Source organism: Poeciliopsis prolifica, unplaced genomic scaffold, assembly GCF_027474105.1.
Source record: "Poeciliopsis prolifica strain line A6 unplaced genomic scaffold, Auburn_PproV2 SCAFFOLD101, whole genome shotgun sequence".
In the NCBI taxonomy this organism is placed as follows: Eukaryota; Metazoa; Chordata; class Actinopteri; order Cyprinodontiformes; family Poeciliidae; genus Poeciliopsis; species Poeciliopsis prolifica.
The window spans coordinates 441,661-585,839 of record NW_026562476.1 but is presented as its reverse complement, the minus strand read 5'-3'; the positions used below and the strand labels follow the sequence as shown (position 1 = coordinate 585,839).

The window sequence follows — 144,179 nt, the reverse complement described above, 5'->3', positions numbered from 1 at the left end:
AACCCCTGAGTAAGACACTCAACCAAAAATTGCCTACCAGTATTTAAATGTGAGTGCGAATGGGTGAGTGTAACTCTAGTGTAAAGTGCTTTGAGTGGTCAAAATGATTGGTAAAGTGCAATATAAATTCAGTTCATTTGCTATGTTGAATATTACTTCAACATAAAGAAAATAAAATGCAACTGAATGTCATTATTATCATTTAAAAACTTATGGGTATAAGAATAGACTACGAGAGGAATTTTTTGCTCCTATTTCTCAATGACAGACATTGAGAAATAGACACAAAAATGATGACAGTGAAAGTTTAAGTAAACAAATTTATCTCTAATTGTTGATGATTTTTTGACATTGTCAACTTTTGGGATAAAAGCACTTAATGTCTTGTATTAGAGTAGTTCTCAGCGATCGATACTTTAATTTTAACATTAAAGGGACTTGACCTTTTCCAAATCTCTTATAAAGCTCATTTGACATCCCATCACTACCAAGTGATATAATGTTTAAGACTTGAAATAGCTACCAAACAATGATCAGAGCAATGTTTGGTATTTTAAAAACTAAAATGTTTGTCTAAAATACAGTGGTATTTAGAAATTTCCTTCCCCCCAATAAAATGCATATTAAACTAATTTATAAAGTACCTGAAGTAGTGTTGACTGCAACGTTCTGACCTTCAGAATGCCCATCGGGCTCAGCAGATTCAAACCAACATCAGAATAAAATGTGAGTTTGAACTAGTGCTATCAATCAGTTTTAAAAAATTTAATCAGTCTGCATTTAGTGGTTAATTGTTTAATCACTATTAATCACTAACTCTGTAAGTTTGAGTTTGAAAGGATTAGCTGTGCAAGCCCTCTTGCTGCCCTCTGACCAATTAAAATGCAATCAGTTATCTGATTATTTTTTTGTCGCAGAAAGCAGGAAGTAGTCTCCAAGTACTTACTGGCAACTAAGGAAAACTTACTCTCTTAGAAAGCATTTGTGGAAGTAGTAGCAAACTTGTTTTGGAGACACCTGACAGATATTTCTGGGTATCCCATCCCTTCATGATGCTGTCCTGGGCAAATGCATAAGCAAAAGAAATATTCTTGTTTTGGTAGCGCACCAAAACAGTTTTGTTTTCTGCTCCTAAAACATTTTTAAATTACCTAATTGTCTTGTTGTTGGTATCCTTTTTAGCAATGATGTTGCATGGCTTCAAGAGCAGTAAGCAGGATTTCACTTTTGGATCATGGAAGGTGACGGCGGCAAAAAACCACATCATGAAATCTAAAGACATTGAACGGTATGTGTCTCTAAAATTGTATGGACATTTTTTCACACTTATTACACTTTGATAACGTAGGTTACTCTTTTTTTGATTTTCCTTTGAAGACCACACCCCTGGTCACGTGCACACAAAAAAAGTCTGATCATAATAATCAAATCAAACCTGTCCACAAATTTAGTTATGGATAAAAAACTGAGACGATATAGTTAGGAATGACACTTCCAGAAATGTTTTAATTACTTTGTGAAAATTTCCTTTTTGATACTGAGAACTTCTACTACAGGCAGGTAGTCTCCTGTCTGTCTCCAGCAGGAGTCTACGTTCACTCAGGACTAAGGACTGTGCTAAGGACAAATTAAATCAGAAGAGAGGACAACCGACTTGATTGAAATTCAGAGGGGAACGAGCAGGTGCCACAATGTCTCATGAGACCAATGGTGGGGAGGGCTGTTTGACTCCTAATACACTGTGGGAAACCATGTTTTGCCAGAAATGGGTGATTTAAGCACAGTGCTAATATGGTTCGGAAGGTTTCCTTTTTCTTGTTTGTAAAGGAAACCCAAAATTCTGCCAAAAATGATTAAAAGTAGCTGGGGTGTAACAGCTACATCAGGCTTCATGACTGCTAGTGTCTAGTGCTTCTGAGATAGCAACTTGAAACATAATTTTTTAATCTTGTGAGATCTTTCTTACATAACCTAGCTTTTGCACAACCCTTCTTTTTGTGTTTAATAGGCTACCTCTTTTTCCTGTACCATTACACTTTATTTCACATAGCTTAACTTATGGAGTAACATTGTTTATTTTTGCTGTTCATATGGGTTACATATGTACAGCATATGTCTTACTACATAAGATCTGCTGTGAATTTCATGTCAAAAGGAAACTAGAATTATACTTATTGAGAAAAACATTGATGTTTTCTTTACTAATATTACCTGCTTTTACTGATTTGGTTTTATAAGAAGCAATGGCGATATGAGTGTTACTTATCACATTAAAATAGAATAGAATAGAATTCAACTTTATTGTCATTGCACTGTCACAAGAACAAGGCAATGAAATGTAGTTTGCATCTGTCCAGAGGTGCAATACATGATATAAATATTTATTACAAAGATAAGGTGTATAAACAGAGAGTAATTGTAACGTGCTATAAAATAAAATGTTTTGTGTAAATATAAATATGAGAGCTATGTACATATTATACAAATTACACAGATTATACAGAATATACAGGAATATTAGGAGTGGATTGTATATGTATTAGTTGTTTTATAATACAGGATAAATAATGGCAAATTAGATCTACAGATTATATAACGATTGTATACAGATCATGTATGTGTGTGAGGGAACAGTCCGGGGACGGGGCGTACAGTCATTATAGTTTGTGTCAGAAGCAGTTCAGGAGCGTGACAGCTGTGGGAAAGAAGCTGTTCCGGTGCCTGGTGGTTCTGGTCCATAGGCTTCGGTAACGCCTCCCAGAGGGCAGGCGAGAGAAGAGTGTGTGTGCAGGCTGAGTCAAGTCCTTGGTGATTTTTCCGGCCCTTTTCAGACACCGCTTCCTGTAGATGTCGTTGATGGCAGGGAGCGGTGCCCCGGCGATGTGCTGGGCAGTTTTCACCACTCTCTGCAGAGCCTTCCGGTCGGAGACAGAGCAGTTCCCGTACCAAACTGTGATGCAGTTGGTGAGGATGCTCTCAATGGTGCAGCGGTAAAAGTTAGTGAGGATCTCTGAGGACAGGTGGTTCTTCCTCAAGGTGCTCATGAAGAAGAGGCGCTGGTGCGCCTTCTTGATGAGTTTGGAGCAGTTGGTTGTCCAGGTCAGGTCCTCGGAGATGTGGACTCCCAGGAACTTAAAGCTGTTCACACGCTCCACCGCTATTCCCTTGATGTGGATGGGTGGGTGCAGGTCAGCGTTCCTCCTGAAGTCCACGATGAGCTCCTTGGTCTTCTCGGTGTTCAGCTGCAGGTAGTTCACCGTGATGTCATCTGCAAACTTGATGATGGCGTTAGAGCCATGGACAGGTCTGCAGTTGTGGGTGAAGAGAGAGTAGAGGAAGGGACTCATCACACAGCCTTGTGGCACTCCAGTGATGATGATGATGGTGGATGAGAAGCGGTTGTCCTGCCGGACGTGTTGGGGTCGACTGGTCAGGAAGTCTAGCAACCAGTTGCACATGAGTTAACTGATGTCGAGGTCTGTGAGTTTGGCAAAGAGTTGTGATGGAATGACAGTGTTAAATGCTGAACTAAAGACTAAGAACAGCATTCTGGCATAAGTGTTCTTGCTGTCCAGGTGAGAAAGGACAGAGTGCAGCGCTATGGAGACCCCATCCTCTGTGCTCCTATTCTGCCTGTATGCAAATTGGTGGGGTTCCAGTGTGGGGGGGAGACAGGATCTAAGGTGTGCTAGGACCAGCCGCTCCAAGCACTTGGTGATGATGGGGGTGAGGTTTACCGGATGATAGTCATTTAGTCTGGTTGGACAGGTTGAAAATGTCCATCAGCACCCCTGCCAGCTCCCCAGAGCACGCTCTGAGGACATGTCCAGGTATGCCATCAGGACCTGCAGCTAACAAGAGCTAATAAACACTTTAGAATTTTGACCATTGTCCTCTTTTATATGTTTGTTTGGAAAGCAAACGTATAAAAGATTTGCTGTAATCCTACATGAATACCAGCATCTATGTTTTCACCATTTCCTACCAGTTCTACCAGTTTAAGATCAAAGAAGGTTGTAACTTCTATTGTGTAACATCTTCCAAATAAAAGTGCTGTACAAGACAGATCCTAGATGATTAACATAACCATGTATACATACTCATTCCCTCATTTTCTAATGAATATTTCTTTCCTTCACCTGTGTGTGCCCAGGAACAGTCTACATCAAAATTTATTAGGAATGAGAAATGTTACTTTTTATTCTTTGCCTGGCCAGATTAGCAGATGAACTGAACATGCCTGCACTCCCAGAGATGTTGTATGGGGATAATATTCTGCGGATCCAACACACAGACCGCTATGGCATTGAATTTAATGCTATTGATGCTCTCAAGAAAGTCAACAATATGGAGGACACTGTGAAGGTAGCATGTGCTCAAGAATGGCAGGAGAGCAGGTAAGGCACACAAACATAAATTGCTAACATACAGTGAACATAATCATGTCATTGATTTATGGTAAAAGCAACATTTTATACGACATTTCCAGCTTCTTAAGTACCAAGTGAAATACTCCCTTCTAAAAACTTGCTTTATGGTGTTTTGGGATCAACAAACTAATTTACTTTTTGCTTTTTTGGGTCGCATTCAAACTTTTTTATTGTACCAGAAAACAAGTTTTTCACTGTGCACATGAGAATAAAACTTTTAACTTAAACCTGAATTAATAACAAAACCCTGCTAAGTCTAATGCTAAAGCTCTGCCAGGGTTAACACTATAGCAACCTTATGCACAATCTATGTGAGCTACAATCATACATTCATTTCTTCATCGGTTAAATTTCATAAATATTTACTTAGTTTCACATTAGCTAACAAGAGCTAATTAACACAACTACTTTAGAATTTTGACTCTGATACGTTTATTTGGAAAGCAGATAAATGTTACTACATACGTTAAGTTATGGGAAATGGTTCATAAAATTGGTTAATTTTCATAGAATTTTTGTTTCATTTTACATTTGTCTATTTCAAGTTAGTTCATTGACCATTGTTGACTTTTTGGTAATTAACAGAGGGGTAGCAACAATTTTGTATTTATGTATGTATATTTGTACTGACTGCACAGTGCCAACATTCGGTTTCTATTAGTATCACTAGAGTGGCTGACAAGTGCGCAGCAAATGGTGAAACGCACGACAAATAGGTGTAAACACACAAAAAATGACAAAATAAACTGCAAATACACAGAAATGCAGATAAAACATGCTGGAGGTTATGTGGATCGGAACAAGCAGACCACTTTCATATTCTATGGAGCTGTCTTAAGTTGTTTTCTTACTGGAGGACAATTAAACAAAATGTGGAGACTGTTATTGGAGTCAATCTTACACTAAACTTTGAAATTATGCTTTTAGGCAAACAACCAGATTGTGTAAAGGGATTCTGTAAAACATATATTTTCAATATATTATTAATTGCCAGTAAAAATGCAATTACTTGGAAATGGATGACGGACAAAATACCCACATTAGAAGACTGGACAAGCATCATTCAAGACATTTGCAAGATGGAGGAATTGACATTTGCATTGAAACTGGAGCAAGACAAATTTGAAAAGTGTTGGACCCCATGGTGGACTTTCATAAATACCAGATCTGAAGCTAATGAGATTGTGGTGACACCCATTGTTGCTTAGCTACTCTGTTGAACCCTCGGTTTTAAGGGTTGCAAAAGTTATTCTAGTGTTGATACTGACTTGTCTTGTTCTTCCTCCTCTCTTCTTTTGAGAGGAGTGACGAGGAGGGAAAAAAAAGGAACACTAAATACTGGAGATGGGACAATCACAAGAAGGGGTTAACTGTATTGATTAATATAACAAACTGAATAGATGACTGTACAGGTCTACATCATCTTTTGTGAATGGACGAGATGTATATTTTCTATGTTGTTCCTTAATAAAAACTTGATTTAAAAAAAAAACTGCAAATACATATACAAAAACCCCCCAAATTCTGCAAGCAACAAAAAAAAATGCTGCCATAATAGAAATAAAAGCAAAAACCTTCAATCAACTGACAAATACAAACAAAAAAAATGCTCCAACCTCAGATAAATACCTGCAACTACATGAAAAACAAGCAACAGGGGAATGTTGCAAATAGTAAAAACAACAGCACATATGCGCCACAAGATGGAAGTGCTCCAGACCACCAGGGGGAGTCAAACAAAGAACAAATCACATTGGACCAGACCTTCATTAAAAGCACTCTGGCTTTTTCATTTATTAAATAAAAACCCAAAATACTATTTTCGATTTTGTGCACAAAACCAAAACGGAAAGAAATGAACACTCTATTTTGATTTGGTTTGTTTTTTTGTGATAAGGGTGGCCTGACCCTGAAGTTCTCATACTGTGTAGAGACCCGTTTGTATACATTCGTCCAAAATGGTGTACAACTAATTTGATCATGATACCTACACACAAAAAGCCCTGTACTTTGACTTCGTTTTGTGTACTAAAGTTTCTGATTGTAACTTCCAATTCGGTAAAGGGCTAATCCACCAAAATTTTCACATTCTTGAGTGTCTGCTCTATCTCAACAATTACAATTGGACGAGATTTAACTGTGGCTTGAATATTCTGGCAGTCATTCAAACACTGTTTTTTACTGTCAGTTTTTCTTTGTGATTAGCATTAGCCTACCAGTTATAATACATTCTGTCATGTATAATAAGCATGCAGAAAACTATTGAACCATGATCATCCAAAGCACAATGCAATAAAATGAAGCTATTTTCCAAATCTACAAAGTAGGAAATATTTGAAATAATTGACAAACATTATTATAGACCAGGGTTTTCCCCAGAAAACTTGCTAAGCCCAGTGGTCAAGGCGCTGAGGCAAGACAGGAATAGTAAATATTTCTGGGTAAATTTATGCTATGGGAAAGAAATGTCTGCATAAAACAATGAAAAATAAGTGCAAAAGTTTGCACTGCATGTAAGAAGCCAATCAAAGGGAAGTGTGTATTTCATACACAAAAACATGCAAATAGAAGTAAGACTGTATTTACCCCTTAAACTTTCTGTTTTTAGTGAGGGTGTGGTTCGATATGATTTTGTTCTTTGTTTGACTCTCCCTAGTGGTCTTAAGCACTACCGTTATATGGAGCAATTATACTGTTGTTTTTACTATTTGCAGCATTTACCCCACTGCTTGTTATTCATGTGGTTGCAGCATTTTGTTTGTGATTGCAATATTTTTTGTGATTGCAGCATTTATGATTTAAGCATTTCGTTTATCATTGCAGTGTTTTATTTGTGATAGCAGAATTTTCTGTTAGCATTTGTTTTTGTGTGTTTTGGAATTTACGTCATACACCACTTCACAGTTTGTTTCACCATTTGCTGCATGTTTACATCTGCTGGCCACCATATGTCATAGATAAATGTCAAATGATGTCATTTCAGAGCTGAGTCTGAACACGCCCAAGAAGTACTGAGGCCTTTCGACTGGACGTTCACCACAGATTACAGTGGAACGCTTCTCGGAGAAGAACTCCAGATGAAGGCTGGTTGAATTTGTATTTTTCCTTCTTTGTTTGTTCATTTGTTTGTTTGTTTTTTTTCTTTTTTATATTCTTCTTTCTTTCTACATCTTTTCTCTCTCATTGACCTTATGTATTTGTAAAGGTAAGGTTTCTCTGTAGATTTTTGTCATACAGAGTATATGTGTAACTCATTTTGTGTAACTTCTCTATGTATTTTTAAAGGTGACTAATACAGAGGAGCGCATTGACATAGAGAAGCTGAAGGCTCGAGAGCACATCATGTTCTTTGAAGAAGTTTTGCTGTTTGAAGATGAGCTTCATGACCACGGTGTCTCAATGATTAGTGTCAAAATTGTAAGTGTCTTTTATTATTAACTATTGAATTATACATTTTTATACTGGAATTATACAATTTTAAATCAGGAATCATAATGATAAGCTCTAACTGACTAGGTTCACAAGCCCTGAAATCTGTTCATATGATTTGAATTATTTTGCTCTTTGAACTCTAAATATACTTCAATATACCTCAAATAAGTAGATATCAGCATTGCAATGTTTTTTCCTATATTTGTGGGGAGTACAGAGTACTGGTGGCTATGGGCTTGATTTAGGAGACATGGAACATAGGGTGGACACAGAGATGGACCGCTGTGGGGCTGATGTTTGGCTTGATGACATACGGACCAATAAAGCATAGAGCGAACTTCTTCGAGATGAATCTTAATGGAATAAGAGAGCCAAATTTTCTGACCTGGTGCATATTTATACAAAATTGTTTCCATTCCTGGAAGATGAATTGCAGTTGCCATGCAGCCGGAAAACATGCTTGCCGAGGAGCTGAACGCTTTTGGAAAGCTGAAGGGAGTTTCCTGAGGGAGATGAGGTGACATGCCTTTGAGAAACGGTCAATTATGGTTAGAATTGTAGTCATACCTTGGGATGTGGGGAGTCCATTAATAAAATCTAAGGAGACATGGAACCAAGGATGCTGGGGTGGAGCAGATCTGCAGGTGGTCGAAGAGAAGATTTATTACGAGCACAGACTTGAGAGGTAAGGACAAACTCCTTACTGTCTTTATGTAAGGACAGTCACCAGAAGTGTCAAAAGTTAAGTGAAATGGTTCTGCTAATACCTGGGTGGGCAGAAAACTTTGTGGAATTTAACCAGTGGAATGGGCAAGAATGGGAAGAGGTGGGAACACAAGTCCTATTGGGAGGACTGTTACCTGAGTCAGGTTCATTCTGTAAGGCTTGATTTACAATGTCCTTTGTCTCCCATGTGACCACACCAACTGTACAGCTGGGGGGTAAAATGAAAGCCAGGGTTTCTTGAGCACCACCGGGAGGGTTTGGTGTTCTTAGAACCTGGGCGATATGAATTAGAAATTAAACTTGGAGAAAAACATGATCTGCTTCTTTGGTCCATGTGAAAGAGATCTTGTTAGTGGTTAGTGCAGTTAACGGTGCTGAGATTTGGCTGGAATTTCTATAAAAATTGAATCCTAGAAATCTTTACAATTGCTTACATTACTTTGTAGCTGGTCATTCCATGACCGCCCTTATTCTTCCTGGGTCCAGTCAAATATGCCTGGTCTCAAGAATGTAGCGAAGAAAGGGGATTGATGTTTTTTGAAATTTGCATTTCTCAGCCTTAACAAAGAGACGATTCTCTAAAAGGCGTTGGAGAATGAGACGGATATGTCTGCGTTGGTCCTCAATGTTCCGAGAGTGACTTCTTGTACAGGTTCAATAAGTGGAAGTGAATATTTGTTTTTTTGCAGAAATGTGGTTTAATTCCCTGTAGTTGATGCAAGGTCAGAGGGAGCCATCTTTCTTAGTCCAGGGACTCTGGGTAGAAGCCCTTTTGCCAACCATCGCAACCTCATCACCCCTAGTATCGTATGGACGATGAGGTGGTAGGGGTAGTGCTTTGTGTTTACTGAATACCTACTAGATGTCGTGATATTTCTCAGGGATTAGAGTTTACATCGATGAACGCTAATCTTCTGCAACTGCAAGTCAACGAGTCAGAGCAACACCGGACTGTAGACAGGAAGACAGGCAATTAGTGGACCAAGACTAAACAATTATTGGACCAGTTGATGTGTGGATTATGGTGTTGAAGCCAGCTAAAACTAAACATTACTTTAGTAATAGATTGCAATATGCATAAATTAATAAGAGAAGGTCACAAATTGAAATAATAAATTATGGTCTTCCTGAAGGCTCAATCCTAGGACCTAAGTTAAATATACTTTATTGAAATTATATTTTTTTCAGTTTAGAATGTTTGCTGGTGATACAAATTTATGGATGAAAAAAAAATATGGATGAAATAATAAAAACAGTAGAAGAAGAGCTTGCTGAGTTGAAATTATGGTTTGATTACTATAATTTATTAAGGAAAAACTAAATTCATGGTATTTTCTGGTAATCAAATCTATAACAATGAAAAGTTATGCATAATTTGAGTAGAAATTGATTACTTGGGGGGACAATATCTGACGGGGAAACGCCAATCAATGTAACACCTGTAAGGAGACCCAAAATATAAGAGATTTTAGAATTGTCATGGGGCAATGATTGGGTCAAACGATATAAGACTGAAGAGCAGTGAAATAAAAAGCCCTTGTGACCCCGACTTTCCCCAGATAATTTATTTGTATTCGGAGCTCTGAACTCATGTGTAGAATTGATCTTTTGAGCTACTGATTGAGCGCTTGCGCCATCTTCTGGAGGAGATGAGTGCTTAGCCTCACTCCACTGCAACAGTGAGATCAGGTAATCCAAACACTGATTTGTAACCTCCTACTGCTTGCTGAGGGGTCAGAGAACTGCATCATGAGATTGAATTAGGGAGCGTTGTTTGGCTAGTTTCCTTGACAGCATTTACTGAGTCAAATGGTCGAGAATGTTTCTTCATGGCTTTTGTGACGCTTCTGACCCACATGCAGATAAACACAGGCAAGGAGATGTTTTAAAGGTTTATTTACAAAAGAAATGTGCAGATGTAGAGGTTGCAGCAGGGATGACCAGGAGACCAGAGGACCGGGAACCCTGTGCATTTAAAGGGACGAGACTTTCACCTAGAAGAGGTGACTAGGATCAGGATCAGGTGAAAGGTACAGGAGCCAACTCTGCTGATGATATGAACCAGATATCATCAGCAGATACCAACAAACTGGATAATGAGTTTGTTGGGTTACAGACCAGAAGCACAGAGGATAGCTGAGTAGGTTTGTAACTGTGGATGCCATGTCATCTGGTTTCCTGAACCCCACAATCAATAAAGTCATCTCCCAGGTCATTTCACATCACTCTATGATTCCTTCTGCTGATTTAAGTTTCCAGTAGAACTTTTTTTTTTTTTTTGACAAAGGAAGATTAGAGAGATCAGACCCAGCAATGCAGACCATTAGCCTGGGCGTTCATTTCACCTCGGTAATGTCACAGATGGACTGCATCATTACCATAGAACAATTCACTATAAAAGAATTTAATGGACATAAATAAACATGCTTATCAGAACCCTGACATTTTTATTGAAAATATTCTGTTTTTACTTTATGTAAAATTCTAGTTGCAAGATGTTGAATTTTGAGGTTTCATTCTTCATAAGCCAAAACAAATAAATTTAAAATATTGCTTAAAATATTTCACTGGACACACACTCAGTGACAAAAATATGTATAGAACGTTTTCATAATAATCAAATTTCTTGAAATGTAAAATAATATACAAAATGTAGAAAAAGTTAAGGGACTTTATGTATTGTAGCTCTGATAGAAAGCTAAAATTTGACTGTCGGTTTCAAATGCATATTGCTTCAGTTGGACATTTACTGAAGTTTAATAAATGTGCAACATTCTTCCTGTTTTCTATACACAGAGAGTGATGCCATCCAGTTTCTTCTTATTGCAGCGTTTCTTCCTGCGTGTGGATGGAGTCTTGATTAGAATAAATGATACTCGAATTTATTATGAGGTAAGTTGATGCACCACACCAAATAAAGTGCTTACTGACAGAATGTAATATTGTGTAATGCTTATTATGCCCTGATATGTTTATGTTCCGTAGCTATTTTCAGGTATCAGCCTTATTGAGAATGTACTCTCAATAAGATCATTTTCTGTTCCTGGGTAGAATGATCAGAAGAAAATGTGACTGACCGTAGCAAAGCCATAAACAAGTCTCCTCAAAGGTGTTTTGAGTTATTTACTGATTCTGAAAGTGTGGATTCAGAGTTTTTCATGTATGTCAAACACATGGAAATCAGAAATAAAATGAAGGTATGGGTATTTGAATGTTGGCGTACAAATCAAATCAAATTTTATTTGTATAGCACATTTCAGCAGCAAGGCATTTCAAAGTGCTTTATATCATAACCACAAAAACACAAAGTCATGCATCATGGAATCAACAATACATTGTTACATATTACATTTCAAATACAATTCTAAACAGGTGTGTTTTTAGTTGAGATTTAAAGGAAGTCAGGGTTTCTACTGTTTTACAGTTTTCTGGAAGTTTGTTCCAAATTTTTGGTGCATAGATGCTGAAAGCTGCTTCTATTCTCTTGGTTCTGGTTCTGGGGATGCAGAGCAGAACCAGAACCAGAACCTGAGAGTCTGGAAGGTTGATACAACAACAGCAGATCTTTGATGTATTGTGGTGCTAAACCGTTCAGTGATTTATAAACTAACAACAGTATTTTAAAGTCTATTCTTTGAGCTACAGGGAGCCAGTGGAGGGACTTTAAAACTGCTGTTATGTCTCTATCTTCCTGGTTTTAGTGAGAACAGGAGCAGCAGCTTCTGGATCAGCTGCAGCTGGAGGATTGATTTGTTGGACAGGCCTGTGAAGACGCTGTTACAATAATCAATGCGACTAAAGATAAACACATGGATGAGTTTCTCTAGATCTGGCTGAGACATTAGTCCTCTAATCCTGGAGACGTTCTTCAGGTGATAGAAGGCCGACTTTGTAATTGTCTTTATGTGGCTCGCAAGGTTCACGTCTGAGTCCATCACTACTCCCAGGTTTCGGGTTTAGTTGTAATAACTGAAGCAGTGCATTGACTCTAGATCTATAGCTCTAGATCGTTCCTCTTTATCTGTTCTAAGCATTTATTCAGTGATTGGATGGGGTCAAAGGTCACCTGGTGACATCGTAATGTAGAGCTGAGTATCATCTGCATAGTTATGGTAGCTTATATTATTTCCTGTTATAACCTGAGCTAGAGGGAGAATATAAATATTGAATAAGAGGGGTCCTAAGATTGAACCTTGGGTACCCATGTGACCTTTGACCTCTTTGATGAGAAGTTTCCCATTGAAACAAAGAAATCCCTGTTCTTTATGTAAGATTCAAGCCAGTCGAGCACCGAACCGGAGAGTCCAACCCAACTCTCCAGTCGATTCAGTAATGTGTCAAAAGCTGCACTGAGGTCCAACAGAACCATGTGGTTCTCCCACAGTCCATATTTATATGGATGTCATTGAATACTTTGACTAGGCCAGTCTCCATGCTGTGGTGAGCACAAAAACCAGACTGGAAAGAGTCAAAGCAGTTGGTCATCATGAGGAAACTATTTAATTGTTGACACACAGTTTTTTCAATAACTTTGCTGATGAATGGGAGGTCAGAGGTCAAAGGTCGGCCTGTAATTCTGCAGTAGTGATTTGTCCAGATTGTTCTTTTTTAGCAGTGGTTTGATGACTGCTGTTTTCAAAGCCTGGGGGAAAACGCCTGATGTGAGTGATGAGTTACTATTTGGATCAGATCAGTAGCAATAACAGGCAGGACTTTCTTAAAGAAATGTTCTAGAGTTATAGATCCAGAACATCCAGACAGCAGGAGCTTGAACTTAATTGACTTATAATTTCTTCTAGGGTTTTATAATTAAGTAGTTGAAATTGGGTCATTTTTTCTGTGTTTGTTCTGTTTGGGTACAGCAGTGGTTCTGGCTTTAGAGTTGATGTGCAGATTAATCCTCTGATTTTTTGAATTTTCTCTGAAAAGAATCTGGAAAACTTGTTCCATCAGCATTAGATTGAGTTCAGGCATTGTTAATGTTTTTGTTTATGACATCTGCAAAGAAAGCCTCCCTTGCATGTTTTAGTGTTGAGTGATAGTTACGTAGTCTTTCTTTATAGATGTCATTATGAACGTGAAGTTGAGTTTTACACCATTTTGGTTCTGCTCTGTGACAGAATTCTCTTGCAGATCGAACTGTTTGTGCTTTTCTCCATGGAGATTTCTTCCTACCAGACGCAATAGAATCAATGATATATAAAACTATAGACTGAAAATCATCTACCAACTTATCTACATCATTACAGCTTAAGGGTGAGGAGGAAGAGTAGATTTGATTAAATGTTTCTGCTGTTTTCTGTGAAAGAACGTTTTGTGACAGCAGCTGTTTGTCCAAGTTGGTCAAAGAATAAACAACTTTCAGAGATAACAGCAAAGTGATCCGACAGGGCGACATCAGTTACAGACATTGGAAATATTCACACCCTTACTGATAACCAGGTCCAGTGTGTGTCCTTGAGTGTGTGTTGCTTGTTTGACATGTTGTGTTAAACCAAAATTTTCTAAAATATTAAAAGCTTTTTTGCTCCTGTCTTGGGGTTTGTCCACATGAATGTTGAAATCACCAACAATTATTAAACAATCATAATCAATATCTATATGATTGATAGATCATTCAAGTCAGTAAAGAAATTTTCCACATATGTTGGAGTTTGTATAAAGTTAGTCTCAGAATTCGTTTGTAGCCTTTAACCTGAATTCCAAGATACTCAAAAGAGGTGAAATGACCCAAAGACATTTTACTACAATTTATGGTTTTCTTAAATATAGAAGCCACGCCTCCTCCTTTTTTATGTTTTCTATTCTCACTTAAAAAATTGTAGTTAGGAGGCGCTGATTCAATTAGTACAATTTGGTCATTATCGTCATTCAACCATGTTTCTGTCAGAGACATCAACATTATACTCAGTGATGAAATCATTAATCAATAGAGCTTTAGCACAGAGTGATCTGGTATTTAAAAGAACTACTTTAAGTGACTTGGAGGCAAAAAGATTTTCAGTCTGAGGTTCCTTTAGGCAGGGGATCAGTCTGAGGTTCAAATTAGGACCGCTGTGTTTCATATTTCTGGTTTTTGTAAATTTTCTTGAAGTGATCTGGACAGGTAATGTCCTGTTCTGCAGAACCCGGGGGCCAGACACATTCTGGATGGAGACAGGTATAAAAATAATATCTGGTCCCCGGCCTCAGACCTCAGAAATGCAAAGTGATGGATCCTCTGGAAAGTCAGGAGCAGGTTGCTTAAATGTAGTGAGGTCTGCTACTGAGCGCTAAGAAGAGACGTACCGAGGCGAACCTGTTGATTCATTCCATCTGTAAATTTAAGAAACTCTGGTCTAGAAGAGATTTCTTCATTGGTATCTAATGAATCCTGTGAATGATTGGAGGAGCAGAGAGGGAGGGGGGAGGAGCAAGGGAAGCAGTCGCTCCATCTCCAGTCGATTTATCAGCTTGTTTTGGAATATTATCCTCCTGATATGCGGCGGGCTCCATCCTAGTCAGACATCCGTGAGCCTGTTCTTCTGACGCGATGATCCTGTTGCTGTCCTTGTTGATAAAACAAAAAGGGTTTGCAGTGAGTAGCTTTATCCCATGTTTATTAAGATTGCATCCTCCTCTTCCAAAAAGGAGAAAGCGCTGCCAATAGATCCAGAGGTTATCATGAAGGTCACTGAACTGGTAGAGCAGCTTTTAATCAGCCATTTGTTGATCGTGAGCAGCCTGGAGTGTTTTTCGTCTCCCTATTGAGGTGATGGAATGGACCACTGAGAAATAACTTCATTTTTAATTTTCCCATAGTGTTCAGAAGATATTAAAGTCCTTTTTCAGAATCTCAGACTTTTGCTTTGCCAGATTGTTGGCTCCAACATGCACAACTAAAGTCTTAATATCTGGCTGATCAGTGGTTAGAGAGAGCAGTTTGTTGGTTAAAACAAATACAGTGTCACCAGGAAAATACATCACTCTTGTTTTCCTGGGATTGCAAACATCACTGATTCCCTTTACTGACTCATGTCCAACAATAAGCACTTTTGGGACGCCTTTTGTTTTCCTGGTGGTCACTTTGTCCTTTGGAGCTTTGGGGATGGATGTGTTGGTCTTGCCTCATTGTTGATGTTTGAAGGCAAAGTTTCACTCAGAGGCTCAGGCTGGAGTGCAGAAAATCAGTTTTTCAGTGGGATTCCCACAGAGTCAGAATGTTTTGAGGCTCTTGCTGGTTGCTTTGTCCCTGGGAGCTGGGTCAGCGGGGTCAGCGGGGTCAGCGGGGTCGGTGGAGGCGTTTTGGTTGCAGCTACTTGTTTGTCTTTCTTTGGCGGAGCAGGTGTTGAAGTGTTGAAGGTGGGTTTCGGCTCAGAGCCGGCCACGCTGATTCGTTCGTGTGCGGGGTTCTACCTGATAGTCGTCTCATCAGATCCGCAGTGCGAGATTCCCGTTTCGGCTTGGCACCCAGAGCGTTCCAGGGTGAGCTGCTCGGTGCAGGGCGCACGACCTCTCCGTTGATTTGAGGAAGGGTTGTTTCATTTCCACAGGGAGCATTGATCTCAAAATTCACTTCCAGCAGTTTAATCTTCATTTCTATAGACTGAAGTCGTAAAATATTGCTCTTGTCCTTGGGGTCAGTCGGAGGCATTTTGCCCTGGTTTAACTTGGAGGTAAAGAAAAGTAAAGTAAAAATAAAAGTAAGAAAATCCCCCAGTCCTTAGGTTTGGAGTAATCCAGTTAAGATGTCAATAATGTAAATATAACTATAAAAACTGTCGCTTTAAAAATAATTCACAGGCAGAGTTATCAGTAAGGACGAGAGAGAGCAGGATAATCTGTTCCTCCTTCAGCAGTCAAATCATACAATAAAACAAATTACCAATATTGAAAAAACAGGTCTGAATCCTGCATGGGTTCCATCAATTTGGCATGGGCACTTTGAGCCTGGATCCCTCTCAGCTCCCTGGAATCCCACGAACTGTGATTCCATTTGGGCTGGTCAGACGGGGCTGCTACGAATGGTTAATTTGCCTCTGAGGCGGGTACAGAGAAGAGTCATCTGCCAGATTGCTCAGTTGGAAGTTGCGTTAGACTTTCCAGTTTTTTGACAGTCTAAACAATATGCACTTTTTTTTTTAACAATGCATGGAATATGTTATTGTATGCCAACATGCTAGTGCTAGGCTAGATGCTAACAATAGTATTTCATCTAGCTTTACCTTTTTAGCTCATTTTACCACAGTTTAGCCAGTTCTTGCGTTGATTGAAAGTTTTTACTTCTCTTCAGCAGTTTTATTTTTCTGATTTTGCTCTATTTTGCTGCTTTTACCTACTTCTTGCATGTCTGCAACACTTCTGAAGTTGACTCTAAATGTTTCTGTAATTTTCACCAAAATAGTTTAGCTTTCAGAATTCACACTGCATTTTCACAAGAAATGCAAAATTTTCTAGTTATTATTTTTATTTCTAGGACCATTTCCAAGTAAGAAACTTGTATATCTTGAGTTGCAACATTTAATTCTTCTTTTGAATTGATAATGTAATTTTTATTGAATTCTCCTCATTCCCCGGAGGCCCACTGTAATTCATTGTAGAATATGGCATTAGAACCAGCTGTGGAATAGTAAGGGAATCACCTTAATGCAACCCATAAACAATAATTAGAATTTTGTCATATTTGCTGCAAAATCAATATACTGAATGTTCATGTACATTGAGAATATTAAGTGAAAATGAATTTTTACTGTTTAAATTTCAGGATGGAAAAGATTACATGCTGCGAGAGTTCAGTACCAGAGAAAATACAATAACAGAACTTAAGGTGGGTACTTGCATCATATTGTGATATGTATACATAGGAAAAAACGGTGACAATAGCACATGAGCAGACCCTTACAAGCTGTTATATGCCTTACAGCAGGGGTGCCCAACCTTTTTTGAACTAAGGCCTACTTTTGAAGTTGCAAGTTTGTTGAGATCTACTAGTCTGTTCTCAGCATCACAAACACACAAATATATATATAGGGTATATAATAATATAATAATAATAATATATAATATATTATATATATATATATATATATATATATATATATATATATATATATATATATATATATATATTTTTTTTTTTTTTTTTTTTTTTTGCAAACACATCCATAAAAAACAGACCCAGTTGTGAGATTTTAAAAAATGGAAACACTTTACTTAAGCTATTTTAAAATAAATGTATATGTCTACTTCAGTGGGATTTCTCACACTGGGAGAAAGAAGCCAGGTTCTCCCACAGGCTGGGAAGTATGAAGTGGTTGCAAGGCGTATATGCAGCTCACAAGGTCAAAGGTCATATAATTCCATGTGTATCTGTACTTGTACTTGATGATTTTCATGTGAGAAAAATGTAGACTCACTTAACCCAAAAAGCCCTGTCAAGTTCAAGGCGTGTCTTCTGACTTTGGGAGGCTTTCCTTGTGATAGTAGCCTTCAGAACTTCCATACTGGGTTCTGCTTGTGATTGTATTTCTATCCAGGTGAAGAGTGAGACTGACTTTAACACAGTGTCATGCATATCAGTATGTCCTCTAAAAGGAAAATATAGTTGAAGTCAGAACCTTACATAAAAACACACATATGCATGCATTCTTCTCCACAGTCTGATGTTGAATCAAGATAAATTTTTCCTGTCTAAAGTCAATGAAGATGACAATTTTTTTCCTGTTTGCTGAATGTCAGAATAATGTTCTGCTTGCATGTAAGGGAAGTTCCTTAGGTCTCTGCATAGCACCCATGTTGAAACTAGTTTCAGCCTGCTGTTGGCATGTTAACAGAACACAACTGATCCTTCCCCATGTTTCACAGTCGAGACAGGGCTTTTTTTAGTTTGCTTAATTTTTGTGTCTATGATGTGCCTTACCAAAAAGCTCCAGTTTTACATTAAAATTGTGGTTTCCATTTTCGTGTCATCTGTCCAAATGACAGTTTTCCAGAAGCTCTGTGGCTTATATGCATTGTGTCTTATTTTTTGTGCTTTGCTTTCCTTTTTGGTCATCTCCCACAAAATTCACCTTGGCTCACACAATGATGGATGGTGCAATTTGACACTGATATACATTGACCGTGGAATTGCCCATTAAATTCTGTGGAGGTTGTTCTGGGCTCTTTGGTTACCATTTATATGATCCTTCTCCTCAATTTGTCATCAATTTTCCTCTTCAGCCACAGCCATGGAGGTTGGCTACAGTCCTGTGGTCCTTAAACTTCTAAGTAATATGTAAAGCTTTAGTCACAATATATGTCATTTGAAGTGATATCGTATTTACCTTTAACATGCTTCTCTATAATTATCTTTCTAATCTTCTGGGACAACTCTCTTTTACTTCCTTTGGTCTATTTTCAGTGTGGTACATACCATGTAGCTAAATAGAACCATCACTACACAAACTGATTGCAAGCTTGAACACACCTGTAAGAGGACACATCTCAGTTTGACATGTTTCTAAGGTCAAATTATTTTCAATCTTTCTAGAGGTACCACAATTTTTCTCCAGGCCTGCTTCATTAAATGTTTATTTTTAAATTATTCTTTTAAGCCACATAATACATGCCATCGACTAGGAATTGATTTTAAAGTTTGCATTGAACCTTCATCCATTGATTAGCACCGCCTAGTGTCGACACCATTTGATTCAGCCATTGTTTACGACCGAAAAGCTCCAGTTTACAGCATCTGACTTCTTCTGGTACAGAATTATTACATATTCCATAATAATGTAAAAGTCTACTAAAATTCAGCATGACTGTTCTGCCTGCAGACACTTTGAAAACTATCAAATACTTATCTGATTTAGTAACACATGGAAGTAGCACAAATCTGATTTTGTAGGAGTGAAAAGATGTGATCTGGCATTTTCATGAAAAATCTATGAAAAGTTATGGCTCACATATGGGCAAAAATCTGGTTTGAGTCGTATTTGCGTCTTGTGTGATCAAAGCACACAAGAACTACCTTAAAAGTTAAAGGACAATAGTTTTCAAGTTCTGAACTTGGGCACCCCTGTCTTTGAGAGTTCTACTGGTGTGCTAATTTTCCTCGCTTTATGTCAAACTGGTCAGAGGGCTGCCTTCTTGTTTGAACTGTAGAGCCATTTTGCTAGGGCGAAATTTAAATGGCTGAGGGGATTGGAAATATTCTCCACTATATCTGATTTACACTACAAAACTGTAAAATTACATTTCTCAGTTTACGTAAATAGATGATGTTTCACTTTTTTGTGCATATTTTCATAATTAAACCTGATCAGTATGTAATGAGAGCATATAACTGGAATTTCTTAAACTACTGAAAGTAATACATTCCAACCATTTAATTTAAAAGGAGTGACACTTAACGCGCAGACTTGTTCAAAGTTATCAAGATTATTTACATCTGATTATTTTCTTGATTGTGAAATTATTGTATAGAATTGTCATCTTTTCTAATTATTTTTAAGTGAGTCATAACTTTTTAATGACGTTTTAAGAGTTTGTATTGTATTGTGGATTTACTTGATATTTTTCTATTGAACAGAATATTCCTGCAGCATTCTTCACAGATCCCAATGAGATAGCTCAGCATCTAACCCTGAGAGTAACAAAGTGTGAGAAACTGGAACTTCCTGTGATGCATCGTGAACCCTCCGTCAGTGAAGTTATTTAGTAACTGTTACACTGTGACAGCTACACTAATTTGTTGTGGTCATGTCAAATCTATACTGAGCAATATAAAAACTTTTGGTCATCAATCCAAATATTTGTACAGCAACAAATTAGACTGTTTTGTGAAACGTAACTCTGCAGAATTACTTTAAAATGACTAAATATCCCTTGTCTTGTTTGAAATTAAATATGCATTTAAATCTGTTGGGAAACTATTGTTTGTTGTATATTGTGTAGAAGTTCATTTCTGCCAATCTGGTGGACAAAAAGAACTTTTATCTCATAATTGTGACATACCTTGGTCATATTAAAGTTAATATCTCATTATTATGGATTAACTTTCTCATAACATTATGCATGTGCATCGTCATGACTCTTATTTCTAGCTAATGTCTGGAGACTTAATTTTTGACATTATGGGATTCTTTGAAAACTTGCAAGATTTCAACATTTGTAAAACTGCTCAGTATTACTCAGTTGTATTAGCAAGACCCATTTCTGTCTATCAAGCTGAACTTTTCTCACCCATTTCCTCAGTATGCCAGTGGACCATTATGAGATAGCTAAGTCATAATAATAAGAAACCACATCAGAATTCTGAAATAAAACTTTTTTCCCCATCAAAGTGACAAAAAAGTGCTTCCATAGTTTTGAGATGATACAAATAAATAGTTTTAGTGCATGTGTGTTTGTTTTGTGTGTGCTGAAATCTTGATTTCTGTTATGAAGCCTAAGTATGGAAGCCCAAATCACGATAAGTTTATTCAGCACAAAGAAACTGAAAAGGTCATCTCTCTGTCTGATATGGAAATATATACTAAACTGGAGACAGAACTTGTCCTTTAGATTATTAGGATTCAGCTGCTTGAGTTCATAACAAGCAGACGGTGCAAAGAGGCAGTTGCCTGGAACTGGTCGAGGTTATACAAGAGGGCCAGTCTTGGACCGAGGAGCTTCCCACAACAGGTGTGACAGGAGATGGAGGGAAATATTACAAGAGGAGGTATGAACAAAGTCCATATATGTCTGCAACAGAGTGAATAGAAAATTCATATTAAAATTTTCTATGTAATCTTCCATGTTAACCATGCAAATCTCCTCCTACTAAAAATTCAAACACAGATGGAAAAATGAGCTTTTGAAGATCTGAATTTCTATTTTGGAGTTGTTGCGGTAACTGCTGTTTCTCTGTATAATCACTTTTTTCCATTTTAAACTCAAAACTTGCATCTGGCAGTGTTGTTTTATTAAATGTCCTTCAACTTACAGTGTCTTGCAAAAATCTTCATGCACATTGAGATTTTTCATATTTTGTCACATTACAACCATAAACAAGCATATTTAATTTGAATTTTATGTTTATTTTTCAATTGTGAAGGACAAAGAGAACGTCTCATGAATCACACTCCATACCAATAGGCGGCGGTGTTGCGTTCTTAACGCTTTTTGTCAACAGCCAATAAAAGAATTATGAAGAAAAACAACAGCGGCAACATGGAGCAGACAGTTGACAAACTTGAGAGTATGGTACTGTAAAATTCATTCTTTTCTTCAGTCTTTTCTGAGTTTCTACTTCCTTTCGGGTTTTCAACAAGCATTTTTTTCTCATTTAGATAAACTATCATTAAAAAACTTGACCTTATGGGGCGGAAGTAGCAGAACGCGGGAAATCTTTGAAAATGTTAACTGATCTGTATCGTTTTGGATTTGCCGGTTTGAAACTCCCAAACCGGCAAATAAATCATCAGGCAAATGATTATGATGGCATGGACTTTGACAACAGGACTCTGGTAGGTAGAGGAAGAGGCAGAAGTAAGACGAAAGCTTTAAAAGACGACAAAGAGCATGCTTTTAAAAGCAGTCGGAGAGGCTTTAGTGTAATTCAGATGATGAAAACATAGAAGGAAAGTGATAATGGACGAATTTGAGGTCATAATTAAATTCAGGAAAAGAATAGAACATGAATCATAGCGGTGTGGTGGATGTAGGGTTAGATTCAAAGTAATGGGATTTGATCGAATATAACAACAAAAACAAATCGAGCATGTAAATTGACTTTTGCAAAAAGGTTGTTAGTGAAAGGAAAAATCTTGGCGAAAACAAAGTATGTCGTGGTATTATCACTGGTAATCTGCTTGAAAAAGATCTGGAAAAACTTAGAAATATTAATCGTCCTGATATACAGAGTTTGAAAAGGTTGGGAGTCGGTACTTTTGACGTTTGTCCTGATAAAATAAGAAGTATATCAGGACATATAAAATTTTATAATCCGAAAGAAAAAGAAGAAGCAGTTTAGAAAAGAAATGAAGGGGGCGCTACTTCACTTATCCACGGTCTCCCGTTTTTATTTTCTTTTGAAATGTGATGTTTAAAATTTAAGGAAAGAGTTTCACTCTCAGCATGTATTTAAACTTGTATTAACTTCAGCGCAGCTCACAGTTTTTAACAATTATTGTAGCTTTCTGTGCACTTTAAATCTGCTTAGATGGATCTTTTCGGGTCTATCAGCTGTGGTGGGGATGGTAACACAACTAACACACTACATCACTAAATGAGAATAGCACAAAGTCTATATTATTGGGGCCTGCCATACAATGCATAAGGAGAGCAGTGACTGACTTCCTTATGTGTAACATAGTTGAAATGGTTCAGTTTAAATTCTGCTAGTATGGGTTTTATGGTTGTCCTGTGATTAGTTTTTTTTTTTGGCGCCCCCTACTGGTTGCCTATAAAAGGAGGAAGAACTGCAGATTCCACACAGTCTGTCAGAAACTCTACTGAGGTGGGTCATCGGGTCCAGTTCCTTTCTGAACAATAGTGGTGGTTGTGTTCTGAGACTAATGTGGAGTTTTGTTGCAGTACCCAGAGTTGGCGAACCGGTAGAGAGGCTTACTGTGTTTTTGTTATTGTTAACACTCATTACAGGTAGGCTAATTATATTATGTTAAATGTCAGAAATTTATGTTGTCGGTTGTGTTGTCGGTTATTTTTCAGTTAAGTTTGTCAGTGTGTTTATTATGTTGTCAGTTTGTTGTGTTTGCCTGTATGTCAGTTTGTTTGTTCTCTGTTTCAGTTGGAAGTTACTGTTGGATAGTTAGTTAGTTAAATTTGACTGCTGCCTATGTTTATTTTCCTGATTTTATTGATTTATAAGAGAAGTATTGTATGAATTTTATTTGAAAGTTTTGATATTAATGAAAATCCACTATACGATCACCTGTTATAAAAATGCAATTGTAGTGATTATTGTAGGACACAGTCTGTCAGAAACTCTACTGAGTACCCAGAGTTGGCGAACCAGTAGAGAGGCTTACTGTGTTTTTGTTATTGTTAACACTCATTACAGAAATTTACCCAACTGGTCTCCGCTGTGTGCTGTGTATTGGGGAGGAAGTCACATATGCATTGCATGGCAGGCACCTATTAATCTTCACCCAATAGAACGCCTCTTTATTATTCTTTATTTTTCTTCCGTGACCGTTAATGCGGCTCGTACCGCTGCGTGCCCACCAACAAATTGGTATCAAAACGTGCGGCTCGATGGCGGCATGTGTGCCATTACTTGTGGTGGGATTCGGAGTTACCATGGCGATGTAAAAAGCAAAAAAAGACCACCAAAAGCCCCATAGAAATGAATGGAGTGAGGAAACCAAAACATCCTAAAATACCCAATTTTTGAGGAATTTCTGTGTCGTCATGGATTCACGTACAAATGCCATTCAAATTTCAGTTTGTAGATACGCCCGTGATCTTTTCTAAAGTCAAGACAACACGCTCATACGAATTATGGTTTGTCCACAATTTGTCTGTAAGCGCTCCAAAGTTTTCAATTTTTGGAAAAACTAGAGTGTAACTGACGTTTCTTAGAGTGTGGGAAGCAGTGCGATTCTGACCCCAAATAAATTTTGAAATCGCCGTCACGCCCACAAATATCGCCCTATCGGTATTGTCGTGTTATTTAAAGAAAAGAGTGCCTGAGTCCAACTGTGTCATCGATAACGCTTTTTATTCTCCGATCCTCCAAACATCATGCATAGGCCTCATCACACAATCAGCATCACCTGCCTGCCTGAGCCTGACGCTCCCTTTTATGATGTCATCGCAAGTGGCCATTTGTAGTTTATAAACATGCATAACATTAACACCACAGGTATGAAACTCGGTCGTGACATAGATACGCATGCCTGCTCCGATAAAATGTTTTCACAATTTTTCTAGGGCTTACGTTTTTCTGTCTAGGGGCTTCAGATGCGACAGGATTTCCACTCGCTCAGCCAGGTTCACTTCCATGTATTTTTGAAAAATGTCAGACCTCAGCGCACAACATTTTTATCTCGTCACTGTTATTACTGTGAGTGATGTACAGATATGAATCGCGGGACTATAGGAGACGAAAGGTAGCGCTCTCATACGCTTCAAACGGTTTTCAGATATGTATCACGGTTTCTGAATGGGAAGGAGTTGTTCGGACCGCTTTTTTCAGTCAAAACTGATAGAAATCTGTCTCACACACATGACAGTTGCAGAGGATCCATTACCATAGCAACGAAGCACAGCAGGGCCGAGCAGCTGATTAGAACTACAAAAACGCATCACTGTAGTTTTTATTATGGCAGAGCTCTGAGGAAGGAGCCGGCCTTTAGAACTACTTTTGTTTTGGGCATTTTATAACAGATTTTAACCAACCATTGTCACACATGGAATTAGTATGTCAATTTTACATTAAATTTAATGAAAATTTCAAAATAAAAGCTTGAATATTTCTCTCAGGCCTTTCAGAAAAACTAACTGCTTCAAGCATTTAGAATTAAGTCTCTCTTTGTGTGTCACACTGACATGACAGTTGACCTTCTCCTTAGAACAATGACTGAAGGTTAGGACTACAACATGGCGGAACACTCCGTGCATAGAGAGGAACTCTGAGCTGATTGTCAGAACTACAACATGGCGGAACTGTCAGTTACTACTGAGGAGAAATGAGCTGGGATTTAGAATTACATTGTGTTTGGACTTTTTATAACTGATTTTAAGCAACCATTGTTACACACAGGATTAGTGTGGCAATTTTAAATTAAGCTTAATAAAAATTTCAAAATAAAAATAAAACATTTTTTATATCACGTAATTGCTCTCTTGGGCATTATGTGATTTTTTTTAACAAAACCACTGTTAAACTTTGGATTATTTTGGACATTTAAAATGAAGTTTAATGAAAATTTCAAAATAAAAGCCTTAAGATTCCTTTCTGGCTCATGCCTATTTTAGTGAAAATGGCTGCCTAAAACTGATAGTCTCCCCCTGTCTGACTCATAGCTGGCAGAGGATCCATTACCATAGCAACGGAACACAGCAGGGCCAATTGATTAGGACTACAGAAACGCATCACTGTAGTTCTAACTATGGCAGAACTCAGAGGAAAAAGCTGGACTTTAGAACTGATTGTGTTTTGGGCCTAACTCATTTTAACCAACCATTGTTACACATGGAATTAGTTTGGCAATTTTAAATTAAGCTCTGAAAAATATTCAAAATAAAAGCCTTGACAAATTTTCCATCAACTATGTGCTCTTTTGACCATTGTATGTCTGAATTAACCGAATCACTGTTATACATGGGATTAGATTGACCATTTAAAATTAAGCATACTGAAAATTTCAAAATCAAAGCCTTAAGATTCGTCTGTGGCTAATTCAGCGCCACAGGCGCTGCAATGATATTAGCTTGCATTATCTTTTCTGCTAAAGTTAGCACAAACATTAGCATTTCTCTGTTCCCCACTAGTGTACTGCCATAGGCAGTGCAATAAGATTACTCAGCATGATCTTTTTCACAGAGGTTAGGGCAGAGCATTAACATTAGCACAAACATTAGCATTTCTCTGTTCCCCACTAGTGTACTGCCATAGGCAGTGCAATAAGATTACTCAGCATGATCTTTTTCACAGAGGTTAGGGCAGAGCATTAACATTAGCACAAACATTAGCATTTCACTGTTCCCCACTAGTGCACTGCCATAGGCAGTGCAATAACATTATCCTGCATGATCTTTCTCACTCATGTTAATGCTCTGCCTTGCACAGCAAGGCAGAGCATTAACATTAGCCTACCCTAAATGAGGTATTAGCTATTTCTCTGACTTATTACACATCTTTGGTATAGTGAATGGAGTAAGTCAGTTATAGACAACCTGCTGATGATGCTCCACATGCTTCTGACAGTAGTCATGCTAACATTAGCATTTTGGCTCATTTTAGCTCATACACTTATTTTAACATACTGAATGGAGTAAGTCATGTTTGTGACTCTCCACATGCTATTGATTACATTGCAGCTTTCTTTAGCAGGGATGCTAATGTTTAGCATCAGAACGCTGGGTCCAAACCGACGGGCACACTTTGGCAGGCCCCGGTTAAATTTCTTCAGGAATTTTCTAGTTTACTATTAATTCTGGCATTACTGGCACTGTAAAAAATAAATTATCTAATAAAATACCATACCTTTTTATTTTCTTAATGATGATTAAATGACCTAAACAAGACTTTTAAATATTAATAATAATGTTATATGTAATTGATATATCTATCAATTATAGGAGGAATAAAAGAAATAACCAGGCATGAATCGCAACATAATAAACGATAATAAAAACCATTTACAATGTATGCATAAGAAACTGAATTGAGCAAAAATCAATAATAATAATAATAATGATCAATAATTAGATTCACAGAAGAATAACAAACCTGGTTATTATAATCAGGGGTGTTATCCAATACAAGAAAAAATTCAAATTTTTTCTTTTACAACACCATATATATTATTTTGAGAGATTTTTTTGTTGGTAGAGTTTTCTACAAAGGGAAAATGAGATAAAACACAATTTAATCTATGATGGTGAATATTTTCCTTTGACTAAAGTGATCAAATAAAACACACTCATAGAATCACAATATCAACAATTTGTGCATTGAGTTAAACACTTAGCATCTTATAGGTCAAAGTTAGCATTTAGTTTGTTTAATGATTATTGCAATATCAATAAATGACTTCAAAGCGATTTTCTTAGTTGCCAGAGGAACACAATAATGCTTTCATGAGCTCAGTGGTTGAAACTGATGAAAAAAGAGGATGAATGCTAACTTCTAAAATATTCCTCGCCATCTTCTTTGTTCTTTCAGCAAACAGTTGAAAGAGAGTTGTTTTGGGTTTCACCGCTGTTTTAGCTGCCGTTGAAAGTATTTTTAAAAGTTTGTCTGTCATTCTGCAGTTCATGTGACCAAACCTGCCAAAGAGATGAAAAGTTAAGACATTCAACTTTGTCTTGTACACAACCTTGGTTGGGTGACCCCAAGGTCACTAGGTCTTCTTAAAAGATAGTCTCTCTGAAAAAAAGTTTTAAAAACATAGTCAGTGTTTTCAGAAAAGTTGAGCTGACTGTCCTATGTCCCATAAATATTATTCTGTTGATATGAAACTCACGCGTTTCTCGACATAACACCAGTTCGCCAGTGCGTTATGGACTGGGGATTCAGCCCGTGGAGAAGCTTTCACACTCGCCTGGTGACTAGCGCAGCACGCTGGTTTATTTTCATTTTAGTTTATTTTTGTGGCAACACAATGCATATCAAATGCTGTGTCTACTTAAAGTCAGGTAAAGTAGCTGCGCGGCCATGTGGAGAACAGAACAACTTGTTCCATGAAACTCGAGCAACAAAACCATTCTCTGTGGCACTTATGAAAAATTCAATAGACATGAAATTAAAAAAAAAGCTACTAAAACCACATAAATTAATCTCCCATTTGTTCCTCTACATTTATCAGCAGACATGTGCTGTGAGCGAATCTCGCTCATCATGCAGGGCCAGTCCAAGGTTCAATGAGGCTAGAATCTGATTTAGGGGCCCCTCTTGCTCCAAACATCAGCACCACTAACAGCATTTCACCATTGATGTAGTGAAATCTGGGAGAGGGGAGCTAGTTTAATTGACCGAGCAATCAATTATAATTATAGTTTACTAGATGCATTATTGAACAGCTAAAAGTCAAAGATTAAACTGAGAGGATCAGATTGTTGCTATGATAACAAAACAGTCTAACTATGAAGATTGTACTTTGAACTTTTACAAAACTTGTAAGACATGTCAGCTCCTTAAAATCTTAAATTCAAATGTTAAACAATTTATAATCTTTCAATTTATCTATGCTGAAACCATTGAATCAAATTTAATTGCATTAATAATCTCGGCTTATTTATGCCTTGCGTCAGTTCTAAATGTGATCAGCATTATATAATATTTTTAAATATTAATTTAATTATTTAATAACTGAATTTGGATTCAGTTATTGTGATTGATATTTATTTTAATTGTATTTGTGGGTATTAGTATTGTCGGCAATGTCTTCCAGTAACATAATTGCCTAGTAATATTTTACATTTCCTGTCAACATCTTTTAATACAAAACCTTGGAGGACCGCCACAGTGTTTTCTTGAGGAAACCCTGAAAGGTGCATGCTTGGATAATAAATTGGTCATTGTCAAGAAGACTCCACAGCTCCATTTTGGTGCCTTTGATGCCATTTTTCTTTTTTTTTTTTTTTTTTTTTGTATTTATGTCATTTCAGTTCTTGAAGGCAGAGGCAGACCTGGAGTACATTGAAAGGCGGCTAAAGCTGGATTTCATCAACGGTGCTTCACAGAAGGGAAGTTTTGCTGAGGTAACAGAAAGCTGTCTTTCTCCCAGTATCTCTGTTGTTTATAAGACGATATGTGCTTCAAGCTGGTTCTGATTGCATTTTTCTCAGTTATTGTCAGATTTGTTGGAAAACAGAAACATAGATGACAGTATTAATTAAGGTTTTGCACATCCTCTGTAATGTACCAAAAACTGCAAATTGCAGAATAATTTAGCAACTTAAAGGTTTAGCTGATCATATTTTCCCTCCTATTCAAAAATTACATGAGGCCACTGGCACTACCCTCTGTTTGATTTATAAATTAGGCCAATGCCCCAGTTACAATTTGTTACCGCTGTAGTGTATAACTTCTATCATATATATATTTTTTACATATTTATTGTAATAGTCTCTATGTTATGACAATATAGTAAGAGACAGTTAATCTGTGAAAATATTAAGTTCCTCTGTCTTCTCCTAGTGCTACCGTGAAACAAGCTATCAGAGCCAGGTTCTTAGCACAATCAATCACAATCTTGTGTGGCACTGCTCATCCTCTTTCCCGTCTACTATCTGTTACACTAGCACTAGCATAGCTTCTTGTGAATTATCAGGCTATGCTAGCCTGGTACAGCTGATCATATGAGCTAGGCTATGAGCTAGCATAACCTGAGCATTCCATCAATGACACCATTGGCCACCAATGACGGCAGGTAAACGGTTTTCCTGGAACGGTAAGACACTTCTCTCCCATTACCACATTTAACAGTGAATACATGAGTTTGGCTGACGTCACTAACATCCTCCTTCTGGCTGTGATTGGTTGTTTTTGGTCAAGAGTGGTGCATTTTTTTCAGGCGGCAATGGTAACTCAGATAAATCTATTCACAGATAATCTGTTTCATAACAATCTGAATGGTGGAAAACAGAGAGTGTTTTCAAATAGTCACTCACTGCTACATACTAAGTAGCGATATAGTGGAGATTAAGACTTCAAAATTAAAGTTGGGCTAATGATTTTCTGTGCAGGAAAATGTGACTGGGATCCTGGAAAATTTGAAGTCCATCAAGGCCAAACACTTTCTTCTCATGTGTCAGGTCAGCCAGATCACAGATGCTCAGAAAGAGTCCATGGAGTTAATCAGAAGCAGACTCGGCTTGGCCATGGAATTGATCAAACATTGCCAGCAAGTTTCTCATTTGGAGGTAAAAACACTGGCATAATACCCATTATTCAAACATCATTGTATGTGATCCTTTGTGTTTTCAAACTAGAGGTAAAGGTAATTTTATTTATATAGCACATTTCCAGCAACAAGGCGATACAAAGTGCTTTACAGGAATTAAAATTAAATACAAACAAAATAACAAACCAAAGGAAAGAGCAAAGTATCTAAAGTAAATAAACTAGATACTCCAATACTGTGATTTTCTTTCATAGCTTAGATGTACCATACTATGCTGTCAGGATATATAGTGACATTTTCAACAAATATGTAAAAAACATATTTTTGTAAAAGTTGCATACTGCAGCTTGAAGATTTATTTTCAATGTGGGAATGACAATGTATTTTGTAATACATTCACAGCAGCAAAAATGATTTTTTTTTATCCTTGAAAACTTTATATTTTAGAGGAAACTTAATTGTTCTGTAATTTGTAATTCTTTGAATGTTTTTGCAACTTTATGAAAAAAGTCTCAGGCAAAGACTTGTTGAATTCTAATCTTACTCTAATAACTATCTCATGTTGTTAAAAAAGCAACATTTACATTTTCATAAGGGTGAACAGATAATGGATGGATGGATAATCAAAAAAAGTAACGTAAATGTTTGTGAAACTAACTTTAAGAGAACCAAAACCATAGATTGTTTTAGCGGGATGTGAACTGCAAACATTCATGCATGATTAAAATAAATAAAATAACAAAATAACAATCAAAAATATTCTGTGTACTTTTTACTCAACATTTGGTTGTATTATTCTATTCTTCAGGTTGAGTCACTGGCAGAGTCAGAGCAGGAGTCAGCCATGTTCCTGGATTCAACCATTGGTTCAATCACAGCTGAAGTAAGATTTCTAACAAAAACTTGACACAAGATTCTGGTTGATTTTGGAGCATAATGTGAGTTAAGCAACCATTTATTATGCAAATAATACAGCTTGTTGCCTCATAAATTCTCCAGGATAATTGGTTAGTATAAAAATTGTTAGATTTAGCACGCCATATTTTTTATTTCCAAAATGTTAAACAGCTGGACTCATATCAGAGTTGCTTGCAAGTATTCCGGTACTTCAGAGTTCTTGAATCAACCAGTTAACATTGCTGAATCTGTAAGTAAGCAACCCATCTCCATTCCATTCATCCCCTGCTGATGTCACTATTTATTAATGCACACAGGGTGAACTTCATCCACCAAGCATGAACATGACATGGTTTTAAGTGGTTAACATTAGTTGTTTAGTTTCTTCTGCTGTTCTGGACTAGCAATAAGATAATTTTCTCCTGCCGGCTCTTTCACAACTCCATATGGCCCAGAGAATTTTGCTTAACAGGTGCTTCATCTTTTCCTGCTCTTCCTGTAGATACTACAGGAGGAGCAGGGTGAACACCCATCTTTACTTCTCCCTCAAACAACTCATCAAACTTATACACTGTAACACAAAAAACAGATATACCCATGCTCAACACATGATCAATCAAATGATCCACTGTCAGAATCATTTGAAAAAGGGTAAAACTGATGCCAGAATGAATGAATCATATGCACCTCGATCTCTCAAGATTGCAACTGACACATCAATGTCACTCCCTTACTGAAGACAATTGTCCTCTCATAAGAATGGCTTGAACTCAAATAAAGTTCTTTTTCTAATGGCACCTAAGTGATTTTGTGTGGAACATTTAAAAGAATTGATGCAGCAAGTGCTGCTGGTTTAAATTGAGATACATCTTTGTTTCTTGACACAGTCTTTCTTCCAATGGCCTTTTCTGACAATAACTACAAATTTTGTTCAACCCTCCAGAATATGTTCAACACTAATTTGAAGCACTCATCCAATCGGTATCTTTATCGCTCATCCCTAATTAGGGGATCTGCCATCCCCTAGTGTTGTCTTGGGAGTTATGTTCTATTCATGTCCCCAAGACATGACTCAGCCAACACTGCAGCTTCTGATGCAGTCTTTACCTTTTGTTCATTAATATGCACTGCACTATGTTCAGAAACAAAATTCTTAAATTATTCTTGAAATTACAGAAGTCATCAAGTGTTTTGAGCATAAGTGGACCACCAATTATAATTAATTTCCCAAATCTCTTGGAAACTCCACGCAAGTTTTGCCACCTATTTTTCAGTTCTTGGACTTCTGTCTATCCACCTCAGGGACCAATTAATACGCCTTAAGTATTGCAGCTTTAACATCACCTCACCATCACTTACACAATGCATATATGAAGCTTCTTGAGCACGACCAACTAAAACACACTGACGCAAAATTGTGTGGCCCGAATCAGCAACTAGCAACTCTCTTAAACGAAGTGGGAAAAAAAATCAACATTAAACTTAAGCACCAAGAACAAATCACTCAAAATATGAGATTTACATGTCTTGATGGAGATGTGTCTCAAGTAAATTTCTTAACTACAGCTATCTTAAAAATCCTAAGAGTTTCTGTTTACATTTTACATGTTATTGTTCTGAAGAAAAGAGGATCTCTGCAGGTATTTGTTTAGAAGCTCACAGGACTTTTATTTAAGTTTGTAGATGTCCATTTCTTAGGATAGATTAATTACACTTAAAATAGGGACAGTAATCAAAGGAAGATACAGATGCACACAAACCAGTTCCCTGACATATCTGGTTGTTTCCGATGTGAGACATTCTGATATGGTTTCAAATGTGTACAATAAACCTGCAAAGTAAAGCTCTGCAGCACACAGGACACAGATGTTTGAGCAATATATAGACAATAACAGGTTTAAAAGTAGGAGCTGTGCCCACCAACTCCTATGTGAAAACAACCCTAGTAAGGGCAGTCTACTTCAAACTGCATGCTTCTGTCTAGAGGGATTGCCTTGTCGTAGTTAGTGAATTAGAGCCAAATAGCAGGCTTAATAATATTAATTCATCATTCAAACATATAGCAAAGGTCATACCCCTTTACCATTGCCGCCCACAAAGTTTAATCATCTAAATAATTATAAATATCCTGAATTGCCTCACACACTTTCCTATTTTTTATTTCCAGCTTAAGAGTTAGTCATGGGGAAATCCAGTGAAACAAGAATCTACACTGCCAAGTGAAACAGAAGCCACGGAGAATCCACCAGTTAAAAGATTCAGCGGGAGTGAATCGGAAAGCAGTAACCTCCACATGAACTATTAATTATATTGGTTTATGATTTATATGCATATTAAAAGTTTAATTAAAGTAGTTGTTTTGTTGTCAAGTGATGGAAGTATTCTAACCAAAGCATCTTTCCTGTCATGCTTAGTGTTTAAAAGGATTCAATTTTCCTATCACCTAAAAATTTTGAAATTTGAAAAAAACTGGTTATTACTTAAATATTAATATTTTTCACTGATAGATTGATGACGCATAATGGTCCATTCTGTACTGGAGTCTACAGAGTCAACACATGAAGGCTAACTTTTCCCAGAGTAGTTGTTCATCATATTGCGTTTGTCTGGTATAATTTTAGATAATGCCACACTGTGTCGTTATGGGTTGTGATAAAATAAAAAATTGAGCTGAATCTGTAATTTCCCACATGAAAGAAAGGAGAACGCAGTGGGAGAGGACCCAATCTGGACCCTGGACATCTGAGTCATTTATACCAGCAGAACTAACAAAGGTTCTTAGTTTTACCAAAGCAAGCTAACACTGAATGTTCTTTGAGCGTCCGGCTCAACGAGATGCTAACAAGGAGCTATGCTGCAGTTCATATGGAGGTCCGGTGTCGCTGGTACCACCGCCGAACTCTTAACAGCAGAGATGTTGCCGAACCAGACAGACGTTATCAAGCTAATTCTCTATTAGCAGCTCCACAAATCGTTTTGAGAAACATTGAAAGTAGTTATCGATCGTGAAAACGTCATTTTGTCCTAACTTTTTTCTGTGATCCTCTTTATTTTATCTGTCTCTGAAGAATAGGGACAAAACAATGTTCTTTTTTGCGACATTGTTTTGCTTAGTTCTCCATTGGTGCTTTTTAGGTTTAGATGCGATTCATGCAGACTCTCAATAAGCGCTACCTCCCGCGGCCACTTGGGGGACCCCATGAGCAATTTATTTTTTTCTTTTTGCCGCTTTAAATAATTATTTCTACATTATCAAATAAATAAATAAATCTCAACTCTTTTATGTTTTCGTTGACATAGAAATCATTACTTGGGAAAAAAAAATCATTAATGAAAAAAAAAAAATTGTTCCATTTAGGAGATTACCTCTTGGCCCGGGGATCCCAGTGAGCTGCGTCAATTGTTTATGCTTAGGGGCAGTTCTGAACCCCCATTGGAGGGCATGGTTGGACTGCGCTATGCTTATGAGGAGCCTCATGCAGCCTCATTTCTTTATTGCAGCTCTGCAAGTAAGGGACTTCGTATGGATGATTGAAAATGTGACTTTTGTATTGTTTAATATGGTGTAGTTATGTGGTTTATATTTCTGTTAGGATGTGATTATGCTTGTTATGACTGTTTCTTTCCTGTAACTTTGCAGTGTAATTTATCACTGATAAGTGAGCTAAATGTCCCATTTATGACATAGCCATTATATGTTTATTTACATTATGTTGTTGCTGCTATTACTGATACCATACAACTTGCCCTGCAATTCTGATGAGATACTGTGAGCTTAAGCGCTCGCTGTGGATGAGGTAGCAAAACGGTATCAATTTATTACAGTGGCCCTGGCCTCAGGCCCTATATGTTTACATGCCAGATGAATAGTCCTCCCCTAGACAAGAGTACAAATTGAACACAGTTTTTTGTTGTTGTTGAAATTGCTAACAGTGGCTTATGCGTTGCTCAAATTCACATGCCACTTCATATGTGGTGCATGTGGCCAAAAGGTCTGAGAATGTACTCACCAAACAAGGTAGAAGCTCCAGGTACTTTGGTTATGGGAGGTTATGCACAGAAGGCCAACCGCCAGCTCCTGTTTAACTCTTTGAATTTGGCCATTAGGAGGGGGAGAGATATCCAGACAAGAGACTGGCAGAGGCACAGAGAGCAGAGCTTTTTATATAACTTCTAATGTTTCCTGTCCAGATTACAAAATCACAAGATTATCTCTGATTACTGAACTCAGAGTGAACCTCTAATTTCTTTCAGTCGACACAAGTTTGTTTATATAGCACCATTCATACCCAAGAAATCAGGAAAATACAAACAGGAGACATCATAAACATAAATTTTGTGTAAAATAAATATTAAAAAACAGATGTTGAAGAAAATTTAGATTTGAATTTAGACCAAAGTTTAAGTTTGAATGTATTAAATGCACATCTAGTCTTGAACCTCATGCTTTAAATAAGCAAACTCAGTGAAATTCTTTGATCAAAATTGCTAGAGACAAAATGTTTTACAGTTTGAAGTAAAAGAAAGCAACTTTTTCTGCACATCTTTGTTTTTACAGAAGTTTGTTCAATAGGCATAGAGTATAAAAACTAAATCCTGCCTCGCTCTGTTTAGACATAGTCTAAACGGAGGGTACATAGGTTTCTGAAGACCTGGGATATTTACTGTGGTTGCTAAGTCCACATGCTAATGGAAATGAGGGAGAACTGTATAACCCAAAATGATCAATGAGTTGATAATTTTTTATTATTTTGAGGTGTTAACCAAAAATAAAAGGCATGTTCTAATCCTAAATTAATTTAAAAAGCATTTCTCCTAAAAATGGAATGCAATTAAATGTATAAAATTTTTCAAAATTAAGATGTTTATAGTTTCTATTATTCTGTTGTCCGTTTGGAGTTCATATACATGTAGACAGCACTTAAATGTATCATCAGTCTTTCATACAGGCGTCTAATGAAAGGTTCTTAGCAATATGACATGTCTGTGACCATATTTTCATAACAAGACTTTTAGCTTTTCTTTGTTTGGGCATAAAAAATAGCTGGACTCATCAGAGTTGCTTGCAAGTATTCCGGTACTTCAGTTCTTGAATCAACCAGTTAACATTGCTGAATCTGTAAGTAAGCAACCCATCTCCATTCCATTCATCCCCTGCTGATGTCAAATCAAGTTAGTAATTGAATTGTGTTCTAAAAACACTGCAAAATCCAATGGAAACTATTCCATTTCCAGTAAGATGTGTGCTTTAATCTATTAATATGTAATGTGAGTAGTGTAGTTTTCAAGCAGGAAGTAGTATAATGTAATATCTTCATTTTTAAACTCTCCCTGCATGCATGAAGCTGTGACAGAACTGCACAGTTCCTATGATTCATCTACTGCTGAAATCTTAAAGATGTACAAAGGAATTTTATTTGATGTCCTTCTTTCCAGCTTTTATACTGGGAAAATTACCGAGTGATTTTACTCTATGATTTTCACAAAGGATTTTCATTATTGTTAGTCTCGAGATGTAAAACATCAAATCTTGATAAGAAAATTAAACAAATTTGTAGAATGCTTGCATAAAAAATGAATAAAAACAGAAAATGTTTTCCTGCAATAATTGAGTCTTAAATATGTAGCTACTGAGTGTAGACACGCAGTAAAGACAGTCATGCCCAGTTTACCTCATTTCAAAATGAAAATGTTACATCTCATATGGAATGAAACTGTTTGCTTTGAGGACGTCTATATGGTCACACAAATGGGAATGTGACATATTTTATGCACATCATGTCTCAGCTGTAACCAGCTGAATTAAACTGATTATTAAAGGTTGTTTTTTTTTCTTTCAAAATAAGTTTATTGTTACTTGGGACAGTTAAAAACTTGGCATTTATGCAGTTACACGACAATTGTTTCATTTTTCTTTAAAATACAATTTCTTCAGTTAAATTAAGCTAACTGTTATCAGCAACCACATTTTACTTGACATGCGCACGCAACGCCTCTCGCCTGTCCGACGGCATTTGAAAGCAGCAACAGATCGTTTCACAAACGGTCTTTGTCATTTTTTCCTTTCTTCAATCTTAGTTCCTTCTTTCTGTTGTAAGTTCAGAGCTGTGCAATGAGCAGATGGACTCTGTAAACTGTTATGTTCTTAGAAAAACGAAACAACTACCGAAGCATGCCAGAGTGTAACAAATATGTAATAACCGTTTTTTCTCCAAAACTATGATTTCATTCAACATTCAAGTTTTACTTTTTTATTGGTGAAGTGTGTAATGTGACCGTTTGGAATATCATGTGTCCTAAAGGAATTCAGTTCATTTGAACATCCAACAAATGGGACATTGGAAGATGAGATGAGGGATTTCCGAGGAGAAATAAAGAGAGATTAAAAAAATATTTTAAAGACGTAGGAGGTCTTTGAGGAGGGGGAGGCTGGAAATTTCTCCTGTTGTGCAGGACAGTCTGGGACGACTTCCTGCCGCCTATTGCTCCACTTTTTTCTACAACTTTACAAGTAGCTACAGATTTCAGCGAGGACGAACTATTTGGTGACGAAGCAGTGAGGCTGTAAACTGGGACACAGGATTAATGCTGAGTCGAGGGGAAGAACTAGAAAAAAGATGTTCGTGTAGCTTCAAGGAAAGAAGACGGAAGCAGCTTTACAAAAAGGTAAATTCAAACTATCCACAGACCCAGTGCTGCTTAAGTAACGAGCTGCCTTCATTGGGAGCCCGACGCTTTCAGGAAACTTATCAAAAGCAACGAACATAAAAAAGAAGCAGATAATAAAAACTTCCAGTTCCAGCCTAAAAACATGGTTGACTTCTCGCGAGTCATTTACTCTTCTACCCCCTCCACACACACACACACACACACAGACGAAGCTGCTGCTATTGAACTGATTTATGTTTTGTCTAAAACTTTTAAGCCTGGAAAAGCTGAAGTGTTGATTCACTATTTTCTAAAAAGCCAAACTGAGCACCCCGCCCCGCCCCGCCCCGTTTCTCAGGCTTTAAGCAGGTTTCTGGAGGAAACTGCTTGTGTCTTGGTGTGAGATCCACGCGGCTCCACTGTGCGTCCCTTGGTCGCCATGTAGGTACATAGGAGGTGAAAGTTTTTTTAAAAGTCACATTACAATCTGTTGCTTGTTCATTAAGTAAATACCCAACCAAAGTTGGGCATAAAGCAACTTCCTTGCAAAGTTTATGCAAGGAAGATATTTATTTCATTATAAAGGCAAACATAGTTAAGAACTAATCTAACCTTCAATATCTCAATTCACAGAAACATTTAAAATGAGGTCTAATTGCATAAATATGGCAATATTTTAATACTTTTTATTCTTCATTTTATAGTTGGTGTATTTGTGGCTTGTTCCATTTTCCCATGTATTTGTCCAGCTTATCATTCTTTTCAACTTGGTTTGAAAGAGAAAACTGTCACACCCAATTTCTCTATTATTCACCTGCAAATCAGAGGACCTGCAGAGTTAGTGATTGTTTGTGCAGCAATCACACTTGCTACAATTAGAATAATAGGTTGATAACAAATTGTATCCCAGCATTTCTTTCATTCAAAAATCCTTACTAAATGAGTAAATGTCTGCTACAAGTTTTGCGATGGATTTATTGAAATACTGTCAAAGTCAGTAGTAAATAGTTTTTTTAACATGTTCACATTTTGTTTGATCTGGAGGCATCTTGGATTTTGAGCTGTGGTTGATGAAGAGATTTTTTCAGTGTTTAACATAATTTTTCCAAAATGGAAATTGCTTATTTTTATGTGTACATATGGGCTGTTGACTAGGAGACGGTTTTCACCCAAGGCTTTTCATAGAGTGGGAAGATTTTAAATTTTTTTTTGTAAATCAACTCAACCAAATACTTTGCATTAAACTATAATGTCCCATTATTATAAGGCAAGGAAAAAGTTATATAGCAAACCCTCATGTGATAAGTTTGAAGCCATGAAAGAGCACTTTCAGTCCTGCCAGAGTTTGATACAGAAGTATAGAGGTGTAGTCACAACTGAACAGTTGACAGACTCACCTGTCTACCACCCTGCCCCACCTGTTTTTGTGTGGGAATACTGTGTGAGCAGCACATGGAAAAACAACTGCCTCACTTGAGCTCAAAGCAGACAGTTCCCTGATTTTGGAGAAATTAAGTGAAATTTAGTGGATTCTTTCCTTTACACAGATCACTACTCCAACCAGCAAAGGTAGGATATTTTTATATTTGAGTTTTACAGGAAAGTAACAGAGATGAGTAGGCTCTTAAAAAGATCTAGCAGCAGGCCCGAGTACATGTCTGGGTGTATGATTGATGTATTTGGCTTTGTGGCCTATTTAAGCCTTTTATGGCATAAATGCTTAACCTTCTGAAGTCTGATAGGGCAAAAGGGAACCAAAGGCTGGTGCTAATTTGGTGGTTTACCTATTTTAGATTTAAGGTTATGATGTGAATGAAGTTTAGTGTTAGGCATAAATTGAGCTACTAAAATGAATGTGAAGTTTGAACTACAGTTCAGTACTTCAATGTACCTTGAAATACAAACATGTTTGTATCCTGTGTGTCTGTGTTTTCTTGCTGGTGGTGATCAGAGAGCCCAGTGGCGATGATTTCATGGCAGCCTAGCTTCTGTCACTGTGCCTTTGAGCAGCTGTGACTACAGCACAGCCTAACACCAGCAGTGTACCTGTATATGTGCATAAAAGAGTGAGTGACTGATTGTAGTGTAAAGAACTTTGATGTCTTCTAGACTAGATAAAGTGATATTCTTGAATGGGCCATTTTGTTTATATTTCCTGCTTGTAACCATTCCTGGTATATAATACCTTTTGAACTCTTACATGTTTATAGCCTGGTCGTAACATTGTGGCTCCCCATTTTTAGAAATAGTGGTTAGGGTTACAGGAATGGTTTGAGATAAGAAATATAGAAATATAGTGGTAACAAATTTAATGTTACTGCTTAGGTTTAATCACAAATGGACTAAATAAATAAATAAATCAAAGTCAAAACAAAGTCCTAATGTGGTTAGAAATAAAAACTTGTGGTTTTATTATATGTTCATAAAAATCAGTGCAGTTTGATTTTCCCCACCCTCATGACCCCAACAAATGTCTGAAAGCTGAAAGTTATTAAAAAAAGTGACCCATTCACTGGACACTCCTCTTAAAGAAAATGATTGAAAACCCTTTTAAAACAGACATTTTTCCTTTTTGTCTCATTTACCTACAGATGTTTCGGAAAAAAGCATCTTCATCCTTGAGGGTGACAAGGATAACGGGAAGCTCAACATGTAATAATCTTTTCCTCTTTGTAAAATGGGTGTAAGTGTTAGACATTCAGCTTTGTCAGTAGAAGCCATTATTATTATTATTGTCAATTCTTTCACTTCTCCTTAACTGGATTCAGAACTCTGGTTGTTTTACCCAATACTTTTTCTGACCACTAAAAATGTTGTGAAATTTAAAATACATCTGGGTTGGTTTCTTTGACATTGTTGAATGTTGAGTTAATAATGCATGCTTATGTCTTTAGGTGAATATTTCTAATTTCTTTGAATCAGCTTTGGAAATGTTCAAATGGTGTATGTTGTAATTTTGCAAGTGTGAGGTGTTTGCTTTTTCTTATTCTGAAAAGCCTTTGCCACTTTAACTTTTCAGGGACATTTTTGATACTAGTGCCCTTTATTTGACAGTAATTTGTAACAGAACAGAATGCTGCAGAAGACGAAGAAGGAATTAGACGAGATTATGCGATTATTGCTGGAGTCATCTACTCTCCCTCAAGTTTACATTTTCCTATCAGAAAACTGCCTCAGCTACTGCTTTTTAATTAAAATGATTTGAATTGATGTTTGTGGTGGTAAAATACTAATTTGTGGGTGCGGGTTTCTATAAAAGCAATGACACCTTACTTTGTCTACCTCTTTTTTGTTCTGCTGTGCCATTAATTCAGCAAGTCTTTTGGGGATCTGATTGAGGTCAAGGGTGAAACATATGGTCCCTTTGTTTCTCTGTCCACCTTCTTTTTTCTTCACTTGATTTTTCTTTTTTCTTCAAAATCACTGATGTTGATATTGTTGATAAATTTGAATATTTTTAAAAATTAGGTTATTCCAGTAAATATATTCAAGACATTAATTTACTACGGAGCATAATATGTTACAAAAGCTTTTTCGGTAATAAAGGATTTTCATTTGTAGATCTAATGATGTGATAAAGAAATGCAAGTTGCTTTAAGAGAGACCTTTTTCTCCTCTTCTTCTTGAAGATATAGAGATTATCTGAAAGGTTTAGTTAAAGCCAGCTTTCTGGTTAATTCCATTTGAAGAAGATATAGGTCATTTAAAAATGTGGACAGATGCCAACTGCAGCTGGAAAATAAAATCAGGATTTCCATGAAGATGTGAAGTGCATTCAAATTTTCTAATAGATGGCTGCACTGACTAAGGAATTGAGTACAAAGTTGAACCAACATCACTGAATGGGAAACATCACTCTAGAACTCAAACTATGTGGATTCTGTTCCTCTACACTCTTCCTCCAGGCTCTTGAGCCAAGATTTCCAATGAAGTGCAAATTTTACTTTGGCATAAAAAGGGGAGTTTGAATCATTGATGAACAATCTCGTTCTTTTTTTCAAGGAAAACACTTTTGATGTGGTTAACGAATAGCTTAAACGAAAGGAATGTAATAGTTTGGATATGTTTGTGTTCATGTCTTTGAAGCTCTTAGTCCAGCTGAAGCCGATGCTTATTGAGTTTCTGCCAATTTTTGAAGAGGCTATGCTTTACAATTCTCTTAAAGGTGCAGTAGCTTTTATAATTAGTTTTTTTTGTTTTCTTAATACTGTCTCCATGGCGTGAGAGCATGTTATGAGACAGATAATCTGTGAAAAGATCAATCTTCTGCGCTACTATTACTGTCTGAAGGAAAGCACTGCTCTCAGCCAAAAACAACCAATCAGAGCACTGCCACTCAACGTCACATACTCACTGCTAAATGTGCTAATGGTGAAGAAACAACTTGCGGTTACAGCAAAACTTTACCTGTCATCATCAGTGACCATACTAACTAACATCAGCAGGACCTGCTGATAAGGAAAAGGTTTAACAGTAGTAAAGAGCAACATTCACAGTTTCAACAAATATGTTAAAAAATATGTTTATAAAAGTTACATACTGCAGATTTAAGGCTGCAGTTAACTGTTTTGGCTGTCCATACTTTTTCCTTGCCCCTCACCTTAACTCTGGACAGCTAGCTTTTTAACCAACCAGCTATTTTAGTATACGGTATGTACTTTTGCCATATGTGATTTACAACAGCATAGTAAACACAGCAAGCATGGCAACGCAGAATAATTATTATGAGTTCACAAGTTTGAAAACAATACTTAAAAAAAAAATCTCCTCAAAATCTCTCTTTAGAGGTTATTCTGGGCTGTTCGGTCAGCATTTGTATTTTCCTTCTCTTCAATTTCCTAGAGCTGCAGTCTAGTCTGTGTGTAGTCTGCGTGGTTGGCTACAGTTCTGTGGACCTTAAATTTCTAAACAATATAACATAGGAGCATCAAGTGTTGGATAAATATAGCCTTCAATTTTAACATGCTTACCTATCATTTTTTTCCTGATATCTTGGGGCAACTCTACAACTCTCCTTCACTTCTCGTGGCCTGTGTTCAGTGTGGTCCACGCCATATAACCAAAAAGCACTGTGACAGTTAGTCACTCCTTAGGCAGACTGAGTTTGGAGACACCTTTGTTTAGCACATCCATATGGTCAAATTATTATTACCTTTTCAAGAGATAGCTATGTCCTTGCCTGTTTCACAAGATGACAAGTGTCTTCTCTGCTTCTAGGAGAGCAAAAAAAACTAGACTATTGCTGAGTGTTTTCTCAGTTGCATTTATTTATTTCATTTGTTTTATTTATTAATTTATTTACTTCATTTACAGTTTAAAACCATTGCTTATATCAAATGTAAGCAAAGGTTTTCAATAAAAGGAGTAGTTGGAAGTTGTTTGCATTGCATTTTGAAGTCAGTGTCTCAGAGTTTGGAAGAGGAGTGGAAAGGCACATGTTGTTGAGGTACAGTGTAAAGTTTCACTGTCAGTGATGATTTGGGGTGCCTTGTGATCTGCTGGTGTTGGTCGACTGTTTATTTTAAGGTTCATAGTCAACGCAGCCATCGAACAGGAATTTTAAGACACTTCATTCTGCTGACAAACTTCATGAAGATGGTGATTTCATTTTCTAGCAGACCTTGGTACCTACTCACACAGTGAAGAGCTGGTTCAATGACCAGGTTAAGCAAGACAAAAATCATATGACAAATGTTCGATTGAATTATTTGTGATGTAAATGTATCCCTTTGTTTTCTGTAGGTGTTTTAATTTTTTTAATAACTTCACTGATATTTTATTGAGTAAATTACACTTTTGATAGTTTTCGAACTTTGAAAGTACCAGTATGTTTCAATAGTTTTTGTAGTAGCCCCTCACATCTCTTCTCCAGTTACCTTTCTTTTACACATTTTTCCCTCTTTACTTTTCTCTTGGATAACAGACAGGGGGCGTAGTTTGTCCTTCCATGAGGTTCGTTGCCAGGGTGAGATGGAGATGAGGGCCGGAACCGAAGAGCCATCAAATAGCAATGTATCAAGTGGTGGCAGTACAGTCCTTCAGCGGCTCCTTCAGGAGCAGATGAATCGAAACTATGTGCTGCAACAACAGCAACAGTCTGGAGGAGGGGGGGTTGGAGTATCAACAGGAGGAGGAGGTGGAGGTGGCTATTCAGTACATGGACAGGTAAGCCCCACTGATGATCATTCTGTAAGTGCTCACATTGCAAGACAAGAGCCCCAGGGACAGGAGCTTCAGACGGACAGTGGCCTGGAGAAGGTTGGTGTCATCAGAGTTGGTGGGCATGGTGGGGGCAGTGGAGGTGGGGGATGTGTGGGCTCTTGTGGAGAAGCATCCAGTGGCGGGGGCAGTGGAGTTGGTGTCATCACCCAAGGACAGTGCCCTAACTTAGAAGATCTCCCTACATACGAGGAAGCCAAAGTACAGTCACAGTACTTCCGCGGCCATGGTTCTCCTCCTCAGGCTCAGCAGCAGCAGAACAGCCAGGCCCAGCAGCCCTCACTGCCTGCCTCGTTAGGTGCTGCTTTCTACGTTACTGGCCTGACCAGCACCAAAGTTCGCACTGAGGGTCGCCCAACACTACAGCGTGTCAGTGGTACCGGGAAGGTGCACCAAGATGATGGACTAAAAGATCTAAAGCAAGGACATGTCAGGTCTCTCAGTGAACGGCTTATGCAACTTTCTTTAGCCACCAGTGGTGTTAAAGCCCATGCTCCTGTAAGCAGCACCCCCCTTTCCCCACAGCTGCCCCCATCATGCCAGCCTGGAGACTACTACAAGCCACAACATCGAGGCCCACCACCAGACTATCCTTTTAAAGGAATATGTTCTCCTGGCAGTCATCCGGAGTCTGGAGGCCACTTTTATCAGGAGCCAAGAGTAAGGGATCACTCCAGGGAGGTTCCAAATGTTCGATATCAGCCCCCTCCTGACTATGGCTCTTTCAGGTAATGAACAATGAACACGCACACGCATGCTAACACGCACACCTATGCCTGCCTTTCTGCATACAAAAGATACCTTTCCGCTGAAGAAATCAGAGCCACATCAGTCCAAAAACACACTAAAACCCAGAAAAACAATCCTGGTAGGGAGGTAGGACATTTTGGGTGAGCACTGAAATAACAGAGGAGCTATAAAGTGAAAGCGTACAAAGCATTTTTCACTAGTTGAAAATCCCCAACATTTTGTTGCAGGCATTTCCCAGTTTACAGTGTGTGTATAGCATATTTTTATATTGACAAAATCTACCAACCCTGCTGAAAATATTGAATTACAGAAAACTCAAGGTTCACTAAGAGTAATGCTCTGATCAATTACAACTTGATTTTGTATTTAGACAGGTTAAAATGATCACAATTCTCAGGACTTTTCAGGACCATTTACTGATTTTACATTTACAGTCTCATTCATGGAACAACTGCCACTGTGTGCACACTCCCAGTTAACAAATTATTGCTATACATTTGACAATAAAGAATGAAATGTGGTTCCAGTGAAAGCCATAGCTTGACTCCAATAGGATTTGATCTTAGATAAGTCAGTTAAACATGGTTTCTCAATAGTGTCTCAGAAATGACAAGGACAGATCCTGTTGGGCTGGTTTCACAGTAGTCATCACCATCTACCTTGAAGCAGAGTCTAACAGTAATGAATTCCAAACTATTTTATTCATCTGGCAGGACAAGTTGAGACACGAAATGTATCTGTCTTGTGAGAGTAAAGGCAGTTATGGATCCAATGCGCAAAGTCTCTTGATGCCATGTTTTTTTATATCAATTTTTGTTGATGGTTTTGGAGTCTAAGTATTTGAGAAATTAATTATTTGCCAAGTGATAAATATTATTAATGTTCCAAAATTATGCTAATGGTTACAGATGTAGGTGAGCTATTGTTTATTTCTTATTACTGTCAGGTCAATCTCCTGCTGTGATTGAAGAGAAAAAACAGCCGAGTTGTTGTGAGTGATTGTTTGAATTGAAGGAATGAAACAGTATTTCTACCGCAAAATATTTATATTTGGAATTCGAATGAAGGGTTAGGGTCAGGGTAGGGTTAGAGAATATTTCTATTGTGTCTATAAGTAAAGTTTCACCCTTTTTGATATCAGAAACCTCTCTGCGAGCGCATTTCATTTTTAAGTGTGTCAATAACCTGCTTCTGAGAAACTGCTCTCACATTCCTTTTTTTAGGTAATTATGATGCAAGAGCAGCCATGGCAGATGGAGTATATTGTGTTTCATATATAAAATAAAACATTTTTCTTTAATCACTATTTGTGAACAGTGTTGTGAAATGCATCCTCACTTCCCCATAGAAATTTTTTCTGCTTTGCTTTTTTGTACACAAATCATTCAGAGGATCTGGACCCTTTGATAGAGAGAAATGATTGCTTCCTGGAGGCATGGACTCTATTAAAGTTCTAAAAGCTACTAAATCTCTAACCTTTACTTGTGATGTATGTAATGCGTTAGTTCAACAATATGAAGCTCACTGGAAATGATCTGCTCTGTAAACAATGGTCCCCCATCCACTACAAAGAGAAATGCCAAACTGAACAAGGCAGCTTTAAGTGTGGACATCACGAACCAAACGGCTTTGTTCACTTCTTCTGTTGCCCTTGCTAAAGCCATAGGCAGAGTACAAGTCTAACACAGCGCAGAAAATCAACGGCATTGTTCACAACTTCTCTTTTTGTTCATTGCTGATTGACCTGGTTGAAATTCTGCCTAAGAAATCCACTTTAATGGGAAAAAGCCCAGACGAGGCACTGAAGGGAATTTAGAATCGAACAAAACTGTGTGGGAAGGCAATAGCCAGCCTAGATAAGGTCACCAAGACACCTTGAATTTGCTGTAGTTGTCATGCCTCGTAGATCTGTTTAATATTTGCATCTAATCCAAAATGTGATTCCATAACACATGTATTCTCATGTGCTTCATAAGTTCTCTGCTCCCCGAAGTCATATAGCACACACTATGCAATGTTAGCTCCATTTCTTTTTCCCTTTTTCTTTTTTTTACTGTTTCCTTCCTGTGTAGACGGTTTTCTGCTTGCATAGAACAAATCCTGCAGCCCTGCATTCTGCAAATGTGTGTTTTCACACCTGCTTAGAACTTCACACCTCCCAAAAAAATCATAAGAGACTGTTATGTCTGGTGATGTGTAAATGAGTAGCAAAAATGGGTGTCAGTTTCACTGCTCCTTGTAAGCGAGCCCTGAATTAGTCCACTGTTTAAGACAACAGTATGTAACTTTTATTTAAAAAACTGTTTTTTTCATATATATGCTATATGAGACAGATAGTCTGTAAAAAAATCAAGCTCCTCCTCCTTGAGCTACTATTGCGATGTACAGAACTGCAGGAACAAGATCTTCAATCAATGTCATCAATCAGCCTCCTGTATGTGCTGCTCAATGTACTAATAGCAGAGAAACCAATTACTGCTACAGAAAAACTTTTTATCTGCCATCATTGGTGGCCAGGCTAAGTAGTCTGAGCATTCACAACAGGCTCTACTGCGAGGAAGAAGCTGTAGCACAGCAGAGAGCAATAGGAAGCGTGTGAGCAGACTGTACATGAGAGTGATTGCTAGTGCAAGCACCCTCCTAGCTCTGACTGGAGCTAGGAGGGACCTGTTGTTTCTCACCTAAAGTTAACATTTTTTGTCATGGCTGTGTATTTGTAAACTTGAAATGGTCTTTTTGTCCACATACAAATATTTTTTTTGTATTCTGTGCAAAACTGAAAGCAGGCAACATTATGACCTCACAACTGATCTCTCCTCAGATCCACTAAGGAGGTCTCAGTTCACTACCAGAGGCCCCTCAACCAGCACAGTCCCAGCTCCTCTGTGACCTCTGTTGGATCTTTGTCTCGTGCACAATCCTCTACTCTGAGCAGCATGCTCTCTACCGCCTCTCACTCCTCTCATCCATCAATTCCTCACCAGTCACCTACAAGCCAAGGAGAGCCATACCCAATTATGGGACCCCGTGTTCCACATGGTTCAGGCTCCCATCACATGGCAGAGCCTTTCCCCCCAGGACCTGTTCATCAGACAACGCAGAGGGGTCATGCTTTTCTTTCTGATTCTTATGGCTCCACTCCAAGGTTGCATCATTATCAGCAACATAATCAATGTCAACAACAGCAGCAACTCCAGGGTCCTTCCCATCCACAGTTGTCTATGCAGGCAGGACATGTTCCCCAGCAGCAGTCCTTCATACAGCTACAGGGAGAGCCTTTTGCAATGATGGCCCGTGCCCAGCAGATGGTGGATGTGATGACCGAGGAGAACAAAGTTTTGAGACAAGAGATGGAGGCTTGTCGCGAGAAGGTCACAAGGTTACACAAGGTAAGAGTTTCATCAGAAGGTCTAACACATCTGAGTTTAGTCATTGCTTCTTAACTCCCTCTGCTGCACTGTGTTTTTGCATTTTTTGTAGGGTATCACTACCAGGCAAAAGTTTAGAGATGATTTAGAAATGCTATTTTAAATTATGTTTTTTTTTTTCACAATATTTTCAGAAAACCTATATGCAACACTTACACCCTTATCAAAATAAACTGCAGTATTTCTGAACTTATCTGCAGGCAGTTTCAATTGAAAGAGGTAATCTTGCTCCCTCTCATGCACTGACCAACATAGTATGAAAGTACAACAAGATTTGTATGGTATTCTAGTGCTAACCCAAAATTTTCATGCTTAATGTCTAGTTAATGTCTAGTTTTTATTTGAAAAAAAAAAACAGGTGAAAATAAAACCCTGAGTTAAAAGCATGCATTCAAAACATTTGAACTCAACCCCAGATAAGCGATAAGGCACAAAAATACACATCAATGCAACATTACACAGATCGGTCAGTAACTAATGTCTGGTGAGGTGCACGCTGACCTGATTAACGCTAGAGTGGTGGATTAGAACCCACATCTTTGCAAAGTATATATCTATTTATGTACAGTGCCTTGCGAAAGTATCCGACCCCCTTGAACTTTTCAGCTTGCCGCTTTCCAGGCTTCAAACATAAAGATGTAAAATTTCTATTATTTTATGAAGAATCAACAACAAGTGGGACACAATCGTGAGGTGGAATGACATTTATTGGATATTTTAAACTTTGCCAAATAAAAAACTAGGAAGTGGGGTGTACAATAATATTCTGTCTCCTCGTGCTAATACTGTGTAGATCACAGCTGCAAGTTGCTTGGAATATGACTCTATTAGTTTTGCACATCGAGAGACTGAAATTCTTGCCCATTCCTCCTTGCAAAACAGCTGGAGCTCAGTGAGGCTGGATGGAGAGTGATTGTGAACAGCAGTTTTCAGCTCTTTCCACAGATTCTTGATTGGATTCAGGTCTGGACTTTGACTTGGCCATTCTAACACTTGGATACATTTATTTGTGAACCATTCCATTGTAGATTTTGCTTTATGTTTGGGATCTTTGTCTTGTTGGAAGATTAATCTCCATCCCAGTATCAGGTCTTTTGTAGACTCCAACAGGTTTTCTTCCAGAATGGTTCTGTATTTGGTTCCATCCATCTTCCCGTCAATTTTAACCATCTTCCCTGTCCCTGCTGAAGAATAGCAGGCCCAAACCATGATGCTGCCACCACCATGTTTGACAGTGAGGATGCTGTGTTCAGGGTGATGAGCTGTGTTGCTTTTGACTTTAGACTTCTTTATTGTCCATTAAACTCACATAAAATGGAAATTAATCTTTGGTAATGGCACAAGAAACACACAACACAACACACATCACAGTTGCCACAAAACTGTATGAATAATGAATAAACAAGATCTGTAAAATGAAATTAAGTCGTATTACTCTACTCATGTCATTCAATTAAATATTAAAAACCATTTAAAATTTACTATTCTACTGGTAAGACAGCACATAGAACTTCTACACTGAGTCACAATGCACTGTGTTACTGTGTGAAATTTAAAATCAGTGGAATACTACAAGCAGACTTAGAGAACACATAAGCTTATCTATTCTCAGTTAATTTAGTCAGATTTTTATTTAGAATATCCACAGCTGATGGAACAAATGATCACTTGTAGCCATTCTTCCTTGCCATTGGGACTTTAAATCTACGTCCAGATGGCAGCAACTGGAGAGCACAATGAATAGGATGAGTCGGGTCCAGATAGACTTGATGTGCCTTCTTTGTTAAGGCCCGCGTGTACAAATGTGAAAGTTGCCGCTGTTTAAGTCCAATAATCTTTCCAGCCTGGTTGACGATCTGTCCCAGTATGTTCTTTTGTTTGACAGAGAGGTACCCATACCATGACACGATGTTGAATGTCAGCACACTCTCGGTCAAGGACTTGTAGACCATGGACATAGTGCGCTGACTGGTGTTAAGGCCCCTGAGTCTTCTCAGGAGAGCCAGGCGCTGTCTACCTTTTTTAAATGTGTAATCCACATGGTCTTGAAACTGTAGGTGACTGTCTATGACTGTCCCAATGTATTTAAACTGAGTCCCCTGCTCCACCTCCTGACCCTTCATGCTGATTGGCCTGAAGGTGTGCTCCTGGTTATGATTTTACGCCAATCATTTCGTTTTGCATTTGACCAAAACGTTTGAATTTGGTTTCATCTGACCAGAGCACCTTCTTCCACATGTTTAGTGTGTCTGGTAAACATGTTCTGGTAAACATGTTGTTCTGATTTTACTTGACCAAATTGCTGCCTTTGATACAGTCGACCACGACATTTTATATCGCGATCACAGAATATTGTAGGTATTGGTGACACTGTTCTTAATTGGTTCAGGTCCTACCTGGAGGACAGAACATTTTCAGTAAATATTAGAGACTCTGAATTATCTACTGCTTCAATGCCATATGGTGTACTACAGGGCTCAATTCTGGGCCCACTGTTTTTCTGTGATGGTGATGGAGGTGATGGTGTTCGGACCCAGTGGCTCCTGTGAGTCCTCTTCTGTTGACTGGGACCCTTGGAGGTGTATTTACTGCCTCTAGGTTCTATCCTCAGGAAACATGGGATTTCATTTCATTGTTATGCTGATGATTGCCAGATTTATTTACCCTGAAGCAGGAAGATGTCCAGTCAATCAAACATCTCCTGGCATGTCGAGGTGATATTAAAGCTTGGTTGGCTTTGAACTTTTTAAATTTTAACATAAAGAAAACAGAGGTGATGGTGTTTGGACCCAGTGGCTCTTGTGAGTCCTCCTCTGTTGACCTGGGACCCTTGGAGGTGTATTTTAAACCTGTTAACCAGACCTTGGTTTAAGGTGGACAGTGATTTCAAATTGGACAGCCACATTAGAGCCGTGGTTAAGTCCAGTTTTTATCATTTAAGGCGATTGGCATCAGTAAAATCTTTTCTTTCCAGGCAGCATTTTGAAACAGTGATCCATGCTTTTATTTCGACTCGACTGGATTATTGCAACTCTCTATATCTGGGAGTTTGTCAGTCACTGCTCTCACGTCTGCAACTGCTTCAGAATGCACGACTTTTGACAGGAACTGGAAAGAGAGAGCATGTGACCCTGTCTTGGCTTCACTTCACTGGCTGCCTGTATATTTTAGAATCCGTTTTAAAATTCCTATGTTTGTTTTTAAATCACTGCATGATCTTGCCCAGGCTTACCTCACTGAGCTTCTTCACCCTGACATACCTTATCGATCTCTCAGGTCTGTAGATCAGTTGCTCCTGGAGGAACCGAGATGCAAATATACTGTAGCTCCCTGCATGTTATTGTTAATTCAATGAAACTTGGAAATGTAGGTATTATTAATTTAGTGATGTACTCCACAGCAAAGTGAAAGACTGTAGTACAACTCAAAACCACTTCTTCCTCGTTCTGTATCTGCCAAGCTACACGCAGACTGAATCCTGAAACATCCTTTATGTTTCAGGATTCATCAACAAAAACCACTTAAATATTTCCCACACAAGAAACAATACGTTCAGTCTGTGTGGTGAGGTTTAATATTTATTTTGCGATTATTAATAAGAGATTGCTGTGGTTGATTATAACTACTGCTGCTTCTAGCTAATCTAACACAGCAGTTTGCGGGTTATGTTTCTTTTCTGCATTCTTTACACACACAAATTGTAGCTCACAAAATGAACATCTCATTAATAATAACTAAAAATGTTATTCCTCTCTTACCTTTAGTTATACATGTTCATCCAAAGCCAAGTCTGTCCTCAACACAAGTTGAGAACAGTTGTCAAAGAAAGCAGTCATGACTGTTTCTGTTTCTAACATCCACAAAGCCTGTCTTTTCTTGTATACCACTCTGTTTGAGAAGAGCGGCACCCTTCTTTCTCAAAACAACCCTTTCAGCTCCGGCATTGGTCATCCTTTAGTATTATTTCCTGCTTTGATTGAAAATCCACTTTAGAAAAATGTTTAGGTTTGAATGTTTAGAAATGTAGAAATTGGAGTTTCTCCAATGTGGTAAAGACAAGTTTTGTACTTCCCTTCTCCAACACAGCTAAGCATGTTGGAGAAGAATTAACTGAAGTGCTCATTACCAGGCCTCTGCAGAGCTTAATGACTGCTGGTATGTTGGAGCAGAGCTCTAGAAGTTGCAGGATGGTAGCACTTGAGGACTGGACTTGGACACCTCTAATGCAACCTAACTTTTATCACTACATCATACCATTAAGTTGAAAAAGTAGCTCAGAGGTGTTAAAAAATAACGTGTCTGGCCATGAACAGCTCTAATAATTGGTAGTAAGTGGGTATACATCAATGAATCAGTCACTTAATGTATGCTTTGTTTTTGGGTAGTTGGAAACAGAGATACAGCTAGTGTCGGAGGCCTATGAAAACCTTGCCAAGTCTTCCTCTAAGAGAGAAGCATTGGAGAAAACTATGAGGAGCAAGTTGGAACTACAAGTGCGCCGACTGCATGACTTCAACAGAGACCTGCGAGGTGAGAGCTGAGAAAAGATTATTTTTTACTATTTTGTAAAGATGCTTTTGCAAGCTGGACAGTAGTTCAATGTGAATTTTAAATGACAATATCATTCAGTCAAAATAATGTAGATCTAATTATCAGACAATATTAAGCATAAATGGAGACAGGTAAATATCCAAATAAAGAACATTTATTGAACAAAACATGGATATTTCACAGGTGAGCTCATTGTTCATTTGTTAGCTTTGGAATTTCTTGAGTTAAACTGAAGTTTTCTAATAATGTATTATTAGAAAACATCATAATCATTTTTATCATTCATTGTCCATGAGCTCTAAAATCTGGATGGCTACTTTTAACATCAGTAAGTCATTTTGCAACTTCACAAAATAACTAAATAAATAGGAAATAGTTTAATATTACCTTGAAGTTACTCAGCCATTGTCTACAGAATATCCACCGGCCACTTAGTGAGGTACACATTGGTGGTACCTAGTTAGACCCACTTCTTTTTCTTTATAACTGCTTTAATTCTTCATGACATAGTTCAAACAAAGAATTGGAAATATTCCTGAGGTTTTGATCTGTAATGACCTTACATCACGATCAGTGATGAAAGGTCATTTTGTCCTTTCATGACCTAAGGTCATTCTGAACGATGAAAGATCATTTTGTGAGGTGCACATCCATAATTCAAATTTTCTGTTACATCACTTCCCAAAAGTGCTGTATTGGATTGAGACCTGAAAATTGTGGAGGATTGGAGTACAGAAATCTTGCAGTCATTCCCTGGTAAAGCAGGTAGACTATTTAATAATTACTCACCAGACACAAGTTCCAAATTGTATCAAGCAAATATTTGTCACACCATTAAATCATGAACAACTTAAACAGTTGTCGTAAGGTAGCATCAATCCATGCTTCCCTGTTTTCGACACCAAATTTTGACCCTAGCATTTAAATGTTTTGGCTGAAATTGAAATTTGTCGGAGAAGGTAACTGTTTCTGTTCTTTTGTTACTTAGCTTTGAGGAACTGAATTGGGTGTTCTGCATAGTTACAAGCTCACTGCATATTTTCTGTGTTTTGAATAATTTATTGTGTATAAAAAATTCCAAAAGATCACGAGTTTTTCAAATAACTGGTTCTGAGTTATATCTGTGTGTATGTAATGGTGGAGAAATAATTCACTCTTCCAGGAAAAATCATTCATGTGCCGTCATCGCTGGCGATGCCTGAGCATTCCTGGCAGGCTCTCTTATCAGAAAAAGGTTGTAGTATAACAGAATGATTGACAGCACTAAGAACTTCCTCCTGGCTCTGATTGGTTGTTTCTTGTTAGCACTGGGGGAAAGCAGAGGAACTAGATTTGTTTCATAGATTATCTTAGTCATACCATACTGTCACAACATTGACAGTTTCAACAGCTATGTGAAAAAAATATTTTGTCAAAGTTACATATTGCAGCTTTAAGGTTCAAATGCAAAAAAAAAAAATAAGAGTGATGAGTAAGCGATTTGCTTCAACATACTTGTGTTGAAATAAATCTTAAATAGTCTTTTTTTTTTTTTTTTTTTTTTTTTATTTAGGGTTGCATTTCGTCTTTGGCTCACATCCGGGAACCTTAACCACAGTTGGATGAACTGTATACACTTTAAAAATATTGAAAATTATAGTGACAGGAAATGAAGCAACTTTGAGATGAACTTGTAGCCCTAATTTTAACATGGATCTCTGTCATTACGTTTCTGAACTCCTCAATCAGTTCTTGCATGTCCTTTCTCTGCTCTGTATTGGTGCAGTAACCCAATTTGTTTACTTTAGATAGTCTGAATGAAAACCTAGAATGCTCCTGTATAATGTGATTATATATTTAGCTTAAAGTGTCACTATCATTCTAGTTTTAGTCATCTCTTTATGGGCACCAAGAAATCTAATTATGTTATTTTAACATATCAATAAAATAAACAAAAAATAAGTTTATCTTATAACTTTATTCTCTGTGTTTCTTTCCAAAGGCATGTGGGTATACATTTAAAATAATATATATATATATATATATATATATATATATATATATATATATATATATATATATATATATATATATATATATATATATATATATAGGAGGTGAGAAAATATAGATTAACTTTGTCTCCTATATATATATATATATATATATATATATATATATAGGAGGTGAGAAAAATATAGATTAACTTTGTCTCCTATATATATATATATATATATATATATATATATATATATATATATATATATATATATATATATATATATATATATATATATATATATGCCACAGTTTTTATCTCTCATAAAGATTAACAAAAAAGTATCCTTTCCAAGCCATCGGATGATTTTTCTTACTTTTTAGTAAGACTTATGATAACTTAGCAAAGTATTAAAAATGACAGATTTTTAAATTATTATTTATTTATCGATGTCATGATGCATTTGTCTTATGTTATTTTAAAGAGCGCATGGAGACTGCTAATAAACAGCTCGTTTCTAAAGAGTGTGATAGCTCTGAAGACAATCGGAAAACCATCTCCCAGCTGGTTGCTCAGAGTGAGTGACAGACACACACGCACACGTGACTTTGCAATCCGATTGTGTATCGTCTTAGAACATTTTTGAAACAATTCTGAAATGAGATTTTGTGTATTAAAATTTGAAGACCACACCATGACCGCTCCGACTTGTCAGTAAATGCATTTTTGATTTTAGAAGTACCTTTTCTTATTCCTTTACTTGAGAAAGTTCTTTAGGGTTCTAATGATCAATAAAAGTTCTCCAGCTTTTATTGATCATTAGATTTGTTGGGACTAAATTAAGCTAACTACAGACAAGAGCCAGGAAACCAATGAATCAGTAGAAAATCTGATTTAGCCAGGATTCAGTCTACATGCTTCAAAATGGACAAAATGATAGTGTGCTTTATGTTTTTATATTCCATTATCCATTAAGATAAAGAAATTCTGCGGGAGAAGGAAAAGCTGGAGATGGAGTTGAATGCACTTCGCTCAACTGCAGATGACCAAAGGAGACACATTGAGATCAGAGACCAAGCGCTGAACAATGCCCAGGCAAAAGTGGTTAAACTGGAGGAGGAGGTGAGAAAAATATAGATTAACTTTGTCTCCTGATATATTACTAAATTCTTTCAACAGATAAAGAAGATCAGGCATTTTATTAATTGGACCAGATAACTGTTAATGAATAGTGATGGTAAATGAAGCGTCATGAAGCATTTCAACCCATAGCAAAACTGTATTGATACTGTGTCACTGAATACTGACACCTGCTGGACATTAGAAATCCCTACAGGCAACATGCTTGACAGACTGATTTGATGACCTAGTCCAGTGGTCCCCCAATCACCGGGCCGCACAAGTAACAATTAAATATTTCTGTTTTATGTATATTTGAGTATGGAGGATCTTTTACTTTAATAATCCTTTAGCCGGATTTCTCGGTTGCGTCTTGCCGCCAACATTGAGCCACAAGCAGCAACATGAGTAAGAAACAGATGAGATTCTTTGGAAAGTTTCTTTGTGAAGGTAAAAGGCCCAGAGAAGAGACAGGAGAATGGATTCATCCGGGTAGGTGATTCCCACAGTCCCAGCTGCTCTGCATGATGTGGTGACCGGATGTTACGTTTGCGTTCAGTCTCGTGGAGGTTGAGCGGTTCTACGTCTGTGAAATATTACTACCGGTAGCTCGCAGCGGCGGACTAAGAGCGAGAGCAGAACCAGCGTCATAAATCATTTTTCGAGTTATTGTCTAGCTGTCTGAGCATCATGCTCTTCTCGGTGAGTTTTAGTAGCTGTGTGCTGCTTTACCTGCTATCTGGCTGCTCCAGATGTCCCTTTTTCCTGCATTGAGCCTCGATATGGCCAAACTTTGTCAAGTGTTTGTTTTTTAAAGGCCACATTAGATTTGTTGTGTTGAAGCATTTTTACGTTCTTTACCAATGTAATTTTTAACACGCAAATTCACTCTCAGCGTTATAGTTACGGCAGGATTTATTATGTTTGGCCTCTTAGCTGCAATGAGCAGGGACCTCCTTATCCTTTTTAAGTGGGACTGAGTTTATAGTTTGCATCAGTGTTTTTGACAGCGTTCAATTTCCAAGGATTCATCATAAACTGACTTGAGTACAGATACAAGTTTTGAAGAAAATCTCCTGAAAAACTATGGGTAGCTTGATAACTCCCTGTGAAGTGGTTGGAATACTGAAACAGTCTTCAGATTTCTCTTCTCAAAAGATTTTGAAAGCTAAGTGGCATTCTCCTTCCACTTTAGTCCACAACTTGGTGTGGGTTCAAACATAAGAAAACATAAAAAATACTATGAGAGTTTGTTGGGAAAAAGTTGAATACTTTACAATTCTTTTGAAATGCACCATCATACATTTACACACAGGTATGATACTGAATATCTACGATGTTCAATCCTTCATTAAGTTCATTTTTACACCATCAAATTTTCTTTTTGACACCTCTAGCATGGATAAGAACATCTGGAGAAAGTCATATTTTTTCAATAAGTTGTATTATTTTGTCTCACACTGCTGGAGACGATGGATGATTATAAGCCTTTTATTTTACTGTAGCAGAACAAAAAAATAAAAGCATCATCAACAGTAACTTAAAAGTATGTATTTATATGTATCTGTAGCTAAAAAAAAAACAAGTTTATGTGGAGAAAGTGGAAAGGATGCAACAGGCTCTGGCCCAGCTCCAGGCAGCATGTGAGAAGAGAGAACAACTAGAACACCGTCTTCGTACAAGACTGGAAAGAGAACTGGAATCTCTACGTCTGCAGCAGGTAACCATTTCACAATTCTGTATTCCTAAAATATCTCCACAGTTCTGTATCAACTTTGTGACATTTCACTGCTAGTTTTGAACTAAAATTAAGTTTTGGTTTATATGCTTAATTCAGAGCAGTTTTTTCTCATATGTGCAAGTGGAAGGGAAGGCAATGTAGCTCTCACTCTGATTACAAAACATGAAACCAGTAGGGCACCACAGTGATTGATCAGGCAGTAATGTAATTTAGTTTGCTGCTTACTGTTCTTGTTTTTCAGTCAATTATGATTGCAAAGATGAAGCTGTTTTTGGACCTACTGCTGTCCAAAATACTGCTGTTCAGATTTTAACTAGCAATACCAAAACATTGATAACAATTAAAAGGAACTGTATACTACCTTAGATTATTGGAGAAAACGTGAACTTTTAAAAATGTTTTTCTTATGTCTTCTGCGTGTGTTTTTTTCTTCCCATCAATCTTCACATGTTAATCATGCCATTCAGCGTCAAGGAACCTCACAGAGCAGCGGCTTAGTGACATCAGAGTACAATGCCACAGCCCTAATGGAGCACCTGCGAGAGAAGGAGGAGCGCATTCTGGCTCTGGAGGCTGACATGACTAAATGGGAGCAGAAGTATTTAGAGGAAAGTGTAATGAGGCAGTTTGCCCTGGATGCAGCTGCGTCCGTTGCTGTGCAGAGGTGAGATTTTTGCAGTTGAAGACAACATCAGGTGTCAGGCCTAAATTTTGTCTTGTGTATGAACATATTTTTATCTTGACCAGTCTTATTTTACAACATTATGACAACTGGTTATAATGCTTAGTTTGTGCCATAAGTTGAAAACTAATCACAGGCTGACTCTTCCCAAAGCTCATAAAAAACTTTATAGACAGTTGAAATTCTGAATTCCCCTCAATCTTTCTGCTCTCGATATGGAGAGCAGGAAGAAACCGATAATTACTTAGTCATGATGAAATGACAACTCCCTCCCTGGACTTCTGTGGACATTCACAAAAGGTAAATAGAGAGCAAAAAAACTGGTAGCTTTTCTGTCAATTCTTAACTTGACTACATACTGAAAGGTAATTCAGCCATTTGATTCAAATGTGTTAAAAAAGCTGCAGCACAATGTCCCTTGAGAACTTGAGAAAAAGACCTCTGGTCAAGATAACCTTCTGCTTGTTTGAAAATTTGTCACTTGTGCTGTAGGGATACATCTGCAGCAGGGATAAACCATTCTCCGAGCAACAGCTATGATACTTCTGTTGAAGCTCGAATTCAGAAGGAAGAAGAAGAGATCCTAATGGCCAATCGTCGCTGTCTTGATATGGAGAGCAGGTTGGGTAACAAATACATATATAGCACATGTAAATTCATTCTGGGCTTTAAAATGTGTTTAAAATAGAAGATAACTGGACTTCTCTTGTTTTTTGAAGAAACTTCATGCAGCTCGTTCTGTACTGAACATGGTAGAGAGTAACAAGCTTACATCTTCAAGTCAGAACAATTTCAACTTATAGGGCCATTGAAGTCACATACATGTGAGTCATTGGCCCATCAGATATTGAGCTACATTGAGCTCAGTATTTGAGTTGTCTGCCTCTCAGTCCAAAAATATCCATAATAATGCCTCATAAGTTGTTTTCGTCACATGGTGCAAGATGTTGATTGCTGTGGGAAATGCCATGTAAGATGCCAAGCTGTTAAAAAGATGAAATCTGAATCTTCATTCATAGAAAAGTGTGTAATTTTTGTACTGAAAGTTTTCAGGAGGGAGAATTACTGAAACTTACCAAAACAATTCTAACTTATGAAATTGTGTGCAGACACACGTTGCCTTTTATAAATCCTAATTTGAGATTAGCTGCAAATTAGCATAAATCTTCAGAAAGCTCCCATCAGCTGTCTGAATAACCATGGCGACAGCCCTTGCTTGAGTTTGTGTTCAGCAACAGTTAATGATGATAATCAATTTTCACATGATCACATGATTATCCACATGATCATCTTACATAAATATAAGACATGAAATTAAAAGCACATTATTTAAAATAGAAAACAAAAAGGACAACTTTGATATTATGTGATGATCAATTCAGTTTATTTGTATATTGCCAATTCACAACAAATGTTGTCTCAAGGCACTTTACAAAAAAAGTCATTTTAATTCAACCATACATACACACATTCCAATTGATCCTAGTTATCAAACAGTACATTGAGCTCAGATAATTATTCATATTAGTTTAAAAGGTTTGTCTTTAAGGAAACCTAGCAGATCATTGATTTGCAGCATTCACTCCTGGATGAGCACATAGCTAAAGAATAGCATATTAGCTCTATGCATTGCTTTACCCAGAATCTTAGTTGCTGAGCTGAGCTAATTTCTCCTCCTAAAATTTGACAACTGAACTGATGGGGGTATGAAGTCAGATTAACTGGTCTGCATTGAGTTTTGCATGTATCCTGAGTCAGAGTGTCAGAAGGACAAGGTTTGCTCATGGAGTATCATTTCTGAAAAGGAATCTGATGAAGCATTAAAAAACAATCTAGATAAGGCACACTGTGAATTGTAAATTCTTCTGATTGTGAACAATCATATTATTAGTGTGGTAGAGTTCTCTTTTTTTGTTGTTGTTGTTTTTTTTGGGGGGGGGTTCCACTCACACATTTTTGCCATTCTGGACTAACTTTGCAGCTGTATAGTCCCTGCATTCTGATCTAACTCAAAGTTAATTCCTCATTACTGCAGGATTAAGAATCTTCATGCCCAGATCATTGAGAAAGATGCCATGATAAAGGTTCTTCATCAGCGCTCTAAGGAACCCATGAAGTCTGATGCACCATCTGCCATGCGTCCTTCTAAATCCTTGATGTCCATCTCCAACACTGGTCCAGGTGGTTCAGGACTGCTTTCGCACAACCTTGGGCTTAGCAGCTCACCAATCACTGAGGAGCGCAAGGATGCCAGCTGGAAGGGAAGCCTCGGTATAAACATGCTGTTCTTTTTCTTCTAATTTACTACAGGTGAAACTTGAGCTCTAAATTGGAAATGAAATTATTAACTGCTATAGCCTCATCAATTTATAAAGGACTTTGAATAAAAAGAATAATATAAACAAGTTATTAAATGACATTATTCAGGAGAACATTAAATACACTTATCGTTTCTGTTTCAATGCCATAAATAAATTGCAAACCACTACATCACAGTGGTCATAAATACTCCAAAAAGGCATTAATATTATGCAGTCAAGATCAGCAGTTCTGACTTAACATTTAGGAATTAAACATCTCTGTTGTTATAAGTGCATTTGCATACTTCACAAGAACATAATATGTTGTTTTTCTCAAGACCACAAAGACCAATTGTTTTTCTGGAGTAGAACCTTCATAGTGATCTCAGGAACTTCCGATCGGTCTCTGATAGTGCAAAGATTGATTGGGAAATGGGCCTGAAACCATTTCAGAGGTTATTATATTTCTTCCACAGGTTAATGTTATATATAGTAGTTTTTTTTATTCTCTTTCTCATTAGAAACTAAGGTGGCTCCATGTGCGAGCCATTAGCTCAGCTCAATGATAAAACAAAAGAGAGAAACAGTTTCTGTCAGCAAGTTAGATAAGCAATATGCAAAACATCACACATCGCCCTGTGTCAAGAGCTAACTATTCTCCATTTGGAGAAGTTGTGTCATACACTTTATATTTAGTTGAAGTATACCTTCTACAGAAGGCAGGATCTCCTGGGTTGGTACAGTTTTGTCTCCTGGACAGGAAGTAATGATTTCAGGTTGGTATAGTGGTCATAATCCTGGACAGTTAAGTAACTGTTGCTCTGAGTGTACTCACCAAAAAGAAACTCCCAAACTTGGGCTGCAAGAACAGAATGTCATTTTATTGTTGAAATGTTTTAAAAAAAACTGATTCCAATGTATTTCCTTTATGTTTCCACTCCAAAGTTCTAGACAATCTGACTAATGACAAAATGTTTTTATGAAGAGTAATTTATTTCCTAAAGCAGACTGTGGTTCATTAGGTAAGTTGTACTAAAACAAATGAGAATTAGAGGAGGGTGGGACTAAAATCAGATGTTAATTCTTCAAGAAGTTTTTCAGTTTTTTTATGGTTGTGTAGGAGTTCTGCTGGGTCCAGAATGTCGCACAGAGTCTCTGCGGACAGAATCCATCTCGTCATCCCCTTCCCCCGTACTTTCTACCACCCTGATGACTACAGGTCACTCAAAGACAGGCAGCCGGGACAGCTGCACACAGACTGACAAGGGTCAAGGCCAAGAAGCAAGCAAGCCCAGCCCTTCAGTCCTGCAGAGTATGACCCTGCCTGCCCGCCTATCAAGCCCGAGCCCAGTCTACATCCCAGATCGCTTAGCAGGTCAGCTCACATGCTAGCTTGTAGGATTATAAAATGATCAGCTCTTTCAAATTAATTTTACAATTTTTTGTAGAACTGTGTTTCAAACATAGTTCTTCTCAATGAACTCATTACATAAATAAGTCTAGTTATTTAGTTTTCTTTTAGAATTTTGAATGGCCACATACTGATCTTGTTCTATTCATAATGTTCAGTCAATATTTTCACATACCTTGTTGAAAGATTAGGTAACGCCAGCCTAGGTTACTCACAAGAAAGGCAACCATTTTTATTAGCACTGCATGTCTATGTTTTTCTGGATACAAAGGTATTATTACTCGTGTGCAATGTTTAAAACTGTATGGGAGAAGCAAGTAAAGGACTGAGGCAAAATAGATGAACAATAAAAGTTGTGCATCAAACCGAAGATCAGGGTTAACTTCACTTTCATTGTTCATCTTAAAACTTTTGTCTGACCTTTACATGTGTTTTTGTTATTTGCCGTCTTTGTGTAGAAGTTCCAGTGTTTCACAGCAGCACCTTTGAACGGAGGTTCCTTGTGCAGTCCCATTCACAGCAACAAGCTCTCTCGTCAGCTCCAGCAGTCCAGCAAGAATTAGACACAGACATCGTTGAAATCCTCATATGAAACCATGGCTTCAAGAAAAAAAAAGTATGCGTAAGTGATGGAATGGCAGCTTCATCACAAGAACTCTCTTAATCATCCTGCACAGTGAGAGCTGCATCTCAGTCCTGAGACATTTTGATTTATCTTTTCATCCAATATCCTTTCATTCTATAATTTTAGCCTGACTGAAGAAAGAACAAGATTGCAAGGGGTACAACTCTGTATCAAAAATAGGCCTGAAGCAATTTCAGAGGTGATATTTTTTCCACTGGTTTCTGTTGTAATGTATTCTTGAAAGTAGTAGGGAATTAAATATACACTTTTTAAAAAAATGTACATAGTTAGACAATACTGAGGAGCAAAGTCCCCTCCAAACTCGGATACATTTCATTTGGGATTTCTGTATCTGAGTCAAAGTGTTCTATTTGTTACACTTTTGTGTTTAATAAGTAGTTGTTGTGTTTAATTATTAGTGATCCTATTACTACAGTCACTATACAGTCACTGTATTACTAACTGTAGTACCAAGTGTTTTTAGCACATCTAACAGACTTTATAAAGTTTTCCAACAAACAAGTTTTCCAACTGGTTTTGTTCAGCTTTCTGAAAAGATAGAGATGAAAGAGCATCGCTTTTTCAAGGTATAGTAACCATTTCAAATATTAAAAAATTTATCCAGACAAATTGCATTGGAACAATTGTATATACTGTTGTTTGCAATATTTATTGTACAGATTACCACATCTGCTTTACGCTTTATTTTAAGGCATTTGGTCGTGTGTGTGTGCGTGTGTGTGTGTGTGTGTGTGTGTGTGTTTGTATATCTTAGACATTAGAGACACATATGCAGTCAGGACTGATATCAACTAGTGTTTAACAAACCCTTCACATACAGAGGTTTACTTTCTGTCTGTTGTTTCCAACTTAAAACCACAAATTTAAAAAGCTACAAACATGACAAATCATAAATGACTTAGAAGTTCAGCCTTTTAACCTTCTCTAAATATTAGTATGTGTATCTTAATTCAATTAAATCAGCCTGTCATTTTGCAATGTTTACATTCATACATGCGTACATACATACATTCATTTTTGCATTAATTAAAAAAGAGAAGTTAATCAGATAATTTTATTACCACACCATGTTGCCCTCTCTAACCTTAAAATGCAATTTGTTTTCAAGCAAGACCATTTACTGTCAGCCAATTGGAAGATGAGATTTGAACATGAGCATTAAAAGCTTATAGAATGCATATGCATATCCAGTGCTGGAAAATATAGTTACATTTAAGGCTTCATTTTATTTCACATAAAATACCCTGAATATATGCAAAATCATTACTGCCTTTAACAAGATAAAAAGAACTTCTGTAAACTCCATTCAGAAAGACCAACAGGTTGGGACACAAAACCAGGACCTTCTAGTTTCTACCAACCACACCACAGCCCACAATTCAATTCATTTCATTTCAATTGAATTGAATTGAATTCAGTTTTATTTAAATAGCACAAATTCACATTAAATGTCATCTCAAAGGACTTTACAAAATCTCTTTTCAATTTAATCACAAATATATTCCAACTGATCCTAGTTATCAAACAGTACTGTATGCTTAAATAGTTATTCACTGAAGTTTAAAAAGTTTCTGTGTAATGAAACACTGCAGATGACATCGAGTCATTGACTTGCAGTATTAACTCTTTCTGGACCAGCATGTAGCAACAATCACATGTACTGTGATGATGATTTAACAGCATTCCCTCATACTGAGCATGAATGGAGCAACAGTGGAGTGGAAGAACTTTAATAAGAAGAAACCTCCAGAAAAACTTGGCTTAGTCCAAACGACCCTCTGCCACAACCCACTGGGAGTTTGAGAAGACACAGCAGGGACACAAAAAAGAAACAGATGAGCTAATGTAGGATTGTTTTTCATTTTTATGAAAGTAAGTTATTAGCAGGAGAGGAAGTTGATGGAAGCATTATCTCAGCTAATTTCTTCCTCCAGGAAGGTATCACAGCTGTTGCCCCTTGGGCTCCAAAAACTGTCATCAGTAATTCCAGTAACTGGTAATAAATCTTTAAATCTCTGAAGAAGAACTTTGGCCACCCCTTATTTTTTTTCTATAAAGGTTTTAATTTAGTCAAGTTGTACAATTTAGAGCAAAATTAGCATGCTTATAGTAACTCCCGACCACCTGAGTTGATTTCACTTCATAGTTGGCTAGATCATTTAAAAGCCTTCATTTTAATAACATTCCTCTAAAGGATTTTCTGTTAAAGAGAAGTATTAAAGAGCACCATAAAATATGGTGAGTCAGGTGAAACAAGAAAGCATCCCCAGACCATCACATCACCTTGTTTCAATGGAGTGATGTTGCTTTTTTAATGCTTTGTCAGTTCTGATATAACTAGAGATGCAGCTATGACATTCTTTATAGTGTTTCCTGGTTGTTCCATATTCTCTGAATTAGTCATTAATAGGTCCAGCTGTGGTTTAGTAGAGTCTCAAAGTCTTAATTTGTAAGATCTTCCAAACTGATATACCAATGACTGTTTGCTGACTTTCTGGAATTTGGGGCAAATTAGAAAATAGTATGTGTTTATTATTTATATCCACCTGGTGCTTGTTGCCAGAATGTTTTATTTAGGTGATTTTCTAATTCTACAGGTCTGACAAGAGTCGGGCCTTGATGTGTAATGTGGCAAAACACTTTACTATTTCAGAGTGTTATTTTGATTTGAAAAGCTTTTTTGCTTAATAAATATACATAACTTGAATACATGTTCCTTCAGTCACTCAGTTGTTGCCTGATGTTAAAATGTTTTGCTCAAAAACATTCATTTCAACATTACTTTCCCATAACTCTGTCATATGATCATTCTTTCATAAAACCAGGTCTGCGTGCTGCATGACAGAGAACTCTTATGAACAAATTTTATTCTCAGACAGCACACTACATGTATTCATTGTGAATGTGCCCTAATTTTTGAATTTTGAATCTTTGGGGCTAAAAATTATGTTTTTCACATTAACTTGCATGAAATGTGTTTTTCAAAGGAGGTTAGAAAGTTACAGAAGAGGCAAGGACTGAAAATACAAAACAAACATAATTTAAGAACATATTTGGAACTGTAAGGTTAGAAAAAGAGCAATTTCATTTCTTTGCAGCAGTCACAGTGGACAGTTTAGGTTTTGTTCTGAATGTTTGGCTTTGTGTTAAAATTTACATCATGAAAGTAGTCAGTCATTCCACTGTTGGCTACAAATCCAACACAGCAGCACTAAGACAACTACACTGCCACAACTTAGTGAAGGTGCCACATACTAGGTCACATGTAACCAGCACATATTCGACCAAACAATAATGTCACAAAATGTAGTTTTCAAAAAGGAAAAATGTCACAGCTGGGCATAATTGTGTGAAATTCTTACAAATATTGAATTTGGAATCAGTTCTTTCAGTTTGTATCAGTTTAACACAATGAAGTGGGAGCACAAATAGCTCAGTACAGCCAAATGCAGTTACATCTATTTTGTAGAAGAAGTTCCAGTGAACTGGAAGTTGATAGTTGAAATCCACTTTGACCCTTTGAAAATAGAGATGATTATCTTTCCCTATCACTATGAAAAGGTATTTGAATGTATTTTCTTCTGCAAACTAACTTACCTGTCACTGTTGAAGTGGAATGGACATTTTAACCAAACCTGGGTATATTTTTAAATAAGTTATGCGTATGTTGTATTCTGTTTTGTACTTTATATTCTGTGTCAATTAACCTAAATAAACAGCACTTTTCTTCATTTGAGCAGTGTTTAAAAGTGGTTTATTGAGTTGAAGAATGGTAATCTGTCACATGCACAGCTGCGCGTGCACACACACGCACATCTTTCTGTTTGAGTGCATATTTAAAAGATTGAAATAAGTATAAATTCACTTCAGTGATATGTGGCCAATGACGCAAGTTTTCTGTTCATTGTTTCAGACTCAAAAATGTATCAAACACAAATCTCACTATAAAATGTTATAACTTCATTTATGCTCTTATAAGGGGCACAGCGATGGCAAAGTGGACAGATCTTTTAAGAAAAGTGTTTCAGAAGACTTGAGTTCTGTGATTTGTTTCTTGTCTCTCCAGCCTGTAATTCATTTAAAGCTTCTTTCTTACAATGTGACTGCTCCTCTAACACTACACCCCAGACTAGTGAAGACACACTGAATTTAATAGACCAGCTTTCATTTTCATCAGATCACAAGAAATTGATAATTACTGATGATTACTAAATCATTAGTAATTATTTTTGAAAAGCTCATTTGATACATTAGTAATTCTTTCCACTAATTGTTTTGGAGTCACAATAAATCATGCTGGAAACCACATGTTGGTCAGTTCACTTGTTGAACTTTGAAGTAAGAAGAAGACTTCAAAGTCAGAAGTCTTATTCTGACGTTGAAGAAGATTGAATACTTCTTCAAAGTCATCAGAGAAGAAGTATGCAATTTATTGACTCCTTTCATTATTTCTATGCGACGAATACCTCAATGCATTATATGTAAGTGTTCTCTAAGAACTTGCAGCTGATCTAAAAACGGAACACGAAGGAGATTTTGATATTTAATTTTACTTTTTAAAATTCTATAATTACTGACCTGGCTGTGCTGAGCTGGAGTTATAGTAAGTTATCGTGTGTGTAGATCTGGTGTAATTAGATTAAACAAAATTTCATTTCTGACTGCAAATTTGTTCAATTTTTAGCTTTGTATTGGTGGACTTCCATCCGTCTATCCATCCATCATACACATACACTCATTCCTAGTGGGGCTGTGAGGGGTGCTGCTGCCGATCTCCAACGATCTTGGTGGCCTTCCAAAGGACTTCTGAAGCAAACTGATCAAACTGCATCTCCCAGCATTCATAGCACTGGACCCCTCTTGTTGACATCATTGAGATGATAAAGGAATATGGTGTCACAAATTTTCAATTTTTCCGCTGGGGCCATAGAATCAAAAACTGCAAAGTAATAAGAATAAAAAATAACTTGTTAAATCTTCTCTATTTAATTCTAAGTTTTCAGAACTGAATCTTTTGTTGATCCAATTCAGTTATTTTTCTGATTTGAAATATAACAGCAAGTTTTAGTCAGTGCAACATATGTAACTTGCACAGTGGACAGTTTGTACATTACCAGCATAAGCAGTCAATATTTTATGAACAATTTTGAGAATAAGATGCACAATTAATTGGATACTTTTACACTTAAAAATAAAAATAGATTGGCTTATGGCTACAACAAGGCTTACACATTTTAAGGGAATGTAAACAGATTTTGAAAGAAATGAAGGAAAAATTAGTTTTTAAAAAATTACATAAAATGTATTTTATCTCATCCTACCCACACCTTATCGTTTTGTTACATACATTTAAAATGAAACCATCATCTTTTTTTATCATTTATATTTTTGTCCATTATTTCATTTTTAAAGCTCTAACTTAGTTAGGTTTTACGTGTGCAGACCAACATCATATGAAATTGAATCTGAACTGAATTTTCTCTTTTCAGTTCAGAAAAGAGAAAATTCAGAATGGGAGTACCATTGGCACAAATGAGCAACGCTGTTAGAGAGGCCCAAGACATAAGGAAGACTACCCTCATTAATTACTTTATTAACAGTTAGACATAGTCTATAAAGTCTGTTTTTATGCTGTATATTTGCCCTTATTTTCATATGTCTGCGAATCTATATGCTTTTGTATATATATATATATATATATATATATATATATATATATATATATATATATATATATATATATATATATATATATATATATATATATATATATATATACACACACACAGTGGTGCCTGTGGACATCGGGGCCCTCTGGGTTTTCTAAATTAACATTTGTATTATTCTTGTAAACACCTATATGAAAAAGTATCTTGTCTCTTGTGTCCACTTGCTGAGTGTTGGCTTATCTACCAACATTCAGCTGAGTTCCAGAGATTAATTGAAGGCCGTGTTTCGGACACCAGACACAGTAGTGACAGGAGAACTCCTGCCTTTTGGGAGCACTAGGGAGAAGAGGAAGAAGCAAATGCTTATAACACTCAGAATGATCACTCCTGAGATGAGTATGCTGGTCACTGTGTCCATGTGAAACTCTGGAGCATTCAGAAGAGCTGCAGCAGTGGAAAGAAACAAACAAGTTGTTAACCCTTTTCATATTTCATGCACACATTCTGTACTTGCTCTTGCTAAAACATCAGCATGATGATTTTCTATTATAATGCATGTGTAAAACAACACATGCATTATAAGATGATATACAACCCATTCCCCACCCTTTTAAAACCAGTAGACAAGGTAATCATCAATAGTATTTTCAACTGTTGATGGCTTCCATTTTAATTCTGTTATAAAACAACCAAATGGGCCACTGGCAAGGTTTTCATTTGATTTTTGAAAAAGTATAATTAGATTTCTGGGATATCAGTTCAAGACCCCATAATGAATTGAAATGACTCTGCGGTACGGTTAAAAGTAAAATTTTTAGAATCTGCTTGGGAGTGAGACATGTATGTAAATGAAATTACATACATACATAACACAGTAAGTTATATTTTATGGTCCTCTTTGTTTCATAATGTACATCATTCTTATTAACATTTAGTTGATTTTATTCTCTAAATGTGTCATAAATTAATCTTCAAATTAAAACCTATTAAGCAGTTTAAGTCAAAGCAATAACACAAATTGGAGTGCTTACCCAGCTGAGAATTATTACTTGGTGTTTGATCTGTGAATAAAAAAATAATAGGTAATTACATTCAAGCAGTGAAGCTAAACGAACAACATTTTTAGACAAGGTATATACTTTTAATTGAAAATGTAAAGTGTCTCAGTAGTTATAATAGCATGAGCTCTTTGCCTCAAAATGCTGCTTTAACAGTGCTTATTAACAGTTAGATTCATCCATAAAACCTAGTCATACATACAGTCCAAAACAATGAGATTTCTTTTTTAGTGATGTGGCAGCCACTTCAAATTTGCAGACTCTATCCATAACCATGAAATTATTTATATTCATGTATTTTGCTTTAAATATGGTACCCCAAGATTTTCAGACGTCACCTGTTGACCACTTTTTCTAAACTTTCTGGGAGTACCATTGGCACAAATGAGCAACGCTGTTAGAGAGGCCCAAGACATAAGGAAGACTACCCTCATTAATTTATCTGGAACAGATACATCTTCAATGAACTTTGTTCCAGTTAGTTGAAATCACATTAAAGTGCACTGTTTAGAACAAGCCTTTGTGTTTTTATTGGAGAGTTCCTTCTTCGCAAAGAAGAACAGGTTGATTGCTAAAATTATTGAGGATGAAGACTAGTCTGTACCACTTCGAGTGATGATGGGCCCCGCAGTCAGAACAGCATTTCCTGATGACTTGCTTGATTGTTTTCCTTCTGAAATAGCTCTCTTTTTCTTGCTGCCACAGATCTATGACAAAAAGCACATAAAAAAATCACTCACTGTGGTCACTAAGACAAACGGGTGTGATAAATGTGGTTGAATTAATTACTTTAATTTCCCTTTGCAGTTACTAAAGTATTTTTGAATTCAAATTTAATGTGATTCAGCAACTATTGTTTGATAATAATAAAATATGTTCTCTTTGTAAAGACAGCCACTGTTTTCTATGTGTTTTGTGCTTCGTTACATGAAGCAGTCCCATCAGGAGCTTCAAACAGATGGATGCTTGGAAGCTGAAACCGCAACTTTTCCCCTCAGTTCTAGGAGTGCACTGATTTATTGGCCACCCAATTTATCGGTACTGATTTCTTTAATTTTGGAAGATCGGTAATCAGCTGATTTTTACATGTGAACCCAATCTTATCCATCCATGTATCGACTTCGGCAAAGGTCTAAAAATCAACCACTGTGCTTGTCTTTTCTCCCATGACAGACAAACTGGCCGACCAGGTCATGCCTGCACATTTACAGTTAACAATAGTCACCCCATTTTTGCCAATTCAGCAATTTTCTTTATATATTGAGCAACATTTCAGACAAAAAATTGGTGTCGGCCAAAATCGGAATCTGTATGTTAGGCTTTTTAAAAGATTGGTAATCGGCGATTGGCCAGAAAACTGCAATCGGTACACGCCTACTCATGTTTAGAACTAATGCTAAACATCAGTTCTCTTTGCAGTTGTAATGTTAGGATTATAATTTTTATCAATTGGCCGAATTTTGCAATTTTTTTTTCTTTTTTAATTTTTAAAGGTAGTGAAGTTAAATGTTTTTTCTACATCAGAAAATAGAAAATGTAAAATAATTTGTTGTCCCTATAGTCAGGAATCCCAATAACATCTTAACATAAATATAGGGCTTTCCATGATGTTTATTCAGAAAATTTAAAGTTCACAGCAACTTCTGTGTATTTCAAAGGGAGTATTGGTCCTTTTGGTAACACTTTATTTAACTTGTTGTAAATAAGACTGTCATGACACCGTCATAAACATGACAAACATTAGTAAGTCTTCATGAATACTTATGATTGTTGTCATAAAGAGTCATATGGTAAATCATGACACTTTTAATACAAACTTGACATTATTCAAAATGTCTTCATTATGACAACTTGACATTAACCACAAAATCATGATCTGACATAAATTTGTTATAAAAGTATTTCTGATTAAACTTTAGCTTTCATAACATAAAGCTACATAACATCAAAATCACAAAAAATATAGGCTTCAAACACTTGTAATGAATCCATAAATGTCAATAAATATGCTAATAATTTTGCTTTGGCTCAGTTTTACATGAGACCAATTAAATAGAAAGTACTGTTGAACTCTGCTACTGTTTGTATCCTGTGAAACTGCTTCATTCAACCTCATATAAACTTAAATACAGCTCTTCAACATTCTCTTGATGAGTCCTTTTGAGTAAAAGCTATTTAGGCTAATGAATATCTGACACATCCCAACAGTGGACACTGAGGACCAGGGTTGGAGACTAATGCTAAACATCAGATGAATGTGTTGGATGCTGAAAAGGTTCCCACTCATATATTTTTCCCTTTTAAAAAATCTGTAACGACACTTTGTTTAAACACTCTTCCAATGTGTCTGTGCATATGTGCTTTTTGTTTGTCTCACTGGCATGAGCATTGGACAGTCATCTGCGCGGCATAGCTTGGTAACACAGTGGAGAAAAACAGTGGACATCTTCTGATTCTTGTGCTTGACAAAACGGAATACTTCAAAGGCAAAGCGACCCATTTGGCTTTTCCCATTCTCAAGGACAGTGGTCTGTGGGTCCTTATCACAGCTGGCTCAGGAAACAAAACGTTATAAAAGATAATTATAAAAGGGGCAAGTTAAAGTTATCAAATGAACTGTATCAAAACATTTTTTTTTAATACTTTAAGTTACCTAAAGAAAAGGTCATAGCGCAGCTCATCATTCGGATTCCCAGAGGGTGTAGTGTAACAGTAGTCCATTAGAACGTTCCATCTGTTTAATAGTAAAATATTATTTATTTGACTGAGAAAATTCATCCTGAAGTAATGTTTGTGTTAGTGAGGGATAGAAAGGAGTACTAATGAATTATTATTGATCATAAAACATAGCAATGTCACAATTTTTCAAAACTAATATCATATTTGATCTTCTTATAGAAGTGTCTTTAATACATTTAAGAAGCTGAGATTTTATTTCTTGCATTTATTTTCATCTGAGTACGAGTCCTCCATGGATTTTTTTCTTTCTTTTTTTTTTTTGACTAAGAGATGGGAGGAAATACAATGAATTTTCTTATCTGTTAGTAACAGAGAAAATAAGCCACTGATTGCTGGAACAATGCTGTCTTTGTCAAATATACCTGTACCATAAGTCGAGCTGATCACTTGCAAATTTGAAATTAATCAACAAGTACTCATGTCTAGACATTCATTCATAAATATATCATTGTCAATGCAGACAAAACTTTTTCAAAATGTATCCAAATTACAAACTAGTTGTTTCAAAATACAGTGTACATACCATGGAAACAAGCAGCTTTACTATATATATATATATATATATATATATATATATATATATATGTATATATATATATATATATATATATATATATATATATATATATATATATATACTATATATATATATATATTGTCTCTAATATATATATTATATATATATATATATATATATATATATATATATATATATATATTGTCTCTAATATATATATTTATATATATATATATATATATATATATATATATATATATATATATATATATATATATATATATATATATATGTGTGTTTTTGTCTCTAATATATATGTATATATATATTATATATATACTATATATATATATATATATATATATATATATATATATATATATATATATATATATATATATAGAAGTTGATAGAAGTTTCTAGAAGTTGATAGAGGCCCCTCTATCAGAAAAAAATGTCTATTTCTGTTGCCCTTGATCTACATTGGTTTACATTCAGAGGAAACAGGTTCATAGAGAATGCCACACACCCAAAAAATTGTCTCTAATTAACAAGATTCTGGCAACTGAAGAACCACAACCACTGTAAATTAGAGACTTTTTTTTTGCAGTGTAAAGCTCTCCATTTAACCCTCGGCCACCTGTATTATTTATTTATTAATACTATTAACTTTACTGAACAACAGTAATAATAATTCAGAATTTAAAGCAGTACCATGGTATCAGTAGTTCACTGTGTACCCCAATACTGGACTTCCCAAGCAATATGAGGTTGGGGAACCAGATCTCCTCCACTCTTATACTTAAATATTGGCACAAAACTGTCTTTAGTCCCTTCTTCTGCTCTTCTTTAACAACAGTGAACATTAACATTGTTAAATTTGTTGATGGCTCCACTATGGTGATGGTGTCATCAACTACAATAAATCAACCTCCAGGGAGAAGGTCCTGCATCTGAGGTTGATAGTGTGACAATAACCTGTCTCTAAAATATTGTAATAAAATTGATCTCATAAGAGGGAGACTAACTGTGCAAAAAAAAAAAAAAAATCCATTAACACTAGTGGGAAATTAAAAATGATAAAAATGAACACTTGTTTTCATGTCTGGTTGACATGTGAGTACCTCCTGTCCAGGTTGGTGGCTTTGACAGCTGCAAACACCCGTGTCTTCAGGGTCAGTCCTGCTACAGGAATGGACAGCTGCTGAATGTATGATGAGTCCTATAAAGAAAGAACAATCACATTCAGATCTTCTTCCTGTCATGTTGTAACATAACCACTATGTTTTGATTTTCTCAGCAACTATAATAAATGTTAAAAAGGCCAAGCTGTCTAGTGGAACAGTTGTGGATTTCATTATAAATAAAAACATAAGAAAAAAAATGTCGAAGTTCCACTGTTAAAAAACTGATGTAAATCATGTTTGGTGCCAGGTGTGTGGGAATTGGTGATAAAAAGGGGGCGTGTGCGCCGAAAGGCGCGGCGCAATCAGTAAGAAAGACGCTCATGTGTCGATCTGTGCAGCGGGAGTTTTGGCCTTATCCTTAGTGTCTGTTTAATCCAAAGAAAAGTAACAAAAAGATAAAACATCGATTAAGGTTCGATTAAGGTTCGTCCCAGCGCCACAGATCGGGCCCGGAAGCCTGGACCGGAGGGTGCACCGAGGGAACGCCGCCCGGTGCAGAAGGACGACGACAGTCCATGGAGGAAACACCGGGGGGGAAAGGGACGCTCCCGGTGAGATCTGGACTTTATTTTTCTTTTGGGGGGTTTTTTGGGTGGTACCACTCTTCTTTTTTCTCATCTTTTTTGGGGTTCTTTTTTGACGTTTTGGATTTTTCTTGGGGAAGAAGACGGGGATTAATACGGAGCGACGCTTCCAGGTCGTGGTTAGATTTGGAAGTATGGGACTCCTTTATGGACAAAAATATAAAAAAGGAACAGGACTTTTGGGATTTTCTATTTTTTTAAGTGTGGTTTGTGAATCGGCCTGACAAGGCAAATCAGACTCTTGATATTTTGGGGGGGTTTTGATGTTGATTTAGGTTGATTAACTATTCAAATTTTGGGTTTCTGAATAAATTATTTCTGGTGCAAACCTTTAATTTCATACTGAGTGGGTGAACATTTGTTTTTTATCAAACTGATTCTGGTAACACTTTTAACCTTTACCTGGAACAAGATCCCCCTTGTGTGTTTCTTTGTGAGTTCTGCTTTAATCAAGCCGAATATTACAATTTGTTGTGTTCAAACACACCTTACATAACCAGTCAGCTCCATCACTAATTCTTAATTGTTCAGTTTAATCTCAGAATTGAGTTTTTTGGGTAAGAAGAATCAAAAATAAAACCATGTATAGATGCAGAAAAAGTTTTAGGAAACTTGTGTCTTGTCATGCATCAACGTGAACTCTCGCAAAAAGTATGTGTGACACAAGAAAAGAGTTGACCATATTGTGAAAAACTATTTGAACTTACATTGTAAAGCAGCAGATTCAGCGTGCTGATGAATGTACCATTGCTTTCTTTCACTGAGATTGCAGCTGATGACCTTTCATGAAAGAAAACAAAATACTTCATCATAAAACTAAAACCAACGATGTTGATGCAGACATCATAGTTTTTCCATCTTATTGAGTTTTCGATAACTATTTTTGACATAATGTATACAGTAATTCAGTTATTTAATTTCTTAAAACTGTAGTATTAACATTTTGCAGTTGCTATTTGGGTGCACCTCTGATTGTATTCCAATATAGAGTCCAATACAGTCTTAAGTATATTACTTTAAAAGTAAGTTGAGTTCACTCTTGCCTTTTCTAATAAAAAGTGATATGAAATGTCAGATGGACTATAACATTTAATATTCTTAGAACTTCTAGCCTTCTTCTAAGACCTCTAGAAGAAGTGAATCACAGATCATGAGACTTACGAGGCCAGCTGTGTGTTGTTGACCAGATACTCTAGAGGATAACTGCAACTGTATTTGTAGAGTAAACCTGGGAGATAGCTGATGATAGTAGGTGGATCTGGGGTATCAATATAACCTGATATGTTTCCAATTTGCACCAGAGAGAGATTTCCATAGGCATTGGGTCCCTGAGCTGTGGACACCTGTGTTGAAGGAAACATCATCAGGAAAAGCACTTTTATACAAAATAAATCTGTGAGCTTAATGATAATGCAGTTTCACAAAAATGCAAATTAGGTATGATTAAATTGATAAAAGCAATTGCTTTCCTTTACATGAAGGGGTGTGTAAATGTAATCAGCTCTATTCTTGGGTTTTATTTTTATTTCAGCCTTACATTCTAAATAACCTTATGTACAAAATTTAGACTGTTAAACTGTATTCTACTTACCACCAGGGCATTTCCACATGACTCCAATGTTGCCAAGCTAATACTAAAGATCACAACAGTTGGAAATGTGTTGTTATTAATAAATCCTCGGCAATGTGCATCTCCATGACGACCATTTAGAGCCAAATCTGAATCAGTGTAGCCAGAGAAAAGTACTGGACAAAAGTTGACCTTAAGAGTGATAGTTTGAACCCCACAGTACACACTGATATCCCGCTCAGCTGAAAGACACACATACACATTTTGAAAGACATCAAAAATACTTAGCATTTTGTTTTGCACATTAAATTTTTGCACATATCAAACCCACAGCCATCTTCTTCACTGCACATTCACATTAGATTGTGAAATGTAAAAAGAAATGTGTTGTTTCCTACATTCTAAAACATGTGACATTAAAGAATGTATTAAAAAATATACAATGATTCAGCGATTTACTTTAAGTAATTTGGTATTTTCTATAAAATAAAATAGTTTTTCTTTCCAGTGTCTCACCAGGGAAGCGACTATGGAAGTTGGAATCACAGTTGTATCCATTGAACTGAGCTCCCACTGAAAAGATCTGGCAAAGAATTAAAAAAATCCAAAATGTATGTTCCATTTCAGTACCTGTAACACAATAAAAATCAAATGTAAGCACAAGCGTCTTTTCCTGTCAGCTGAGACTAGAGTGCGATCAATGGTATATTTTCATGTTAGTCGGAGTGGTAAATTACACAAACAAACCTTCACTTTCCCAAGGAGCTCAGGTCAAAGCAGTTAAATATCTTTCTTTCAACTCTGACTTAGATTTGTTGTACATTCGTCTTCACTTTTTACTGATAGCTATAGTAATTTAAAAAATTACATAGGTAAAGCTTTCCTTGGAAAATATCACTGCACCATAAAATCTTCATATATCATTGCCGTTCATAAATAAGGTAGATATCAGTAAAATCAAGATACACACTGCTCTAAAGCTGATTGTTCCTCCCTGACTGTGGCGACAATCAAAGTACTTACTGTGGTTCCTGGAAGCCAGCAAGTCAGTCCTTCTCCATAAGCCTGGAACAGACGAGGGAATGGTTTGCACAGCATCCCCACCTGACAACTAGAAACAGAACCCTGCACCACAGCTGAAAAACAAACCCTACACATAAGGACCTCATTATTTGAAGATGTCAACAAAAAACGGCTGTCCACATGGAACATGGGAAAATCCATCAAATCTGAATGCGTTATACAAATCCTTTCACCTCCTCAGAAATATGAGCAGGTTTTGAAGTTTCCCACTCATATCCTTTTGGCCCAATCTGGCTCACAAATGGTTAGTCGCTGCAAGAGGTCTGGTGGCAGAGGTAGTTGTGTTCAGGTGCGGGGGAAAGAGGGGCCTAATTACCTTCTCATCACTCCAGTGGTCTTGGTCTGACGATTGAGAAGTTTCTTTCTGCTGGGACCAGTTGTGGAATGCAAAACCAAGGACACAGACTCTGCAAGAAACTTGTCAAGCTTTGTGTATGGTGGCTTTCAGTCAGCACAGCAGCAGGCAAACTGCTTGGTGGGGCTGTTAACTGCTGCAGAATTGCAGAATACAACCCCTAGATTTTGATTCCAACTCCTCGAATTCCCTTCACATTAGAAGGGCTTTTTAAAAGAGTCTCAGGGGATTAGCAGGTCTGTAACTGTCCCATCTTCCATATGGAAACCAGATCTGATGTGGTAGAAAGCGGACACACAGGGTCCAGTGAACATGGAACATCAAATGTTCCATGTTCAAATAGTGGCGTAAACCCCTCATTCAAGACCCATTGATTTTTTTTAAATTATTATTCTAAATTCTATTCATAAAATTTGCTTAATCTTAAAAAAAATTTGTATTCTGTTATGAAGAATTTATTTTTTTTTTTACTGAAGCTGCCCTTACCTTTAAGAAGATGAAAAGTCTCTCCTAATCATTATCTAACGTGTTTCAAGTGGTGTAAAACACGTTCAAAGCTTGTATTACATAAAAACAGCTTAAAGGACCAGTATTATGTAAAACTGACTTTTTTGATTCTTGGAGTGTTACTTTGATTATTTTATGCTTTTTAGAGAAATCCTGAAATCTCCCCTGGTAGTCATTCGGGGGCCTAAGTTCTTGCTCCCACTGAGTGCCACCTTTTCCACACGTCTCCTCCTTGGTGCTGTAATGTCCAAGCTTCCGAGTTACAGGACGCCCTTACTCTACATTTTCCCCTACTTGACTCCTCTAGAATACTGCTAGAAACAACTAGCAAACACCTGCTGAAGGAGGAGTGTCAGAAAGAACTGCAGCTTTTTAAAGAGACAGTGGGCCAGTTTCAAGATTGCAATGAATTTATTACAATATATTTAACAAAGGAGACAATTTTCCTTATGGATTTTTAGTATTTGAGGTACCGAAATTATTCAAGGAATTGTTTCAGCCCTATTTTCTGAAAGTATCATGCACAGTGAGGCCTTAAAAATGTTAGACTGGTAATAACTAGCTGCTTGTCCTACGTTATTTTCTCTTTTGCTCCTTTTCTTGGATTCATAGTGGTAATCCAAGGAAAGGGGAGAAATCCCAGAATGTGCTGTAAACGATAATATTTTTGAGCAAAATTGCACAGGAAGGTAATGATCATATTTTTTTGTTAATTATATCACCATGCTAATTGAAAACCATTAACACAAGTAATAACACACATCATGTTTCTGAGGCTCAGGTTTTGATACATGTATGCTGTTGTTGGAGTACAAAGTATAGATTACAGTTGATGGAAAAAGTTTACAGAGGTGGAAAATAAGTGGTTATTTTAATTGCTAAAGTTGGTTAAAGGCTGGCTGTGTTGGTTACATGACTAATATCAGTGGAAGTCATTGTTATATTTAAAAAGACACAAAACCTTATACAAAAACGATAGCTGCAAGATAATCAGGTTATATTGGGAGTCTGTAATGAATGACAACATGAGTAAATTCAGTTTTGATAGAGTGAGCTCTAGTTCTTGTTATGGTCTGTGCCATTGTGCAAAGAAAGAATGTGGCAGCAGTCCTTCCAGTCATTCTCTGAAACTATTCATGTAGCTCCTCCCTCCTACAGCTGCCAAGCGTAGTTCACTTTTCACATACTAAGGAGCTTCTGAGGAAGGTAAGTTTTTTGTTATATTAAATTTGTACGGTGAAATGCTTTATGGCTTTAAATGTCCCTTTTAATTTTTAGAACAGAAAGTTTAAAAAAAGATTCATTTGCAAAAGAAGCAATAGTTGAACTTTTGTAGACATTCAAATATAAAAAAGTGCTACCTGTTCCACTCCATCACTATCAAAAGAAAACTATGCAACATCACACATTACAAATCTGATATTTCAAAAGCATTGCTCTAATTAAACCTATAATAACTTAGACTGTATGAAAGTAATAAGTTGTTCAGACAGTGCATCTCTTGTTAACAGTTAGTAGTTATTAAAGCTGTCAGTTCTGATGGTGTTTTACTCTGAACAGCCAATTGTTAGTTGTGCTGTTATTCACCAACTTGCTGTTATTCACCAACTTGCTTGTTGTACAAACAAGTATTGATGCCATTGTTCTTCCTGCTCACAAAAACAATTTCAGCTATTGAGCACAAAGTTTTCTACAAAAGACCAAAAAAGTGCTGATTAACTGGGATTAACCATAGCTGTAACCTTTCTATAACTGTGGAAAGGTTACAAAATAGTACTTCAAGACATTTAAATTGTTTTTGATTTCTTATCTTTGAAGTCTAGAAAACTTACAAAACAGTAGCTACACTAACAGTGGAGAGTGGCATCTCCAATGTGGCTTAAGAGGTAATGAACAAACCTTTAGAGCCGAAGATGAATATTCTGATCTCTCCGGGAAGTCTTACAATTAAAACAAGGAAATGACTGCTATTTTTAAAACTGGATGCCATTTTTAACAACCAGGCCTTCACACTTCAGGAACTGGACGTGCCACATTCCTTTTTATAATAAATGTAGTGCTTCTATTTTTTAATATGCTATGCAGGATTGTTTACAACTTGCATCACACCACTGCACATGTAAGCTTAGACATGATGCTCTGGAAGATCATAGCATCACTGCAGCTAAATAGCATTAGTTCCACCTTTTGAAAAATTACTTTTACCCATTTTTAAAATAAGGGTAATTTGCAGAACTTATAAAAGTTTACTCACTTACAATACAAATGGAGATGCATCCCCTGGTGCATCACATCCAGTGTGTTTACAACACTTAATATAAATAAGGAAGCAAATGTTTAATCAAACTTGATGAGTGTATTACTGTGGATGTTTTTAAAGATGATTTTGGCAAATAAATTGTTTAATTTTTAATGTTCCTGTGCAAAATTAACAGGGCAAGAATCAGCTGGAACTGACATTTTTTTCAGGCTGCATGCAGTTCCTTTACTTTGGAAGTCTGAAGTCAGAATTTGGACATTAGTATGATGTAACTGATCCTAGCTGCTCAGCTGAGTCTCTGGTTCCCGAGCTACTTGTGGCTGTTCTGAGCTGACTGTTCCAAGGACTCTCCACAAGAGTTGTCAAAATAATTGAAACTTTGATTTAGTCAAAAAGGCTAAAAAAGGAGGTCTTTCTGCATGGAGAATCTAACTTCACCTCACAGTCCAGAAGCATAATTATTACATTCAATATTAATATTTACATTATTATAACCCAAGGTTCTTAAAATAATTGTTGTAGATTGGCTTATGTTTCAATGTTATGACATAATTTATGTGGAAGGTCCAGCCACCTGAGTCAAACTGAAGTGGATAACTTCACGCAGGACGGTGCATTGGGTGACTGCAGAGACCATGATCGACTTAGGTTTTCTGACAGACGAAGAGAAGAAGACCATTATGTCTGTGCTGAAAAGAGATGCCGAGCTGAAAAAGGCTGAGGAGAAACGGGTCCAGTGAGTATCAAAATCTGATTATTTAGTTCAGTTCATCAACATACCTTAAATACAGCAGACAAAAGTTCCTGCTCATCATAATTGACTTAATATGTGTGTAGCCCAGTTTGAACTGTCCTATGTAGTACAAACAAACTGAAGCATTGAACTAACTCATGGTAATATCATTTAAATTTTAAAAAACAATGTATAATTTGAAGAAAAAAGAGAATAACTATGCAAGATAAATATAATAAATCTGTTCTTTAAAGAGAGAAAAACTTTTTTGTCACTTTAACTTCAACTTCCCTGCATCCAGGTTTTTTTTATATTTCAACCCAACATCTTGGTTAACTCTCATGTCAACCTCATCGCTATTATAATATTTGTAAATAATAGCACTTCTAGCATCTGAACATGTGGGTGTATCAGAGGTCAATTGTAACTTTCAGCATGATCATCTTGCAAGCTGCTCTGTAAAATCTAGCAGAAGATTCCTGATGGAAGACACTTCCAAGTATTTGCATCAGAGATGGTAAAACATTTCATGCACTATGTGGTTCAAAATAGGACCATACAGTTACTGCCAGCTTTTTCAACCTGAGAAGCAAAAAGCCTCCTGTAACTGTACTGCAGCTCAATTGTCAATGATTACCTCCCTGACACTTTCAAGCTGGTTAGTTGATTCAATTCCTTTTCAAACTTTTCTATTACATACAAAGTTAATCCACTTCATTAACTTTGTATGTAGTTAATGAAGTGGCTGTTTTTCCAACCAATGTCCTATAATTCATCCACTGACTATGGCTACATTCATAAGTTATTTTCCTAAAATTATTCACAATTTTATTTTTTTATATAATGAGTTGCAATAGTCTAAAAGTATAGTGCAAATTTCTCAAAGTCTTTAAGACAGAAGCTAGATTTAACCTTTGCTGGAAGGTGCAGATGGAAAAAGTTTGATTTGTCAACAGAGCTCACCTGTTTATCCAATTTAAGGCAAGTGTCAAAAATGACACCAAGATTCCTAACAGAAGAGGGAACCAACAATTTATCAGGTTTACTGATAAGGCTCTTTTGTCCAACAGAATTGTTTGAATTTTATTTTGATTTAAATGAAGAAAATTTTGGTTCATCCATTGGCTAACTTCTGTTAAGCAGTTTGTTAAAGACTGCAAGGAATCATCCTTGTGGAGTTTATATATTTGCACATCAGCAAAGCACTGAAAAGAGATATTACATTTCTTAAAAATATGTCCAAGAGGCAGGAAATACAAATAAATAAAATAGGGCCTTAATTTGTACCTTGAGGTGCTCCATAATTTAGGGGTGCTACCACAGAGGAACAGTGATCAAGATGAACAGAAAAACTTCCATCCATCCATTTTCTTTTCACCCTTATTCCTGGTGGAGTCAGGAGGGGTACTGGTGCCTATCACCAGCGAACGTTTCGGCCGAGATCAGGACAGATCGCCAACCTGTCACAGGACAACACAGAAACAGACAGGACAAACAACCACACACACACACCTGTGGAGAAATTAGAGAGACCACTTAACCTGACAGTCATGTTTTTGGACTGAGAGAACCCAGGCATGCACAAGGAGAACATGTAAACACCATGCAGAAAAACCCCTGGCTGGGAATTGAACCCAGGATCTTCTTGCTGTATGGCAACAGTGCTATGAACGCACCACTGTACAGAAAAACGTCTGTCTTTCAAATACGATGAGAACCAGTTTTAAGACCAACACAGTGCTTCAATCGAAATAACAGGATGTTGTGGTCAATGGTATCAAACGCTGGACTTAAATCTAATAATAAGACGACAATGTCCCCTGAATCAACCATTAGAAGGAGAATATTAAATATGCTAAGCAAAGTGGTTTCTGTACTATGTACACATTTAAAAGGATTGGAATTTCTCAAATCTAGAAAATACTTTTTGGTTTTCTTAGGATTCAGTTTAAACGTAACTGTTTTTATTTATTTATTTTTAGAATACACGAAAGGTGCTGATGTGGGTAATGAGAAAATTTTGGACACCATCTCATTTCACCTTGTCTGTACTTAGGAACCTACAGAGGACTGTTGCAGATAAAATTCAGCTAAAATACCTTACTGGAGAATGGTTCTATGAGACCAAGCAGCTTCGTCATCAAGAGTGTGTCCATGCCCCCGAGGTCATCAGGGCCTCCATGAGACACACGTCTAAGACACTGACTATAGGTGAGTCTTAAACTGCTTTTGTTTTGGCAATATGGTTGCATTTATTCAAATTCAGTTTATCTATGTTGTGGCAATTCACAAAAAAAAAGTTGTCTCGAGTCATTTTCATAAAAGAAAATCCAATTAATATACAGACATATTAGGGTTTAGTGAATGCCTAATATATTAATATTTTACATGAATGAATCCAATTAATTCATGCAAGCAGATTCAAATTCAATTGGATCTTACTTGCAAAGATGAGTTTCTCAAAGGTCTTAGTTTGTTTTACACAGTGTGATGTGAAACTGCCATTGTCATTTTCGTAAGTAGACCAACACACTTTCCATCACATTTCACCTCCTTACCCAATCATTTCTGCAAGACTGACTGGATATATTTAGCTGTGTTTCTTTAGAAAATGTTGAGATGATATATGGTGCTAAATACATACCATGAATAAATTGCAATGAACTGAATTGAACATCGAGGTGAACCAATACCATAAATTAAACAAATAGCAAAGGTGTACATTGTTGTGGATTTGCTTTCATAAATGCCTAAATATTACACTGTGTGTGTCATAATAATTGAGAAACTTTTTAACTCAAGCTGTGCATTTGTAGATGAGATCTCTCACATAATGTCTGAAAAGTCCAGTTTTGTAACCAGTGAAAAAAGAGAAGCGTTTGACCTGCCTGCTCTCTGCAGTGAAGAACCCAAGCTGGAGCTCAACACTGATGGGTGAGCAACAACTTGCATCAAATGTATAGTTTTAAGACACACCAACAGTTATTCCTCTAGATATAAATTCCTCCCATCACGTAGGAGGAATTCCGATATGATTAAGTCTCAAGCATGTTTGTTTGAAATCTTGGCATTGTTTTCATTCCAATATCTACATTATAAATGTTATCTCTGAAGTATGTTTTTTCCTTTTTTTTCTAACACCCTTTATCATTGTGTTCAGTGACGTGTTGGAGATGTTAATCAGCCATGTGCTTACTTAAAACTTGAAACTTATTGTCCTAAAACAAAATTAAAGTCATGTAAATACCCAAGAAAGCCCTTTACAATAATGATTTTTAGGTTTTCTCTTCACGCCCCTTAAAAAAGGGGTGTGTAGGGAATCGCACCGACAGGGTTGATTTTTCAAAATAAAATACAATTTAATGTTTTGTGACAATTAAATTAATTTCAAATAAGTCTGAAAATGTACAATATATATGCATATTTTATATGATTTACAATATTTTAACATAAAAAAGGAAAAAAAAATATGGGCTCTAATGAATAGGGCATATTATCTAGACTCGATCTAGAATTTTTTTCAATATCAGACTGTTACAGTTATTAATAACAGATCGGTGAGTCTCTAAAAATGACAAGACAAAATAAGACTTTGTAGTGGCCTAGTTTATGTCCTGACCTGAATCCTATTGAGATGCTATTGCATTTAATGCTGAATTACAAAAATTATACAAGGATTTAAATTGGTTTGATGGCCTGCTGCTGAAAATGTGCTATATAAATTACCTAACCTTGCCTTACCCCTGAAATACTTAAATGTGAAAAATCATGCAAAAGAAAGGAAATAAGGAAGTGGGCAAAAGTTTTTCACCCCACTTTGTACATGCGTGCGTGTGCGCGCCCGCATGCGTGAATTTGTGCGGGTGCACTTGTGCATGGGTGTGTGTACATGAGGAGCAGAGGTGAGGGGTAAGGGCCAGATGGGAGCTGTTTCATAAGGAGATCCTCTCCAATGCAGCACCTTCCATTGAAAAGACTGACCTCTGTTAATGGGTCCTCTTTATTATCATTACGTCACATAATCATACAGTGTAACTTCTTCTTTCTAACACTTAAAATGGGTTAATTGTTGTTCATGTACCAGCCTCCTGTAGTAATGGATGGAGGCCCAGCATGCTATGATCAGCATGCTTGCTTGATTGTGATTTGACTTAAGGGGTAAATTAACATAGCTCAGGGATGAATGGCTCCAACAGTTCTTCATAATCTTCTTAGAACTATCACATGATGGTATTTTTCACGACTGAAAAAGAAAGATCTCAAGCTCCTTTCAGGTATGCACAGCTTTTCTGTTAAGCTCATACCAGCTAAATAAGTATTGGCCTGTACTAGCAATACAGTAATACTTATAGTACAGAAAAAGGAAAAACATACTTTTAAAACACTGAAACAAATTTACTTGCACAGTAGCAAACTATAAATATTCTGGATGCGAATGTGTGCTTGAACTATTGAATGAATTTACTACAAAGTACTTGGGTGTTCTCTCGAGTAGATAAAGAACTACAGAAGTACTGGCCAGTTTAACCACAAGACATATAGTCAGAGAAACAAAACTGCATTATTCTTGAGTTCTTGCAGCTTGTCCTTGACAAATCTGAATAGGATATTTTATTTGTGTGGTGACAGTTGTGATCTACAAATGGTGCCAGAAGGAAGATTTACAAGAAATTCTCTTGAATTCTTCTGAAGTATGAAATATCCTATTAACTTTGTTCTTGTGAACTCCATAAAACGAAGAGGAAGCTCAGTGTAGGGTCTTCGGGTCAGATTCTCTAGTCTCTGGTACTGAAGTGATGAAAGAGCTCCTAGGTGGCAAGGCTCCAGGGGTGAATGTCCCTTGCAGAGTCTTTGGTGGGTAGGAGGGTACCAGACGCACATTGGTGCATCTGCATCAACACAATTTCCCGCTCCAATTTTTCCCTCATTTGTGGACAAGACAAATTACTTCGACGTCTTCACTTGGGGCAGAAACTTATTCCCAACCTGTAGAAAATATTCTACCCTTGTCAGAACGACATACGCATATCACTCTATCAGTTCAATTTGCTACTAATAACAAATACACTTTTTTAACAATGTTCATGACAATCTAACTTCTGCGTCATGTTGCTGATTAAACAAAAGCAAGTTGTAACCACAGCACATACTTGTCAGACAGACACAACTGTCAGTTTGTGCAATGCATATGTTAATCTGACAGGGTATGCTGATCTGACAGAACATGGTCATCTACATTCCTACCCCCATCTATGGTCAAGAACTCAGTGTAGTGACCAAAAGAATGAGATTGCATATACAGGCGATATATAGGGTGCGGAGCTTGGTTATCAGAGAGCATCTGCTCCTCAACATCCCCAAATCACCTCAATCAGTTGATTGAGGTGATTTGGGCATTTTGTTAGGATGAGATCAACAAAATGCCTGGTGAGATATTCCAGGCATGTCGCCTGGAGAAGACGAAAAGACATTCTGAAGGGAGATGGATGGATGGATGGACGGACGGACGGACGGACGGAATAGATGGATGGATGGACGGATGGATGGATGGATGGATGGATGGATGGATGAATGGATGGAGCTATCACAAAAGATTAACACTTTTCTTGTGTTCTTCTGGACAGGCATGAAATTGATCATTTCTATAAAACCTTAAGTGATGCTCCAACAGTTGTGTCATCAGCACGAATGAAAGTAGGTACACAGTGTCGGAGTAGGAAAAAAAAAAAATCAATGTTACGTAATGTTGCTTAGTGTTGTTGAAGTTAAGTTTGTCATTTTTTTTCTCTTTTAAAGGTGAGAAGGAATCCATTTAATAGTGAACAGATTTTTGAGGAAAACAAAATCCAGTTATTGGATGAAGCAACAGCTCTGACCTTGTCCCAAAACCAGAGTGAGTTATTTTATGAAAATTACAATGCTTTTTTTCTAATGCCTGTCTTGTTTTCTCTATCTTGCTAAAGGGTGTTAACCAATGGAGGTTTACTATGTTTGAGCCTTAGCATAATATTTCAATCCTACATAGATTTAATAAAGTCCACATTAAATTCACCTTTCTGGACATAACTCTTTTTGAAATATTTGACGTTTTATAAACACTCCACTGGTTCATATTGTGTCATCACATCAGAAGTCTATTTTATATTTTATATTTTTGATGTGTGCTTATTTGTTTTTACTTCTTGCAGAGACCATATTTTCACCTGAAAACTGCATTTCCAATGTAATTAACTCTAAGATAAATAGAGTTGACAGAGCAATTACTCTGAGTATTTCCATTCTAGTTCTGAAGAGTCCAAATAATCAAGTCAGCATGAGAACACAGTCTGTTTTTTGTAATGGAGATGGGTCAAGTGGAAGATGTATTGGTTCTCATGACCAACAGGTGCAATCTGGGAACATGTTGTCTGCCACTAACACAGAGTCCGTAATGCATCACCTAAGCCCACAAAGTCAAATTAACCTGGCCACCAAAAATGGTCAGAGAGCAGCAAGTTTGATTTAAGCTCTGTTCCTGAGAGTGTTTTGGAAAGGAAGGATGGGGAATATTGTAAATAAAAAAAACCTATTAACTATTAAACACCCTGCAGCAAAATGTCCAAATTACCTTAAGTGCCATACTGATAGTTGCACATGCAGCTTTTTGCTCCAACAAAGCCAAGTAGATTTACAGGAGGGAGAACTCAAAGGCACATCTAAGCTCAATCTTCTGGAGCATGAAGCTGATCAACACCCAGTCTTGAACTTGATTACTAGTGATTTTTTTTGTTTCAAACTAGTCATCTTCACATATTGATTACATGTGTGCCCTTAAACACTTGTATTTAGATAATCCTGTGTGATCCGGTTTTATGTTCTCTCTACGACTGTGCTTTGTAGAAATTTTTATTCAAAATTTTAGTTTGGTCTTCAAGTCAGTTACTTTGCATTTTTGTGCAATGTTAAAAATGTTTCTATTGATTTATTACATTGTAGAAATACTTTGAAGTGTATGGGATGCCATTTGTAAAGTTATACCGTCAAAAATTAATAGTGACTATTTGAGATATTTAGCTAGCTATAAAATTGAAAAAATAGGGTATAGGTGTTCATAGATATTTTCATCATGTTTCTCATTTATTTACAAATGTAATGGTTTAAAAAAATATATTTAATTGCCACTAAATACTTAGTTTACAAACTAACTGTTTAGCTACAAAAGAAAATATTTAGTAAGTAAACAAAATTAGCTTCAAATTAAGTGCTTATCTTGATAATTGAAAATTTTGTTTAAAACTGACATCTGTAAATTAATGAATAATAAGGGGAAAGTCTGACTTTCTGATTTTTTTTCCCCTAGACTAAATACTTCAAATTTTTGCTTTCAATTTTTGGGTGTGTAACTTTACAAATGCTACCAAAATTATCTAAAGTTTCAACAAAATGCTTTACCCTGTGGCTCAGGGTAAAGCACAGCCCATGGATAGACCTAATGAAGTGAAAGCTACTGAAACTAGAAAGACAAAAAATTAAAAAAGAAACCGGAAAACACCATAAGAAGCTGAACTAAAGGAAAACAGGAATGAGATCTAACCAAAATAACAAAGTAACAAACTCAGATGACCAAGAAGAGCTGGACTAAAGCGAACTAGAACATAACTGATTAAACTCAGAAAGAATAGAAACACACAAATAAACAAAACCCAACCCAAGAACCCAGAATCATGATATCAGTCAAATGATCCAAGTCTATTTGTCAGTTACACACTCAGACCAAATAGGATGCAATATTAACTATTGTTTAGAAATCAAATCTTAAATCCTCTTTTTTTTTTTTTTCTTTTTTTTTGCAGTTGTATCGGAGCAATCCGATCCGGAGCCACTAGTTCTGGATAGTACACTAGTGGCTCACGTGCAGCCCACGTATGTTTTGGCTGCACATGACCCAGATAAGCATGTTCAGGGGCACATAAAGTCTGAAGAGGATTGTCACTGCAGTTCTGAAGCCAGGCACAACATTTACTCTCTTGAAACGTCCTCACAAAGTAAGCCATTGCTGTACAACAATTCAAAAGTAGCATCAAAAGATAGCATCAAAACTTAATTGTTACGGCCCGGCTCAGGAAGCCGCAACAAAAATTAGGGGGACATGGCAACCAGCGATGTTAAGCCCATAAAAGGCGTTTACTTTTAAAAGAATTGATTTGTCTAGGAGACATCAGTCCAGGCCCCTTCAGCCTGGTCTCAGCCTGGATCTCCGGGTCGTGTGCGCGTGGTGGCTTCTGCAGTCACACCCATGAATGGAACGGCACTCCTTATATACCATCCAGGTGATGGAAGCGCCTCCCACATTGAGGACCTTAATTGATAGTAAATCACATGACACGCACAGGACTGTGACAACAGGGCCGTCACATAATTATCATCAAAGTTTTTCAAGAAGAAGAAAACAACCAAATGCAAAGGGAGGAGCAGGGGATTTTTACTCTGAGAGGCTACAAAGAAATATGCAACAAATTTGCTTAAGATAAAAGTTTTAATATAGACAAAGAAAATAATGATTTGGCCACATTTTTCAATGAGACCAAATCAATAAAATGTGTAACACAGAACAACACTTAATTTAAAGAAACTACAACCTCCTTAAATCCATGTCAGCTGAGGAATTGTTTTCTCAGCTGAAACATGTGGCCGTACATAAAAATGAACTTTTCTGGTTTTTGTCAAAAAGAAAAATTACTTCAGCCATTATTTCAGGAAAGTGACAATAGCGATTTTCAGTCTAACATACAGTCCAGTTCTAACCACAGATGGCACTTCAATCAATAAGGGCGTTATCTCCCCAAGGCAGTCATGTGGAACATATGGGGGCATGGCTGAAAATCTCAGGGGACTTGGAGGGTTTTGGACTTCCCCAATCTAGGAAAAGTGTAGAATGGTTCCCCCCAAATAAATCATCAAAGAAACCTTTCTATTTATTTTTTTTAATTTTTTTTTCTCCGAAGAGTTTTTGTGGCGCCAGTGGCTCGTATTTTCGACAGTAGGCAGGGCGAGGAAAGGGGGGAAGACATGCGGCAAAGGTCGCTGGGACCAGGAGTCTAACCCGCGATGTCCGCATCGAGGACTGAAGCCTCCAAACGTGGGGCGTGCTAACCCCTGTGCCACCACAGCACGCCCCAGAACCCTTTCTATTTAAACAATATCAATGTGAAAAGGTAAAAGAAACTCAGAACAAAATAAAGCCACCATTCATCTAAGAAAAATTAAGCATAATGTAGGAGGAGCAACAATAGCATTGCGTAACGGCATAGGCTTTTTCAGAACCATCTGAAGGGAAGAGCTAGCTGTAGGTCTGCAGCAAAAGGGGGAAAAAAACCCCTGAGAAAACATGCAAACACCATGCAGATAGGGCCAGGATTAAAACCCAGGTCCTTCTTCCTGCAAGACAACAGTACTACCAAATACTCCACTGTTCAGCCCTCTTAGAAGTCAAAACTGCTTTGATAGACTTAAACTCTATTTTTGTCCAAAGTAGCAAATATCTCCATCATATTTAGTTCTTTAACTCCTGTAAGAGAGAAGAGTTTGAACCTGGAGGGAGAGGCTAAATGTTGAGAATGGCTGATGATTCGGTGTGTGGGAGCTGAGAGCTGAGGGGCAATAGAAGAGAGCAGCTGGCAGTAAAAAAATGCTATCTTTATTTCAACTTTATTCAACATAGAGCCTTTACAATCACAAAATAAAATCTGAACATTTTTCTAGAAAAACCTTTGTGCTTTTGTAAAGGTATGGCAGAGATGAGATCAGTGACAATGAACCAAACTTGCATCTAAATATTTAAATTTTAGTTTGACTTTTATAGGTATCAAACGTTTGTTTACTGAGAAAAACAAGTTTGGTGTGGGTTATGTTAAGAATTAAAGAGGAAGAACTTGATTTAGCTCATTGATTTATTCCTCTGTTTTCCCGGATTCTGGAGTCTAAGCATGCGCAGGGAAAAAGAGCGATCATACGACCTCAGACTTCAGATATCTAGAGTTTTATCCAGAGAATTCAAATACGTAAAAGAATATTACAATAAGCATCTCACCCAGAAATCAAAAGTCCACAAAATGACAAATAGAAAATAACTGCAACGAGTTGAAAAGAAATTAAAAAATGCATTTTTGGGAATCACTCACTCAGCACAAAGAGATTCGAATTCTCTGTTGCAAACGAAAACTTTTATAAGACTGTGTATTTCATACATTTGCATATTAGGAGGTGTGTTTTCCCTTTGTGGGGGCTGTCTTAATGTTAATTTTATTACCTCTGGGGCCTGCTAAAACACCCAGCTCTTCTCGTTCCAGCCTACTGGCCATACGTGATTTATGACGTGCAGCTGGAGCGTTATCTCTGCCTCAAAATGATTCAACAAGAAACTAGTTTGTATTTTTAAACAAACTCGCACAACATCTAATGCTAAATAATAACTATAAGTTTGGATCTAAGAACTAAAGTGTTTTCTGTTTAAAGAAGAACTCTTTTTGAGAATATCAGAAATATTTTTAAAGTAAAATAGTTTTTCCTAAATCTATTGTATTTCAGTAATATAAAATGCATGCAAATAGTGTGATTACAAAGTAACTAATTCAAAACATGTTGTTTAATGATTAAGGAAATCTTTTAAGATATATTTAATTCTAGTATGGATAAAATTTATTTAAAACGTTTTAATGTCCTAGTGAACTTTTGAACCATACCAAAAGAATTTGTTAATTGCCTGGCAGACAGCCTCCCTGTCTGTATAGCAGTTAAGGGAGTTCCACTATAAACCCTCCTTATAGATTTATGTAAATTCAGAGAGTGGCCAGTTGGTTTGGTTTGGATCTTTATCTAAATTTATGTGAACATAGAGTGTACTCTAACTTTCCATGGTATATTTCATATGCATCAAAGTTACCCTGTGTACTATTGTGCTAATTTAAAATTACATTTCAACAGTTACCACTTATCAATCAATAAATCAATCAAATTTTATTTGTATAGCACATTTCAGCAGCAAGGCATTTCAAAGTGCTTTACATCATAAACACAAAGTCATGCATCATGGAATAAACAATACATTGTTACATATTACATTTCAAATACAATTCTAAACAGGTGTGTTTTTAGTTGAGATTTAAAAGAAGTCAGGGTTTCTGCTGTTTTACAGTTTTCTGGAAGTTTGTTTAAATTTTTGGTGCATAGATGCTGAAAGCTGCTTCTTGGTTCTGGTTCTGGGGATGCAGAGCAGAACCAGAACCTGAGATTCTGGAAGGTTGATACAACAACAGCAGATCTTTGATGTATTGTGGTGCTAAACCGTTCAGTGATTTATAAACTAACAACAGTATTTTAAAGTCTATTCTTTGAGCTACAGGGAGCCAGTGGAGGGACTTTAAAACTGCTGTTATGTCTCTATCTTCCTGGTTTTAGTGAGAACAGGAGCAGCAGCTTCTGGATCAGCTGCAGCTGGAGGATTGATTTGTTGGACAGGCCTGTGAAGACGCTGTTGCAATAATCAATGTGACTAAAGATAAACACATGGATGAGTTTCTCTAGATCTGGCTGAGACATTAGTCCTCTAATCCTGGAGATGTTCTTCAGGTGATAAAAGGCCGACTTTGTAATCGTCTTTATGTGGCTCGCAAGGTTCAAGTCTGAGTCCATCACTACTCCCAGGTTTCGGGCTGATCGTTAGGTTTTAGTTGTAATAACTGAAGCTGTGTATTGACTCTAGATCTATAGCTCTAGATATATAGCTCAAGATCGTTCCTCTTTAGGTCCAAAAATAATGACTTCAGTTTTGTTTTTGTTCAGCTGGAGAAAGTTTTGGCACATCCACACATTTATCTGTCCTAAGCATTTATTCAGTGATTGGATGGGGTCAAAGGTCACATCATAATGTAGAGCTGAGTATCATCTGCATAGTTATGGTAGCTAATATTATTTCCTGTTATAACCTGAGCTAGTAGGAGAATATAAATATTGAATAAGAGGGGTCCTAGGATTGAACCTTGGGGTACCCCACATGTGACCTTTGACGTCTTTGATGAGAAGTTTCCCATTGAAACAAAGAAATCCCTGTTCTTTATGTAAGATTCAAACCAGTTGAGCACCGAACTGGAGAGTCCAACCCTTACTAGTCATTTTTGGTTCAGCAGCACATAAAAAACTTTTTAAACCAAATTTTTGTGACATTTCACCGTAACTTTGCCAGCCCAAATTGCTCTTAAGAAATACGTCCCTGTTTATCGTCCCACCAATTATGAAACTTTTATTCCTTGGGTGGGGGTGTAACATTAAATGTCCAAGGAGTCAAGATACAAAAAACTAAGAGGGTATAGACTTATTTCTAAATAAATTCATAGTTTATTTAGAAATAAGTAAATAAGCAGACGAAGCTTGTGGTTTGAAAGGTGGAGGTGAAGAGAGGGGAGCGAGAGATGAAAAGTAAACCAATATCAGGAACGAGATGAAGGAAGAAGTCTCCACAAACAACTGAACAAAGTGCAATAAAACACTAACTCTGATGAAGACATTACAATTATTTTTAAACCAAAATGTCATGTTCCTTGTTTTTCTGTTTATTATTTTTAGTTTTCTGTGTCCTTTAGTCTCCTCATTGTCCTGTCTTCCCCTCAATTACTCTTAGGTGTGTCTCGTCTTTGTGATTACCCTCTATTTAGTCCCTCCTGTGTCCTTTGTTCCTTGTCGTTTATTCACATAAACGTCACCTTGTCCACCTGTTTGACCAGTGCTACCAAAACACCGTTGGACCAGTGTTGAGCCCTGGATTCAGTTCAGTTGTGCTGCCTGGCCGTGGACCTGTTTGGTATTGTGTTTTTTTTATCATTGTGTAACCCAGTGTTAAGAACACAGGTGGAAGTTGGTGATGTTAATTTGATGGGAATTTTTGTGTGTGTTGTTTGTTTCACAAGATTGGAAAGTATAAATAGATTTTGTGTTTTACTTTGCTAAGAAAGATATATCCAAACGTGCTAAAAACATCGTTAAAAACTTTAATGATTGTTTTGCTGATGGATTGGGCAACCAATGGCTGGCGTGGTCTGACATTACATCAGCCAATGGGGTTGATTGTCCCGCCCCTTTCACTACTGCGCTGTGATTCTACTCAGAACGCGTCAGACGCGGCTGAGAACTAACAGCTGATCGTCGTTTTCGTTAAGAGCCTGAGAGAGATGATAAAATCTGGAGAAACGTTTCTTTGAGAGCAGCTGAGACTGGAAAAAAAAAATCCCCGGTAGAGTCAGACACCGTCAGAGCGTTGGCCAGGTTTTTTTTTTTGATTACGGTGCACCTTTGGCCTGGAGTGCCCTCAGACTCCAAGACTCACTTCTGAATTTGGATGGCGAGCCTCGGCCCAGAGAACCCAGTGAGATTTTAGATAGTGACCCGACTGGTCACAATCCTTGAAATACTGAGAGGATCGACTGACACGTTGGAACAGACTGTTATTTATTTTATTTTCTGTTTTTAAAAAAACGCGCGCTATTTTGTTACAATTGTATATGTGGATCCACAATTGTTTTATTATTAAATTTTACTCTTTCTTGTTGACACTTTGTTCACACCTAGGCTCTTTATAATTTAGAGTCTTTTGATAGGCCCAACTTGTTTTTAGATATACTTTTATAGGATTGGTGCTCGTTAGAGAAGTAAATTAAATTGCCTGCCTTTTGCTATTATTAAGTGTATTTAAAGTAACTTGTAGGTTACAATTGTCGTAATTAAATCTTGTTGAAATAGAATTTTAAAGTAGCACAATAGTACATAAGTTAACTTTTAGGTTAAGATAAACTTAGATACAAATCCAAACTAAGACAACTGGTGACTCTCTGAACTTACATAAATTTCTAATCAGAAAGCAGTCTTTACTCCTTAAGGAACATTTCAGACAGGGAGTGTATTGGCTATCAGGGCAATAAATTCTTTACTCAGGGTTGAATAGTTCAGGCAAACATTAAAAACTATAGAAGTCTGTTACAACATATAATCAAACATATTGGTATATTTCTTTAAGCATTAAAAAGCATGTTTTTAATTAGTTAGTTTTAGATCCAATTTATCATCATTATTTAGCATTACATTTTGTGCAAGCTTGGTTAAAAATACAAACTACTTTCTTGTGGAATCATTTGAGGCAGAAAACTAAAACAGACAGAGGTCGTAATTTAGCTCAGGGAGAGTTGCAGGAGACGCCTGGTACGGCAGAGACCCAGTTTGACAATCCATCTGCCTTTGGGGCTCTTTAGCAGGAGGTAATAAAATTAACATTTAAGACAGCCCACACAAAGGAAAAACACACCTCCTAATGCATATATTTAAATGAGGAGAATACACATTCTATAAAATGGTTTGTTTTAGAGCAGAAGTTCGAATCTCTTTGTGCTGAGTGAGAGCTTCCCGGAAGATGCATCTTTTGTCTTTTTACTCAGTTCTTTGTCTCTGTTTTGTCACGTCTTGGACTTTTGATGATCTAGGTGAGGTGCTTATTGTAACATTCTTCTTGCATTGAATTTCTCTGGATAAAACTCTGAATATCTGAAGTCTGACATCGTATGATTGCTCTTTTCTCTCTGCACACGTACACAGACACAAGAACCTAGGACAGAGAATTAATTAAAGAGCTATATCGAGTTATTCCTCTTTTTAATTCTTAACAATCTCTTTTCACCTTATCCTGGGTCTCTAATCGTTTGCCTCACTATCACCATCACACCATTTAATGACACAAATAGATTGATAAACATGTCATGGTCAGCTGAATCAAACGAGAATGTGAAAATTTTCCTTTTTGAATCCAAACAAACTTTATAGAAAATGAAACCGCTTACACAATTGTCAAGAGCCTTAATCCCACAGTACAATTAGCATCATATTGGGCAACGAGGGAAAGCCCACATTCCTTCTTTCCAACAACAAAAAGATGCTGTTGTGGACAGCAAAACTGTCCATAAATTGCAGGAAGCCCCAGAATATTAGCTGGAAACCAAGGGGACCAGAGTTATCTGAGTACGAGTTCTTAGTTTGTATAAACCATAATTTACAGCTCCAGTTCCACAGTTTTCACAGTTTAAAGTGCCATTGACACAAAATACTTACATGCTTATCCTTAGTGGGGTAGCAAAGTGGTTGACTCCAGCGGCCAATGGGAGAGAGGCATTGTACATCCTGAACAGGTCGCCAGTTGAAATGCTTTGTTTTTCTGATCAAACAGCCTCTAATTTCTTTCTTTCTTTTTTTTTTTTTAAATGTTACTAAATGCAAAATCAAATGGTCAAATTTTGTGGTCTGATATTTCAGAGTGCTATGACCAGCAGTACTTCTGGGCAGTTGAGTAGAAGAAAAGTGTTCAGTGAGTGTGAGTGAGCAGATTCTACTGAAATGTTTAATAAAATTTTTTCTTGTTTTTTAGGCTGTGCTGAAAACCCTATTACATCAGCACTGGCACAATTATCCTCAAGAGTCATCTCTTCATCTAAGAGTTTGGAAAATTTCACCTCAGAAAAAAGTAACAGGAAAGAAATATGTTTTTTTGTGTACCATTGTTCTTTGTTGTTGAACAACAACCTGGAATTCAACAAAAGATTTATTTTTTATTGTCTTAGTTTTAGTGCCTAGTTTCTACTAAGGAGTAAAGAGAACCCACAATAATTTCAAGTTTGAAATTGAACTACTTGTGTATTATGATTAAAAAGGTGTTTCCATGACCTGGTCTAAAGTGTCCTTTCAACATGTAGAATACTTTATGTACTGATGAGATGTTATTATTTGCTGAAATTAAAAGTCACCCATGTCTTCTGTTCACTTCCTTCCATCATTAGTTCAGGTTCTTTCCAACTCCACTGCCATGAAAAGCAGTTTTTCTGTGCACAGTCTTCAGCAGCAAAAGGTAAATAACTTAGAAATAGCTTCTGTTTGATAATCAGAGGAATGCAGTTCTTTGTTTTACATGTGGATTAGAGTTGCATTTGCTTGCCCAGAAAAGTTTGGTCTAAATGTTGCATATCTTCATACTAAGTGTCCTGACCCTTGTATTATATTTAATATTTTCCAGTTGTTTCTTTCTACTTGTTGACACTATCAGACAGATTACGACAGCCCATCAAGAAGCACCTGGAGTAGCAGGATAAATGCCAACAGTTCCAATTCAAGTCTGTCCTCAGCAATGGCCTCCATATCATCTGTATGTCTATACATTGCTTACTGAGTTGTCAACACATTATGGGTATTGAGGATGGAATGGGATTTTCAAAACTGTTAAATATTGACAGGAACAAACGCATGGCAAGAGACATCTGTTAAGTGAATTCATCAAAATTTTATATTTCTAGGAAGCCAGTTAAACTGTTAAAAACTGCTGCAAGCTTCCAAAGTTGGCAGAACACCAAAAACTATTGGCACTGTCACCTGAGTTAAAGTAGTCGTAGACTCACTGCATAGCCAGTAGGAGGAGCTGATGGTTGGAGACAGGATTCAGTTTCATTCAGTTAATAACTGGTAACTAGTAGTCTTTCATTGAATGACTACTATGGTTTTTTTGGGGGGTGGGGGGTTCGTGTCAACGACTCTTTAAACCGTACATATTTTGTAAGTGCATTGCCTTATCAAGCCTTGTCCTCTCCACTTTTAACAATGTCTGAAAATGTCTTGTGTACATCTTCCTAAAATAATGGCCTGTCTTTTTTTTTTTTTTTTTTTTTTTTGCCAAAAACATCTTTTGGACATAAAGAGGTGATGATTTATTTATTTTTCTTTTTTTTTTCAAAGTCACTTTTGTCAAAAAATGATTTAGACCATTATTTTAAGGAGCTAACAACATTTGCCTTTTGGAATTGAATGCAGCAGCATAAATAAATTAAATCTTTTTTATGACATTTCATGACTGATCAAGATGAGCAGCAGCATAAGCACCATTGACCCTTTAGACATGGAAGTCCAAGGAAGCATTCAGTTTGCTGTGAACTACATCCAAAAGATTGAAGAATTTCAGGTATTTGTGGTAAAGTGCAGTGGATTGGCTGTGACTGAAACCAAAAAGAATTATGACTTGTAAGTTTTCTCAGTGAAGTTCCATTTTAATGTGAGAATAAAATATGTGACAAAAATCTAAGAGCCTACTCTATCCAGCTCTTTTAGATAATCCTAACCCTTTATTTCTGCCCAAATATTTGCAGGTATGTGAAGTGCTACCTTGTTCCTGATAATACACGATTGGGCAAGAGAAAGACCACAGTTAAAAAGAAGACATTTCATCCAACATACAATGAAGTTCTTAAGGTGAGACACTTGTGCGTTTTGTTCCTACCTTTTAAGTGCTCAAAACACCATTTGTTGTGAACATTTGTTGTGTACTCTCATCACTTATATTGAATTTTTGCCTCAGGTTTTTACAGTGCATCTAGAAAGTATTCACAGGGCTTAACTTTTTCCACATATTGTTATATAACAGTCTTATACCAAATTGTATTCAATTAATGTATTTCTTAAAAAATCTACACAAAAATATTCCATTATGACAATGGGATGACAACTTATGAAAAAAAGTTTGAGATGTTTGCAAAAAAATGTTACTTATTTATTTCTAGCCTTTGCCCTAAAGCTCAAAATAAAGTTGTTTCCACCTATCATCTTTGAGATGTTTGTAGAACTTAGCTGGAGTTCACCTGTGGTAAATTCAATTGACTTGATGGACTTGATTTAGATAGGCACACATTTCAATAAAAGGTCCCACAGCTGATGGTGATTGTCATATCAGAAATAGAGGTGAACTACTTCACCTTACAGAATGATAGAAAAAGTTCTGCTGGTTTGAAGGTTTCAGTGAGTACAGAAGCCTTGATTATTCATAAATGGAACAGGTTTGGAGCCTGTGCGTGTGGTATGGCAGCATGATGATTATTTCCTCGTTTAGTAAGGAAGCTGATTTACTTGGTTGACAACAACTAATACTTGTGTTTTAGTCTTTGGTAGATGCAGCTTTTTAAATTGAATAGTCTCTTGTACAAGTTAACAAATGTGCTGGACTGCTGTGATAGGCAAAACAAACACCTGACAGCCTTTTGTGATATCATTGAGTACTCATAATTACCAGCTGTTATGTAACAATAAATGAATTGCTCAACTTTTTCCATCACACTTGACTTTGTTGTTGTTTTTTCATAGTTTAAAATTAGTCTTGAAGAGTTGAAAAAGCAGATCTTGAACGTCTCAGTGTGGCACAATGACCTTTTTGGGCGGAACGACTTCCTGGGTGATGTAGACTTGGATTTGTCTGAATGGGACATTGACAACACAGAGATAAATGAATATGCATTAAAAGCCAAGGTAACTGCTCCTGTCTTCATGTTGCAGCAATGATTACACCTAACTGACCTGAACTCCATCCTTCAGGTTCCAGCAGAAATATTTGAACAACTTCCTTCAAACCTAAAAGAAAATGGTGGAAAGATGAGAGTGGCCCTGAAATTTGTGTCACAGACAATCAAGGGTGAGAGTTCTAAACTAGCAGATATTTTCTCACTTAAAATTAAGTGAGAAAATGAGCTATTATTCCATCCATAGGTAAGGGAAATAAAAGAGGAGAGGCTGGGGAGCTGCTAATTTGGGTGAAAGACTGCAAGGATCTTTGTCCAGTCATAGGAGTCAACATCAACCCCTTGTTAAAGTGGTACGACATAAATTTCTAAACTGTTTTGCTACCTATTATGAGGATTTATTGTTTTTAATGTCTGAGTAAATCATTACATAACGATGATGGCAGACTGTAGTCATTCCTGTTTGACACACAATAAATCTAAGAAAAGTTATGATGAAAATGAAAAAGTCTATTTTAGATCTTGCTGTACTTGATGTAATCGAAAGTTATTTTTGATTCCATGTCAGTGATTTTCTGTTATTCAAATTTGAAAATGACTCATACTGCTACGGTGCTACTACAGCACTGTTCTTCCAGACACAAGTCGGAAAAACCGACAGAAGACACGGGTCGTAAAAAGAACAGCTAATCCTTTGTTCAACCACACCATGATGTATGACGGTTTCCGGTTGGAGGATCTTGGAGAGGCCTGTGCAGAGATAACAGTATGGAATCATAATCGGCTGCAAAACCACTTCATAGGTGGTGTAAGGCTTGGACCGGGGACAGGTTGTATTTTAATCCACTGTTTCTATACTTACCATTTTAACCCATCCTGATCCTTATTGGGAGATGACACATAAACCATTGCAATATATGTATATGTGTGTGTATGTGTTACATATATATATATATATATATATATTATATATATAAAATTCCCTTCTCACCCACCGCGGGTGGTTCTTATCCTCTGAGCTCGGGTCCTCTACCAGAGGCCTGGGAGCTTGAGGGTTCTGCGCAGTATCTTGGCTGTGCCAAGGACTGCACATTTCTGGACTGAGATGTCTGATGTTGTTCCTGGGATCTGTTGTAGCCACTGCTCCAGTTTGGGGGTTACTGCCCCGAGGGCCCCGATGACCACAGGCACCACTGTGGTCTTCACCTTCCAGGCCCTCTCCAGTTCCTCCTTGAGGCCCTGGTATTTCTCCAGTTTCTCGTGCTCCTTTTTCCTGATGTTGCAATCACTTGGTATTGCTACATCTACCACAACGGCTTTCCTCTGTTGTTTATCCACTACGACAATGTCTGGTTGGTTCGCCATTACCATTTTGTCTGTCTGGATCTGGAAGTCCCATAGGATCTTAGCTCTGGTGTTCTCTACCACCTTTGGGGGTGTTTCCCACTTTGATCTCGGGGTTTCCAGTCCATATTCTGCACAGATGTTTCTGTACACTATGCCTGCCACTTGGTTATGTCGCTCGATGTACGCTTTCCCTGCCAGTATCTTGCACCCTGCTGTGATGCTGGACTATCTCAGGGGCCTCCTTGCACAACCTACACCTTGGGTCTTGTCTGGTGTGGTAGATCTGGGCCTCTATTGCTCTGGTGTTCAGGGCCTGTTCCTGGGCGGCCAGGATGAGGGCCTCTGTGCTGTCCTTGAGTCCAGCTTTTTCCAGCCATTGGTAGGATTTACTGATATCAGCCACTTCGGTTATTTGCTGGTGGTACATCCCATGTAGGGGCTTGTCCTCCCATGATGGTATCTCTGGCACCTCAACCTCCGTTCCCTGTTGTCTGAGACATTCACTGAGCACATTGTCTGTTGAGGCTTTGTCCCTGATGTATTTATGGATCTTAGTTGTTTCGTCCTGGACAGTGGTTCTCACACTCACTAGTCCTCTGCCTCCTTCCTTGCGGCTCATGTACAGTCTCAGGGTGCTGGATTTGGGATGGAACCCTCCATGCATGGTTAGTAGCTTTCTAGTCTTAATATCTGTGGCTTTTATCTCCTCCTTTGGCCAGCTGATTATTCCAGCAGGGTATCTGATTACTGGCAGGGCATAGCTGTTTATCGTACGGATTTTGTTCTTGCCATTGAGCTGGCTTCTCAGGACTTGCCTTATTCGTTGGAGGTATTTAGCTGTGGCTCCTTTCCTTGTGGCCTCATCGAGGTTGCCATTTGCTTGTGGTATACCTAGGTACTTGTAACTGTCCTCTATGTCTGCTATTATTCCTTGTGGGAGTTAGACTCCTTCTGTGTGGATCACCTTCCCCCTCTTTGTGATCAGCCGACCACACTTCTCTAGTCCGAATGACATCCCAATGTCCGTGCTGTAGATCCTGGTGGTGTGGATCAGTGAGTCGATGTCTCGCTCACTCTTGGCATACAGCTTGATGTCATCCATGTAGAGGAGGTGACTGATGTTGGCCCCATTTTTGAGTCGGTATCCGTAGCCAGTCTTGTTGATAATTTGGCTGAGGGGGTTCAGGCCTATGCAGAACAGTAGCGGGGACAGAGCATCTCCTTGGTATATGCCACATTTGATGGACACTTGTGCAAGTGGTTTGCAGTTGGCTTCAAGGGTGCTTTTCCACAGCTTCGAGTTTGCAATGAAGGCTCTCAGAATCCTGTTGATGTTATACATCTCTAGGCATTCAATGATCCAAGTATGCGGCATTGAGTCATAGGCTTTCTTGTAATCGATCCAAGCCATGCACAGGTTGGTGTGTCGGGTTTTGCAGTCTCGGGCAACTATATATATATATATATATATATATATATATATATATATATATATATATATATATATATATATATGCTGACTGGATAGCTCAATACATAAGGCATCAGTTTTAAAAAAAAATAATATATATATATATATATATATATATATATATATATCTCAATGACTTCTCCGGTCAAGTCCCAATAAGCAGCAGGATCTATGCATTTTGTTTTAAACGTTAATTTAGAAATCATCTTCCCCTAACAATTTATTTACAATGGAATTTGTGCATCATCATTACCCTCACACAATTGAGCAATTTGATGTAATTCATGCATGTGGCAGTTTGAGTTCATACACATATTTGTTCAAATGCAGGCAAGTGACACAACACAAGAAAGTTGAAAAATGTTTAACTTTTGTAGCTGTCTGCTGTCATGGAAAAAGTTCACCTTTTGCTGTCTTTCTTTGCTCCCTGTGTGTCCACCCCATAACGTTCCACTGTCCACAGGAGAAAGGCTTGTAGGTCAAAATAGGTCTTTGCAGGCTTACACAATAAAAAAAAGAAAGGCAGCATGATTTTTTATTCTCTCTGTTCTGACCCTTCCTGTAAAGAGCATCAGTGTTATGGCTCCACTCCAGTTTACTCTTCAAGGGAAGACCAAGAGTCCGGTGTAGGATATGAATGATGTTATAATCTGCCTTGATGCCAGGCTAATAAGTAAACTACAATGGATCCAGTGAAAACACCAACAGAAAATGAGGATGACTGAGCATTGACCTGACTTCATCCAAAGTCAGGTCAATGCTGCCAACCCGTTGCTTCTGAGGTCCTTGACATATTTAGTCTTTATCCAGACAGGTCTTCCACAACTGTGGCATTTTCCCCAGCTTCAGGTTATTGTTGAACATGTGTACTTTAACACCAGATAGTTGTTTGCACAATTGATGACATCCAACTGTGCAAGCCTTAGCACCTTGATTTTATGTTTTTTTTTTTTTTTTGCAGCTACTTTCTAACTTCCTGAAAGGGATAGGGAGTGATATTGGAGGGAGCTATGTGAGTCTTCTGAAGCAAATAGAGTGAAGTGTCACTGTCCATATCACAAGTTGTCTGTATACAAGGGGTTTATACACAGACAGAAGATATACCAGGTTGTGATCTGAGCCCCCCAGAGGAGGAAAAGTAGATGTCTCCTTGGTGTCGGTATATAAAAAGTTCAGCATTTTATTGTGTCTGGTGTGGCAGGTCAAATATTGAGTGAATGTGGGAAGAACATGATGGCATCAGGCAGAGGAAGGGCCAGGAATGCTGTGCTTAAATTCTGCTGGTGACGGTTTGAATGACATCACAACTGTACCATTAGAGAGGCAAATAAATGGAATTTCATCACTAGCATATGTGTAAACACTCGGTATACAGCATGGCTTGATTCTGCAGAGTTTTCTTTGGTAGTTAAGTTCTGAGAGTTGCCCCATCTATCATTCTCAAACATGTCCTTACCAATGTTCTTTGAGCTCTAAGCCCTGGTCTATGGTCATAGAAAAAGACAAAAAAGAAACTGTCCATAAAAAGTCAGCGCTATTGTAAGTCTTTGCGGAGTGAAAAATCGAAAGCAGGTGTCTAAAAATATTTTTTGAAGAAAGAAGGGTCATCACTGAGCACAAACTAAGCAGGTTTCCAGCTTAAATGGTGACATTATGAGAGAAAGTGAAGTGTCTGTCTCATCTAATCACTTCTGTTTTTGTCTATTCAGGAAAGAGTTATGGAGTGGAAGTTGCTTGGATGGATTCAACAACAACTGAAGCAAACTTATGGTGCAAGATGCTACAGTCAAATGGAGAATGGGTGGAAGATATTTTGCCTTTGAGAATGTTGGTGATGGCAAAGAGCATGTCGGCCTGATACAATATAATGTGGGGGAGCAGCAGCATAACACTATTATGTATAAGTTATGTGTATATATATATGTTACCTTAGTTACAGAAATGTGAAATAGATGCCACATAATATCTAACTGGTGAATGATAGTTCCTAAGATAAAAGCGTCCAAAAAACACACAACAAAATTATGACCATTATGATACAAACACGATTTGAATATACCGATTAAATGTGTGATTTTTACTTTTCATTATCTGTGATGCAATGAAATTATTTCGTATTCTTTCATTCTGTGTCACTGATGCACTTCAGTGACACAGACTTCTTAATAAATTCATAATTATAATTTTCAGTCACTGTTTACATTCTGATTTATTATCTCTGGCAGAATTATGATGTATGTCTGACATCAACGACTAAAAACCAAATAAAATGTGACACGAAGTTCAAATGGCAAATGCTTTGAAAACCACTGGATATGGAAGTGGCACAAATTGGATTTATGTTTTGGGTTAAAAGATCATAATTGGGCCACTCAGAAAAAAGCAGGGGGAAAAAAGCTGATTTGGGTAGCATTCTCGATGCCATCTTTTCTTTTTAAAGGTTTTATTGGTTCGAGTGATCTGTATTGGAGAGTGGTCAGACAGGAAAGTGGGTAATGAGAGAGGAAAGTGGCAAAGGTCATTAGCCTGAGAACTAAGGCCTCCGTGCATGGACTGCGCTTTACCCCTGTGCCACCGCAGCACATCCCTACTGTCTTTACTATCCTTAAACAGTAAACTGTTGCCCATAAACGTAGTCCGCCACTATTCATGAAATGACGTTGACAGTCTCTAGCGGTAACAATGTATATTTTCTTAGCTTGGTGATTAGTCTATAAAAACCACATCAGAGAAAAAAACTAAACCATGATTAATAGAGGAATATAAAAATTATTTCAGTTTTATCTGCAAAACTGAGTTTCATTAAGTAACGACATGTACGTGTCACTACATGAGCTGATTATGCAGTAGTACTCTGCTTTGTGATGCAACCTAACTCTCTAAGCGGCAATTATCTTAAGAAGATTTTAACTCTGTAAGCTGACCAACAATGAGGTCAGATTATTCAATGAGATTATAAAGTGCACAGAAATAATAGGCAAGGCAGAATGTTATTAATTAGTGCTCATATAAAGTAATATTTTTGCAGTGTTGACTTGAGCAGTTGAATTTTTCTTGCTTTAAAATATGTAAGCAAATATAAATATGGTAAATATATAGTCTCTTTCTTGTGATAACAGCAGTAAAGTCACTTTCTGCTTGACATTGACTCACACTGTCAATCAATCAATCAATGAAATTTTATTTGATTAGCACATTTCAGCAGCAAGGCATTTCAAAGTGCTTTACACCATAAACACAAAAACACAAAGTCATGCATCATAGAATAAACAATACATTGTTTCATATTAAATTTCAGATACAATTCTAAACAGGTGTGTTTTTAGTTGAGATTTAAAGGAAGTCAGGGTTTCTGCTGTTTTACAGTTTTCTGGAAGTTTGTTCAAATTTTTGGTGCATAGATGCTGAAAGCTGCTTCTTGGTTCTGGTTCTGGGGATGCAGAGCAGAACCAGAACCAGAACCAGAACCTGAGAGTCTGGAAGGTTGATACAACAGCAGATCTTTGATGTATTGTGGTGCTAAACCGTTCAGTGATTTATAAACTAACAACAGTATTTTAAAGTCTATTCTTTGAGCTACAGGGAGCCAGTGGAGGGACTTTAAAACTGCTGTTATGTCTCTATCTTCCTGGTTTTAGTGAGAACAGGAGCAGCAGCTTCTGGATCAGCTGCAGCTGGAGGATTGATTTGTTGGACAGGCCTGTGAAGACGCTGTTACAATAATCAATGCGACTAAAGATAAACGCATGGATGAGTTTCTCTAGATCTGGCTGAGACATTAGTCCTCTAATCCTGGAGATGTTCTTCAGGTGATAGAAGGCCGACTTTGTAATCGTCTTTATGTGGCTCGCAAGGTTCAAGTCTGAGTCCATCACTACTCCCAGGTTTCGGGCTGATCGTTAGGTTTTAGTTGTAATAACTGAAGCTGTGCATTGACTCTAGATCTATAACTCTAGATCTGTAGCTCTAGATCTATAGCTCTCTAGATTGTCCCTCTTTAGGTCCAAAAATAATTACTTCAGTTTTGTTTCTGTTCAGCTGGAGAAAGTTTTGGCACATCCACACATTTATCTGTTCTAAGCATTTATTCAGTGATTGGATGGGGTCAAAGGTCACCTGGTGACATCATAATATAGAGCTGTGCATCATCTGCATAGTTATGGTAGCTAATATTATTTCCTGTTATAACCTGAGCTAGTGGGAGAATATAAATATTGAATAAGAGGGGTCCTGGGATTGAGCCACATGTAACCTTTGACCTTTTTGATGGGAAGTTTCCCATTGAAACAAAGAAATCCCTGTTCTTTATGTAAGATTCACTGCTTGTGTTTATTCTCATAAGTAACTGATTCAATTTTGGCTTTTCAGTTTCTCTATTTTTGTTCTCTATTTTGTAATTATATGTCTATCTTAAAGTCTGAATTGAGTCGCATACATTTTATTTAACATATATTGTAAACAACAGCTTTAGAATATTTTTGGAGATATGTTATATCCACCATTAAAGACTTAAGTAAAGATACATTTGTGACTATGTAGAGGATGTGAAGAGTCGTTATATAGTTATATACATTTTCAGTAGTGCATCAGCACTACTGAAAATGAAAATGTTCATTTTCAGTACTTTCTGTACTGAAAATTCAGCACTACTGAAGTCCTGTTTCTTCAGCTGGATATTTTTCATGGGTAGTTCCCCTATTTGCCTGTGACTACCTTCTGATGGTATTCTGATATTTTCTTCTGCAACAGCACACGTTAGTCGATGCCTAACTTGAGTCTTCAGCCATCTTTCAGTGTTTCCTCTCTTGTTTGGAAAAGGCTGTCCGTACATCCAAGTGACTCAGTGACTTATAACCATCGTTTTGTCATAAGTATTCTGAAGATGATTTGTGTGTTTCAGGATGTCTTTCTGGCCTTGTCGAATATGCAATTTCAATCAAAATTGTTGTTAAATAAATCAAAAAGAAGTGGGTGAAATCTCGTGGCTCATGTGAAAATAAGGAGTCTGGTTTATAGTTAGAAAATAACTCCACTGAACAAAAATATAAATGCCCCATGTAAAAGTTAAGACTTTTATGAACATTTGGGTTACGAAACATAAAGAAAAACTGAAAATACATTTTCAGTAATTACCGATCTCCCCTTATCGGCATTGATAACTTCGTGGAACAGCTATTTGTGGCAGATTTACAGTCCTTTGATCATGATAGGGGTCTGGTTGAGGAATATGATTCTGATCAATTTGGCTTGTTGTGCAGACCAATAGTCTCATCAGCTGTGTGTGTCGCTGGTTACACAGATTGACGTGCCTGATGTGACTGACGAGCATGAGGTTGATTTGCAGAAGTGTCAGTCTGTTGGAAACAAATTCTTAAATAGCCTTTGGGCTGATAATGGACATTACTGCAATGATACTGCTCTGGCGGACATCCCTGCATCCAACATGCCAATGGCATGCTCCTGCATAACTTGTAACATCTGAGGCTTTATGACTTGTGACAAAATTTGACATTTTGGGGTGGCCTGTTATTGCCCCCTGTCCAAAGATTGTCCAGCTGTTGCTCATTCTGTGTGATCACCTTTCTGGACATGCCCCATCCATGCACTTAGTAATGCTCACTGACAGCAAGTTGGATTAAAAATTATACAGAAACCAAGAGAAGTATTATGTTTGTACAATGTCAGCAAATCCTCATTTACAGTTGCTAACTCCACTTGGCAACAATATTTGACATGGGACATTTTTGTTCAGTATATATAAACCATAGTTATTTTTGGAAGCTGCATATTTGTATCAGCTTCCAAAATTAACCAGGCCTACATTATGTTTTTGAGCAACTTCATATGTTTGTGCCCCTCTGCTGTTGTGCTTGAATGGGTGAGGTAGTCAGCAATCAGGATATTTTGTCAATTGGTCCCTGCCTTGAATGCTGTTTCAAGACAGGTTCTGAGGTTGTATCTAAAGGAGAGTTCAACAAAATGCTACTGGTCAGTTCACTAGTTTCACATGGATTCTCAGAGAACTGCAACATCCAATAGATTTACAGAAAAGGAAATTAATTATGCTGTCTTCTTATTTTTTATGGAGTCTGTCTTGGTCGTTCAATGGATTGCAGATTTGGGTCCCTTTACATGGAAGGAAAAAAGCCTTCCATTGTCCTTGTCCACTTCACAGTTTGAATTTAAGGTCTTTCTTGAGCCACAGTGAAATGTGGCTGCAGAAGCTGGGATACCTTGTATAGAGTGCTAGAGATCCTCCTAAAAATGATGTGGCTTCTTTTAACAAGATATAAAGTTTATGTGACTTCTGCAATTTTAGCAGCAGATGGCAGGCTCAGACAGGTAATTGTTAGAAGAAAGAGAGCAAGCTAGAGAGAGAGAGTGAGAGTGAGGAAAAAAAAGAGAGAGAGAGCCTTTAGAATTTGAGGCAAATGGAACTAAATAGAGCACCATCCCCATTTGGAGCTGTAATAGTCTTGACATTTGTCTGCCTGAGAAGAGCTTCAGTATATTGTCCTTTGGATCCAGCCTTCCTCTATCGCAGTTGACAATGCTGAAACCCACAGACTCCCTGGAGCTCATATATTACCTAAACTGTTTATACAGGGAACCCAGGACAGTTGTACTCCACAAGGGATCCACCGGCCTTGGCTTCAACATAGTGGGGGGAGAAGATGGTGAAGGCATCTTTGTCTCCTTCATTTTATTAGGTGGGCCAGCGGACCTTAGTGGAGAGTTGAGGCGGGGTGATGAAATCCTATCTGTAAGTACTGAAAATATACTACGTCGAGTTGTCAAAAAGGAACCGTAACATCGGGGACTGCCTGTTTTAGACTTTAGGTGATGTTTTGCTCCATTCACTGCCTTTGCTCAGAATAAAGTGATAAACACAGAGCTAACAGATATAAAAATGAGCTCTTCTGTTGCTTGCTAAATGCTACATAAAAAGCTTTAAAGAATGGCTATTATCGTGTTTTCAAGTGCATTTACCCAAGACTGTATTGTTTGAACAAAACAGTTTTAACCCAATACCATTTAGGTTACAACTGTATTGTAGATCCCTTTCAGACAAGCCAATGAATTAACAAATCAATCTTTTTGTAATTCTTGATGCACCATAATACTTTGTATTATCAAAGAAGCTCAGTTTGCTCCATTAGAACATTTTCAGTTATCAATCACAATTTTCGATGAGAAATGCTCTACACAATTTAACTATTGTAGAATTGACACAACCCTTCAAAGTCTATAATTCAGATATTTATTATTAATTAGATTATAATTATAATAAAATTTTTATTATTATTACTAATAATATTAATATTATTAATATTAATAACAATATTAGTAATTTTATTGTTATTATTAATAGTGTTCTTATATTATTATTATTATTATTATTATTATTATTATTATTATTATTATTATTATTATTCATCCATTTGCTGTTCACCCTTATCCCTAATGGGGTGGGAGGTGCTGGTGCCTATCTCCAGTTACATTCCAGGTGAGAGGCTGGGTACACCCTGGACTGGTCGCCAGCCTGTCGCAGTATTATTATTATTATTATTATTATCATTATTATTATTATTACATCTTCAACTCGTTAGTTTAAGGTCTTTCTTAAAAAGTCTACTTGCTTTTTTTTTATTGCCTGCCAGTACATCTTGGCTAAAACACATGTACATCAAGAGTTGTAGCAAACATCTGGAATATATTGTGGACATTTGACACTTTTGCTGTTAAATAGAATATTGATTCATATTTAATGAAATGCTTTCTAAACCATTCCGGCATTGTTTAGATGTATTTTGAACTGAAATATATAAATAGAAGAATATAAATAGATTAGTGGACAGAAGAAGCAAGATCCAAACAAAACTATCATTTTGATGTTCTTCATAATTTTGCAGATTCCTCAGTCAGAGTGACACTGCATGCGACTAAATTTTTCTCCAGTTACCATCAAGAGATGATAATTGGAAGATGAAATTAGACAATGTTCTTGCAATGACCTGATTTTCTGATCTAATAATAACTTTTCTCACTTGACCTCACCTAAATGTCTTTGTACACTATTTTCATACTTTTAAACAATGTTGTGTCTTTTTTGATGCTACCGTTTTAAACTGATCATGGCCATGAATTTCTGTTTATGTAAACTTCAGTATTAGAAAAACAGAAATATTTTTTTCATCACATTTTTATTTAATGTTCTTAAATAAAATTATTGTCATGATATGCTCATTTCTTTCTCTCACTATTCTATCCACCACACTGAAGCTGAAATGCATCTTATGGCTGTGTATGCTATATAAAGTGTACTTATAAACATGTTTTTGGTTACATCTTGTGAATTGATGCTTTATTAAAACAGGTTAATGGCATTGACCTTCGTGGAGCCACACATGAACAGGCAGCAGCTGCACTGAAGGGAGCCGGGCAAGTGGTCACCATTGTTGCTCAGTACAAACCAGAAGGTTCGTCAGGAAAATTGAATTATTCTGGAAGTCCATAAAGCCATAGAGTTAATGTCAAAAAACAGCACTAAGGCACCCATGGGTGCAATGTTACACCATTGCACCCATGGGTGCCTAGATGCAACCATCATGGGCTCAAGCCCCAGCAAAGATGGCCTTTGCTGAATGTTTTCCTCTTCTTTCATAACCTACTTTCCTATCTAACAACTGTTAAATAAAGGCCACTCGAGCAAATAGCACTTTTGTTTTTCTTTTTAAAAACAACCGGCATTTATACCATGTATTTATTTTGTTATGAATGTCTCATTAGTGGTTAAAGAAAAGTGACTAATCGACTTAGTACTTATATGGTAATGTGCTTCATTGTTGTAGCACATTCAAACCTAAGGATGACTCTCCAAGATGCCAGCAGATGAAATGCAAAGTAAATCTGAGCTGATGTACAGCACACTTTTACTATGGATGTCCATTACTCATACTGTTATGTTTATCACCTAAACATTCTTACACACTGGGAAGGAAGAGAGAGAGAATTGAGGATTTGATTTTACACTCATAACCCTCCTTCAGTACTGCCATTTATTACAATTCAGGCGTTCCCTATGTTACAAATCACTTAACATCTGTTGTCTACAGGGGGAGGGGCAAACGGAAACCCAGCTCTCAAACATAGTCACAAACCGAAATCTAAAACAATGATGTTATCCTTAAATGCATTTGTTGTCTTCAAGCACTTCTCGTAGTTCTCTGTCTGGGTCATGAACTTTATTTCTTAGTCTTTGATGTCCTCTCCTGCTAGGTGTCAGCTCTTGGCTCCAGGCCATCTGTCCCCAATCTGTCACGCTTCCTGGTACAAAGATCTTACACAAAGCACAACTTCTAGAACATATAAACAATCTACCAGTTCATAAGGATAATGATAGGTTTAAATTAATAACTTGTATAAAAACTAATCACATAGTGTACATTTTTATTTTTTTCTCTTCTGGCTTGATATATGGTTGATAAATAAACACATTTTACATTTGAGAATTAGAATAATTTTACAATCATAACACCAGATTTTTGTTAACTCTAGAATTCTGCTTCCGAGCATCATGACTAAACTTCTACCAGGACTAAAAAACTATTTAATGCAGACCCAATATAATTACAGTGAAAAATTTAGCAAAGTATGCCACAAATTTAAAACATTTTTTACGTTCTTCTGTTTCATGTCTGAAAATATTGCCATGAAGAATATGGACGTTTTGAAGCAAAAATCAATGACCTTCGAGAACACATGATGAACCACAGTTCAAGCTCTGGGTCAGAGTATCTGCGAACCAATCAGAAGAAATCACTCTATGTCAGGTTAGTCCCATTTCATATAACCCTAAGAAACAGTTTTTTAAAACAAATTCAGAGTGATCTTGCAGCAGAAAATGTTGGGGATTCAAATTCAAGTCTGGGTTTTTGCTGGGTACCATATGATTGTGGTGAAGCACTCTTACCCAAAGACTGAAGGAGGTAGGCACCAGCCCTGTAAGGGCTTTGTCCACAGCTGGACAAATTGATGGAAGAAAAATTCAGAACATTGACAAACTTATAAAGTCTGTTATTTCAGGGACCAATTGCTGCATCCAGGTTACTAAGGAAATCACTTTTATCTCTTTACAAATGTGTAATGTTGTCATTTGTGTACCGATGTATGCATTGATATTTTAAAGTAGATTTACATATCACAGAATGTTGATTTGAGATTGCACCTCTTTCTTTCATCTGAGAAAGCATCTCATATCTTAATTGTAAGCTCAAAAGCAGAAATTGCATAACTGAATAATTATATCCTAAATCTAACAATGTCTGGTTGTCTTCCTATATGTGTAGGACACTGTTTGACTATGAGAAGTCAAAGGACAGTGGACTACCAAGCCAGGGGCTGAGTTTCAAGTATGGTGATATCCTTCATGTCACCAATGCATCAGATGATGAGTGGTGGCAAGCCTGCCGTGTCACCAGTCATGGAGACAGCAAGGAGATAGGAGTAATTCCCAGCAAGAAAAGGTAATACCTGTAAACAGTTCTGCATAATGCCGAGGCAGCTAACACAGATGCTTTTCATTTATTTTTCAGATTTTCAGAGTTACAGTTGAAACTATATGTTATGGCTACTCTTACATAATAATAATAAGGTCCAAAAATCAAAAATGCCAGAACAGTTTTTCAGGAAGAGCTTGTCGACTCACTCAAAACACAAAGCACCCGCAGAGACTTTTCTGGTTTCAAAAAGAGTATTTTCTTTACTTACAAAAATAACAGAAATATTCTCCGAGTTGACTTCATATAAAAAATTAAATAAAAACATTAATTTTGTGGTAGACAAACTGTTTCACTCTTCACTCCTTCACCGAACAATCAGATCAATTACACAGAAGAAGGCTGACTGACAAGGATAAGAGTCTAAGCAAAACAGACAAATAAATAAATAAATACTAGATCTACCATTTTCATAATCTTGGATCTGTAACATCTTTTTTCTCACAGTTTTCAATCTGTAATGTTGGTTAGTAAGAAAATATTATATACACCTGAGTCAATATGGTTGTCATTGATAAGAACACCAAATTTAACATGGATAGTCATATCCATTAAATGGATCCAAGAAAGTTCAACAAAAGGACTGTATTAGAATGTTCACAAATCAAATAGTAGTTTCACAAATCTTAAATGAGGTTTAAATATTCAGTTTTCAGAGTATAATAATCTAATCCATGTTCAAAGAGTATGAGCCTTGAAGCTTTTAAACTATGACTATTGAAGACTCTCAAGGTACGGAAAAATTAAGTAAAATCACTTTTTAACTATTTGTCAAATATTACAGATATTATCCAAATTTCCATTAAAGAAGAAAGCACAATTTGCAGGTGACTAGATATTTTAGTTGCTAGACTATCCAAGACTAGAGCCAGCACATCCAATGCTAATGCTAGCTTACCCAGGCTAATCGCCTGCAGAAGAAGAAGAACATCTTGGGCTTCTATTTGGAGGGGTAAGTCACCAGCCTCTTCAAGTTAACACAAGGGAATTGCCTCCTTGTCATTTGCTATGTTGGTTTCTCAGTTACCAGAGCCAACCTATGATTAATTATATTACATTAATTACTTAAATTATTTTGCTTTGGTAAATTACTTGGTTCATTTGCAGAGTGGAACGTAAGGAGCGGGCACGTCTAAAAACTGTGAAATTTAATACCAGTGCAGGACTGTGTGATTCAAAAGTGGTAAGTTCTTTTATTAAGATCTTATTCTTTTCCATACGAATCACACCCTTCATTAGCATTCGAAGTTGTCTTTTTGGCAGAACTCATCTTGAAGTTTGTTTACATGGCTTCTATAAATTACTCTTAGTGATTTATTGTTTAGTATTTAATAACAATGTGATGAATTTAGTTATTTCTCTGTATTTGTAGCATTTACTGTATTGTTTTGTATTTGTTTTACAATTCTAGTAGTTCAATCACATCGTATTATCACACTGAAGTGTCATCCACTTCAATGTGATATAAAAATAACAGCATTTTGTGCTGATTCCTATATTATATAATCAAACAATTACACTAATTAACCATCCGATAAGTTGAAAAATAAATGCCAATAAGCCAACAAACAAAAGCCCCACAGAATGCACGAAACCAAACCAGTTGAACAACACCCACTAAAAGAGCTTTTAGTTCCAATCAAAACCACAATCAGTTATTAAGGTATTTTAGGTTCAAAGTTAATACTAAATATCAATTTAACAGAAACCACATGGAAGCATATTGATTTCTCTTAAGACAGTGGTGTAGAGAGCTGAATAAGAAGGATGGTGACTAAATAAACTCAGTTTTTGATGACACATGAAACTGACGATTTGAACATGATGCAACAAATCTGGAAAATATATTTTTTTCCCTGTATTGTTGACATTGCAATGAGTCAGCCATCCAGTAGTCATCTGTTTTCTCAGGCAGACTATTCCTTCTTAAGTTAAGGCCTTAAGCCTTGGTACTGACATTTCCTTTCTGTCTTTATTAACTCCTGTTGGTAACTTTGACATTAAAATCAGTTGGTACTTCTATAGTACCAGCTTCAAACATGTGCATCAATGAAATTGCAGAATGACTATCACTAAGTTAACTAAAACGTCCTAAATCAAATGTTTCCTGATGAATTGGTTAAATGTGGACATCGATATTCAACTCTACCATTCAGTAGTGTGGAAATATCTGAATAGCTTATGAATATCCTGGGTAAAATTTTGTAATAGGTGTGTTTATAATATGTTTACAAATTCTATTGTGTAGGTTCAGTTTGTTCACTTTCACATTTACTAACTTGCAGACAGTAAATGTGTGCAGACTTGAGTTTTTCTTTCTAAATTGCAAACCAGGGCAAAGAGAGCTCTTCTCCTAAAATAGCTCTGCAGAGAAAATTGTGTCTCCCTGTACTGACACACATTACACAGTTTTAAGAAGACCTTTCTTTTTTTCCAATGATGTATTTATAATTAACTGTCATACAGACATACGCCCTATCACATAGTTTTATATTTTTTGTGTGTGTGTCAACTGTGGTGTGTGTGTATGTGTGGGGGCATGATCAGTCACTTTTTTTGCATGATAAGGATACATTGTGTTAAGGCTGTATTGATTCCTCAAGTGACTGGAGAGCCTCGGTTATTAAAATTACTCGAGGAAAATTTATCTGCCGAGAGAGAGACTGAGAGAGAGAGAAAAGCCCTACATTGTTGTGTTGCCCAACCAACAATGTTGGGCAACAACAATGCCCAAAATTGTTTATTCCATGTTTAATTGGCTCTGGCTTACCCAGAGGTAATGACCTCTGTTCACTCGTGTTGCTCCTGATTGGCTGCCAAGACCTTGGTTCAAACTACTACACTAAGATGAAGGTTTCGCTCCCAGGATTTACAGCACAGATAAACTCGATGTTTTTTAAACACTTGTGAAAAAACCCTAATTTCAGGACCTCTGAATATGCCTTAGGCTTGAAGTGTGGTCCCGCTGTAGTTGGACCACAGTCTGTGGTCCCCATTTTTCAATAGGGAAGTCTGCTAATCCAGGGCACTTGGCCCCGATGTCCACACAAGATTGCAGAGTTGTACTTTTCCAAGTCTAACGCCATCAGTTCCGATATTGCAGACTTCCTAAACAATTTTGACATACTTTTTATGGATGCTTAGGGAGACTTGGACTCTGATTTTACTCTTAAAGGATTCCCAGCTGCATTCTGTTCATTTTCTTGTGGTAAAACTTGTGAACCAGATAGATTCAGATCCGAAATCTATAAAAATTATTTGGATGTGATTGTCCCTCTCCTCTTTCATTGAAAGAGGGAATTTTTCCTCAGACTTTTTATGATGCCAACATCTTCCTTCTCCTGAAAAAAAAACAGGCATTGCTTCAAAATTGCAGCATACCATCCTTTAAGCTTTCTAACCAGTTACAATTTTTTTTCTTACCAAAGTATTAGCTAATCATCCAAACAAACACTTAGTCCATTGTGATCAAACAGGCCTCTTATCAGTTTGACCAGTTTGAACTGCATCTTGTTTTCAAACAGATGCTGACTCCTAAACATTATGTGCCAGACCAACCTTCCTGGCTATGCAGTCATCTCATAAGATGCTCAGCAGGTATTCAACCAAATTGAGTGGGAATATTTATTCACGTTTCTCAAAAAACTCAATATTTTCTCATGACATTTGTTCATCATGACCAATTCCTCCTGCAGCAAAATAGCTCCAAAACATGATGTTGGAACCCCCATACTTCACAGTTGGGATGGTGTTCCCAGGCATACAGGCACCCCCCCGTTTTCCTCCAATTATGAGCTCTTCTCTTCTCCAACATCATAAGACTGTGAGCAGTAAGCTTCTTCTGCAACGATGGCTCATATTCCTTTTTGCTGTTTTCTATTATTAATTTAATAACTTATCTCCTTGAGCTTCAATATGTTCTAAAATTGGCTGGAGTTTCAGAACTAATAAAAGCAATGTTTTTGTGGCCCTCCTGTCATTCTATATCATGCAGTTGTGGAACATCAAGAAGTACCTTGAGTAACAATGTAATCAAGTAATTGGAAAACGCAAAGTTGCATTACCTTTTCCAGCTGTATATGGAGCTTTTTTCTGTAAGTATGTAAAAGCAATAATACCAGCATAGCCTTTGCATAGTCTCACTTTTCTTTATACATAAAGACCAGCATAAAGACTGATTTATACAGTTTATACTGGTCTTTATGACCAGTATAAAAAACTGGTCATAGTTTATTTTTATAATATGTCCCTTTAAAAAAATTGTATGTCCCTTTAAATGTTTTGGAGCAAATGAAAATGTTAAAACCTTTAAAATGTATAAAGTGCTCTAAAACAGTTACATCTTTCTTTTGTTTATGCCTGTTCATGAAGATCAAGTAAAAACAATTTTAGGGAAATTGAATAATAACAAAACAAAAGGTACAAAATAGTTTTAAAATCTCTTGAATCTTTAAATAAAAGTGCCTTAAAAAGTTATTACAAAAGATAAAGATAAATTTATTGTCATATTCTTTCTATATATCCCTTTTTTAAACTTTGAAAATCTGATATTTCATGTATCGGTTTTATTTTTATTTTATGAAGTTCTTCTACATTGCTGTTCAACCTTTAAGTTTATGCAAAATTGTTCAATCGGATCTCATTGATGCCCACACATGATAAAAATTGAATAGTTTTATTCGCAGAGAACAGTTCCCCTGCCATGCCCTAGTCAAACTATTTCAATAGAGCATTGTGCAAAGTGTTTGGACTCCAGACCTGGACACTTTGTCACAGTTGATGTTATCAGGAATTTTGTTTTCTACCAGAACATCCTGGCGGAGAACATCCTGGTGGACATTGTCCAATCATTACTATAGGGCCTTAAGCCTAGTCACTGTGGTTATGCAGCAGGACAATGACCCAAAGCATAGTTGGATAACTCAAATATATATCAAAACAAAGTTTTGGAGTGGCCTAAACAAAGGCCTTGAATCCAATTCAAATACTTTAAACCTTAAGAATGGCATATGATATTAAACATGCTGTTAATGCCTGGAAACCCTCCAAGGTAAATTAAGAGTTCTGCAAAGGAGAGTGGGCCAAAGTTTATGTTGTGATGTTAAAGACTTGTTTCCAGACATTGCAATCTCTGGATGTAAGTTGTTACTGCTAAAGGATCTTATTTCCAGAAGACCATGTCAATTTGAATAGCTGTTTTCAATTAATGAATGAAATCTTTATTTCAAAATTGATCTTTGTAATTTACTCAGCTTAACTTTATCCAACATCAAAATTAGTATCATGATCTGATACATCCATGTAAGTGCTGCAAAAAAGCAAAAACTGAAGACATCTGTAAAGAGGCAAGTATTTCACTTTACAATTTTCGCTGCTTAGTAATTGCTGTCATGGTGTATCATTGTTGATGTATTGTCTAATAATTACCAACACTCTCCCCTTTATGTTTGGTACAAAAAATGATTAAGATTCATATAAATTATTACCAATGCCCTGATGAATAGTAGTATTGTTTGTTGTTACTGTAATTAACAATAATCAAATAAAAAAGTTACATTAAAATGTCTTGGGCTTTATCTGATGCAGAGGTTAGAGTGTACAGTGATCTGTATACAGAGGCTACAGACTTTGATGCAGCCATCCCAAATTTAGACTGCCATATTCTTTTTGCTGCAGGTCTTTTCCCCATTCTCTCTGAACTTTCCTTGTCAGATTACTATCAAATAAAGGACAACAGTGGCATAAAAAATCTTTAAAAATATAATGAGAAATTAAAATTGTGTCTTTGTTCAACTTGATTTGGTTGACATTAACGTTAGGTATCCATGAACCATTTGAATACAATTCACATTTTTTTTGTAGGTATTCATCTTAAGAGCATAGATTCAGCTTCACTTTGTTTTAAATTGTTTTCTTGATGTCCCACTTTTTGCAAACATCTGCTCTGTCTGCATGAAGCTGACAGTTATGCATGCCACACATTTTTCTCCTTTCAGTCATTCACTGAAAAGCAAAAGAATAATTTCAGCTTTACACGAAAGTTTTACAAGAACAAAGTTGCTGACCAGGATGGCAATGATTCACAGCGTAAGTAATCTCAGCACAAGTTCAGTGTAAGTCAAATGGAGGACCATATTAGAGTGACAAAGTTTCTTTAACTTTTGATCTTGTTTTGATTTTTGTTAGTCTGTTTTCCATGACTCCTTCATGAGGCTTATCAGTCAACAGGAATAAGATTATCATAACACTTTTTTATGTTATTTGTCTTTGTATTTGTTTTTGTTTGTTTTGGTTGCTCCTGCTGGCTAGATAATTCTGTAAAGCTAAACTTGTGGGTGAAACTGCCTCCAACCTTTTGAATGTGCAGCTGTTCCCTTTCCTTTTTATCTTCTGCAACGGATCTCTTTGGATGATCAACAGGACATCGTGGGAACAGGTGATGATGGGTATGGGACAAGAACATTGAGTAAGTTGGTTTAGAAAGGATTTCTCACCACTATTCAACACGGCCACTTCAAAGTTACTCACTGTACATCAGTGGTGCCCAAAGTCGGTCCTGGATGGTCGGCATCCTGCATGTTTTAGTTCTCTCCCTGGTGGTAGTAACAACCTTTTCATCATGTCAAGCTTCTTCTTAGACTATCTAATGAATCTAAGGATCATTGGATCCAGGTGCATTAAACCAGGGAAAAACCTAAAACATACAGGCCCTGAAGGACTGACTTTGAGCACCACTGCTGTACGTAAACATTTTTGTCTCAGCATGTCTCTCCTTTCTGTATTCCTGCATGCTCTAGCTGTTCATTTTTTTACTATTTTCTTATGTTGGGCTGTCTGTCAAAGTGCAATTCTCATCTAAAGTTTGGAGTGTGTGAGACCTTTTTCTGTTCTTTTTTTTTTACCATAATTTTTACCCAAAAGAGTTGATAAAGTGATATTTTTTGGTCTCATCTTTGTTTATTGGTTTGTTAGGTAGCATTTCTAAAAGGTTAAAAGAGATTAAAGATATTTTCCATAGAAAACACTGCCAAGCAGGCAGAATTTCTTTTTTTTTTTCTTTCAGTAATTCATGAAAAGAATGTTATCACATAAAATTACATGAATTGTTTTTAAGAAGTAACATCCTTCTTCTACCGCTTATCCGGAGTCAGATCATGGGCTAGCTACCTAAATAGGAAGGCCCAGATTTCCTTCTTCTCAACCTCTTGGGCCAGCTCCTCTGGGGGAATCCTAAGCCTTCCCAGGACAGCCGAGAAAGTGTGTCCTGGGTCTTGTCCTGGGCTTTGTTCAGGTGGGACGTGCCTGTAACAGTTCACCAGAAAGGCATCCAGGAGGCATCCTAATCAGATGCCCGAGCCACCTCAAGTGGCTCAGAAGTAACATAAGATGTTTTACTTAGTGAAGATGGTGTGAAGATGGTGAAAGACCAGGGGTCTTTTAATCCAGGCCTAGACAGCCATTGTCCCCAGATCTTTTGATGTGTCCCAAGTCCAATACACCTGAATAAAATGGGTGAATTACTTCCTCATTATGCAGCCTGTCTTTCTGTATGAAAGTGTACATATAAGACCCTAAATAAGATGATGTTGAAGCATAAAAATATTGCCTGTGTATTTTTTTCTTGAAATTTGTGTATATATCCTTGGTACGGAGACCCCCAGAAACTTGTTTGTAGACCGGTGAAGACACTGTTGTACTAATCAATGCAACTAATGATAAATGCATGGATGAGTTTATTTAGAAACTCATCGCTCTTCATTTGACAGAAGGCTGGCTTTGTAATTCTCTTTACTTTGCATCTTACGGTTCAGGTTAAGGTTCTGAGTCCATCAAAACATCCAGAAACTATATCTTGTTTTCAGGGTATCAGTTTAAATCAGATACCCTAAAATTTGTAAAGTTTGAATTTCTGATTGTATTGAAGTTTTTGACATATTTCAAAGCCTCAATGTGGATTTTTATCCTCTTAAAAGCTTGCCTAACAACCAGGAGCAAATATTTCAGCTTAAATCTGTTTTTTCAAATGACATGACTCTTACTTCATTAAAATTGTTCAATTGTGGGACAAAGCTCTAATATTTTTCTCTTTTTATCTCAGCAGGAAGTCAAGATGATGTAAGACTCTCCTATGAATACGTGCTACGCCAAGAAAGTAAGTGGATTGTATGAAAAAGGATAAAATAATAAATACTCAATAGGAAATTTCCCTAACAGAATCTTAATATAGTTTTGATGTTGAATTATGGTCATTGTAACAGACCTAAAACAAGAGAAGTTTGGAAAAACAGTGAGACAGTGAGGAAAAACAGGTGAATGTGTCTTTTTATTTGATTTCTGTAAACTTGTTTGAGCTATAAATAAATGAAGATCACCCAATTATAGCATGGTGGAAGTCAGAGGTATGAAGCAGATTGAATTAGGCTCTCCAAAGACCACTCATTTATTGGCTGATATTACAGAGGAGTCTTAATCCTGTGTGAGAAGCCTTACAAATCATGTCAAATGTATATAACTATTAAAGAATCTCCCTATTCACTTGGGGTGAAAACACCTTCACTGTTGTTTTTACTTTGTGCCTGCTATTTTGTGTCTGGTAAAAAACATATTTTATCTACATAAATAACTCCAAGTTATTGACGTAGAAATTGCTTTAAATGTACAGTAAATACACTTACATCAAGGTTGAGCTGATAAATGGAAAAAGACTTCTTTTTGCCGTAGTCAACATTGGCAATTTTTCTGACAACCCATTACAATTATAACAACATTGAAAAATAAACACATAAAATGGCAAATGGGCAGAGATTTTAAGAAAGGTTAATGACAGTGCCAAAATTCTTTGTATTCCTATTCAGTTGATTATGCTAGACCTGTCATCATTCTTGGACCCATGAAGGACAAAATCAATGAAGATCTAATTGTGGAGTTTCCGGACAAGTTTGGCTCTTGTGTCCCACGTAAGTTCCCAACATATAAATGTAGTTTTTGCATACCAGTGAACACACAGACAATAACTGGGCATTAGGCACTTGGGTGTTTCCATTATGTAGTTACTATTTGTCTTAAATTATTTCAGCCAGAGAGGCTTTTGGGTCAATGGATGGAAATAGTCATGCAGTACAGTCTTGCATAATAGACCCCAAACTCCTCAGTGAAGAGGCTGGTATCATTAGCTGGTTTTTAATCTGAAAGAGGCTATTCTTCTCAGGCTTTATGGCAACCATAACTATTTTGGAGATTAACTATGTTGGATTTAAAGTCCAATAAATTCTGGGTTAGTGAGGTTTTACAACAATGTAAAAAGTCTCAACCTAAGAGCAGTGAGATATCTTGGTTATAGTTTTGATGCAAAAGGTAATAAAGACAGCTTCATAATTTTTTTAACAATAAAGGGCAGATGGTGACCTTCCCAACTATACATTTTCTTTGGCAGGAACACTTGTCATAAGCCAATTAACCATAACGTTTTCTAAAAGTTAATTTGTAATACTCCTTCCATTAGTACCCTTTCATTAAATGTGTTGTTGATGACATTTCCAGAGTATGGTGAAAATGGCTAGGTGGATGGAGGTTCTTTTAAAAATAAAGATCTTGTCAACTTGGGATTATACATATATATATATATATATGTGTGTGTGTGTGTGTGTGTGTGTGTATGTATAAATATATATATATAAATATATATATACTATAGAATGCTACTTACATGCAAAGACTGGGGAAGGAATGGTTAGTTTGACATCCCCAGTCAACACTAAACACTAAACAACTATTGTTCCAAGCTTGAGATTGTCACGACTTGAGATTGATGAGGTACAACACAAATGCTACTGCAAACAGGAGGAACCTGATGTCAGAACTGTGGGGACTTAAAGACAAGTCCCCACCCAGAGAGGTGGCTGAACGAGACAGCTGCTGACCATTCACAACCCGAATGACATCCCGAATGAGTGAAGTAAAGCATCATTGAAAATGTGAATGCGATCCCTTGAGAACAATCCCTACCAACCCCATGAGCTGATCTACAACTCAGCATCAGTGGAGCAACCATGAGACCCAATATGGTCTCATGGTTAGAGGCTAAAATCAAGGTAACGAGGAGGGAAGTGAGCCAAGCAATAACCTGCCTCTCCACAACTTGGAAGCTCATGTCAGGCATCATAGCGGCCAAGATAAGCAAACACATGGATAAACACATGAGCACGGCACAGAAGGGTATAGGTGTAAATAGTAGAGGAGCCAAACACCAACTCCTCGTAGACCACGCAGTTGCCAGAGACTGCAAAACCCGACACACCAACCTGTGCATGGCTTGGATTGATTACAAGAAAGCCTATGACTCAATGCCGCATACTTGGATCATTGAATGCTTAGAGATGTACAATATCAACATGACTCTGAGAGTCTTCATTGCAAACTCGATGAGGCTGTGGAAAACCACCCTTGAAGCCAACTGCAAACCACTTGCACAAGTGTCCATCAAATGTGGCATATACCAAGGAGATGCTCTGTCCCCTCTACTGTTCGCATAGGCCTGAACCCCCTCAGCCAAATTATCAACAAGACTGGTTACGGATACCGACTCAAAAATGGGACTAACATCAGTCACTTTCTCTACATGGATAACATCAAGCTGTACGCCAAGAGTGAGCAAGACATCGACTCACTGATCCACACCACCAGGATCTACAGCACGGACATTGGGATGTCATTCGGACTAGAGAAATGTGGTCGGCTGGTCACAAAGAGGGGAAGGTCATCCGCACAGAAGGAGTCTCACTCCCAGAAGGAACAATAGTAGACATAGAGGACAGTTACAAGTACCTAGGTAATGGCAAATGGCAACCTCGATGAGGTAACAAGGAAAGGAGCCACAGCAAAATACCTCCAACGAATAAGGCAAGTCCTGAGAAGCCAGCTCAATGGCAAGAACAAAATCTGTGTGATAAACAGCTATGCCCTGCCAGTAATCAGATACCCTGCTGGAATAATTAGCTGGCCAAAGGAGGATTTAAAAGCCACAGATATTAAGACCAGAAAACTACTAACCATGCATGGAGGGTTCCATCCCAAATCCAGCACCCTGAGACTGTACATGAGCCGCAAGGAAGGAGGCAGAGGACTAGTGAGTGTGAGAACCACTGTCCAGGACAAAAGATCTAAGATCCTGTGGAAAATATAAGTTTGGTTAGCATAACTTTAGAGACAGTCAACCTTTAGGCATATGAAATATTAGATGTAGCATGAACATTTGGAGTAGACTTTATGTTAAGACAAACTTGATAAAAAAATCCAAACTAAAACAACGGTTGACTCTCTGAACTCACATAAATTACTAAAGAGGGCCATTGCGTCTAGCTGCAGGTCATAAATTTTCTTCTTAAATGTAAAAAGGACTCGGCTGGTACGAGCAGGTCTCAAGCAGGGTAATAAAATTAACATTAAAACAGCCCTGCATGGGAGGACACACCTTCTAATGCATATATTTAAATTAAGGGAATAAACATTCTTATAAAAAGGTTTGTTTTACAGCAGAAGATCAAATTGCTTTGTGCCCGACTAAGCAATTCCCAGAAATGGATTTTTGTCATTTCTTTTCAACTCGTTGCAGGTAATTCTATATTTTGTCATTTATCGGACTTCTTGATGATCTGGGTGTAATGCTAATGTAACATTCTGTATGCATAGAATTCTCTGGATAAAGCTCTAGATATATCTGAAGACTGATGTAATATGGTTGTTTCTCTATTATTCCCTCTGCACCTGCGAGTGACATGATTTGATTTAGCTTGCGGACCCACATGCAGAAACCACACACTGGATGGGAAAGGTAAGTAATTTATTACAACTCAAATGAATTATTTTTGGTCTGCCAGACTTTGGCGGGGAGGGGAAAGCGAGGGTCGCTCGACCAGGTTGGCCTGAAACGAGAGCTAGGTTATAAAGAGTTCAGAGTGAGTGTCTTGGAGGGAGATCAAGTGCTGGTTTACTTCAGTGGGGGTCTTCCTAGGCGCAGGGGGTGAGGTGCTGAGATCCAGCGTTAAGGGGTGCAATGGTGCCGGAGGAGAATGCGAGGAGGGAGTACGGCTAGCAGGTGCGAGGTGGAGACGGCGGAATCGGCGGAGCAGGCAGGCAGGTATTCACAGGTGGGTCCTCGAAGCGCGAAGACAAGGAGTCCTAAAGGAAAACAAAACACAGAGACCAGGTTAACTTTGAGTAGCGCAAAAAGGTTCCAGAAACAAGTTCACAACAAGTGGGGCCAGAGAGACTACCGAAATGCGTAACCATCTAGCGATGACTGGAGGATTCTGCCGCTCCTATATTCCAGCACGCTGATGAGGCAGATCAGCTTCACCTGCGCCGGCTCCACAGACTCCTCACGAAGATCCTCGCTGCAGGAAGATGTCACACTCGCACTCACTCTCATGCACACGCTCTCACACTAGGATTCCTGACAATACCGCCCCCCTTAAAGACCGCCACCCGTCGGTCAGGAAGAAAATGAGCCACGGGAGGCCTCGAAGTCCCTAATAAGATCGGGGTTCAGAATAAAGGATCGAGGAACCCAAGATCGCTCCTCTGGCCCATAACCTTGCCAGTCAACCAGATACTGGAAGCCCCGGCCACGCCGGCGAACGTCCAAGATAGCCGAAACATCGTACGCCGGATGACCATCAATATCCCGGGCGGGCGGCGGGGGCTTGGAAGGAGGGCAAAGAACGGACTGGCTTGATGAGAGAAAAGTGGAAAACAGGATGGATCTTCAACCCCATGGGAAGCCGGAAACAAATGGCAGAGGGGCTGATAACAGAAGTGATCTCGAAGGGACCAATGAAACAGGGAGACAATTTGCGGTTAGACAATTTAAGGTTGATATCCCGAGTGGAGAGCCATACCTCCTGTCCGGGTGCGTATGCTGGTGCTGGCTTCCTTTTTCGGTCCGCCCATCTTTGATTTCCCTCCGCCCATCTTTGATTTCCCTCTGCCATCCGGTTGAGGGCGGCGGTGGTCTGCACCCAGATGTGCCTGCAACGGCGGAGGTGGTGCTGGACCGAGGTGACCGATAACTGTTGTTCGTCCGACGGGAACAGGGGAGGCTGGTACCCAAGAGATGATTCAAAAGGAGAGAGACCTGTGGCAACAGAGGTGTGAGAGTTGTGGGCATACTCTACCCATGGCAGGTGTATACACCAGGTAGAGGGGTGTGAGGAGCAGAGACATTGGAGTGTTGCCTCCAGCTCTTGGTTCAGTCGTTCAGTTTGGCCGTTGGTTTGGGGGTGAAACCCCGCGCTGAGAGTCACCTTCGCTCCCAGAGCTACTCCAAACTCTTTCCATACCTTGGACACAAACTGTGGTCCTCTGTCCGATAAGATCTCTGAGGGAATGCCATGAAGACGAAAAACATGTTTGGTGAGGAGATGGGCTGTCTGCATAGCAGTGGGAAGTCTGCGTAATGGAACCAAATGACAGGCCTTGGAGAAACGGTCAATGATGGACAGTATAGTTGTGAAACCCTTTGAAGACGGCAAACCTGTTACAAAGTCCAGTGCTATGTGAGACCAAGGGCGTTTGGGAATAGGGAGAGGTTGAAGTAATGCGCTGGGGGGCTGATTACTGGTCTTATTACGAGCACAAATAGGACAGGCTAGCACATAGTCCTTGACATCCTTGTACAAAGATGGCCACCAAAAGTGCCGCCTGATCAAGGAAACCGTTCTGTTAACTCCCGGGTGACACGAGAACTTAGCTGTATGGGCCCAATGAATGAGGCGAGCCCTCACTGTCGATGGAACATACAGCCGGTTAGACGGCCTGGTAGCAGGACTGGGTTAGGGTTAGGGGTCTTCCTAGGCGCAGGGGGTGAGGTGCTGAGATCCAGCGCAAAGGGGTGCAATGGTGCCGGAGGAGAATGCGAGGAGGGAGTACGGCTAGCAGGTGCGAGGTGGAGACGGCGGAATCGGCGGAGCAGGCAGGCAGGTATTCACAGGTGGGTCCTCGAAGTGCAAAGACAAGGAGTCCTAAAGGAAAACAAAACACAGAGACCAGGTTAACTTCGAGTAGCGCAAAAAGGTTCCAGAAACAAGTTCACAACAAGTGGGGCCAGAGAGACTACCGGAATGCGTAACCATCTAGCGATGACTGGAGGATTCTGCCGCTCGTATATTCCAGCACGCTGATGAGGCAGATCAGCTTCACCTGCGCCGGCTCCACAGACTCCTCACGAAGATCCTCGCTGCAGGAAGATGTCACACTCGCACTCACTCTCATGCACACGCTCTCACACAGGATCCCTGACAGCGAGACCTGAATCTGGGGAACTAGAGGAAAATTAGCGAGCCAAGTGAAGTTACTCCTCCAGTTTTTGACAATCCATAGATACATCAGGGACAAAGCCTCAACAGACAATGTGCTCAGTGAATGTCTCAGACAACAGGGAACGGAGGTTGAGGTGCCAGAGATACCATCATGGGAGGACAAGCCCCTACATGGGATGTACCACCAGCAAATAACCCAAGTGGCTCATATCAGTGAATCCTACCAATGGCTGGAAAAAGCTGGACTCAAGGACAGCACAGAGGCCCTCATCCTGGCTGCCCAGGAACAGGCCCTAAACACCAGAGCAATAGAGGCCCAGATCTACCACACCAGGTTGTGCAAGGAGGCCCCTGAGACAGTCCAGCACATAACAGCAGGGTGCAAGATACTGGCAGAGAAAGCGTACATGGAACGACTTAACCAAGTGGCAGGCATAGTGTACAGAAACATCTGTGCAGAATATGGACTGGAAACCCCGAGATCAAAGGGGTAAACACCCCCAAAGGTGGTGGAAAACACCAGAGCTAAGATCCTGTGGGACTTCTAGATCCAGACAGACAAAATGGTAAGGGCGAACCAACCAACCAGACATTGTCGTAGTGGATAAACAACAGAGGAAAGCCGTTGTGGTAGATGTAGCAATACCAAGTGATTGCAACATCAGGAAAAAGGAGAAACTGGAGAAATACCAGGGCCTCAGGGATTAACTGGAGAAGGCCTGGAAGGTGAAGACCACAGTGGTGCCTGTGGTCATCGGGGCCCTCAGGGCAGTAACCCCCAAAATGGAGCAGTGGCTACAACAGATCCCAGGAACAACATCAGACATCTCAGTCCAGAAATGTGCAGCAGTCCTTGGCACAGCCAAGATACTGCAGGACCCTCAAGCTCCCAGGCCTCTGGTAGAGGACCCGAGCACAGAGGATAAGAACCACCCGCAGTGGGTGAGAAGGGAATTTTAATTTTTTGTATTTATATATATATATATATATATATATATATATATATATATGTGTGTGTGTGTGTAGTACATGTGTTGATGCATTTAATAAAAGTGCAGAGAAGAAGTAGCTGACTCCATCCATTTTCTTACACCGGTATCGCATTGGCGTCGGGAGAGTTGCTGGTCCCTATCTCCAGCTGTTAACGGGGGAGAGACAAGGTACACCCAGGACAGGTCGGCAGTCCCATCGCAGGGCAACACAGAGACAAACAGAACAAACAACCATGCACGCACACACTCGCCCTCAGAATTTTGACAGATCCATAAACCTAACATGCTTTTGGACTGTGGAAAAAAGCTGGAGTACCCGGAGAGAACTCACGCATGTACAGGAAGAATATGCAAAATCCATACAGAAGTACCCCACCCTGGGAATCGAACCCAGGACCTTCTTGCACATCCCTTCATTAAAATGAATAGGTTAGGTTTTCTGATAGTTCTGACTATCAGGTTTCATGTGCTTAATATTAATGACAGCTTTTTAAAAATGTTTCATACTGTAGGTTGGAGAATACAGTATGTGGAGTAAATTTATGTAATGGTTGTGATTTGAAAAAATATCCTCTTACAAAAATAAAGAACATACAAATTGTTGTGAACTTATGAAATAATTAGAAATCCAGTTTCAGCACACATTTTTATATGTACTCATTCAAATAAATAAAATCAAATTTAAGTAAATAATTACCAAGTAATTTGATTCACTTCAGATACGCACCATAATTGTCTGAATGAAAGCATAGAAAAAGCTATTCATAAAAATCTTTAATAATTTTTTATTTTAGTGAAAATACATCAAAAGAATTTATATGCACAGTGGTGCAGTTGGTAGCACTGTTGCCTTGCAGCAAGAAGGTCTTGTGTTCGATTCCCGGCCCGGGGTCTTTCTGCACGGAGTTCGCATGTTCTCCCTGTGCATGGTGGGTTCTCTCTGGGTTCTATCCGGGTTCTCCGGCTTCCTCCCACAGTCCAAAAACATGACTGTCAGGTTAATTAGTCTTTCCAAATTCCCCCTTGGTGTGTGTGTGTGTGTGGGTGTTTGTTCTGTTTGTCTCTGAGTAGCCTTGCGATGGACTGGCGACTTGTCCAGGTTGAACCCCCCTCTCACCCGGAACGCAGCTAGAGAGGCACCAGCAACTCCCGACCCCGTTAGGGAGAAGGGTGATCAGAAAATAGATTTTTTGAATGAGGATCTGTGGGGAGCTTCAGAGTCTCTGTTTTCTTTGTGTCACATGATATATCTGCTGAGGACTAAACAAGCTAATCACCTGGCATTACCATCAATGCTAGGTGATTAGCATTAGCATCACCTGGCATCACCATCATGCCAGGTGATGCTAATGATCACCTGGCATTAGCCCATCCTGTATCTTTGATTCATTTTACAATTAATTACCATTACCAGTTTATCAACAGCCAAGTCAGTTGGTGATTTTGGAGAGAATATAACTTCTGTTAGCCTCTCAGTAGTTGTTGCTCTGTCTGTCTCCCATTGTCTTGCAGCTTTGCTTCTTTCTCCAACTGCTTGGCTTTTTGAAAAGGAATTACACATTTATCCTTTTTCTTTTATTTTTTGTTTTGTTTTCTGAATTAAAACTTAGATTGTAGCAAGTATCCTTTACGATATGCTAAGAATGTATTTTCTTCCATATACAACAAGACACCACAAGGCCAAAAAGGAGCTATGAGGTTGATGGGCAAGACTATCTCTTCATGATGTCCAGAGAGCAGATGGAGAAAGACATCCAAGAGCACAAGTTCATAGAAGCTGGACAATACAATGACAATCTTTACGGGACCAGTGTCCAGTCTGTAAAATATGTAGCTGAGAGGGTAATATAAATTCATTCTACTTCATGTAGACATAAGAGATAACTATTTTTTTCTTTATAAAAATCTTATTAAAATATCTTCTAAATCACAATGTCTTTTTAGGGCAAACACTGTATTTTGGATGTCTCTGGAAATGCTATCAAACGACTTCAAGTTGCACAGATGCATCCGATAGCCATCTTGATAAAACCTAAGTCTGCTGATTCACTAATGTGAGTATTTCTGTGGTCTTCAGTTTTACATACTATTTTGTTAACTAAAGCTATTAATATTGGGGATTGCTTCCAACCACAGTCTGTCCGTCTGTCCGTATGTATGTATGGAGTCATTTAGATATGTAAAGTCCTCGTGTTCTGCTTTAAAGTATAGAGCTCTGAATTAAACCAGGGACCTAATGGCTAGAGTCTGGGAATACGCTGGTTGGGTGATGGACCGTTTTATTCTCGTCATGTTAACTCCACAGAGGCTAAGGGGTGTCAGCATTGTTCTTTAACAGTGTAGAACTGGTTTTCCAATTCCAACACTCTCGCCTGAAATGCTACAAAAGTGCTGCATTTATTACATGTACCATTATCAATATATGAGGCAGAAAAGTTACTGAACATCTGACACACAGAACCAAAAACAGGAAATTCAAACAGACTGGAAATAGCAAGAGAAGTCATAGTAATGCTGATGCTAAGTTAACACCAAGCTATCTCAGCAAGCAAGCCCCTACCATGCCAAATAAAAAAAGAAATTGTGTGAAACATAAAGAGTTCCCAAAAAGTAAAGTTCAATACACATCATACTTGTTTTAATGTGCATATGTGTTTATATAATTCACTTACGTAGGTCTCAGGTCAGAGAAATTAGTTCAAATCAAAAGAATCTCAAATATCAACATATCCACAGAGTGCAATGGCGACAACAGAAAGTGACAAGTTTTATCTTTCAGAGAAAAAACAGTGTGAGGATTTGGATTTTCTCTTTTAATTAGTTCCTATGTTGTCAGGTCTTCCCCCTAATTGAAAACAAGAGACAGCCCCCAGCTGTCCTTGTGTCACCTGATTACTTTCCCCGTGTATTTAAATCTACTTGTCTCTGGCTCTGTCAGATCCTTGTCATATATCTGTCCTCATTGTCTAGTTCTATTTCAAAGTTTAAATTATTCGCTTTATGTGCTGTCTGGACGTTTTGTACCCTTTGGGATCACCATGAAAACAATAATTTTTTGCCACAACCTTATCCTCACCACCTTTTCAACCCAATTCTTGACATGCAGTTTACTGAACAAGCAGCAAACAGTAAATGCTTCCTGCCTTCAGCATTAGCAACAACTCATTAAAGAAGCTTGAATAATGAGTTACAGCATATTGAATTTCTCTGGGGATAAATAAAGATTTTTTAAATTATTTAATTTTAATTCTTGAATTCATGTTGACCTTATGATTGCCGACTTGATGAGAGTAACATGCCTCATGCTCCATTACAGATGTACTAGCCATCTTTAATGTCTCCTGAACATCATGTCTGTTTCAGAAATGAATGAAATAAACATGTAAATGTTATTCTTTGTGATACCCAGGGACATGAATAAGAAACTGACTGAGGAACAAGCAAAGAAGATATTTGAAAATGTTGTGAAGCTGGAGAGGGAGTTTGGAGAATTATTTACAGGTAACGTTTTACTATCAATACAAATACAATGTCACAACCAGGCCTGTTTCTTAAACATTGCAGAAACAAACAATAGTCAACTTTAAACTTACAATAAAAACTTGTTTAAATCAATTTCAAACTTTCAGACGTGTAGAAAGAAAAGTAGAAAACAGAGGATGGTGTTCTCTGAATCTCATCTAAACTTTTTGTGTGCAGTATGTAGATCAAACTAATTTCTATTCTCAATATTTTATTCAATTAGCAGAGGACAAACATCAAGTTTCCACCTTCCATCACTTAATATAATATTGTTTTAGATTTTAAATTTGTTTTAATATATTTATCCTATAATTCACCATCATATTTTTTCAGTAAACAATTAATGACTTGTTTTATTTAACTGATGTCAACACTTTTGCAACCAAGATAGCAAGGGCTCTGTATCTGACAGGGGAGTAAACACCTTAGTAGTAAAAACTCTTACTGATTTTCCAAATTACTAATAGAAATCGTTCATCTTGGCTGTGATATTATATAAAATAGGGCTAATAAAAGGCTTAAGACTGACCTACTGCAATGACTGGATTCAGTTTTCATGAAAAGAAAAGGTAGTCAAACTATAATAGCAGACTGCTTTGTCGGTTCTTGTATTCCCTGGCCAAACAGGGAATACATCCCGCTTTCAGAAAGCGGGATGGGTGAAAATCCTGAATAAGTTCTGGGGTAACTATGTGCTTATCCTGGGTTTTCAGTTTCAAGAACCTATATTGTGGTTATTTTTAGTCAACTTACCACTGTAACTTATCATAACCAACCATGCTCAGTAGAAGAATAGTTTGAACAAATCCTGAGTTTGTCCTACTTATGCCATCATTAAAATGTAGAATTTGATTGGAGGGAAATGCATACTTTCAGGCTTTTTTTTCTCCCTTTGCCATGATGAATTACCTTATCTGCTTTCCATTGGTGAAATGGAAATACTTGCACTCACACTTAACTCAACTTGAAACAAAACTTAGTTGCCAAGTTTATCTCCTGTTCTTAAATTGAAAATCTAGAACATGGTAAGTTTATTCAGAGTAACTGTCTCGTGCTTTCTGAAACACAGCTTCTTTAAAAACTATGTTTCTGTATGTAATACACAACAGTATTTATAAATTATGTTATTAAAACAAGAATGAAAACTAAAGTTAAACTGTCTTGCTTCACTGGTGTCCTCTATGTAAATTTGAAAAGCAAGAATTACTTCACTACAAAAATTCTGATATAAGTCTGCATGAAAAATATTGTATAAAACAGCTTCAAAAACATTTAAGTTTTGTGCAAAGTGCTGAAGAAACATGAAATTCAAAAGTTGTACATGTGTGAATGGGCTATTCAACTATTCACCAACCACTTACAAGCATCACAACACAGGTAGATGAATAATAGTTTTACTGCCATGTTTATATTTGCCTAATACTCTTTAAAAACAGCAATCACTGATTTTCACAGTGCCTCTTCCTTAGCTCTTGTGTGTTGCATCTTCTTCTCACGGTATATATGAAAAAGATGAGGTAATGCATGCTGAAAAATTAAGAGATTTTAAAACTTCTCAAGAGAAAGCAAAGATGGAACCATCGGTAGCAGTTACTTTCATAGTAATTTCTTGTTTTTAATTTGCTTTCAGCTCTGGTTCAAGGAGACACCTTAGATGATATTTATCACAGGACTAAACAAGTCATTGATGAACATTCAGGACCCTACATCTGGATTCCATCAAATGAAAAATGAAAATGACTCACGACCTTGAAGGGCAATCAAGGCTGCTGGGAACAAGAAGCAGGCAGTCATTTCTAAACTTGTGAAACTGTCATTTTTGCCTTTGCTCTTATTTTATTCAGTTTTTTTCCCTCCATGACTTTTTTCATTAATGTAACTTGAAAGAATGTGGATGTTTTTGTTTGTAATTTTTTGTGTAAATATAGAATAGAATATTCTAATAAATATTCTAAAAATTAAATTTGTTTTTTCCAACATGCTCTTGTTTGTGAATAAAAACTTAGGTCTCATTCTGCTATGGCGGCAGACAGAGGTGCATCGAATTTTCAAGCTCTCCAGATTAAACTATATTTTAACATCTGTGAATATATATATATATATATATATATATATATATATATATATATATATATATATATATATATATATATATATATATATATATACAGTTAGGGCCAGAAATATTTGGACAGTAACACAATATTTGTGAGTTGGGCTCTGCATGCCACCGCATTGGATTTGAAATGAAACCTCTACAACAGAATTCAAGTGCAGATTGTAACGTTTAATTTAAAGGGTTGAACAAAAATATGTGATAGAAAATGTAGGAATTGTACACATTTGTTTACAAACACTCCACATTTTAGGAGCTCAAAAGTAATTGGACATATAAACATAACCCAAACAAAAAAGTTTTTCTCAATATTTTGTTGCGAATCCTTTGGAGGCAATCACTGCCTTAAGTCTGGAACCCATGGACATCACCAAACGCTGGGTTTCCTCCTTCTTAATGCTTTGCCAGGCCTTTACAGCCGCAGCCTTCAGGTCTTGCTTGTTAGTGGGTCTTTCCGTCTGAAGTCTGGATTTGAGCAAGTGAAATGCATGCTCAATTGGGTTAAGATCTGGTGATTGACTTGGCCATTGCAGAATATTCCACCTTTTTGCTCTCATGAACTCCTGGGTAGCTTTGGCTGTATGCTTGGGGTCATTATCCATCTGTAGTGTGAAGCGCCGTCCGATCAACTTTGCAGCATTTGGCTGAATCTGGGCTGACAGTATATCCCGGTACACTTCAGAATTCATCCAGCTACTCTTGTCTGCTGTTATGTCATCAATAAACACAAGTGACCCAGTGCCATTGAAAGCCATGCATGCCCATGCCATCACGTTGCCTCCACCATGTTTTACAGAGGATGTGGTGTGCCTTGGATCATGTGCCGTTCCCTTTCTTCTCCAAACTTTTTTCTTCCCATCATTCTGGTACAGGTTGATCTTTGTCTCATCTGTCCATAGAATACTTTTCCAGAACTGGGCTGGCTTCTTGAGGTGTTTTTGGGCAAATTTAACTCTGGCCTGTCTATTTTTGGAATTGATGAATGGTTTGCATCTACATGTGAACCCTTTGTATTTGCTTTCATGGAGTCTTCTCTTTACTGTTGACTTAGAGACAGATACACCTACTTCTCTGAGAGTGTTCTGGACCTCAGTTGATGTTGTGAACGGGTCCTTCTTCACCAAAGAAAGTATGCGGCGATCATCCACCACTGTTGTCTTCCGTGGACGCCCAGGCCTTTTTGAGTTCCCAAGCTCACCAGTCAATTCCTTTTTCCTCAGAATGTACCAGACTGTTGATTTTGCTACTCCAAGCATGTCTGCTATCTCTCTGATGGATTTTTTCTTTTTTTTCAGCCTCAGGATGTTCTGCTTCACCTCAATTGAGAGCTCCTTTGACCGCATGTTGTCTGGTCACAGCAACAGCTTCCAAATGCAAAACCACACACCTGGAAACAACCCCAGACCTTTTAACTACTTACTTGATTACAGGTTAATGAGGGAAAGGCCTTTTGAGTTACTTGCAGCCTTTAGAGTCCATTGTCCAATTACTTTTGGTCCCTTGAAAAAGAGGAGGCTATGCATTACAGAGCTATGATTCCTAAACCCTTTCTCCGATTTGGATGTGGAAACTCTCATATTGCAGCTGGGAGTGTGCACTTTCAGCCCATACTATATATAAATTGTATTTCTGAACATATTTTTGTCAACAGCTAAAATAACAAAACCTGTGTCACTGTCCAAATATTTCTGGCCCTAACTGTATATATATATATATATATATATATATATATATATATATATATATATATATATATATATATATATATATATAATAACACACAAGCATCAGTGAAAATACTGTACCAATAATCTGAACTGTAGCATAAAGCCAAATCTGGTACCACAGTTAAGTAAATCAAAATGTTCCAAAAATATCGGCGGACTGGCATAGAAGCTACAGGCAGATTACAGCAGAGATGCACAGCTGCGATCTTCATGCAGTAATTTGCCCAAAGTAATATGGCTCCCTAGGCAGAATCATTATTAAGGCTTCCTCTGCCCCTCTTATTTGATTATTCATTATTATTTGTTTTGATGTATTTGTGAACAGACAAATACATCAAAACAGAAACATTAAACAATATTGTAGCCATGGTAACACAACAATCAAACTATCAAGATGGTTCTTTAAACTTTTACAAAGTAACCTTCCTAATTAAATCTTAAAAGCACTTTGTTATTATTATTTTTTTCTGTTGAATGCCATCCATCTGTCCATCCTTCCGTCCATTTTCTTTACACTATTATCATCCCCTTGTGGGGTCGGGAGGTGCTGGTGCCTATCTCCAGCTAACGTTCCGGGAGAGAGGTAGGGTGCTCCCTGGACAGGTCGCCAGTCTGTTGAATACATTAAATAAAATTTTATAACATTCTCATTCTCAATAAATGAATGCTCGAGGTTGAGATCTTTGGTCTGTATTACAATTCAACCATAGGGGCCCTTGGATGTCTGAAGGGGCCTACCAGCAGAACTGGGTTTACTTTGCCTTGACATCTCTGTCTTACAATTCTAGATCTCTGAGAGGAGTTAATGTCAAACATTTATGACCAAAAGTATTGAGAATGACACAAATGTTATAATTTTACATAATCTGCTGCCGTCTGGTTTTCAACTGTTGTCATCACATACAGAAATGCAATTGCAATCATATTATTAGTAACAAAAGCTCTTATTGACAGAATGAGTTAATGCAGCAAATCAATATGTGCAGTGTTGACCCCTTTTCTTTAGGACCTCTGCAATTCTCCCTGGCATGCGCTCAATCAACTTCTGGACCAAATCCTGACTGATAGTCCATTCTTGCACAATCAATGCTTGCATTTTGTCAGAATTCTTAGGTTTTCGTTTGTCCACCCGTCTCTTGATGATTGACCACAAGTTTTTGATGGGATTAAGATCGGGGGAGTTTCCAGGCCATGGACCCAAATTCTCTATGTTTTGTTCCCTGAGCCAGTTAGATATCACCTTTGCTTTATGGCAAGGTGCTCCATCATGCTAGAAAAGTCATTGTTCATCACCAAACTGCTCTTGGATGGTTGGGAGAAGTTGATCTCGGAGGACATTCTGGTACCATTCTTTATTCATGGCTGTGTTTTTAGGTAAGACTGTGAGAGAGCCGACTCCCTTGGCTGAGAAGCAACCCCACACATGAATGGTTTCAGGATGCTTTACAGTTGGCATGAGACAAGACTGGTGGTAGCGCTCACCTCGTCTTCTCCGAACAAGCTGTTTTCCAGATGTCCCAAACAATCGGAAAGGGGATTCATCAGAAAAAATGACTTCACCCCAGTCCTCAGCAGTCCACTCCCTGTACCTTTTGCAGAATATCAGTCTGTACCTGATGTTTTTCCTGGAGAGAAGTGGCTTCTATGCTGCCCTCCTTGAGACCAGGCCTTGCTCCAAGAGTCTCCGCCTCACAGTGGGTGCAGATGCACTCACACCTGCCTGCTGCCATTCCTGAGCAAGCTCTGCACGGCTGGCAGTCCGATCCCACAGCTGAAACACTTTTAAGAGACGTCCTGGCGCTTGCTGGTACTTCTTGGGCGCCCTGGAGCCTTTTTGGCAACAATGGAACCTCTCTCCTAGAAGTTCTTGATGATGCAATAGATTGTTGACTGAGGTGCAATCTTTCTAGCTGCGATTCTTTTTCCTGTTGGGCCATTTTTGTGCTGCGGAATGATGACTGCACATGTTTTTTTAGAGATAACCATGGTTCACTGAAGAGAAACAATGATGCCAAGCACCAGCCTCTTTTCAAAGTGTCCAGTGGTGTCCTTCTTACTTAATCATGGCAGATTGATCTCCAGCCCTGACCTCATCACCACCTACACCTGTGTTAATGGAGCAATCACTGAAACGATGTTAGCTGGTCCTTTTAAGGCAGGGCTGCAATGATGTTGAAATGTGTTTTGGGGGATAAAGTTCATTTTCTAGGCAAATATTGACTTTGCAATTAATTGCTGTTACGCTGATCACTCTTTATAACATTCTGGACTATATGCAAATTGCCGTTATAAAAACTGAAGCAGTAGACATTTGAATCATTCTCAAAACATTTGGCCATGACTGTAGAGTTTACCCCTTTGAGCTTTTTGTGATCTTTAAAGCAGTCTGTAGCCAAGTTGTTACAGGTATCCAGCTATCTGCTCTCCTATGGTCTGTTTAACAACTACAGTCTCAGATCAATGCAGCCCTTCAGCACTGTCAGTAGCAGAAACAGCAACATCATACTTATCAGGGAAAACATAGACTACATTTGCGTTGCATTATCCCACATGATGACAGTGATACAGTATGATCTGATTAAATGTTAGATTCTTCATTAATATGGATTATTGCTATGTTGTACTGTGTTTCAAGATTTTGTTTAATGAGTAAATTTTTTCATTTGGAGTCTGTGCCCCTCCAAAGGTTTCTGCAACAGAGGAGAAATCATCAACAGTTCATCTTGTGCTCTCATGTTACCGTCAGGAAAAAAAAAATTCTTAGACTACATGACAAAACTGTAGTCTAATAATTTCTAAAAGAAAATGCCTGAGCAGTAAGAAAGAAATTACAACCCAAAATACTGCGCAGTTACCAAAAATGATATTTAATCTACGGAATTTGCAAATGAGTGGAATAATTTTTAAAAAATCTGCAAAATGTTCCATGTGTATTTGTGCATTAAAACAACAGTCTATTTACAATTTGTGAAAACAAAATGTGCAATACCAGCAAGGTTGTCATTTAAAATGAGTAAAACTGTGTAAATTACAGTACAATGCCAGCAGGCATTTAAACATTTGAGTTTTTTGGGATTAGTGATGGTTATAAAGTCTAACTGTGTCTATAATGACCCTTTACACATTTAGGATGCAGAAGTCTGTCACTGAAGTAGCTCTTCTGTTCAGCAACAGCTTTATGCATGGAATGGGAGGCATTGTCCATCAGTGATAGACGATGCCTCCCATTCCATGCTGTCCCACTGTCCTACTATCGCCACTACCTGCACTGGGTTGAGGAAGCATCCTAGCACAGAACTGGTTTTCCTGATGAGCTTGACTAATGGTATCGTCCAAGCTGCAGATAAGCTGCTGCTCTAATTTAGACAACACCGTCAGAGATGTCTGATACCACTACAGAGTCAAAGAAGGTTATCAGGCACACACTGCCTTAGCCTCCTCAGGAGGTAGAGTCTGCTCTGCCCAGTCCTTTAAGGACCATCAGGGTTGTACCCTAACCAGGTACTTATTAGAGTCTATTGTCTCAATATCCACTCCCTGGATATTCACTGTCTGTGGATGTCTGTGTCACCAACTCCGTGTTTTTCCCTGCATTGATCAGGAGGAGGTTCCCTGTGCACATGTCCACAAAGCTTTTAGTCCAAGCTTTTGCTTTTAACAATATCAAGTCCGACATGTACTTTAAGCACAATAAATAAAAATGTATTGTTTATGAGCAATAGCAATTAGAATGACCACATCAAGAAGAGAGAAAGCTGATTTTGTTGAACATTTGAATCAATAATAGTGGGTTATTATCAACTATTATGATAATAGTTGATAATAATTATTATCAACTATTATCATACAGATAATAGTTGATAATAGAATCAAAGCCAGTGGAGGGACTTTAAAACTGCTGTTATGTCTCTATCTTCCTGGTTTTAGTGAGAACAGGAGCAGCAGCTTCTGGATCAGTTGCAGCTGGAGGATTGATTTGTTGGACAGGCCTGTGAAGACGCTGTTACAATAATCAATGCGACTAAAGATAAACACATGGATGAGTTTCTCTAGATCTGGCTGAGACATTAGTCCTCTAATCCTGGAGACGTTCTTCAGGTGAAAAGGCCGACTTTGTAATCGTCTTTATGTGGCTCGCAAGTTTCAAGTCTGAGTCCATCACTACTCCCAGGTTTCGGGCTGATCGTTAGGTTTTAGTTGTAATAACTGAAGCTGTGCATTGACTCTAGATCTATAACTCTAGATCTATAGCTCTAGATCTATACCTCTAGATCGTTCCTCTTTAGGTCCAAAAATAATTACTTCAGTTTTGTTTTTGTTCAGCTGGAGAAAGTTTTGGCATATCCATACATTTATCTGTTCTAAGCATTTATTCAGTGATTGGATGGGGTCAAAGGTCACCTGGTGACATCGTAATGTAGAGCTGAGTATCATCTGCATAGTTATGGTAGCTTATATTATTTCCTGTTATAACCTGAGCTAGTGGGAGAATATAAATATTGAATAAGAGGGGTCCTAGGATTGAACCTTGGGGTACCCCACATGTGACCTTTGACCTCTTTGATGAGAAGTTTCCCATTGAAACAAAGAAATCCCTGTTCTTTATGTAAGATTCAAGCCAGTCGAGCACCGAACCGGAGAGTCCAACCCAACTCTCCAGTCGATTCAGTAATATGTCAAAAGCTGCACTGAGGTCCAACAGAACCAGCACTGTGGTTCTCCCACAGTCCATATTTATATGGATGTCATTGAATACTTTGACTAGGCCAGTCTCCATGCAGTGGTGAGCACAAAAACCAGACTGGAAATAGTCAAAGCAGTTGGTCAACATGAGGAAACTATTTAATTGTTGACACAGTTTTTTTTGCTGATGAATGGGAGGTCAGAGGTCAGAGGTCGGCCTGTAATTCTGCAGTAGTGATTTGTCCAGATTGTTCTTTTTTAGCAGTGGTTTGATGACTGCTGTTTTCAAAGCCTGGGGGAAAACGCCTGATGTGAGTGATGAGTTACTATTTGGATCAGATCAGTAGCAATAACAGGCAGGACTTTCTTAAAGAAATGTTCTAGAGTTATAGATCTAGAACATCCAGACAGCAGGAGCTTGAACTTAATTGACTTATAATTTCTTCTAGGGTTTTATAATTAAGTAGTTGAAAGTGGGTCATTTTTCCTGTATTTGTTCTGTTTGGGTTCAGCAGTGGTTCTGGCTTTAGGGTTGATGTGCAGATTAATCCTCTGATTTTTTGGATTTTCTCTGAAAAGAATCTGGAAAACTTGTTCCATCAGCATTAGATTGGAGTTCAGGTATTGTTCATGTTTTTGTTTATGACATCTGCAAAGAAAGCCTCCCTTCCATGTTTTAGTGTTGAGTGATAGTTACGTAGTCTTTCTTTATAGATGTCATTATGAACTTGAAGTTGAGTTTCACACCATTTTGGTTCTGCTCTGTGACAGAATTCTCTTGCAGATCGAACTGTTTGTGCTTTTCTCCATGGAGATTTCTTCCTACCAGACGCAATAGAATCAATGATATATAAAACTATAGACTGAAAATCATCTACCAACTTATCTACATCATTACAGCTTAAGGGTGAGGAGGAAGAGTAGATTTGATTAAATGTTTCTGCTGTTTTCTGTGAAAGAACGTTTTGTGACAGCAGCTGTTTGTCCAAGTTGGTCAAAGAATAAACAACTTTCAGAGATAACAGCAAAGTGATCCGACAGGGCGACATCAGTTACAGACATTGGAAATATTCACACCCTTACTGATAACCAGGTCCAGTGTGTGTCCTTGAGTGTGTGTTGCTTGTTTGACATGTTGTGTTAAACCAAAATTTTCTAAAATATTAAAAGCTTTTTTGCTCCTGTCTTGGGGTTTGTCCACATGAATGTTGAAATCACCAACAATTATTAAACAATCATAATCAATATCTATATGATTGATAGATCATTCAAGTCAGTAAAGAAATTTTCCACATATGTTGGAGTTTTGTATAAAGTTAGTCTCAGAGTTCGTTTGTAGCCTTTAACCTGAATTCCAAGATACTCAAAAGATGTGAAATGACCCAAAGAGATTTTACTACAGTTTATGGTTTTCTTAAATATAGAAGCCACGCCTCCTCCTTTTTTATGTTTTCTGTTCTCACTTAAAAAATTGTAGTTAGGAGGCGCTGATTCAATTAGTACAATTTGGTCATTATCGTCATTCAACCATGTTTCTGTCAGAGACATCAACATTATACTCAGTGATGAAATCATTAATCAATAGAGCTTTAGCACAGAGTGATCTGGTATTTAAAAGAACTACTTTAAGTGACTTGGAGGCAAAAAGATTTTCAGTCTGAGGTTCCTTTAGGCAGGGGGTCAGTCTGAGGTTCAAATTAGGACCGCTGTGTTTCATATTTCTGGTTTTTGTAAATTTTCTTGAAGTGATCTGGACAGGTAATGTCCTGTTCTGCAGAACCCGGGGGCCAGACACATTCTGGATGGAGACAGGTATAAAAATAATATCTGGTCCCCGGCCTCAGACCTCAGAAATGCAAAGTGATGGATCCTCTGGAAAGTCAGGAGCAGGCGGCTTAAATGTAGTGAGGTCTGCTACTGAGCGCTAAGAAGAGACGTACCGAGGCGAACCTGTTGATTCATTCCATCTGTAAATTTAAGAAACTCTGGTCTGGAAGAGATTTCTTCATTGGTATCTAATGAATCCTGTGAATGATTGGAGGAGCAGAGAGGGAGGGGGGAGGAGCAAGGGAAGCAGTCGCTCCATCTCCAGTCGATTTATCAGCTTGTTTTGGAATATTATCCTCCTGATATGCGGCGGGCTCCATCCTAGTCAGACATCCGTGAGCCTGTTCTTCTGATGCGATGATCCTGTTGCTGTCCTTGTTGATAAAACAAAAAAGGTTTGCAGTGAGTAGCTTTATCCCATGTTTATTAAGATTGCATCCTCCTCTTCCAAAAAGGAGAAAGCGCTGCCAATAGATCCAGAGGTTATCATGAAGGTCACTGAGCTGGTAGAGCAGCTTTTAATCAGCCATTTGTTGATCTTGAGCAGCCTGGAGTGTTTTTCGTCTCCCTATTGAGGTGATGGAATGGACCACTGAGAAATAACTTCATTTTTAATTTTCCCATAGTGTTCAGAAGAATATTAAAGTCCTTTTTTAGAATCTCAGACTTTTGCTTTGCCAGATCGTTGGCTCCAACATGCACAACTAAAGTCTTAATATCTGGCTGATCAGTGGTTAGAGAAAGCAGTTTGTTGGTTAAATCAAATACAGTGTCACCAGGAAAATACATCACTCTTGTTTTCCTGGGATTGCAAACATCACTGATTCCCTTTACTGACTCATGTCCAACAATAAGCACTTTTGGGACGCCTTTTGTTTTCCTGGTGGTCACTTTGTCCTTTGGAGCTTTGGGGGATGGATGTGTTGGTCTTGCCTCATTGTTGATGTTTGAAGGCAAAGTTTCACTCAGAGGCTCAGGCTGGAGTGCAGAAAATCTGTTTTTCAGTGGGATTCCCACAGAGTCAGAATGTTTTGAGGCTCTTGCTGGTTGCTTTGTCCCTGGGAGCCTGGGTCAGCGGGGTCAGCGGGGTCGGTGGAGGCGTTTTGGTTGCAGCTACTTGTTTGTGTTTCTTTGGCGGAGCAGGTGTTGAAGTTGAAGGTGGGTTTCGGCTCAGAGCCGGCCACGCTGATTCGTTCGTGTGCGGGGTTCTACCTGATAGTCGTCTCATCGGATCCGCAGTGCGAGATTCCCGTTTCGGCTTGGCACCCAGAGCGTTCCAGGGTGAGCTGCTCGGTGCAGGGCGCACGACCTCTCCGTTGATTTGAGGAAGGGTTGTTTCATTTCCACAGGGAGCATTGATCTCAAAATTCACTTCCAGCAGTTTAATCTTCATTTCTATAGACTGAAGTCGTAAAATATTGCTCATGTCCTTGGGGTCAGTCGGAGGCATTTTGCCCTGGTTTAACTTGGAGGTAAAGAAAAGTAAAGTAAAAATAAAAGTAAGAAAATCCCCCAGTCCTTAGGTTTGGAGTAATCCAGTTAAGATGTCAATAATGTAAATATAACTATAAAAACTGTCGCTTTAAAAATAATTCACAGGCAGAGTTATCAGTAAGAACGAGAGAGAGCAGTATCCTGCTTGTGATTGTATTTCTGTCCAGGTGAAGGATCTGTTTCTCCCTCAGCAGTTAAAAAGTCTGAATTCAAAGTGCGCTCAAAAATGGACTCAAAGTCTGAAGTAGCAGCGGCTCTACACAGAGTCCCTTGCAGATGACCAAGCTTCTCACCCTATTAGTAGGGGATAGCCCAGACACCCTGCGGAAATACCATTTAGTCAGTTGAGAAAACTGACGTTTAGCATGCTGAAATTGAAAACAGAGGATAAAAAAGCGCAGGTAAATAGGGCAAACTAAAGTTGCATAATTATACGTTGTTAGCATATAACCTTATAACACTGCTAGTGCCATGGACTACCAGCATACTTAGTCCATGGCTATATCCAAACAGTTTGAAGGATTAAATCCTGCAAAAAAAATAATAAAAAAAAACCCTGCTGTGAAATGGACACTCAAACAATCTTCAAATTGTTTATCCTAAACTAACTTATGTCTGCCCAGAAATAACCTCTTTCTTTTGTCGCAAGAGGAATCTTGAGCAAGATTTCCATTGAGCAAGAGGAATTGTGAATGGGACAAAGAAAGGAAGCCAGGAGATGGGGAAAAAAGCATTTGTTTCTTCCGGCTCTGGGTTGGAAAAGCATGAGCCTACAGTGACAGTTGCAGCAGTGTCAGTGAGAAAAGGCAGGAAATGATAGCGGCTGAAGGAGCTTTGATTCAGCTGGCACACGGTAGCTTGGACTGTGTATGGAAGTAAATATGTGCCATCAGAATTTGAATAAAAAATGCCTCTGAAAGGTGAATGTTGTATATTAGTGTTTACTTTTTCAGTGTTAAAATAAATTCAGAATATATTTAAACCTAAAAAAGAAATTCAGTGTCATTATTTGTACATGGTTGCAAT

At 37.6% G+C, this 144,179-nt stretch overlaps 5 protein-coding genes across 13 annotated transcripts in view; 4 read left to right on the top strand and 1 right to left on the bottom strand.

Moving 5' to 3' along the window:
* tiprl (TIP41, TOR signaling pathway regulator-like (S. cerevisiae)) overlaps positions 1-31,049 on the top strand; it is a 33,843-nt gene extending 2,794 nt beyond the window's left edge. Inside the window, exons 2-10 of one of the 2 annotated variants that reach the window (XM_055023458.1) lie at positions 1,183-1,288; positions 4,218-4,397; positions 7,414-7,513; positions 7,716-7,847; positions 11,385-11,480; positions 17,332-17,394; positions 28,890-28,982; positions 29,970-30,146; positions 30,936-31,049. In XM_055023458.1, coding sequence (XP_054879433.1) covers positions 1,185-1,288; positions 4,218-4,397; positions 7,414-7,513; positions 7,716-7,847; positions 11,385-11,480; positions 17,332-17,394; positions 28,890-28,982; positions 29,970-30,146; positions 30,936-31,034 — 1,044 coding nt within the window. In that variant the 5' untranslated portion in view covers positions 1,183-1,184 and the 3' untranslated portion in view covers positions 31,035-31,049. Of the gene's footprint in view, positions 1-1,182; positions 1,289-4,217; positions 4,398-7,413; positions 7,514-7,715; positions 7,848-11,384; positions 11,481-17,331; positions 17,395-20,139; positions 20,950-28,889; positions 28,983-29,969; positions 30,147-30,935 lie in introns of those variants that run through there. The other variant, XM_055023457.1, reaches the window with a different exon arrangement.
* A 6,222-nt stretch (positions 31,050-37,271) lies between these two features.
* On the top strand, positions 37,272-66,233 carry amot (angiomotin). 3 transcript variants are annotated; one of them, XM_055023445.1, is made up of 13 exons: positions 37,272-37,690; positions 40,264-40,324; positions 43,596-44,619; positions 47,463-48,030; positions 52,455-52,599; positions 55,083-55,175; positions 55,575-55,720; positions 57,288-57,437; positions 57,926-58,122; positions 58,633-58,761; positions 60,176-60,411; positions 61,561-61,815; positions 62,310-66,233. In XM_055023445.1, exons 1-13 carry the CDS (start codon positions 37,610-37,612, stop codon positions 62,441-62,443), a joined length of 3,219 nt encoding a protein of 1,072 aa, XP_054879420.1. In that variant the 5' UTR covers positions 37,272-37,609; the 3' UTR covers positions 62,444-66,233. The 3 variants fall into 3 exon arrangements, with proteins under 3 accessions (XP_054879420.1, XP_054879422.1, XP_054879421.1); XM_055023446.1 differs by lacking the exon at positions 37,272-37,690 and adding an exon at positions 38,977-39,241; XM_055023447.1 differs by lacking the exon at positions 40,264-40,324 and having other exon boundaries at positions 37,611-37,690.
* Positions 66,234-68,294: 2,061 nt separating this feature from the next.
* zpld1a (zona pellucida-like domain containing 1a) lies at positions 68,295-77,295 on the bottom strand. Of its 2 annotated transcripts, XM_055023455.1 has the most exons (11): positions 76,845-77,295; positions 76,338-76,451; positions 75,843-76,063; positions 75,413-75,594; positions 74,959-75,031; positions 73,605-73,702; positions 71,878-71,958; positions 71,602-71,773; positions 69,829-69,931; positions 69,198-69,227; positions 68,295-68,610 (listed from the first exon to the last, which is right to left on the bottom strand). In XM_055023455.1, the coding sequence occupies exons 2-11, from the start codon at positions 76,441-76,443 to the stop codon at positions 68,435-68,437; spliced, it is 1,242 nt and encodes a 413-aa protein (XP_054879430.1). In that variant the 5' UTR covers positions 76,444-76,451; positions 76,845-77,295; the 3' UTR covers positions 68,295-68,434. The 2 variants fall into 2 exon arrangements, with proteins under 2 accessions (XP_054879430.1, XP_054879431.1); XM_055023456.1 differs by lacking the exon at positions 76,845-77,295 and having other exon boundaries at positions 76,338-76,518.
* A 1,632-nt stretch (positions 77,296-78,927) lies between these two features.
* Positions 78,928-104,626, top strand: sytl2a (synaptotagmin-like 2a). 4 transcript variants are annotated; one of them, XM_055023448.1, is made up of 17 exons: positions 78,928-78,972; positions 80,591-80,762; positions 82,816-82,970; positions 83,576-83,693; positions 86,384-86,453; positions 86,556-86,652; positions 88,592-88,783; positions 96,199-96,294; positions 96,608-96,675; positions 96,871-96,969; positions 97,678-97,835; positions 97,961-98,063; positions 98,949-99,110; positions 99,177-99,273; positions 99,348-99,453; positions 99,725-99,930; positions 103,628-104,624. In XM_055023448.1, exons 2-17 carry the CDS (start codon positions 80,662-80,664, stop codon positions 103,774-103,776), a joined length of 1,977 nt encoding a protein of 658 aa, XP_054879423.1. In that variant the 5' UTR covers positions 78,928-78,972; positions 80,591-80,661; the 3' UTR covers positions 103,777-104,624. The 4 variants fall into 4 exon arrangements, with proteins under 4 accessions (XP_054879423.1, XP_054879424.1, XP_054879425.1 ...); XM_055023449.1 differs by having other exon boundaries at positions 78,940-78,972; positions 80,634-80,762; XM_055023450.1 differs by lacking the exons at positions 78,928-78,972; positions 98,949-99,110 and having other exon boundaries at positions 80,550-80,762; positions 103,628-104,626.
* A 3,093-nt stretch (positions 104,627-107,719) lies between these two features.
* On the top strand, positions 107,720-133,194 carry LOC129353991 (disks large homolog 2-like). 2 transcript variants are annotated; one of them, XM_055023453.1, is made up of 12 exons: positions 107,720-108,681; positions 110,296-110,398; positions 111,637-111,751; positions 112,268-112,444; positions 113,585-113,660; positions 118,898-118,943; positions 120,576-120,629; positions 121,333-121,434; positions 129,454-129,626; positions 129,729-129,838; positions 131,194-131,285; positions 132,937-133,194. In XM_055023453.1, exons 1-12 carry the CDS (start codon positions 108,469-108,471, stop codon positions 133,038-133,040), a joined length of 1,365 nt encoding a protein of 454 aa, XP_054879428.1. In that variant the 5' UTR covers positions 107,720-108,468; the 3' UTR covers positions 133,041-133,194. The 2 variants fall into 2 exon arrangements, with proteins under 2 accessions (XP_054879428.1, XP_054879429.1); XM_055023454.1 differs by lacking the exon at positions 118,898-118,943 and adding an exon at positions 118,474-118,564 and having other exon boundaries at positions 120,579-120,629.
* Positions 133,195-144,179: the final 10,985 nt, after the last annotated feature.

What these genes read in the sequence shown, in the direction of transcription:
- zpld1a (XM_055023455.1), bottom strand. Translation starts at nt 76,443, where the DNA reads ATGGAACATACATTTTGGATTTTTTTAATTCTTTGCCAGATCTTTTCA. An exon ending in GCCACCAACCTGGACAGGAG is followed by an intron (nt 71,959 to 73,604) that starts GTACTCACATGT and finishes ACTATTAAACAG; the next exon opens with ATGGAACGTTCTAATGGACT. An exon ending in ACTGTCCAATGCTCATGCCA is followed by an intron (nt 69,932 to 71,601) that starts GTGAGACAAACA and finishes TTTTTGTCATAG; the next exon opens with ATCTGTGGCAGCAAGAAAAA.
- amot (XM_055023445.1), top strand. Translation starts at nt 37,610, where the DNA reads ATGCTGAGTCGAGGGGAAGAACTAGAAAAAAGATGTTCGTGTAGCTTC. An exon ending in CTTCAACAGAGACCTGCGAG is followed by an intron (nt 52,600 to 55,082) that starts GTGAGAGCTGAG and finishes GTTATTTTAAAG; the next exon opens with AGCGCATGGAGACTGCTAAT. An exon ending in TGGTTAAACTGGAGGAGGAG is followed by an intron (nt 55,721 to 57,287) that starts GTGAGAAAAATA and finishes ATGTATCTGTAG; the next exon opens with CTAAAAAAAAAACAAGTTTA.
- LOC129353991 (XM_055023454.1), top strand. Translation starts at nt 108,469, where the DNA reads ATGCTGAAACCCACAGACTCCCTGGAGCTCATATATTACCTAAACTGT. An exon ending in TGCTCAGTACAAACCAGAAG is followed by an intron (nt 110,399 to 111,636) that starts GTTCGTCAGGAA and finishes ATTGCCATGAAG; the next exon opens with AATATGGACGTTTTGAAGCA. An exon ending in GTAATTCCCAGCAAGAAAAG is followed by an intron (nt 112,445 to 113,584) that starts GTAATACCTGTA and finishes GTTCATTTGCAG; the next exon opens with AGTGGAACGTAAGGAGCGGG.
- sytl2a (XM_055023448.1), top strand. Translation starts at nt 80,662, where the DNA reads ATGATCGACTTAGGTTTTCTGACAGACGAAGAGAAGAAGACCATTATG. An exon ending in AAATTTCACCTCAGAAAAAA is followed by an intron (nt 96,295 to 96,607) that starts GTAACAGGAAAG and finishes TTCCATCATTAG; the next exon opens with TTCAGGTTCTTTCCAACTCC. An exon ending in ACCAAAAAGAATTATGACTT is followed by an intron (nt 97,836 to 97,960) that starts GTAAGTTTTCTC and finishes AAATATTTGCAG; the next exon opens with GTATGTGAAGTGCTACCTTG.